The following is a 125,077-nucleotide window of genomic DNA, read 5'->3' as shown; positions in this document are numbered from 1 at the left end:
AGGAGCTTCACAAGTTAAGGTGGCTCCCACTACTGCCAGTATACAGATATGTGAATACGCTAGTGGAGTTACTAAGATTGCTGCTAAAAAGAGCATATGTGGAGTGCCTTAGGGTCTTTAGTCAGGCCATTAGCCTGGGTCACAGAATCCTGCATTTATGATAAATTAGAGCAGGAATTCAAAAGCTTGATTCTGATTGGCTGAGTTTTTTTGCAATATGCTCATGGGGTCTGGAAGCCCATTTTTCATCATCATGTGCAATAACATCGTGATAGATATTCTAATTAGAATTATTTATGACACCTATTTGCTGCCCGTGAAGACAGCAGATACTATCTTATGTGAAGAAAAAAAAAAAAAAACAGAATAAGAAGTAGGTTGATCAAGATAAAATCTGCTTCAAGGCATTGTGTGCCTTAATGGCTTCAGCTGCAGGTTTCTGCTGAGGTTGCAGAAAGAACAAATGTTCAGTATCCTGTCTGTCATCAGTCATACTTGACTGGTGGACCAAATTACTTTCTAGATGTTAGAACAAACTGGGCTTGAAATGACAAAAATATGGGCTTAAACCCTCAGTGATATGTTCTTGTTGTCCTGCGAAAACATCTCAGCAGGTTATGAAAGGGGACTGGAATCCAGAATTTAGGGGTCCTTTACACCTCAGTCACTGTCTGTCTTGAGTAACTAAGGGACGAGCATGTGAGCAGAGACTGCTGGGAGACAGGTGCAGGGGCTCTGAGAGAAAGTAGACCCCTAGATCACCTATCTGCTGTGAAACATGGTTGACCTTGCTCTGAACCTTCATTGCGTAAGTTCAGCAGCAACAGCAATGTGGCAACAGCTACTTTTTTCCCTTCACGTCATAGACATGAAAAATACAGCCCTGGAGGGGCACACACATCCTTGCCATCCCTTAACACCCCGTCTGCCGTCACATTAACACCGTACCTCTCTTGGCCCCGCAGTGATGTAGCTCCCGTCCTGTTCTCAGACACACCCACAGCCTGCTCTCCTTGATGGGTTCATTTCTGGGCCCCCTCAGCACCTGAGCCACAGTAGTTAAAATCATTGCAAACACCATCCATCTCCCCACACAAACTCTGTTCAAGCTGACAGCCGCACTATGCCATGAGCCTAACCCATCTTTCCGTTCACCGGGACCATCCTACTGGGTGTCACTGCGGAATGAATTAACTCGTTCGGAGAATGGCTGAGAATGACGGTGTCCAGTTTCAGAGTCTGAACTGAACTTCACGTTAAATAAAGCACTTATAAAACGAATCGTATGGGATCAGGACTCACAGGCAAGAAAAAAAGAGGAGTTTTGTGTCCAGTTGGGTTCTGGGCATTTGAAATAGATGCACATTACAATCGGAGGCCGAAGGAGGCAAACTGAAGGAAGCAGGTGAAGAAAGGACTGGGATGGGACAGATTGCAGCGACGTCCGAGTGGAAGAGCACGGTTACCTGGAACTGTGTCTACGTGGAGTAGCCGGTGACAAATGAGTGTAATATTTGTGTGTTATGTTGAGCATAATATTTGAATGTAATACAAAATGAGTGTCTTCAAAAGTTACACTGTGGTCAAATTTTTCGTTATGGGATGTCATTTATATGCTACATCTACATTTATTTCTTTAGCCTTTATGGCTGCATGAAATAAATGCAAATATCAAGACACAGATAGGAGTACAATAACTGCACCTGTAATAATGGGAGTGTAAATCTACATACAGACACTAACACAATTTAATAAGGGCGCACAAGCGACGTGCTGTTCCAGCATACGGAGAATGCTTTACAGCTACGCTGACAGTCAACTTACAGACCCATTTTTTAATAAAAAGAATATTTCAGAAGTAGCACATCCACAGTCAAGCACTTTACAAGATTATCCACAGCTTCTGTTAGGAGAGAAAAGAGTATCCAAGTATTCAAGGCCCAGTTGTTGAGCGCAATGTGGTCGGGCTAGGATTTTTGAACAGTAGGTCTAGCACTTTGTATGGAAGCTAGGAGACTGAGCAGGATCCTACACTTAACACCTAACTCTGGACAGCAATTGCCCTTGACACAGTCAACACTTCAGACTTACTGTAAGGATATGCCCCATCAAATGACCTTTAACACATCCAGGTTCCCAAATCATTATGCACTATATTTTCAGTGTTATTCAACGAATTTCCTCAAGCTTTATATATATTATGATAATACTAAATATTTGCAACAGTGGATCATTATTCTATGTTACATTCAGCTTGCTGCAGGTCACCATGGCAAAGTCATAAGCCATCGAAGCTCTGACAAGGGTCAACATTAATACCTCTGAATATTTCCAACACAGTAACTGTGTGTGCAGAAGTGATGTTTTGGCTGTTTCTTGTTGCAATATGTTGCAGAAAGGCATTCAGCATATTTCTTATTTTCTGCCTAGTGGGAGACATTGATCAGTCTTCTGTCCTGCTAAGTCACCAGGCTGTAAATCTACCCAGCAAACTCTTAAGATTCTTGGGGATTTTTCTCAATGAAACAAAATGCTTACATCACATAACAAGAATATTGCATTTCTGAAAATGTAAATTCTCGTAAAATGAACTCTTATTTAAGACTATTTAAATGGGAAAAAGAAATACATTCCTCCCCTTATATGGGCTCCTGATTTCCATTTTTTATCGTATCTGGTCTAAGATTATTTATACCACTTATTTTTAACTGGTCTGAATTGTCTGAATTTTTCCACTCTGTGACATCTGGTCCAGTGCAAGAAATCAAGACAGCAGCTGAACATTGTGCCACTTGGTTAGCAAGACAGGCTCCAAGATGCACTGTGCTTTAAGTTTCTTAAAGTATCACTTGTTGCATTTTCCCTCCCCTAACCAGCCCACACACTTCATCAGGGTAAGTTCACTTTATGAAGTTATTATTTTTAAAAAGTTATTTCAAATACACTAGCCTCTTCATGAATGAAATTTTGACAAATAGCTTACCGTTATCCTGCAGACCAAGAACGTGTGCTATGTGGGGGTCCTGACATCAGCCGCAGCAGTGAGGAGGCCAAGAAAAAAAAGGATAAACTGAGGAATGTATTTTCAACCTATTTACTGTATTAATTCATAATGTGTAAGAAAAAGAAGGTAAATATAAAATTTGATAAAATAATATGAAAATTCATTCTTCTGATCTACATTTGCATTTACATTTTTTTATTCTATTTAGCAGATGCTTTTCTCGAAAGCTACGCACATCTCATAGAAAAAAAATTTGAAGTGTAGATTTAAATGCAGAAAAAACACGTAGACACAGAATGCTGAGGAAGCTTTTCAGATAAAGGCCCATGTTTGCTGCTGCAACCACATTGAAAAAAGCTTCAGAGGCTTGCACAAGTTAAAAAAAAAAAGGCTTTGCAAACATGCATGACCCAAAAAGGCTTTGTTGAAGCAATGAATAAAATCCGAATTAAAAATATCTATTTTCCAGGAATAAAAGGTGAAAAATCTAAAAGAGTAAAATTTTAACGTGTTATCCAACTTTTTCATTTTGAAATTATGGGTTCGTTCTGAAGTTAACTTGAAATGAATGTTGGAATGATTGGGAATTTTTTTCTTCATAAAAGACAATAATTTTCTGTTTTTCGATATTCACTCGGTTTTCCAAAACGAGTTAGGAGAGGTTACCAGGAGAAAAAGCTAATAGGCCTACGCTTTGGAACCAGTAACAGCTCTGTCATTCTTTCACCATATATGCAGAATTCCTGTGTTATCTTGTAAAAACAGAGAAAATCAATTTCAAAAGCAAGTCCAGAGTAGCAGGACTGCTCTGAACACCTTCGAATCCGTGCTGAAACCCTACTTGTTCGAAGTCAGTTGTACACAGCACATTTGTGTGCGGATTCTATTTCGATAAAGTGTCATACGTATCCCTTTCCCCTCTTTCCTGCTTGTTATTTAATTTACTGCTATTTAGTCTTTTTATTTAAGTTTTATTCTGTTGTGCTTGAGTAGTATGTGCAGCACAACTGGTCTGTGGGTTCAAACATAGATTCAGATCTCCCTCAGTTGATGCATAGTTTGAATTCTCTTCCCATGTTTATGTGAAATTGCAAAATAAGTTGTTCTTTTCTTCTACTAATGTTCTAAAATGTGATATTTTTTGCAGATTACTTAGTTGTAACCCATATATATTCTTTACTGAAAAATTCTTTGACACGCTGCTTTAAAATGCGCTACATAAAATAGATGTTATTATTCCATAATATTTTCACTAACAACTTCTGGGATGCAGAGTTTTGGTGATTGTTATTATTATTTTTATTATTATGGTCATTATAATTAATGGTCAAAAACTTAAGTACTGAAATCACTCAAAATACCTAAAACATGCTGTCACATTTTTTTACTGCACTATTCAATAAGTTATTTGAATACTAAAGTTTAAATCTAATCACAAAATAAGGTAATGAATAGTGATACTGCCTTTCGAAATAATTCATTGCATTTTAAAGCTTCAAGTTCCGAACTGATAAACAAAGCTTTCCTTTGATTAAAAAGAAATTACATTTAAAACCTTTCACTTTACATCTCATTATTATAGATAATAAAGAGTCTTGACATTTCTGAGAGATGGCTGTGACGCAGAGCATGACTACAAGGGAGCAGTCTGAAGAAGCTGCAGGAGAAGCAATGTTATGAAGTTGGGACGCTGCTCACCTTGTGTGGTCCTTGACATCGCCAAAGCCTGCATTTCAAATTGAAATTTGTGTTCTTGTTAGGTATTTCTCGTAACTCAGCATTAAAATTCGGTATGAGAATTTTAGGGTACAAATGATATTATTTTGACTTCAGATTCTCATAAAAAATAAGGGTGTTATACATGGGAAGCCTATACAACATATGAGGTTGAAATAAAGTGTTGTATCTATGGCTATACGTACACTGCATATCATGTAATGCCAAACAGTCAGAGCCTTTGTCTCAGATAAAAACAGCAACTCAAAGAAAGTCTTTTCAATGGGATTCTTGTTTTTGTGTGGAGGGGGACTTAATTTGAGAAACTCACCCTTTCAACGGGCAGGCTATTTGTTATAGCGGGATGAGGGGTGCGTTCATTTGGAAGGGGCACATTAGAGAGTGACATCCCCGAACAGGGCACTGGACAGAACCCTTGTGGAAATGGGCTTCGCTGCATCATTGTGGTGATGCAAGAGGAGTTTTGCCTGGAAGAATAACAAAGCGCTTCGTTCATCCTGCTGTTATTGGGCTGTTGTTCCGCATTTGTTTGTTGTCACTAGCAATAAGCGCTGCCCATATCCACCACAGCATCTTGTCAGGGGTAATAACACAAACTTACACGCGTTTTTAATGCATGCCGCTGTGCACCAGCCCGTTGAAATCACACTGGCAGCACAATCAATTAGACCCTTAACAAAACCGGCAGCTGATTGCGCCGACCTCACGGAGTCTCGCTGATGCATGAAATTCCATCTCTTGTGCCTCTTTACAGGCAAATTTAATCACTTGCTTACTGTAAACTGCGAGTCTCAGGATTAGTGCTTGTGTGCCAGTCAATTAGCTGCAGAAGGCCAGAAACAGACACACGCACCTTCAGCCTAACGTCGCGAGGCCTCGTCCAAGACCGAAACGTGCAGAGCGCAGAATGTGAACGGTAATTTCACATTTCATAGCGGGGTAAAGGAGACGCTATGCGCTGCTGCAGTAATGTGCTTATAACCCTAAAGTCCAAGGAGCCAGATTCTGTATTTGAAGTCGACATTTTCAAAAGGTTCTGCCGCGCAATACGGAAGAATACATTCAAAAGAACAAAGAGGCAAACTTCCCAAGAGCATTTTCGGCAGAGAAAGGTACTTCGGGAATCTACATACTAATATATGTCACCGGTGACACTGGGAATATTCTACACATTGACAGAATAATGACAGTGAAATATATCGCAAGTTTCACCATTGCTGGGACCTGACTACTCTATTCATTCGAAGTTCACATGCTAATTGAAATGTAAGTTCACTTGAGCAGCCTGCTGACTTTGACAAGGGTAAAGGATATAATGGCGATAAAATCTCACTCATTTCCATTGACATTTCTGTTATTACCATCTGCAGACTGCTCAGTACTAGAGAAAAGCAAGTAGCTAATCCAAATGTGTACCATGCAGGAAATTAGTCAAGTTTCAGTACGGAAAATAACCACCTCAGAGAGATAATGTTTGCTCCATTTTTGTTTTGTTCACATTGTCACGAACCACATATTAATGATATGTATCTATACTGTCTTGATCTATCAAAAGGATGAATACCGGGAAGAGCGCTTTGTGTTTCAAAAGAAATGATGATTTCATGGCTCAGAAATTGAGGTGAACCTTAAACTATTTTAAAATAGTAGGCTTTCGGGACATTTGGCTTACGTGCATATTGAAAATTATAGCCTGCTGACTTCCATTGTTTTTATTAATGTTTTGTTTGTCAGGCCATCCAGTCTGCAGTAAAGGACTGCACTGCTGCCTGATTCAGCAGTCATCTAATTGTGGTTTCGAATCAAACAAGATCCCGACTGACAGCCAGACAGTATACCGGACACCTCTGAGCACAAGGACAGTCAGACACAAAACACTTTAATGCTGATTCACCAATGTACTAAAATAAGCAAACAGAAGAACAAAGTACAGCATTCGGCGAACACAAAACTCTCAGCTTTGCAATGTTTTTTCCAACACGCATCAAATCCTTCCTGCACATCAGATGTTATCGTCTCAAGTGACAGTCAACTGTCAGCGACGGCGCTCGAAGCGCTACTCAGAGCTGCCAAGTGTTCCGGGACAAACTCCAGTGTGTCTCGTGTCTTATAGAAGCTGCAAATATGTGATTGATTTGCTCAAAGTTCACATAGTATTGCAGAGCAAATAAAAATGGAAATAAATATTGAAGAAGAGACAAGTCATTTTCTCATTATGCCTAGAGCTCTATGCAGGGCTTGAGCAGGGTAACTCAGGCTATTACCTGTTGAGCTGGTGTCACCTTCTTGAAACTTGAAAATTACATTACTATATATTAATGTTAAACTGTAGAATTATGCCTGTAGCTGACAATGAACTTTATTTTCAAATTTACATCTATTATCAATAACTACTTATGCAATGCAGGGTCACCGTGGTCTAGAAGCATAGGGTTCAAGTAAAGGTACATCCTAAGGGAAACACCAATCCATTGCAGAACAATCTCACACACTCACTGAGTCACACAGGAAAACACTGAAGACTTGTTAGATTTCCCAGTTCACCTGAAACACATGTCTTTGGACTGTGGGAGGAAACCAGAGCTCCCGGAGAAATCCCATGGAAAGAAAATTCACTCTCCACACAGGCTAAGCCTGGTTCAAATTCACAGCTGTGGAGCTGTGTGGCCCTGTGTCACTTTGTCAAAATTTCACCACATGGAAATGTCTAGAAAAAAAAGGGAGACCTGTCAAGTGATTAAAGTCGGATCTCAAGAGTCTTTGTATCAAGATGCCATGCTTGGTACAAGTTAGTGTGCACCTGGATATTCACCTTTTCCAGCCTTATGTTTTCAGACAGTCATCTGTGTGCTTATGATAAACATTTTGCAAGAACAGGGCTGACACATCAAGCAAAGCTCATTTATAAAATGTGAATGTTTATTAAATGTCGACAAGAACGTTAAAACACATTGTCAAGATTCAGCAGAAAATGTATACACATTAAGAATAAAAACAAAATGGGGGGAAAAACATGTGGAGTGAAGAATATAATTCATTATAACTGGAAATGTATGATGGCAAGAAGTTTTGCTCTGAATAGATTGTTTTCAAAGAGCTGATGTATTGCCCACCCTCTTGAGTGTTTTCTTGTTTTTAGCTGTAAAAAGATGGAACAGACAAAAAAAAGAAAAGGGTGCTTTTGCAAGCATTTATAAACCAGGGGACTGGCATTCTTACACCTAAAGGACAGTAATACTGAACAACGTGCACAATTTCACACTTTAGTAGGTTTTACATGGCGGGAGGGCGACAACCTACAGGAGGCGCTGGCAGTTTGAGGGGCGGCCAGTAGGGGTTGCTGGATTCCTTGAAATGGACACTGGCAATTTTTAGGGGAAAACGTGAGGAAGCCAACAAACTCTCGAAATACGTTTTTATTGACGCCCATTCTTTTCACATACGCAACACAAGAACACAGACATCCATACAAGTCAGCAACATTTCCATGAGCCTGGCCTTCAGCGTAATTTCCCAAAGATCACTACTGACATACCGAGCCCCTGATGGATTCCAAAACTCATTAGACCGCACATTAAATTTTAAATCTTAATTTTACTGAGCAGTTTAGCTTAAAACCAATTATGGTTTTGAAATTATTTAAGATGTTTATGGTTTTGGTTCAGAATAAACCCCTTTACTGAACATGTATATACAATGGTTTGTTGAAGAGCTGCACCATGAGTTCCCTGCCAGAGACCCTTTTAGTGAGTTTTCCTGTGGAGAGGGAAAAAAACATGGCTGGAACAGAGACATACAAAAACATGACAAAAACAGAGAAGGTTAGAGGCAGCCATGGCTGTGTGCAGAACTCTAAAGGAATGTCAAGTATCTCAGCTTTTTTGTGTGAACTGTAACTCACTTGTTCAGAATATCTGCTTATGGACACATGGTTTAATCTATGTGCACATTTACTGCCCAAGAAGCAAGTCAAACACCTCCAATTTACTGCATCTCCATCATTTTCCCCACTTGGTTGTATGAGTTACCCTTTGTCCCATAAAGCCTTGCGTTCAAATTTGAACAATACATTTTCCAATGTCAAACTCAAAAAAGAGCTAGATGTTATCATTCTGAAATCCATTTCATGCAAAAAATAAGTGAATATTTAAAAAAAAAAAAAAAAAAAAACTCCAATTTGTACAATAAATAGATCTTTCTTAGGGTCCGTGTGCTTAAATAGTAGTTGTGCCACTTTTCGTCTCAGAATAAAAGCATATCTACATGCTTCAAGCGCTCTAAAATGTAAACAGATTACAATTCATCAACAGCTAAATAAATTGTTAAAAAAAAAGATAAACAAGCTTGTAAATTATTTCACACAATACAAGTCCTTCCCAACAGTAAGTTAGTGAAAGCGCTGTTCAGTATTCTGCACAAATATGAAATTATTTTCTGGTTTTCTTTTCAAACCCTTTGTTCACATATGTGAGTTCGAGTAAAAGTACAATTAAGGTAATGATTGTCCAGTTTCTATAACTCTTTCATGCAGTCTAAATTAGTGCCAAACTGTGCTCATTCAATTTTGCAGTAAAGGAACAGTGAAATCTAAGTTATTCAAAAGAAAATATTTGTAGTAAAATTAGAATTTTAATTTAAAAAAAAATCACAAAACTAGCTTATATGGAAAAAATAATAAATACAGAACACTACAGATATTTTCTTTGTTTGCCCCCAATGATCTGAAACATGCATCGTCAACAACTGCTTGTCCTAAGCGGGGTCACGGTGAGCCGGAGCCTCACCTGCCAACACAGGGTGCAAGGGCTGAAGTGGGAGGGGACATACCCAGGATGAGGCACCAGACCTTCGCTAGGCACCCCACGCAGGGCTCAAACCCCAGACCAGCCACACAGCGGGCACTGGGTGAACCTGCCATGCCACACCACACCACACCAGCACGCCATGCGAATGCCACCACGCCCCGTTGATTTGAAACAGCCACTGCCAAACCTAGGGGGTTTATGAAGATGGGATACATTTCATGAAATAAAAATAAAAATCAGCCAAAAGAAACTGTGTTACATACTGCAGGATAACCACTGGTTTGGTACATTTTCTTTGAAGATTCAAAAGAAACAAGTATGGGGGAAAATATGAGAACAATGTGAAAACAAATTAGAGTTGTTGCCTGTTTACAATGGCTGCCAAAATCTGCACAAAAGGTTCATCTCAACACAAAGTGGTACCTCAAAAAACCCCATTTCTCCAAAAATGATCCAGAAGCCATGCAGCATAAGGAGGACAGCGCTGAGTAGACATCTCAAAGACCATTCTGTGTTGTTGCTGCCAAAGGCAAAAATCTGAAAACACCTTGACCACAGTGGACTCAGGCCTTTCTGTAACTTGAAAAGAGTAACACTGGCACTAAGGGACTTCTTCTCCCAGAGGAGAACAACGATGCAGAACAAAGGGACAAGCACAGCGTAAGGACTGTGGCGATAAACATACTGTCTCCATGGGGCATTTTCGGGCCTGCCTGTGGACCTGCTCTGAGATGACTCTCCAACAAGATGCAAGAAGTTGATAGCAAGGCTGAGCCACCGATCAGAGGACACAATTTGTACCAAAGCAGAGACTAGTGAAAAATAAACAATTAAAGGGCAGAGACAAGCCACCAACCTGAGGGTACTGTAAATATCCAATCAGAAGCAATGAAAGTTACAGGCGTTTCAGTTATGGTTTTCTCTTCTTTCCTTTACGTTGTCTTCTGAGTCTGGTCCACCTTGGGCCACAGGCTCAAGAGCCACATCCCAGGCAGACAGTGGCTTGACGTAGCACCATTCTGAAGGCAAAGGGGAGGGGACACTGGTGAACTCCATGAATTAGTAGCTTCAGCTGAGTCTACCATCAACATGTGCCCAAAGTGTGAGACCTCTTTCCTTCATGTTCCAGCAGTCTTATTGCACTGATAGCACTCTAGCGGTTATAAATGGAATCACTGGAACACTGGGAGGCTGGCTGTCCTCTCTTTAGAGTTGGGGTGAAACGGTAACTATTGCAGGTAACTGACAATGTGCCCAATATGTTTATTAAAGGCCGTTGTGAAATGAAAGCAACTTCGACACTGGGTTGACACGTCTACCTCTGTTGTCCACCAACAACTACAGCCATGCCAGGGGCAGAGACATCGTTTTCTAATATTCTATCCCCTGACTCCCTAAAACATCCCCGAAACACCAAAGAGAGGGTGCAAGGATATTTTAAGATGCTGGCATGTTTACTCTACTAAGATGGTATGTTGTCAGCGCAAGGTGCTGGTGTGTTTCATGATTTAAGGTGTGGGTTTGTCTCCTGTGCTAAGGTACATGTATTGCTTCTGTGTTAAGGTGTTAGTTCGTCTCTTGTACTAAGATATAAGTATTGCTCCTGTGTTAAGGTGTTGGTTTTTCTCCTTTCCTAAGGTTTACATATTGCTTATGTATAATGGTGTTGGTTTGTCTCCTGTACTAGGGTATATTTAAATTCTGCATTTGTCTCCTATACTGTGGTGTCAGTCTGATATTCATATAGATCTTACGGTGTTGGATTGTTTTTTTGTATTAAAGTATATCTGTGTCTTCTGTTTTAATGTCAGATTCCTAATTCCAACCACTACCACCCTTCCACTTCATTAATGGACATGCAGCTTGAGATTTGAATATAGGGAAAATTACTGAATTCAAGAGCAAGGTCTCCTTTTGTTCTGACTTCATCACATCGTCAGTAAATGGCCATTTCTATTTACTGCAGATCTGGTGATAGCAGATTCAGTCTGAGAAACCATGTTACAGGCTGGATTATGGGTTGGATAGATGGTGCAATCGACATCAACTGACAAACACAATCCCAGAAAGGAAAACCTGAACAAATAACAGAGGAATCAAACCATTTTCCAAAGAGACTTGACCCCCATTAGATGTCTAGTCTGCATTGTGTTAAATGAAAAGTACAACTATAGTTACCTGTGCTAATCTCTAAAGCCACTCGAAAAGGAGCAACACAGAGGATGGGTGTGATAATGCATGAAATCATCCATCAGAATAGCGATATCATCATTACTGTAAGAGTGCTGACCTAGAGCTCAATATGCTGCAGCAAAACACAGCCCCATGGTGAGTTAGTGGGAAGGACCGTAGGTGGGGAGGGCAAATTAGGGTCCACATGAAACAGAGAGAGAATACTAAATCATCAAAAAGTCCTCATTAGTCAACAATCGATGTCTCTAACAAAGACAACCCAGTTGTCAGAATTTTTTTTCAAGGATGTTTTCTCCTGCTCCCCCGCCGCTTCACTTGTTCTCCTCCCTAGTTGGTCGGATCTTCATCTCGGTGAACTTGAGCGAGTACTGCCAACCGGTCCAGGAGGACCACTCGATTCCATCAGCATATGAGGTGTGCTGGCCTCTCAGGTACTGTCCATTCAGGTTAGAAGTGTGGCAGTTGCGATACCACCAGGCCCCATGGTAGAAGGAGGCGCAGTTGTTCTCCGAATGGTCGTTGTCCTGGTCCTTCGTGGTGAACTTCATCCCGTTGTGCTTCAGCAATGAGTCCCCTAGGGAAGCAAAGCATGCACACAAACACGGACACACAAACACGCAGCAGGGGAGGGAGAAAGAAAGATGGGGAAGGAGAGTAATTAAATGGGGCTCTGAGAGGACTGCTTCACAGTAAAGCCATTTTACTGACATTTCCCTGCGTTTTTTTCGTGCCTCCAAATTTCTCACCTCCTCCCTGTCATTCCTAAGATACCTGTAGCGAAGTGCAACGCTGTTTGGATGCCAGGGCTACCTCACTCTCGGTGGTTTTGATGTGGACAGAAGGAGGATGGGGGAGGGAGACCTACTTGTATCATTACTTTAATGTTTAAATAAACAGTGGTGAAGAGGGCCAGACCACAGGGCAGCCATCAGGGTGAGAGGAGAAGGGGAGAGCGGAAGGGTCTGCTGCTAATGCTTCTTATTGACTTTTGTGATGTATGTCTCCTGGCGATAGTGTTGCAGCAAGAGGCACAGTAATTTAATCCCATCCCTCTGGTACATGACTTTGTTCTGGTGAGTGTGAGTCTGGGTGTGTGAGAGATTCTGAGTGTTCATGCCTATACTCTGTAAATGGTGATGCAGTTTTAAAGCCTCTGTCATCACCATATAGCGTAAACGTTCTGGTTTTTTTTTTTTTTAATTTTTACTTCTTCAGAAATCTAATATTAGAAGACAACATTGTGTAATTGCCAAATGAATTGCATGCAGTGTGATCTGTATTTTTATTTTGTGGTTTGCATGTTATACATTTTTTTCCCATTCATGGCATTGCTATTCTGTGTTGGTGTTAAGACTTATTATAACAGATGGAATTTGACATTAGCAATAAAAAGTGGATTATTTCATGTATATGTATCACAAATGTATATATATATATAACAAATATAAGTGCAGCATTTAATATATGATGGGGGGGTGCAGTGGCGCAGTGGGTTGGACTGGGTCCTGCTCTCCAGTGGGTCTGGGGTTCGAGTCCTGCTTGGGGTGCCTTGTGACGGACTGGCGTCCTGTCCTGGGTGTGTCCCCTCCCCCTAGGCCTTACGCCCTGTGTTGCCGGGTAGGCTCCGGTTCCCCGTGACCCCGTATGGGACAAGCAGTTCAGAAAAAATGTGTGTGTGTGTGTGTGTGTGTGTATTTAATATATGTACTATATGCATATACTGTATATGTAGATAATGCACATCTATATAACAACCATTTTAGATTTCTAAAACAGATAACATTCTCTACTTCACACACAATGACTGTAAGAGTGTGTTAAGAACAATGAAGCAACTGCTAATTTGAATGATCAGCATTACAATTCATATTTAAGGCTGAAAATAACCAGTAAGTATTTCCATGAACATACAGAACAACATAGTAGTTTAACACCAAAGAAAAATTGAGCTTCTCAGCCCTGACATGCAGTTTAATGGAATTTGAATGGTGCAGTGCATTTTATCAAAGTCCCAATCAAGGCTGAGTAAGAGCTCAGCTGGAAGGAAACCCCAATATACCCTGTGGCGCATTGGCCACCCCTGCGCTATAATACTCTGCCACCCATGAACTACCGTACATTTTGATATTAAAAGGAGGCTCTAGCAGTACTGCTTATCATCACCAGTTGGCAAGAGTAGCAATGCTATTAATGCAATCATGGGCAGATTTTAGCACATTAAATAAATACTGTAGATGTCTAGTCCTAATGTGTACAATCATTAAAAAAATGAAAATCATAAGAAAAAAACAATTAAGTAATATTACCATCGTACCAGAAAATGTACCAGACGATAAAACCTTGAAAGTAACAATGCAAAATGTATGGAAAGGACCAGACTGTACTATACAGATCTCCAACATTAGACCACTGAAATTCTAAGCAACAATCCAGCACTACTATGAAAACCATATCAAAGAAATGGCATTTGAATACATTATAAAATGTTACAAATACTGAATGACATTTTAGCCTCCTTGGTATGCAGATGCAGGCTGATTTCCCGTTATACTGGCAAGCGAATTCCCAAAAGAACTCTGAAATGGTTTATGTTCGGAATACTTTCTTTGCAAGTGACTTCTCTGGGTACTTTACAAAAAACCTGCTTCATTTTTGTCAGGAAGCAAAGCTGAAAACACGGAAACAAATGTCTGGGGAAATACCCCCTCATGAAAGCAGCTAATGTCGTACAGTACAAGTATGAAAATGAAATCACATTAATAATGAATGCATAGAGAGATCAGAGAGAAATGATGCGGACCCCCCACTAAGTCCAGCACCTTCATTAATACACACTGTTGGTTGAGAAGCTTTGTTGCAAATTAATCAAAGACAAGTGTAAATGCATTCCCTTTTAGCCTCACCAACGATAAGGTCAAAGTATTCCTGTTAGGTAACAAACTGCCATTAGACAATTCCTTTTGATGTTCTGACAGCAACCACTCAAGGTATTTAACAAGGAGAGGGCACCTAAGTCCTTACCCTTTACCGAAATTTGCATACACTGTAGACTTATGCCACATACATACACACAAATTCAAATGTGCCAGTCGGTTTAGAAGATGTTCCAATGTAAAGCAACTCCCAGAACTCTTCAGAGTTACTCATTCAAAGTACTTGTTAAAATAGTCAAATATTTACCAAAGAGAGATTTAACGCTTCCTTTTCATTGAGGGAGTTTCTAGTTCACTTAACCGATGAAGTGCATCCCACTTATACCTGTAAACACACATTACCGATCGTCTTTCCTGTTCTCTGCAACTTTCAAGAGTGCATCGTCGTTTAACATGAAATGCACATTTAACAAACACAGCCAAGGAAGGGAAAAAGAGGGGGAAAAAAAAAACGAGTCCTAATTGATGATATTGGGAATTGATGTTGCATGCAAATTCTAACGATGGATATTGAAAGAAGGGTTGCTAATGAGGTGGGAGCTGAGAATGGAAATGTTCCCATTCTTATTCTGGGTAACAAGAAAGCCTGTTTGTGTCTTCCAGCCTGACCTAATTGTAAACTTCACTGTGATGCCACAAAAGCAGCCCCTGGCTTCATTAGCTCTGCCCTTTCGAGTGGCTCAGGGAAAGGTCGGCTGGGAGTCTGTCCTCGCCGAGTCGGCCACCGCTGAGGTGGAGAGACCTGGGAGCGACGGCTTGCATGGACCCCATTAATGTTAAAAAGAGCCCTGTGTGACAGGAGAGGTGAAGCATGGATAATGGCAGCTTGCCCAAGCTTGCCTGGAGGAGAAAGCAAAGGGGACTGGCAAAGTGTGGAGGATGCCGACACTGCAGCTGGGAGCCCGAAGTCAGAAAGAAGCTCCAAATAACTCTTAGTTGTTGCTGACTGCAACGGCACCATCTTTATAGTTGAATGCTAAGTCGTCATTGTTCAATTTGCTGCCAAAGTTCAAATGAGGATATAAATCCTAAACAAATGAGGATGTAGAAAAATTAAGTTCTTTGAAACATGACGAAAGGGGCATTACATTTTGTTTTAGCATTGATTTCAACCAGAGAAGTATATACTGCTATACAGTAGCCGAAGAGAGAGAGAGTGTGGATTCTAGTTGGGTGTTGCAGATGCCAGTCTACTGTAAAGGGTGAGAATGCCACATTTCAGCCTGCTGTTTCCATGGTGACTTTGGGATCTCGGGTTTTAGTCTGAATGATTCACAGGGCAGAAAAAATGCTTGGTGTGACAGCAGTGATGGAAGCACAACTCAGAAAATGGAGGCCATTTAAACAAAACTGTATTACTTTCATATGTGGAACTAAAGAGCAGTTCAACTACACATGACTGGTAAAAATCACAAGCATTCTGTGTAAGTGTTTAAGACGAGGGCCAGAATTTGGCCATATCTAATTTGGACATTAGAGTAATAACAAGGATTACAGTTGATATTGTGATAACAGAAGACTAGGGAGTCACTTTGAGGTCACTCATATCTTTCATAAGGCCCCATACAGGTACATCTCCCCTACACTACAGTGCCAGTCAAAAGTTTAAGTACTCTTACTGGAAATGAATTTTCATCATTTATGTTTCATGCTCAAGTCATTAGAGTTGTGCCTTGCGTTCTGTCTTTGCCACATCAACAGACCATGCCACTGCTTCTTTCCTGACTGTTGCTTTGACTGCTTGAAGCCAAATATTTCAAATTTATACTTTTTGCTAGCCTAACTTAACCTCCTTTTTTTTTTTTTACCAAGGCAAGTCTGGTTTCAAGCAAGTATATATCCTTGTCACTTGTTACAAACAAATGTTTGATGCTAGATCATCTTCATTTGATTGGGCAGGAAAGCCATTGATTGCACTGAGTTTATAAGCCAGTTGTATGACCAAACTGGGGGCTAAGGTTTGGGGTGGATGTGCACGCGCAATACATTGCCTCTCTTTCCTGGTGTAGTGATCACCGCATGGCCACTGTCTGGCTTGCCAGGCAGGAGGTCACTGGCCTCTCCTACATTACAGTGTCCGTAGCAACACCTTCTCGTCGGTTCCCCCGTTTTCCACAGAGCTTGCTACGTCATAGTGTGACCAAGTGTCCGGTGGGATAACTGGATGGGTAGGCTGGACTCGTTACCTTGGTTGGCAGCCAGCCTAAGAGAAGGACAACTCTGACTCCAAACCCGGATAGAAGAAGCTTGTTAGCCCTGTCAGGCCATCTCTCTAGGAGAAGGACACCCCAAAATAACACCTATGACCCAGGGACCTCACTGTCCCAGCTTGCTAGGCTACGGCAGACAAGCCCCAGGTGTAAAGGGTGGGGCCAGTATTGTGCACACTGCACCCCTCCTAAAAACTTAACTGTGCAAGCTCATAGGGCACACCCACGTCTACAACCAACATTATCATCAAGCCCTGCAGCGATGGGAAAGGGGCGAAATGCTTTCCCTTGCAGCCGCTGTGGCCGGACCTGCCTGTTCCGCATTGGCCTCATCAGCCACCAGCGAGCCTGCAGCAGATGTGGGCAGCCACCCTTCCTAAATCTTCATTTGTGAAACCAAGCCATGATGACCAAATGGTATTTATTCTGATAAGCTGTTACAGCAATTTTTCATTGTATGGGACCCAGTTAAGTAAGGAATAGGTCTAATTGCATTTATGTCTGAAGATGAATGTTTATTAAACAAAGATGTAAAACTGATTAAGTGCAAAGCAATCCTTATACTAGACCTGCTGTCCCTGAGTAGTCAGCAACAGTTAGAGGGTAGCCATCATCGTCTGGGTCCACCGAGAACAATCCCACGCCGAAGGTCCCATACTGTGCGAAGGCAGTGCTATTCTCAAAGTCCTCCAGGTCGATGCGCAGCTCATAGTTGGCTTGAGTGGTTAATGCATGGATCCGCTTCAAACCTGCAATGAAGGGGGCAGAACAATGAGTTATTATAAGGACAGCGTGATGTGACCTGTGCCAGTGTGACATGGTGTGCTGTGGAAGGAGGAAATGAGAACCTCTATACATGCTACTGTATAGCCAAGCACAAGCAAGAGACCACATCCAGTGATCCCTGTCAGAATGAGAACCTCTGTGAAACACAGTGATCTATATCTCTAACACATCTTAATTCTTGGAAACAGAACACACGCTTATGCCTTCTACTGTATATACTGATGGAAAAGGGGAAATAGGATGGCTACGCTTTGCCCATTGTAACTAGCCAGTTGATTTTCGTATTTAGTTGCCATGCACTGTTTTGTGTGAAAACTTGGGCAGACAGTTCATTTCAGATAGCTGTGTCTCCACATCTGGGAGATGCCACGTAATGGGCAATTTCTTTATTGCATTCCGCATAAACGTCTGAAAATCGCTTTCTGGCTGTTGAAAGACCATTAAAAAAGTAAGGGCTGAACGATTGTGACAGTTAGAAAATTAACCTTAATGTATGAGCACTGCTGTTTGATATATCTGCTGGGTATCACAATTACATTCAGGAACAGGAAGTTAAGCTCTTTTGGTTTTTATTGTGGAAAAAAAAAAATAACCCTTTATAGTAGATTCAAATTAGCGGTATGGACCAAAACAAGTAGTAATCCCATTATAACTGAAGTGGAGCATCTGTTCCAGTGCTTTGTGGATAATGAGATGGACATTTCTTGATATCAGGTATGTGAAGAGGATCAGAGTAATGGAGTCTGGAATGTAGAGAAGGACACTACCTAGCTCCATTGGCCATAAACGCCACTTCAGAGAGCTTGGACCAAAGTGCACAGAGGCTCCTTTAATGTGAAAGGTCACTGCCTCTGAGCCTGGCAGCTATGGACGGGAGCATGTGATCACACGTGTAGCACAAGCACAATTGTGGCCCAACACATTTTAGCCTCCTGGAAGCTAAAGGTTGCTGACAGCTCTTTGCACTCAAATTCAGACTTCAGTATATTTTGTGAGTACAGATCTTTTTCCAGACAAGTTGTCATGAGGCACATCCACACCTGTAGCACTGCTTATATCTGACTGCCACATATCTATAAAGGGCACAATTTTTCTTATTGCTCATGGTACACATTTGAGGTGAAAACAGGATGATACACCATGGTAGTAACACCCTGTCCCCTTGTCTGTTGTCTCTGAGAGGAAATTGGGAATATCTGGACAGCAGTACTGTCACAGACAAATAATTACAAACTTAGTGCCAACCAAGAGCTCCTCTGCATTGACATGTTTGGGTTGTTTGGCACAAGTAGCTGCATGCATTTGCTGTTAAAGATGACTGATCATTTAGCTGAGTGCGCTTTGCATCCAGAGTAAAGACATGATTCTCGTTTTCTCCCGAAACAGTGTCCATCTGCTATTACAGCATCCATCTGCCGCTGGCAATGCCTCTGTCTCCAGAGAACAACCAAGGAAAAGAACCCCAAATACTGATTCCTTAAACCATTTGGAAAGAGATCTGTACACCTTTCTTCAAACTCCTTCCTTCACCCTGCTTCCAGTCTGTCTATAAGAGTTCTTCCACACTGACAAAACAAACACCAACACCAGGAAACTCGGACGTTGGCCTGTTGGGAACAGCCAGCGTGCGATGGTTAGTGTTTGCTTCAGAGCCTATTCCCTAATTCAGTGTGTTCAACTGCTTTTTGTCAGTTTTTTCCTCTCTGAAAATCCTAAAGGCAACTGCCAACTTTAGAGTGGTGGAGTTTGTGTTTGTTCAGGCGGTATGGAAGGGCCTTCGCAAGCAACACATGCTTAATGTGACTGGCACTCAAGCCAAGACAGAGAAGCTTGTTTGCCCATGGTGAGTTAAATTATATCAGCAGTGTTAGTAACAGTCAAGCTGACAGATCTAGCTTGGGAGGGAAGCGTTAAGCGGATTTTAGGGTTTCGAACAAAGAATAGACCTTGAGAATAACAGTCAAACGTGCAGTTTTATTCCACAGTAAGGCAGGAACAACTGGCAGTCCTACTCCACATCCCCTCCATGAAACATTTTTTGTATTTTTGTCTCAGTTTACAATACATCATATTTCCCATCAGTGATGGTGACTGAACATTTCCTATGTTGATACATTCCTTCTTGATAAATGGATAAATCTGATCAGGTCTTATTGACTGATTTGTGTTACTTAAGTCCCACAGCCTAAAGAGTGTAAGTGTTGCAACGGAATATCTATCAGGTAATATGTGTTTAATAATTGTGTACAGGTTAAAAGATGACTCTGCTCTAGATCACTTCCAGCACTATTCTGGTGTCCTTTTTGTAAACCTGGGATTAACAAAGAAACATTAAAATTATTATTAGCATTCAGAATTAAAATTTCAGGGTCAGCAACATGTCAGTTTCCCCCTATTGCACTCAAAATAAGCACATCAGCGTTGAGAAAAAAAAAGAGATTTAATGTAGATAGAATAAAAATACATGATAGCCAATACTCTGTAGACATTTTAAAAGGAACCTAGCTATAGTGCCATTAAAGACAAGGCACTCATGCATTTGTTCTGCATTTTGTCGGAGCTGTTAGGTGCAACTTATTTTATTCCACAACACCTGCAACATTTCCATGTACCAGCCCATGATTCATCTCCTGTTTGAAAGCAAACATAACAAGGAAACGCAACAAGCAAGACACCCCGTGTCTCAAATGCACAACACATCAAAGAAGCCTTGCAAAAAAAGCTTGCTCAACGTTTGTAGCTTTCACATTTCACCTTCTTTTCCCTTCTGGAGCAGTGTGTAGATGAATGCTACAGTACATCAGATTTCACCTTGGATTTCTGTCATGTTCCATAGTACTCACTGTGTCCTTTGTGAAGCTCAGATATTTACACGCATTTAGAGGAGAATAATATTGCCTGGTTCCGAAGGGCAGGGCACATATTTGTGACTAATGGGAGAGATTTCAATAGATCAGAGTGTCTTTTGCTAAAATGGTAAACCAGTTGAGGGCCTCTCATTGTAAGACTCTAAAAGCAATGCTGAAAGGGGCAGCAGCCCTGTGAAACTGGCAAGCTACGGAGACAGATTTGAAACATGTAATCTCCTTAGTCTTAGCAGAAGCTGGGGGAGTTTGATTAAGGTATTTAACATTTATAAACTGGATATTAAGGCAGATTACAGTAACTACTTTAGGCTAAGTACTGTGAAAAAGCACAAAAGGGCATAGGTGAAGATTAAAGGCAAAGTTATCAGCGATGCTATTCCCCACCGCTCTTCCATCCTCAGAGAAGCCCTTTGTAGGTGTGTAAAGCACGTAACTCCAGGACTCTGTGGCTTCGTGCAGCTGACACCAAAGACAGCGAGTCAACTTTGACCAGCTCTGCTCACAAGTGGCACGGAGCCCTACAGATTATACGGGCAGTCCCCGGATTACGAACGAGTTCCGTTCCTAAGTTGAATTTGTACATATGTTGGAACAGTTCAGTATGGTTCGTATATACTAAGACAAATATTTCACTATATTTGTCTTAGTATAACGGGGGGTGCGGTGGCGCAGTGGGTTGGACCACGGTCCTGCTGTCCGGTGGGTCTGGGGTTCGAGTCCCACTTGGGGTGCCTTGCGACGGACTGGCGTCCCGTCCTGGGTGTGTCTCCTCCCCCTCCGGCCTTACGCCCTGTGTTGCCGGGTAGGCTCCGGTTCCCCCGTGACCCCATATGGGACAAGCGGTTCTGAAAATGTGTGTGTGTGTGTGTGTGTGTGTGTGTCTTAGTATATACTACATAGTGTACCTTTCTATGCAGAAAAAAAACACTTCCAGATACACTAAAACATCTTTAATATAACAATACAGTAAAAATAATAATACAATGTAATGATTCAATAATAATAATAATAATAAATTTAACTACAGTATTTGTAACAGTGAGGGACATAGAAAGAGATAATAATAAATGTTACTACAGTATTTATAATAAAGAGAAAGAGAGAGGAGAAGGAGGAGGAGAGAAAATGTGTGTCTGTGTGCGTATGTGTATGTGGAGGTATAAAAAACATTATAGAAACATTAATGTTCACTTTTCCAATGTTCGTCGGCATTTCACCTTTTTCCAATCGCTTTATTATTTCCATTTTAGCTTCAGTCATGATTGTTTTCCTTTTCTTTGATGCATCACCATCACTTGCGTCACATTTATGTTTTGGTGCCATGGTTAGGAGGGTAAAAACAAAAAAAAATTAAAGCGAAATACAGTAAACTGAAAAGAAGGAAGTCTTCGTGCTACCTCGGGCTCACGCACCCATGAGCCGATGAACCGCTGTAGACGTGCAATGTTTTGATACGTGTTGCAAAGTAGCGCCCGTTTGTTATTACGAATCATTGCATGTAACTCGAATTTTTAAAATAGTAGGCTTTACAGGGGGTGGTTTGTAACTACTGGTTCTAGGGTGTTCGTAACCCGGGGATTGCCTGTATTGTTGTTAAGTATTTCTTTGTTCTTTGTCATTTCTGACACAAAACTGGTCAAAAGAATCACATCACTGAGATATAATCTGAAAACATAAAACATAACCAATACTGCAAAAATCTTTTCTTCCTTAAAAAAATTAACAAATATACTACTACAGAACAGTTTTGAGGTTTTACAGCTCATCTTAAACGGCAATATGACTTAATGAAAGTGATAAAGTAAGATTACAAAATTTCCATTACACTACATAATACTCTTTTTTATCAGTGTATTGTAACAAAATATTTAAAATGAATATTTAATATATTCAGCCAGACTGGAAAATAAGACATTTTCTGTGCAGATAAAGAAATTTCTCAAACAATTTTTACCCATTAATGACATTTATCTCTGTTTAGTTGATTTTACAGGCATTCCTTCCAGCCAGAGCAGAAGCAGTTCACACATCTACAGGCAAACTGTTTAGCATTTGTGAACATCAAAAGGAGATTATTTGGAAGAAAAGTACCTTGTTTACTGTTTCTTTTTAAAACTACGGTTCTCCTCTGAAATTACATGACTTCCATTAAAGCTTTAATTAAACCCCTGGGGAATCTCAGCTCTTGATACAGAATCAATTTCCGTGTAGACAAATAAAGAGAAATTAATTTTTAAAAAGTTCAATTTAAACATTCAGGAAATGCCAGTGTTTTTGTAATCACCTATATTCAAAGTGCATTTAAGTGCCCTTAGAATGATATATGTCAGTCACAGTTATTTGAATTGTATGCATTTTCTATAACACTTTATGAATTTTAATTAGCGTATTCCCAACAGATTTATCTATAACTTAGTTGTTGCAACAAAATGTGATGCTTGCTGGGATACCTGAATTTGTCAACATAAAAAAGACCAATACGAACATTTGCAGAATAGCGTATGTTACTGATGACAAATTTGTTTGGGTCAGGGAAAAAGTAATAACAGATTACATAGTACAAATGGAATATTTTCCCAACTCTCCAATAACCTATTCTCTTAGTTCATTCTCCATATATTAGCCATTTGAAAGTAATATTTTACAGTGGGGGGTGCGGTGGCGCAGTGGGTTGGACCACAGTCCTGCTCTCCGGTGGGTCTGGGGTTCAAGTCCCGCTTGGGGTGCCTTGTGGTGGACTGGCGTCCCGTCCTGGGTGTGTCCCCTTCCTCCTCTGGCCTTACGCCCTGTGTTGCCGGGTAGGCTCCGGTTCCCCGTGACCTCGTAAGGGACAAGCGGTTCTGAAAGTGTGTGTGTGTGTGTGTGTGTGTGTGTGTGTGTGTATTTTACAGTGCCAAGAAAGTGTGACACTCTTCTGCATCATAAAGATTCATGAAAACACCAAAAACATCATAATTACTGCTTTGTCTGATGTTGAATAAATAACACATTCAACTTATTTCTATTCTCTAGATTTACTGTAATGACTACCAACCAATATGTTAAAAAATATACAATATTGTGTGGAGACATGGTATGCTACTGGTGAATTAAATTATTTATATATTTTCTGCGATTCGTAGAAGAATAACTTTCTGATGCTTTTAAGGAAGATACTAAGCTATTCTCTACTCAATGTCTCGCAGAAGCAACGCTTGGCTGTTTCCATACTTGTGAAATTTCTCGCCATTCATTATTGATGACACTTGCCCCCTCTGGTGACGCTAGCGCTGCAGGGTCTTACTTATCTGTGGATTTCCCTGATAAAGAAAGTTACTGCTGCAGTCCTGCCTCTATCATGGTGGGATGGAAGTGGAGATCAGAGAGAAGACAGATTGGTATACTGGGAGAGCCCGTGAACTCTGACCAATTTCTAGTGCTTGCCCTGAGCAGGACTGCAGTGATCCAGAACCTATCCTGGAAAGATTGGGCACAAGGCTTGGGGGTTGGTATACCTTGGACAGGATGCCCGTCTATCGCAGGGTTGTCACACACACAAACACATCCATTCACACACTATGGGCAATTTAGAGTTACCAGTCAACCTGAGCTGCACATCTTTGGACTGTGGGAGGAAATTGGAGAACCTGGAGGAAACCCGCAAAGACGTGGGGTGATCATGTATACTCCACACAGACTAGGCAGAGGTCAAAACCACAATTTCTCACACCACCCAGGCTCTATGTGGTGGCAGTGCTACTCGCTGTGCCACCCCCTTTGTTTTTCATGTTTTGTATTTCTATATCATCACTTGCTAGCAAGACTCTCCATTGCATCATCCTAACATGACTTTCCCTAATCTTGCATTATGAGGTAACAGCGTAGGACTGTTTGCAATATTAGAAATTCTAGGACTAACACGAACAGCACAAAGCAGAGGTACATTTTAAAAAATCTGGGTAGCGATGAAGTAGCCAGCTTTCAACTACTTGTAATTCTCAGTTTTGCCAAAGATAAAAAATAATTTTAAATTAAATTAAAACTAATAAATGTCTGTATTAAATAGCATGCTAAAACATGTATTAAATATTAAAAGTACTTGATATATAGTTCTGGGCAACTTCCATAGCCTTCCACACATGGAAAAGAAAATTCTACACTAAGAAGGGAAATAAGACACATAACAAAATCTGGTTTGCTCTTTTCAAAGCTTTCTTTCAGCATTCATCCAATTGTTTTGCTGCATCTGCCACTCTGACCCATAGTGCTGCACTGCATGCCTGTCCCAGAACATGCAAATATCAAGAAAAGATCTAATTATGCAGGAAGTGTTTTCATTGCTTTTATTTCCACAGTAAAAAACCCTCCTGGTATCACTAATTGCAATGGGACGGGTCCTAAGGGCATTTACTCAAGATCGGGCCAACCCCTTTCATTATTCATCCCTGGAGGCCCTCTCCTTGCGGTAATAGGGCCTTTCAATTAGATTTTTGGAGATTTTGCATCCTGACAATGACTCTGGAACCTCAGCGGCTAAACTGTGACACAACAAAAATCTACCCCCTTGTGACAGTGCTGGAAGGAGAGATCAGGTTGAATAGAGTGATGGGAAACTCTGATTCTAAATTCTGTTTTTTTCAGAATTCATCTGGAAACAGAAATATGTGTAGCTTCCATCTTCTACTACATAGCTGCTGATATAGGTAAACGTGTGCAAAAAACAATGCTTCAGTGAGATTTTACCATGGAAGAATCATAGTCTGGTGAAATTAGTCCAAGATATCTGTCTTCTTGGTTCTGCATTAGAATTCCTTGTATATGAGTCAACCATGCACAGCTTAGGCAGGTATAGCCAGCCAAAAAATGGACTAACATTTCTGTCTGTATTTTTCCACCCCAACCCCCAGCCTGTTTTTCCAACTCTTCCCTGGTGTTTGGTGTAGGGGGTCATGCTGAGTGGGCCAACTGAAGTCGTCTTGAACTTCTCCCACCACTAACAAGCCCCAGCAGAGCTCAGCTCAGAGCAGACAATCTCAGAGTTTCAGTACAGAGAACAAGAACCCACCAATCCTGCAGGACTTCTTAATCTAACCACCTCAATACACAAATACATAGCTTTGTGTAACAAAGAAACATATGATGAAATTTACATGTGTTTACTTAAGAGATGCTTTTCTTCAAAGCCTCTATAATTTGTGGACTGTAGTTTTACATTTACATTTATTTATTTTCTCCAAAGCGACTTCTAGTGAACTCTATGTAGGGTTACCAGCCCACAAACCTTATTCACCAAGGTGACTTACACTGCTTACAACGGGTCACCCATCCATACATCAGTGGAACACACTCTCTTTGTCACTCACACACTATGGGTGAACCTGTCTTTGGACTGTGGGAGGAAACCGGAGCACCCGGAGGAAACCCACGCAGACACAGGGAGAACATGCAAACTCCACACAGACTGAGTGGGGATAAAACCTACGTCCTCTCGCACCACCCAGGCACTGTGAGACAACTGCATTACTCGCTGTGCCACTGTACCACCTGACATTAACTGTAAATATCAACGATCTACTGACTTCAATCATTTTAATACAGTGACACGGCAAACTAAAAACAAAGTGTACAGGATGAAATATTGGCGGAGAAATACTCCACTGTCCAGTTCAGAGCAAATCCTCTGTTGTGCACAGGTAAAAAAAAAGTTTTCTTTTATCAATTAATTCATGTCCAAGAGTAAATTAAATTAAATGAAAATAGGGGCTCTGTTTGCATCTGGTTAGAGATCATTCTAATTTAACCTAGGGCAGGTAGGTGTTACCTTCCACTGATCAATCCCCAGTAGATATTACTACTTAATGCTAATATTTAAAACAAGCCAACAAACAAAAACTGGAATCCTCTTGATATTATTATCATCATCATTATTCTTAGAATGTGGGGGGCGTGGTGGCCCAGTGGGTTGGACCGGGTCCTGCTCTCCAGTGGGTCTGGGGTTTGAGTCCCGCTTGGGGTGCCTTGTGATGGCCTGGCGTCTCGTCCTGGGTGTGTCCTCTCCCCATCTGGCCTTGCGCCCTGTGTTGCCGGGTAGGCTCCGCTTCCCCGTGACCCCGTATGGGACAAGCGGTTCAGAAAATGTGTGTGTGTATATTCTTAGAATTGTTTTTACATTTGGCCCTTGTTCAGACCAATATGCACAAACTACAAGTACAGGTGAAGGGTAAGGGCAAGAAAGGCTGGCCTGATAAAAGAGTAGTCAGGGAAAATGGAAGTTGAAATAGCAATTAAACTGTAAGCAGGGCTGTAGAATTGTGGAGGGTTGTGGAATTTGTATTTTTTCCTTGCTTTTGTGACATTACTTCCACATTCCTAGTGAACTGGTGTCGCTAAACTGAAATTACAACATGAAAGCATTTGGACTGGTGTCCAGTATAGGGTATTATCCTGTTCTGTGCTTCAAAGGACTGGTTCTGGATGACCACGATCCAGTCTGGGAAAGTGGTCTGTAACAATGAATGAGATATACTGGTGTTTTTCTGTTAAGTCACTTAATTTTCAGCTGTGTCAAGCTCTATGAACCAAATATACATACTGTATGCGTAGTGTATGTGTCACACCCCCGGGAACAAGCGGATCGCCAACACCTGCGACCAATCAATGAAGACCCGGGATAAAAGGAGCTCCGTGTCCGAAAGACGACGCGGATTCTTGCAATCGCTCTCGTGGTCTTGCAGTGTCAGCGTTCTTGTTCTGCTCTTTGCCTAGTATTCTTGGTTATCGACCCTCGCCTGCATTCTACGACCACCGAGTATAGCCTTGCCTGTGAATCGACGTCTGAGCCTCATACGACCTTCGCCTATCCCTGACCCTGATCGTGTCCTGCCCTTCAGACTTTGAGGAAAGAAATAAAACCAACCCGCAATTGGGTCCACTCTCACCACCTGTCTCCGGCCAGTCTGTGTGACAGTATACATTGGATTAAACACATCTATTACACACAGCCAGTACCTTGGTGGCAAATAGCCTGCCAAATCTGAACACAGACAACAGTTGTACGTACATTTGTTTTTTATTCTGTTTTAATTGTAACATTGTAATGAAAAAACTAGTTGTCTCTGGAGTTCAGTATTACTTTTTTTTTTCAAATCTTGGTTGTAACTGGACTGAATTGAATTGAAATATATTTTGAAGACTCGTGATTCATGAGTGCTATGGTGACAAACTATTGCACGAGGTGGAACGTTGCTAGCATGTGACATGGGAGAGATTTAGACCTAATTTGGACATAAGAATGCTAAACAAAGTGCTTATGTAACAAAATGCATACAGCAAGGCAGATGACCTTGGATTAGTTTTTCACGTTTCCCTGGACTCGGAAGACATTTGCAGAAGCGGATGTGCCCCCAGCTGTTTTTTTTCTTTTCTTTTTTTTGATCTTCCCTGGAGTGCAAATGTGCGACACTGCAGTTCAACTCAGGAGAGTTCTGAATATATGGTTGCACTGGCCATGTTATGGGTACCGATAAAATTGGAACCCCGTGGCACAAGCAGAAGCATGGCTGGGGAACTTGGATGATGTCTTTGCTCCTTCCCACAGTGCTGCTCGTTCTTACCAAAAGCTTGCAAAGTTATCACATTGCACAAGATAAACAGTTACTCTCCTCTGAAGACAATCAAAACGGCCGTTAATAAAATGCAACCCGGACTCTAGGCATGGCAATGTTTTATTCAACAGCACAGGAGCAAGCTGTTTGCAGATAAATCCACCCAGCTCTGTTAAAATTGGGTATGTATTTATAGCTCTGTAGGGCACAATGAGGACCAGGCTGTTATCATGCATACATCTCTCTGAGAGGGAGTACAACCAGGCCTCTAGAAAAAGTGCCAAATTTCTCAGTTCAACTTACATGTAAAAAAAGGAATAATTGAACTCAATGACTAGATCATCCAGAATTCCTCAGCACTCTGGTCATGGCTGCTTGGAACTTTGTGGAGTCATCAGTTTGCACAAAAGAAGGCTGTCAATCCCACGGATTGCTTTACGTAACACTGAATTTGTATTACATTTACATCACTATTGCCTGTACAAATTTCTCTTGGTCCGACAGAGACACCACAGGGAATACTGTACATGCAAACAGAAGTGCTTTCTGGATCTACATGGTATAATAACAAAGACAAATCGCTGAAATATGCAAGGAAATACCAGTAACATACAGCCATAATTACAAGCATTTCCAAAGATTTATCAGGCAACCACTGCTTGTCTGGGGAATGCGTTTGTCCAGTAAATAAAATGGATTGTACACTCATGACTAAAGAATATTACTCTAAACTGCCCATCATAACACTTATATTACAGATCTGCAACATAAATGAGAGGAAGATATAAAACGAGTGAGACATTAATTTGAATATTTGATACTTATATGGCATAAATCCAACAACAGATGTTCCTACAACAGAAAATAATCCAGTAGAAATGAAGGAAGAAAAACAGAGAATATAGATTATTTCTAGTTCAATACGCAGAAATCATTCATCATCAAATCAATCTTCATCAAGCACGCGACCAGGTTAAATACTAACTGTAGGGTAAGAAACACACACACACTTTCTGAACCGCTTGTCCCATACAGGGTCACGGGGAACCGGAGCCTACCCGGCAACACAGAGCGTAAGGCCGGAGGGGGAGGGGACACACCCAGGACAGGACGCCAGTCCGCCGCAAGGCACCCCAAGCGGGACTCGAACCCCAGACCCACTGGAGAGCAGGACCCGGTCCAACCCACTGCACCACCGCGCCCCTACAGGGTAAGAAACACTTTGAAACTAAATCATGGGTTTTAAATATTCTATTTGAGGACAAAATCATTGCAATTGCATACAATTTTGTGTCTTTGACAGAGTACAGGGGACATGGGATGAATGAATCAGTATAGAGAGGAGGCTTCTGCTTCATTCTTTTGTGCAAAAAATACAAAAAAAAAAATATGAAACCTGGAGTTCAGTCAAAATCTGAACCTTTTGAAAATTCTTGCAAATGTCAGAACAACCATTGATTGTCCTAAATTAGAGCTGTTCTGCTCCCGTCCAACCTCAGTCACATTCCTGCTCATTTAGATGGTGAAAAACGTGTTGACAGCCCTGCTGCTCCGATCACAATCAACGCGCATAACAAGACCTAGTGTTTCAGAGAACTTCCTTTATATTAGCAGAAATATCACCTGCCTAAATGTGTCAAAAGCATCGAGGCTGACTTAGAATTCTTAATTATTCATTTATAATGTGCAGATTTCCTAGCAGTCTTAAAGAAGAAGAAAAAATATATAATTTCTTTCAATAATTCATTCTATATTCTTTCCATTGTCTCTTCAATAACCAAGATAGTCCTGCTGTTCTGTCAGCAATAAAGAAAAAGTGAAGGATAAAGTTCTACATGTGCATTAGTTTTAGCATAACGCTGTATATTATTATACTATGATATTATCTTTGGGTCATAAAGCACTAAATCTACTGCAAAGGAGCTGGCAGAGAATCTGTTGTGGAATAAGGTTACTTCTTTGTCAGTGATATTTTTATTATACATCTCAGAAATTCCCTGAGTGAATCTGTAAACAACATCAGAGCTGGGTTGAGCAGCAAGAGTAAGAGGATAGAGGGAAGGTGGAGGATAAGGTCAAAAGTGAAAAGAAAGACAGGTTACTACCAGCAAACTGGCTGGAAAAGCAGTGCTTTACCTGCAGAATTCCCCACGCAGTCCTTGTTTTGCCAGAATTTGAGGTGGATGGTATAAGCTATTTTATTTACAATAATTCATTTAGCTGGTGCTTTTCTCCAGAACAACTTACAATGTTTGTCCAGGTACAATCACTTACCCATTTATAGAGCTGAGTAATGTTACTAGAGCAATTTTAGGGTAAATACCTTGCTCACAGGTACTAGAGCTGGAAGTGGGCATTAAACCTGCGACCTTTGGGTCCAAAGGAAGCAGGTCAAACCACTACGCTATCATTTAGCGATGAATACATACATATTACAAGATTCACATTTATTTGTTTAGCTGACACTTTTCTCCAAAACAGCTTACAATGTTGAGATACTTAACTATCATTCATCCATTTTTACAGCTGGGTAACCTACTGAAGCAACTCAGGGTATGTGCCTTGCTCAAGGGTTCTATAGGAGGAGAAGGGAATTGAACCTGCAACCTTTGGGTCTAAAGGCAGCAGATCAAGCTACTATGCTACCATCTGTCCATATAGACTCAACTGCAGTCTTGAGGAACTTATCTACATCTAGAGCCAGACCTACCTAAGAAGCAACATAACTGAAGTTGTAGTTGGAGAATGAAATGAAAGTTTAGATAGGGAGAGCTTGTTTGTTCAACTTAATCTGAACCTCCACGGGACAGTCACAGTATCCATCCATTTTCATTAACTGCTTGTCTTGGTCAGGGTCACGGTGGGCCGGAGCCTGGGTACACACTGTGTGCAAGGCTGAGGGGGGCGTACACCCTGAACAGGATACCAGTCTATCAAAGGGTGGCCACATGCACACACAATCACCCACCCATTCATTAAGGACAATTCAGCATCACCCATTCATCTGAACTGCATATCTTTGGATTGTGGGAAGAAACCAGAGCACCTGGACTAATCTGATGCAGACACTGGGAGGACATGTAAACCACACAGACTGAGGCAAATTTGAACCTCCACCCAGCATTGTGAAGTAGCAGCACTACCTGCTGCACTGACATCACAATATTCTGTTATCAAATTATAGACATGCCAACTGCCAGTTAGTTGTGTATATAATTTACACAGATATTATTAGATAGTTGTTTCCTGAAGTTATTTTCAAATTGTACTATTATGTGCCTATTTAAGCTCCCAGTGACTATTTTGGTAGCAGAGAGAAGCTTCTCAAAACTCAGTGATAAAAACGTAAGTGGGTTTTCCATTGCAAGAGAACACCTGAGTGGACAGGCAACAGTCAACATCAGTCATGCGGTTGGCAGCCAGCTGTTTTATGATGATGTGTTAAATGTCTAACCTTCAGAAAGACAAAATGACTCAAGTTTTAAAAAGAGTTTACACTTCTGTATGGAAAAAATGGAACAACATTTGTTATTCTGTTGTTGATATTTGAACAACGGTTTTCACTCTATTTTTTATGTATTAATAGTTGAAATTGTATTAATACTACTGTTATAATTTTTACTGTTATTGTTCATTTTATCTTTGGCCAAAATTCAAGTTACAATGTTTTTTATTTCACTTTTTGGCATCATTAAAGTAGCTTTGTAACTGGATAATTTATTCTCTGTTTGTACACAAAATTCCAATATTTAGTAAATGGTCTTTTTATTTAATAATTTAAACAATTATTTTATTTGTATTTATAAGCATTTATAAATAATATTGTTCATGTAAGCATAGCAGTTTTGTTATTGCTCTTTTGTAAAAATTCACCTGCTAAAGTACTCTATTACTCTTTATACTACTCTATATCCATCTTAAGGCTCCCAGAGAGCTAAGGCTGGCTGTAATGCAAAGAGCTAATCATGATGCAACTTTGGCATGCTGTCATTGTTTATTAGTATTTCAAAACTGCACCCTGTAAATACCTGAAACACTGCGGGTGCATGCATCAGGAGAGAACAAAGTGAGCATATCCTCTACAAAATCTGTCATTTCAACTATAAAGATGCAAGAGAAATCCCAGCAGAATAGGAATGGATACAACAGATAAGCTAAAATAAAACTCTTTGTCGCCCCATTGCTGATAATGTCAGTTCAACAAATTATGCAATACATGAAGCGGCAAGACCTTATCTGTGCTGTTTATTCTCCACAAGTACATGCATTGCTATTTTCTTCTCATTGCCTTCCCTTCTTCTACAAACTAAAACTAATACCGGCGTGACCTCACTGCTGCTAACAGTCAGTGGACATGTTTTCCTCAAAGGATGGGAAAAATACCATAAATTCCTGTACAGTATCAGCAATAACCGTACCTTTGTGTAATGCCACTTTCATGACTGACTCTGTGCCAAGCCAACGAATCCCTCCGTCATTTTGGTTGTGCCCGAGTTTAGAATGCACAGATATATGATACACGTTTAAGCAAGAGCGCGAGAGTCAACCACACAAATGGCAGCGAGCCCACCGGCAGTGACAGCTACCGCAGGTAGAAAAGAAAATCCTCTGGAAGTGGCCTGGTGCAGTCAAGGTGTTTGCCTCGATGTGAACAGGCAGGGATGCACAGTCAGTGACCAGGACATATCAGGGGTGAAACTGCTTATCTAAGCTTATTGAAATCGATGGGGCTCAAAATTTGAATATAACATGAAGAGACAGACAGGAGGGGTGAGGGCCTTGTGTGGCTTACTTGGCTCCCAGAGTGGCCAGGGAACCTCTTCATTCCCTTAATGGCCAGCTTGTTCTGTTAGGGCATAGCAGCGCTTCCCCTCAGCCTTCCCCACACGGCCCCCTCTGTGGAGCTCCATTTCAGAGCTAAAATTACTGAAAGGCGAAGCCAAACACTTGACCTGATATTCTCAACATGCCTCTCCTTAATGCGCAGCTTATGGGTTCGGTCCTCTCTATGAATGAATTATCCAAGTGAATTAGGTTGGGTTGGGGAGGTGTGAGGCTACCAAAGTAGCAAGACAGCACAAAATATAATTCTGTGGGTGTGCAGAGCCTATGTCAAAGGTTCAACATCTAAGAAAGCACGTACATAATGACCTTCAATTTGAAAAAAGGACACAATCCTATTTCCACTTAAAACAGTCATACTTCTGGCAAAGCTTTTTATACTCAGCTATATACGCTGATGTCCAGTGGGCTATAGATGATGAACACTCAAGTAAAAAAAAAAAAAAAAAAAAAAAAAACATTCCAGAATGTATGCTAGCCAGATTTAGTCAATTCCTCATCAGATCTGCATCCATGTGTCATCTCTGTAATATCAGAACTCATTGCAAATCTGACTGTTAATATACAGCATGTCCAAGAAATTTACGTGGACAGAAGGAACAGATATGGTTAAGCTCTGTTAAAAGGGCTGTTTCCACTGCAGCACCCATTTCATAAGCCCCAGTCTTACTGAATAAGTGGAACTGTATTGCTGCTTACTACTGCATTAGAACCCATTTCCAATGTTAAAAAGACTTAGGTTCATCTGAGAGGTGATATAACATGAAGGTATCAGCAGAGCTAAGGTAGGTCTAAGAATTAAGAAGGCAGTACTGAGACATGGGCCACACTACAAATTCATTTATTATATAAGTTTTACCTCTAAGGCCAAGAACAAGCACAGAAAACTGTTTCCTTTGTGAGCTTTATTGAGATGAGTGGGTGATAATAATTTCACCCGCTTGCAGGCATGTGGCTGATGTATAAGGTAGTCACTGAGGATTTTATATTCTTGTACTTATATTCTTATTGCTCAGGGTAGCAGGTCAATGCAGTGATTCCCTGCTTTATAAACAAACAAACAAACAAACAAACAAATAAATAAATAAATAAACATGGAAATATCCAATTATTTCCCTTTTCAGTAGTGAGGTAACATCAGGAGACTTACTCAGACTTCCTGAATGTTGTTCCAATTTTCATCCAAATTAGTATGGACAGCATGTTCGTTAAACAAAACAAAGACAGTGCTGTAGATTAGGCCTCAGGCACTGTATCTGGCCTGTTGATACAGGGTGCTTCATTCTGTTGTTTTAGCAAACAATCTCTAGTATCCACTGTAGGTTCTTTTTGTGCATCAGTGGGACAGTCTAGAAAATGAGGTCCTCACAGCCCTTGTTAATGAATCACAAGGCATTGCAGTTCTACTGTGGATCGATACACTATAAAGCACAAGCATGCTCAACACCTTGATTTCATTTAATCACAATGAGAAATTCATAATGCAGATGGGGCTTCTTTTCAGATTAAAGAAATGTGCATTTTTGCCAAAGGTATGACAGAAACTATATGTGGATCACCATTCAAATGATTACCTGTGTTAGGATCAACCTGCCACTAAATGAGGAGAAAAAAGTGTCAATTTATCTGATTGAAAACACCTCTTTTGGAAATGTGTTAAGACACAGACCTTCAACCCTGACCTGTATACATCATGAGAATGAAAAGTTAGGAATCGATATAAGATTACATTACTCGTATTGATCCACAGATTTCCATGACTTTTGACTGTGGGCTTTTACTGATGCTACAACACCCAGGAAGCAGAGGTAGAGTCATCCGTATCAGACTCTACTACCGTGCTCAAAAGCAGGATGTGCAACCATCATACTTATTCTTTAACATCTGTATCTGTAGATTCTTCTCTGCCAATTTGTATTTGTTCCGTTTGGTTTCTAAACCTCAGAAAAACATGCATATTTTGAGAAGTTGAACACTATCCTTTTTTTTCCCCCTTTTTTTACCATGGTGGGAATGGTTGGTACTTGACATTTTCACTGTGGGGGGTTTTGTTCACTTCATTATTAAAAAAGTACACCCCTGAAGAGCTAGTCTTGAGCTCTGCGAGTGCAGTCCCAAAACGGAAGTGTTTAAATCACTCTCATCCCACACAGTGCCGATAGCTCTTTGGTGCTGGGGATTGTGGGTGTTTGGGCATATGGGTGCATGTGCACACACAGACTGGGGTACATGTGAGTGACACATCAGCTTTTAGCAAGTACCATGGGTTACCCCCTAAGGCATACAGACGTAAAATGAAAGACGGCTGGATAAAAACCAAAGGCCAGTGTGATGTAATTTAATGCAACTGATTGGCCTCTCTGAGGTACCTATTGTATCAACAATACCACTAAACAAAAAGAACAAAAATTTAACATTACATTTTAAGGATATGAAGCATATTTCAGTATTCATGTCTTTCATGATTTGATGGGTGTATATTTATTTCCTAGATGATAAATAATCTGATACATACAGCTACTGCTACCACTACTTATACCATTGATTTCTTACTGTTTACTAACACCTGCATTGTGGTCTGAAGCACAATGTATAGATAACCCAAAATGAGGACTGAGTATACTTTTGTTTGTGAGCTGACTGTCTGGCACAGGAACCTAACTTTGCTTCAAGGGCTTGAGCATGCAATCGTCGGTCGTGCAGAGCAGTGACAATAAAACAATCAGCTGCCAGAATTTACGTTCCTTTTGTGAAGGCATTTGAGGCTCTTCTTGGGTTTCTGTCTTTGATGGACATAACAGCCCCTCCTCACCCTATGCCATCAGCCCCCCACCTGCCTAAAGAGGACAGACAACTGTGTTTCAGCTAAATGGATCTGGCACAGCGGGTTCATCATTGCTGGCCGGTTGGCAATGTTATGCTCGTTCCCTCGTTGTCCTCGCCACTTGAAGGACTCCTCAATCTCCACCGCCTGACGAGTGCCGGCGGCCCTGTCGTTGCGAATCACCCGTTGCAAAGTTACGGCCGTGCCTCTGTCGCCCTCGGCACCAGCCGCTCGCATCTCCATTCTGCAGTCTTGTGTTCCTGGAGGTGGCAAGGTCCACCCCACTCCAGAGCAAACATCACAATTACACCATCAAAGTTGTTTTACCAAGTCGCCCAGAAATTGAAAATGGGTAAACGCTGCAATTTGAGGTATGTTTTTTTTTTTTGTTTTGTTTTCTGCAGTCAATTTTGCAGAAAGAATTTTTTTTTTTTTTCTTTTTGAAATAACATGAACAAAGAGACCTCTTATATTTGCTAGTATTACTAGTCCTAACCATATATTTGGGGGCGCAACTGGTTTGGCCTGTGCCTGCTATGTGGCTGGTCTGGGGTTCAAGCCCTGCCCGATGTCCCTTTTGGCAGACTAGCGTCCCATCTAGGGTGTGTCCCCTCCCCCTTCGGCCCTGTGCGCAGCGTTGCCGGGTAGGCTCCGGCTCGCCGCGACCTCGCTTGGGAGAAGTGATTGTAGCAATTGCAAAAAACAAAAAAAAAAAAAAAAACATATATTGCCAGTTCAAGCCAGGCCACTGGGGACAGAGTCAACTTTCGGAGCATTCAAAAAGCAGAGTGGATAATTGCTTTGCTTTTCATACAGCTGTATCATGGACAATATATTAAAATCTTGTTAACCCCTAAAAATGTACCCACGTCCCCACACATTTGTCTTTCAAGAAAAATTCTTTCTTTGTCATGAAATCATAGAATGCTTCCACTAGCCTGTTAGCAGGCACAATACCACAATACTACACTTGCTGTGTGAGTGGTGGACTACTTCGAACAGGTAGAAAAAAACTGCCTTGAGACCACAGAGCAGCCACTTGGTGGGGGAGTTCGGACTACAAAGAAAGCAACAAGGGCCTCTCTCGACAGCACAACTCTCTCACTGTTTCTGGAATGCAGCACCATTCTAAGTGGTTTGAGTTGACCACAGCTGATGCATTTTGGGTAAATTTTTGAGGCTTACCAAGCCAGTGTTCCCCAGTGATCTTCCCGAACCCTTCGCGGTACGCATCCCAACCTCTGAAGAAATTGACTGATCCATCCTCTCGCCGCTGGATCACCTGCAGAGGATAAAAACAAGAAGAATCAGACATGCTGATAAGAGCAAGGACATGTGTTTGCCTTTGGGGGGCTGATCACAGCCACCACCCCCAAGACATGCATATGAAATTTAAATACAGCTGTGATAGTGACATTTTATATTAATGACACTGAGCATTCAGCATCATGGAGACATTACTTTCCAGAATGAATTAACAAAGTGCCAGACTGTCATGTGAAAACACACTCAAAGTCACATCATCCCAATTTGTCAGCTATCAGATCCATTTTTTTTTAAATCTAACAATGTTTAATATACAGAAAATATTTTCCACCTCCTAGCTGAACACAGAACACATGTTATGAAATCTAATGGCTTTGACTTATGTAGTATTGAACAGTCAGTGAGCACAATGATCGTTCAGATAAAATATATACAATACACAAAGGAAGAAAGAAAATATATCTTTTAGGACAGGGCAAAGCAGAATATTACTGGAAGGGATGTGTGTGGATGAAATAAAAAGAGAAATTAACACTAACTGACTTCTTGCCCTTTCACAAAAGATTAACTGGACAGACAATGGATCAATGGAATTTGAAACTGACCAGTCTGCTATGTGAATAAAGAAGCATATAGGGTGGACATCACAAACAACCCACTTTCCCTCACTAAAGTAGGAAAATAGAACAGCTCAAAGGTTTCCCTACAGCTGGGCAACCTGGGTGGTATTTTTATGCGATGGACTGAACAGAAGAGTGAAAGCAAAGTAAGCCACAAGTGTCCTACATCTCTGGAAACTGTTGCAGAAAAGCTGGGAAGACATCAGCTGATTTTCTGCATAAACTTGTTCAAATTGCCTGTTTAAAAAAAAAAACTAGTTTCCAGCAAATGCACTTACACTTTTGACTGGTGCTGTGTATAGTAGCTATTCCCAAGAAGAAAGAAATTGCTGCTTAATGAGTGATGGCTCAACTGGATACATTTATGCCATCCTATCCCATAGCCCTTAAAGTTGCCTTAAATTGTCAGTCCTCTTTAGGCAGCCTTAAATTTAATAAGCCTTTCATTAATGTCATTATGTAGAGTATAAGTTTATTTGCGCTTTAAATTTGTCTTTCTCAAACTCTCTCATTCCCTCATTTACAGTACAACCACAGACATTTTTAATTACTGAAATTTCGTAATCCCAGTAAATGCTTACTGAGTTACCTCTAGGTAGCAATCCAGATATATCTTTAATATACTTTGACGCACTTTATATATCATGCAGTTTTTTAAAAAAAATACAGTGAAAATCTCATGTTTCTATTAATATTTCATTGAAACAACTTTGAAAATTCCCAGTGGAAAACATGCCTTTGCTACAAATTAAAGCGTTAGATGACTGGAAATAAGCTTACCATCAAATTCTGCCACACATCTACTAACCTGTATGAGAGACATGATGAAATTTAGGGTGAGTGATGTGTATAGTGGTGACTTTTTTGGCAAACTGCTGATGGTAGATCCCAAATGTGAGGCTCACAAACATAAGAAAACATCATAATTGGCTTGTGCTAAAAAAGCTGTAGATATCAAAACGGTTTCTTTTCTCTCTCCTAGTGTATTTTGAGATGAGCCTAAACCATTGGTGCCCAATTTCTCCATTCAGCTTTTCTAGCTTCACCTTTACAATGCAACTGTGTGTTCTGCACACCACACAAAGTGGGTCGAACAATCAGTGGAAAAGCACACCCTTGGGAAATGCAAGATGGGGTGACAAGACCAAAATGGGAACACAATCCCCATCATTATAGCACCATGGAATCAGCCACTGAAGTCAAACATCCAGTTTGAGATGGTTTGAGTTGGGGTGAGATTGGAGTGGGACATCTCACAGCAAGCAGTTTCACAGGCTCTGGTCCTCTCAGAAGTATGGGAACTGAGGAAGGTCCCTTTAGTTAACTCTTAAGTGCCCTTTCTGAATGGTGGAGCCAGCATGGATTGAGGACTACAATAAGGAGAAGGGGTCTTCAAGCTATGCCTGACAATGACTGCAACAGAATTTGATGACAGTATCAGTTCTGTCTCAGTTTGTGTATCCCCCTTAGTCACATTTGCTTCTGCAAAATTTATGAAGAGTAGAAAGAATTAAAAGGAAAATTATGTTGCATATTACAGCATGATAGTCTTTTCTCTATTGCACTGAACTTAATTACACCCTTAGTTCTAGACTGATAGCTGGGTGTACAAGTAAGACTAAATGAAAATAAAAATTACACAGCTATAAAACAAACTCTCTGAATGATAAAATCCCCCCTTACTAATTTCAATCCCCTTCTATTCATAATCAATAAACAATAAATCATTCTGCCACTTTGCTGCTCTATGATTGAACATAAGAATATTTTTTAATATTGTGTATGCAACTTATTTACTGTAAAAAAAAATATGGATGTTTGTTAGAAAACAGCAAGAAATATGCTGTACAAGAAATCACCTGGCCTCATTATGTTCATAACTCTCGAGAGATCAAAAGATTTGCCAGCCAAACAATGGGTGTGTTCACCTGTATCCTACATAACAGACGTTACTATAAAATGTAGATGTGAGGACCTGAGAGTTTTATTTTTCTCTGTATTCTCTATTCTGTGCTAGCAGGTTAACAGTAAATACTACTGTGCGTAATTTTGTAAAAGACAATACTTCTTTACAATGAAACAATTTAAAGCTATCGTAGTGCTTGTTATATTTTCATTGCAGGGGATTAAATTAATTTCCCTTCATTTACAAAGCAAATATGACAACCTGGACATGAAGGATCCTATCTCTCCAGCATAACACCTTTTTCTGCTCTCATTCAAAGACTATACGTGAATGAGGTGAAGCCACAGCATCTCACAAAGGTGTACAATGACCAAGGTGGCAATCTGTCAGTAACACTGGCTTCACAACACATTATCCTTCAGTAAGCGCTAAGCTGAAGAGCCTCAGGCTTACCTACTTGAAGCTGTACTGACAATCTCAATCACAACTCTAATTGTCTATTGACCCCTGGAGCAAATGCCTAAGACTCTTCGTTGGGCACCAGTGCCCCAATAGCGATTTGTTTTTCCAACCACATTCGGTGTCATGGCTGCTGTAGCAGAGGTGCTCTGCTGTCAGCGATGTTTGAAAACATGCGGCAAGATGCAGCAAAGAACAGAATGTGGTTTTCCCACCCCTTGTGGAAAAGCTCCACAAGGCTGTAGCCAAGAAAAAAGAAAAAAGGCTGCTGGGCTGGCAGACGAGAGTCCTTCATATGCCAGCAAAGATGCCCTCCGCCTGTCAGCCTGACAGGCAACAGAACGTCCGGGGCCTCACTGCAGAAGTCTGTGGGCGGCAGGAGAGAAGCCTGACAAGTACAGACCCTGAGAGCTGTCAATTAATAGCAAGGATGACCCCTCCACGCTCCAAAGTCTGTCACCCTTGATCCTTCAGGGTGGGCTTGCTACCAAGTATACAGGAGGTGGAATGCCAATGGAGAGAGCACCCAAAATGAGCTGGGAGGTGGTTGGTGGCTGAGAAGATGTTGCTGACAGCCAACATTTGTGTCCTCTGGTGCAGACTGTAGAGTGATTGACTAGCAACAGGACCACAACAGTGGAAAAATCAGCCTAAATATTTACAGTTAATCTTCTAGAGTCTACTGCTTCTCCTGAATGCACCAGACAAACTGTGCCCCTTGCAATGATCTTTTTGTAATCTAAACACATTCTATAGTATTCTTTATACACAACTGGGGGTAAGCCATATTAACAGTTAAATTTATATGGTTCCCCTCTTTTTTCTTGTTAAACCATGACCAGAACATTTTTTTTTTTTATACTTAAGTTATGGAACATGGCTGACAACTGTTACATATTTGGCAAGGAAATGGTGTGGTCTACACCTGAAGCTACGCTAAGATAAGCTTTTAATAGTACGGTCTACACAAGGAGTTCCCTCGACAAACGTGGATGATTTTAGTGTTCAAATTTCTTCCACATGAAAAATTTTATTGGTGTGACAATTAAACAGCATTTTACAATGTCTGGACAGTCATCTAGAACTTACTAGATAGTGCTAAGTGATCACACCTGTGAAATATTGCAACCTTTTGACCTTCTTCCCTTGTTGTGTGTGGACATGTTTGAAAATTCTCTCTGTACTGTCTATGTCTGTATGTTGCTGTGACCCAAGGCTCTTCATAAAACTTAAAACAGAACATAAAAACAGTAAATAATTAAATAAATTCCTTAATCCCCAAACATGAGAAAGAACTGGAACCTCGAACTGGATGTAACCTTCTCCATCTAGACCATCCCATATCACCTTGGGAGAGACTTCAGCATTTGAGCAGTACTACATGGCTTACCTCAAAACCAAGCCTATCGCTCACAAGCACAGAAAAATACAGCAGGAAACTTGTTTACTTCTTCTTCAGAGGGATGACTTGTGAGAAGTCAATGTTTTGCAAAAGATGAATTCTCTTTATTTGCTATGGCAGTACCACATTCCCCAAACACATTTTACAGCTGTATTTCAATGTAATTTGTACCCATATTATAATTATAATTTCACTCCAAGGTAGCACAGTGGCACAGCAAGTACCGCTGCCACCTAAGTGCCTGAGCTGTTTGGGTGTAAAATCAAATCAGCAGTCTGTGTTGTGCATATTCTCCGTGTGTCTGTGTGGGTGAACTCTGGGTGCTCTGGTTTCCTCCCACAGTCCAAAGACTTGCAGTTCAGGCGGTTTTGTGAAGGTAAATTGCCTGTAGTGTGTGAATGAGTGAGTCAGTGTTTGTGTGTGTGTCCAGGGTGTACCTCCCATCAACCATGCCCTCGGTCACAGGATAAGGGGTAACTGAAAATGGATGGATTTCCCTCCAAGTCTCGATTATTGTTTCCTACATTTGCTGTTTAATTTCTCAATGCACACTTTAATATTGGGTCCTCTTTCAGAAACATTTTTGTTTTTTAACCCTTTTCTTGTAGGGAGTATGACAGCAGAGACTTTCATTAGTTGCTGGGCTTGAAACAGATTTCAGGAACAGCTTTATGAAGTAATGAATTACCATCCCATGTGGAACCCTACCTTAGAAGTTATAAATGGAAGGCAAATTTTATCACCGCTCAGATATGTCAAGTTTGCTTGCTTCTTGTTCTCCACATATTTTACATATCTTGCAGAGCTACAGGTTTCCTGCATTCTGTGCAAAGTGTTTATCACAGGTGCACAGCAAAAGCCCTATATGACATCATTCATGGTTAACCCTAATCCCTGCCCAACTGTAAAGTGTAAAACCTGTAGCATTTGGTTAGGATTACTTGCGTGAACAGTCCCACAGATATGTGAGTGCTGGGATAGGACTCTTATACTTACCTTTGCAAATTAAGTCTTTGTAATCCTTGATTAAACTTAAAACTACTTAAACTGCCATAAGCCATTCGGTGACTTGAAATGCATTGCTAGGTGCTGACAGACAGAGCTAAAGTGGTTTCCACAAGCTGCCTGGAGAAGACTTAGACCTCCAGGGGTGATTTCTGGCAGCAAAGTCAGCAGCAATAAAGCAGTGCGTGGTTCTAACCTAATGATAGCTAAACACAAAGATCACTGCTGTGGTTAAACAGCTGTGATCGACAGGCTAATTGATAGGCCCGATCCACACCAATCTGTAAAGCTTCATTTTGGTGACACGACCTGTGGGGTAGGCTGTGGATGGAATCCAACAGACAGGTTTAGATAAAGACAAATCACATAGCAAGAGAGATCTTTTAATTGTATTATGGTCTGTTCTATTTGCTCTCAAAAGAGCCTTGCATGACTCCAATGAAGCACTCAGTGTAAATTAAAACAAAACTACAAAGGAGGGTGACACTAAAAGAGCTGCATTCAAAGAGAGAGGAAAGTCAGAGGACTGGATATACTAAAAAAACAACAAGTATATGATATTAACAATTTCAGGGTTAAGTACATTTCCCAAATTTGTTATCTGTTTCCGTATTTCAGACATTAATTTTACTGGTTGAATATACATGGTCTGAAAACTTTTAGTACCATGTTGGATATTTTTTCCATCTGAGTTTTCCACGTATTTATACAAATTAATTTTCTAGAATTGTGCGGATTTTACTGATGGTATGTTTTAATTACAACATAATGAAAGCAAAAAATGTTTCTAAGTATCATTCTAACTATTTCGTTACGAGCTTTTTAATGAAGTGAGTTTGGCAGGAGGCAAGAAAAGTATTGTCAACTATGGCTCCCATTCCTTACCCTTGGATAATTAAGCACTTGAATTTTTCAGCAAACCTTGTTTTATGGAGACAAATTAACAATATCTAGTTAAGAAACAGAGGCGTGCTGGTGTGATGGCGAAGCAGGATTGGCCGGTGCCTGCTGTGTGGCAGGTTTGGGTTTTGAGCCCTGCCTGCCATGCCTTGTGACGGACTGGCGTCCTGCCCTGGGTGTGTCCCCTTCGGCCTTGCGCCCTGTGTTGCCGGGTAGGCTCTGGCTCACCAAGACCCTGCTTGGGACGCATGGTTGTAGATGTTGGTTGGTAGTCAAGAAACCTAAGAAATGTCAACTTTTTCAGTAGAAGGGAACATCTACTTCTAGACATTTTCATCATCGATTCTTTTGAGCAGCTAAGTGCACCCTAATTAATTAAATGGATGGTTGGAACCAAACACACTGTGTCCTTAAGGCCAGGAATATACTGGACAAAAAAACAAACACAAACAGTCAAAGATGTTGTTTTAGGTTTGCTGAAAATGAGTTCCAATGGTATGATTACTGAAATTAAAGGAATTAAATAATAACAAGCCCAAACATTTTCTGATTAGAAAGTGTACTAAAATGCGGTTTACAAGTCTATATTCTGTTTTAATGCATAGGTCTGTCAGGAAGAAATTACATGATAAAGTATGATATAGTCAAGGACTCCCTTGGAAGAAAGGAAAGTCAAGAAAAATATAGTGACTACATACAGCTCAAACTAGTCATTTTCTATGGCACATCAGGTACCCATATACTCCTGGTGATAACAAGCAAGAGAGGAAAACCCAATGATTTTGAAAATCTTTCAACAATTGGTAAAGGAAGGTGGTATATACTTATGTTGCCTGGTTCTCTTGATTTGTTCTCGACTTTTGCTGTCATGAGTGCTAAGTTGTCTCTGTCTTCCCTTTGTTGACTGCGATCCACGCACTGCCAAAAACTGAAAAATAAAAGTTAGTGCTGTATGGCCCCACTGTGCTCTGAACTGTGAGGGTCCACTGGCCGCAAAGCTATTTCACACTTAATCAAGCTTCCCTCTTAATCTTCACCTAGCTAGAGGAGATAATACACTTTGAAGTGAATTGCATGAGGGATGACTTTTCTCTCACACCTTGCTTGCAGGACATGTCTCATTATTGGTCCTGTACTGCTAACCACTCCACAAATCAAAGCTGTTTTGCGGACTGTTTTGCTGTCTCTTCTCTGCCCAGCCCCTCTTACCCTCACCACTTATCCCTGATCCTGCCTGAAGCAGCAAAAAGTCTAATCACGTGTTCTAGAGACGTTGGTGTGAAAGCTGGTAAAGACCACTTTTTCCACCAGCTGGAAGATGCTTTTGATATAAACGAGTCAAGATGGATTAGCGACAGCAAATGCTCACTCAGCTGACCCACTTAGATCTTGTCCCTCCCCCTGGGTATTGCCCTGGTCTGCAGTATTCAGCAGTGTTATATGGCCTTGCTTTAATACTGACAACAGAAAAAAAATACTTTCTTAGTCATTAGCCTGAGATACACTTAAGTTCATCAAAATTATACTCTGAATTATTCCTTGTTTCCACACAGACAGCCAGTTAAACTTACAATGGAAACTTCTACGTACTTAAAAAATAACTCAGTTTGCATTGCCAATTTTTACATATAAAGTATTAACTTTATATAAAAGTATAAATGGAATTATTGTTTTTATTACATTTTTTTCCACTGTAAAAATGTAATACTAAATGTTTCATGCAGCATGTTTTCAGGCAAAAACAAAAGTATGTAATTTGGGAGACGGATATGCACAATTTTTCTGAAAACAACCAGCATCAGTAGCAGGACAGTACCAGTTTGCTGTAGATTTTTGATTCCCTTTGCTAACTGCAGGAATAATACTGGTATTTTTTTGCTCATTTTTATCTTTAAATGAATTCTCCAGTAATCTAACATCAACTCAGGAATACTATCATGTCTGACAGGTTCTTTTTATTCATGAATGTAGTCAAACTAGTTAATTAAAAAACAACTGCCAAAGAGGTTAATTACAAAACTCTAACTAAAGTCCACTTTTATGTATAAATAAAGGCATCAGGATATTATGCAATGTACTGTATATAAATATACAGTGAACCACTTGCACAAGTAGAAAAATTGTGTTTTCTGCATGAATTTACAGTGTCATTGATTATAAGTGCACTTATTATGCCATTCCATATTGCCAATACAAAAACCATTAAAACAAAATCAGTTTTCAATTTCTTTGTCCATTGAGACTCATACAAAATTAGAGCAACCATCAGTTGGAAAGTTTATTCTTTGAATTTGCTGTGTATTCCTCAATGCTCAGTTTAAAAATTTTGCATTATTAGTAAACAGTCAAAATGCTTTAGAGCCCAAAGTTGGTTCAGGAATAAGCATCAACACAAACAAATATGAGGGTTAACACCCTCTCATCCTTTTTCTCCTAGTCAGCTCCCAGTTGCTGAGAATGAAAGGGCAGCATAAAACAAAAGAGCTGATCTTGTTTCCTTTCTCGTGTCCTCAAATGTAAAAAACCTCAACTGCTAAAATGTACACAGAGTTTCAGCAGCCCTGCCCACCCCCATCACCCGCTTGCTCATAGAACCACTTGCATAAAACTCCCCTATTTGGAGCTATAACTCGAGTTATGGAGGTGATAGGTGAGGAACTTAAGCATAGTCAGATTTCCACACTCCTATTAAAGGACGTCAACTGTGTCCCAGCTCTGTCTTCTTACTTTCATCGCCAGAATGGCAAGGTGTACATTATCACAATTACACTACTTTCTTGAAGAGCTGTCACCTCTATGCAGGGTTATTCCAGAGCTTCTAACAGGCAATGCTTAACATTTAGAGATGATTGTGCTTGGTGGGTGTTTCCAAAATTATTCCTGGCTGACTGTCAGTATCACTCTAACTTAGAAGCTTACATCCTGCACTTGGAGTTTGCACCTTGGAAAACAACGGAAAACAAAGAAATCAAACACAAATATTAAAATAAAAACACACCTGATAACCAACCGGAATACTAGGCTGCAAACATAGCAAGGACTGGTATGTCAAACGAGTGACACTGTCCATTTTTTAGTGCTTTACGGGATCTACACCCTAACTCACATATACTGTATTATTAACTTTGTTTTATAAGAAGGACTTTATGATGTACCTTCTACTTATTTTGCTTGGTTGGAAAGCCGTTCCAGAATTTAACTTTACCCACAAATGTTTCTGAGAAACAGAAAAGTTGGAAGATGTACCAAATTCTCTGGAACTGGGTTATTACCAAAAGCACAGAGTAGACATGGGAAAGAAAGCTTTTTGAAAAGAGAAGCACATTAAAGAGCATTTGGCACAGCTTAAATGCACCTGGGGTAAAAAATAGACAAAATGCATGCAATCGTACATTCAATACAAAACTTTTAGTTTTCTTTGCATTTCAGAAGTAAATATTTTACAGACAGTAGTACTTAAAGCATCATCAGGCCACCATTAATTATGAATGAATCATTCATTTTTACTTGGTTGCTTTCAGCAAATAAAATAGTAATAAACAAAACATCAGCCTGGATCACATATTCTGAAAAAACCTGAAAGAAAACTACACTTCCAGACTGAAAGTCCTGAGGACTGTCTTCTTCCTCTGCTGAGACTGGTATTAAGATTCAAGCATGTCTGTAATCACTGAAAATCATTGTGTTCCCTAAGATCAATAGCAAATCTGGCACATTTGAAAAGACTGTAAAGCTGTGAGAAATGCTCACTGTTGGAATATAAATAGCACAGATCCAAGAATCGTTACAGCTCTCAGACCTTTACTGTTCATGTAAAATTCACAGTGCGGAGAGGAGAAACAAAGAAAGAGAAAAGATATGACGGGCCTTTTTTAACTCTTGTATTAACGTTACTCTTGCCTTTCACAACCCTTTCAGTCTTGCTGCAAGAAGAAGGCTGTTTTTTTTCCTCCCCCTATGTCTTTGGTTATGAATGTGGACAATTACAGCAATTACCTGGAAGCCTGATCATAGTCAGGGAGCGCTCTATATTGAACTGTACTCAAACCTGCTCAAATGAAAGAGGAAGTGTCATCCTCTATAGGTCCACTTTCCCCCCTACAACTGCTGCTTTGATACGTCATTTGCTTGTCAAGTTTCATTTAAAAAAAAAAAAAAAAACCATGAGGATCACCTCTCCAGCTTTATTGCTCTGGGAAAAGGGACACATTACAATCCATGTCCAAAACTTCTTGGATTTACTAGTTCAGACAGATTTGTCACCTTTCCCATGCCTGCTAAAACATGATCGAACGCCAAATAAATCACTAAATACCAGTGTGGTGAGTGAAAAACTCTTGCTGTGTTAATACCAAAAAAAAAAAAAAAAAAAAAACCATCTGACTGACAACATATATTTTTGAAATTCAAAATCCATTAAATTAAAATTCTTGTCCATGTTAAACACTTCACAGAATGAAATAAATCTTGCATATCAATATGAAAAAGTGCTTTCATCTTTGAAGCCAGATATCCACTGGGAACCTGTTTCAATAAATGGTGGCTTGATTCCTTTCTGGGCTCATATCACTGACTAATCTGAAAATGGCTTCTGCATCAGTGATAAATATCATATTCAGCAGGCATACCTCTGAAGCATAATCAGGAGGAATTTGCCAAATGCAATGTTGGTAATTATGCTATTTACTACATCACAAATGTTTTGCGAGTATACATTAGTACATTAATTTCCATAGAAAGGTAGTTGAAGCATGTTTCAGTGACAGTTTCAGTGTCAATAAAGTTTCCCTCAGTTACATTGAGTTTTCATTTTGTGTAGTACATGCTTCCCCATCCTTACAAAGGTAATTAATTCCTGAAAAACCTAGATTGATGTATTCTCATAACTAAAGTACATAATCACCATCTATTTCAATGGCGAAAAATATTTATGCATTCCCAAGCCCTGAAATTGACACCAATTTCTGCTAAAATATCATACAATCTCTTTAAAATGGACATAATTACTTTAGTAGTATAGGGGGTGTGGTGGCACAGTGGGTTGGACCAGGTCCTGCTCTCCAGTGGGTCTGGGGTTCAAGTCCCGCTTGGGGTGCCTTGCGGCGGACTGGCGTCCCATCCTGGGTGTGTCCCCTTCCCCCTCCGGCCTTATGCCCTGTGTTGCCGGGTAGGCTCCGGTTCCCTGTGACCCCGTAAGGGACAAGCGGTTCTGAAAATGTGTGTGTGTGTACACTTTGGTAGTTACTTCAGCCGTTATCACAACAGCATAACGTGGCAGTTTCCCATCATTAATTACTCTACAATATTGTTTTTTTCTGTTCACCTACACTCATTTAGATCTTTTGTACATGCATTGAACACAACAATTGCAAACAGAACACAAGCAAATATTTATGGATTATTTAATCTTTAATGCAAAAAAAAAAAAAAAAACTGCAGTAAAACAAATGAAATCAATGAAACAATGCAAATGAATTCACACTCATCAGCTCACTCTGTGTGTTACTGATCTGTAGAAAAGATGGGTGAATAATTGTAGGGAGTTCAATGCAGTGTATAAAGCACTGTAGTTCATCTCAGATAAAAGTGTCATATATATTACTAATTAATTGTTGTCCATCATTCTGGAGAAAAGTGTGTGCTAAATTAATAAATGTAATTGTAAATGTGTCATGTTGCTCATTTGTCGGGAGGCACGCAAAATCAAAATCTTTGTGAATGCAAAGAAATACACACACACTGTCCCAAGCAGGGTTGTGGCAGACTGAAGCCTAACCCGGCAACACAGGGAGCAAGGCTCGGGGGGGGGGGGTTACACACCTAGGACGGGACGCCAGTCCGGCACAAGGCACCCCAAGCAGGGCTCGAACCCCAGACCTGCCAGAGAGCAGGTACAGGCCAAACCTGCTGTGCCACCACACCCCCCCACAAAGAAATACACACACACACACTTTCAGAACCGCTTGTCCCATACAGGGTCATGGGGAACCAGAGCCTACCCAGTAACACAGGGTGTAAGGCTGGAGGGGGAGGGGACACACCCAGGACAGGTCACCAGTCCATCGTAAGGCACCCCAAGCAGGACTTGAACCCCAGACCCACCGGAGAGCAGGACTGTGGTTTAACCCACTGCACCACTGCACCCCACAAAGAAATACTTCATAACTAAAGTAAGTATATTCAGTGAAACTCCTTTGAAATTCCAAAAATGAAATTCTTGGAACTCAAATGCATGTGTCTGAGGTATGACTGTATAACTACTTGGTTCTACTTTGTAATTTATCCTAAATCATATACATTCAGAGCTATTCACCAATACAATCACACCTGCTATAACTTAATGGCCTGTTCAGCATACCATCGTACATTTCTAATGAGCAATAATGAGCACTTGATAGCTGGCATAGGATGAGTAGAACATAATGCCTTTTTACCCCTAATTAATGAATGCTAACTTGCACCTGACTACTTTTTGAACCACCCATAATTTTTTATTTCTGCAGTATCTCTCCCGATTATTATTGTGCTCCTTATACTCTGGGCTGACATTAAAGGTTTGTATCAGAGCTTGAGATGCCAGCACTAGCCTCTCAATGACTGCTATTATCTGCATTGTTGGACTGGATTTCTGCCTTTCTCATTCACTAGGAAAGCAAAAATGTAGGATTAGGTTTAGGCTGAGGCTGAACTAAGAAATAGTTGCAGACCATGTGCCACCCTCCACCAGACAGCCAGGAGTTAGAGGAGAATACCTTTATCCGCATGACATGCTGTGAGGAAGGGGCTGTCTCCAGATGGCAGGCACGTGAATATAATCACAGTGCTAATGAACCGTTACCGCCCATAAAATGTGGAGTTGGGACCAACAAAGACGAAAATGTCTCGCTGCATGTCAGATTGCCTCCAAAGGTTTAGGTTTCATATTTATGTGGTTCTCTTTCACTGAGCATTTTTGAATTTTTATAAATTCACACAAAAGGGATCTATAATCTGATCACAAAGGGGTCTTGTCCAACTAAGCACACCATTGAGCAACTTCTAGCAGAGGTAAGGAGAAAGAATAGAAAACATAAAAAAGACTCATAAAACCAAAGGATCACATCATGTGCACATAAAACATCTCACCAATGAGTTAAACATATTACATTCTATCAACAGTGGCACTGATGAGAAATACTGTGCTTCTTCTAAGTGCAATTTTACATCTTTCCTGGGTGACAATGTTTCTGTAGTCAATAATGTGTGGTCATCTGTAATTTTAACTCTCAACCTGAAGGGGAAAAAAAAAAAAATCCTTTGTACAGCTCAATTTGGTTTGAGTGAGTCATTTTAAGAAGAAGCATCAGGTAGAATAGTGGTGAAGAACATAGACTTGAGGGGGGACATGGTTGCACGGTGGGTACAGCCAGTGCCTGCGGTGTGGCACGTGTGGAGCTCAAACCCTGCTTGGGGTGCCTTGCGGCGTACTGGCGTCCCGCCCTGGGTGTGTCCCCTCCTCCTTCGGCCCTGCATCACAGGGTAAGGCTCCGGCTTGCCGCGACCTCGCTCGGCACAAGCGGTTGTTGACGATGGATGGAAGGATGGAATACAGACTTGGAATTTTGACAAAAAGGTTCCAATCCCAGAAGGAGCACTACTGCTGTACCCTTAAGAAAGGTACCTGAATTACTGAATTGCCCAAGGATACATCTTACCCAGATGACAAAATGCATTCGATTATACATCTCTTTAGATAAAGGTTTCAGCTATATGATAACAAGAATCACAAGAACAACTTCCAACTGAGCTATACAAACATATGAAGCACGCTACACAACATAATTTCAGAGCAAAGCATCTGCTATGACTTTTGAATATTATTTCTCTTCTGAATGGGGACGCCTCCACAGTGCCTTTCTTCAGGTTTCATGGGTCTGTTTATTACTGCATGCTGTAATCAAGAGGGCTGATGCCTAAGTATGCTGTTTATGGCATGAGGCGTATGGGGGTGCAGCCAGTAGGAGGGGGCATTGTCCCAAACAAACATGACTCCCACAGCTGCCTCGCAGTTGTTTACACTTCTGATGACGGTAGAGAAAACTCTGCTCCACTTTACTTCCTGCCTTCCCCAGCATTTTTTTCAGCCTCTCTGCTAGGGAGCCCAGGAGCTTTGCTTGTTTCCTCTGCAGATGCCTCCCGCTTCCAATTTGTGTGTGTATATGTGTGTGTGTTGGGGGGGTAATTGAGATATACTCAGGGTGTTTCTGGTTGCCATGGCAATATTACCTCTCTCATTGTTTCTCTGTTTTGTGTGTGTGATTAGAAGTTAGTATCAAAGAACACATGTTTTTGACCACGTGCTGACATCTACTTATATATGAATGAGAGCAAGTGTATCTGTGTGGGATGGTGAGAGAATTTTGTGTTTGTAAATTGACCCGGAACTGCCCATGAGAAAAGTGTGTGCATTCGCCTGTGTGCATGCATTTGACAGCGAGTCAGTCTATAAATGAGTTTTACATGACTAAGTAGAGAAAATGTCTGATAAAGTGTACAAATGTACGAATGTGTCAGGAGGGTAACTGTGTGTAATGGAGTGTTTATGTGTATGCATGTGATTTTCCCAGATCTCCTCCTCCAAACCTATGCAATCCAACTCTACAGACCTTCACCCTTGCAGTCTTGACAGCTCCACAGTCTGCAGGAGAAACCCGCTGGAGGCTAGTTATGATGAATAAACTAGGCGAAACTAATAGCTCCGCGTAACAGCTCTCCTTTTGTCTTGAGACTCCCACTGTTTTGAAGTACTTAGCAAAGAGAAGAGGACAGAAGAAAGGAAGAAAATCCATTGCATCCACAGTACAGACAGCAAATGCTCTCATCTGAGAAAAGTGGCTTTGAAAGTAATAGGGGGTAAAATAAGTCTTTTTTCAGATCTTCTCTGATTATCACAAGGGTGTACACGAAGAAGAATCCAAAATTAAATCCGGCTAAAAAAAGCTTCCTTGGCTTGGTTTTCCAGTGCCAGTTTCTGAATTTACTTAAAGCGGCTTAATTTACATAACCAGAGTGATCGCTCACTATGAGGTACTTTGCTGCAGCTCACCCCTGGGAAAAATGGCAAAGTTTGCACTTCTTCCTCCCTGATCCCCTGTTGGTACCACTACAACTGTCATTCCCTGTTTTTTGATCTGAGGTTGTCTAAATAAGGCAATTAGAGCTTCATTTACTTATAAACCAGAAACTATATACATCAAAAAGTATTTCCTTAGACTGAGATCACATTTTTGCCCCCTTTTTAAGAGATTGATATTTAGCTTCATATATTACTATTATTATTATTATTATTACAGCATTGATTCTGTTCTATTAGAAGTGGGCAGCGCTGGATACTGTAGTGCTAGGAAGCAGCTAGTCAAACATTCCCCTCTCAGGAGACACATGGCTGTCAAAAAAGGTTCTGTCACTTTGTTTCCCTACAAATATGACACTAATTACAGATCTATTAAACACAGGATTCAATCAGCCTATAGATCGCTGAGGACCAACGGAGATAAATATGGAGGCCGAACATCAAAGTTTGGTTGCTTGGCGACACTTTCACATGGAAACCAATCAGAGACCGGTTGGGAATGGCTGGTATTACACCTTGATGATTAAAAAGAAATATGATGCAATTTGATGCTGGAAGCTATTTCTGTTTGGGGAACAGGTACTATCAGGATCATAAGACAGCTCGGCGCACAACCCTGCTCTGCAAGATGCTGGGCAGACGTGATGAGTATCACAAAACATGCAGCCTCCATTTTTTCCTCAGTAGGAACATTAATAAATTAACTAACATGCTTAAGTCTTTTGCATGTAGAGCAGATGAAACCATACTCAGGTTTAATTCTGTTGGTTTACACTTTGCATTTTATCTCTTTTCTAGAGTCACTAAAAGTGCAGTCACATGCAGATGGAGACAATGATCCAGGTCAATATAAATAACGACGCCTGGCCAATTTATGAAATGTGCCTGAACAAATAATTCTCATAAAAAGTGCTGTGTAAAAATGCCTTTTGTCACAAAGGATGCCAAATCAAAATCCAGTTTTCTAAAACCATGTCAATTACAAATAAGCAAATCAGAATATACACACAGACATACTTAGTCTCAAGATATAAATCTAATATATAACTTGAGACTAGGTACATCTATGTATATATCCAATATTGCGTGAAATACTTATGTGCCTACAGTTACCATGGTTGGGTTTTCCATCCTGAATTTGACACTAACTTCTGAAACACACTTGTGGGTGCACTGCTCAGCTCAGTGACTTCACAGTCAACAGTACTCACCGTCCAGCCACCCCCATCTGTGGTCATGTCGCAGAAGACCTGGAAGCCAGCGGGGGAGTGCGTGGGGAATATGGAGTAGATACCGTCCTCTCTCTGTCCGCTTGCGTAAATGTCACTGCAGTCCCGAGGCCTGGAGCCTGTGTGGAGCGGACAGGGGAAGTTATTACCAATATATTATTGCAGTTTTTATGTAACGCAATGGTGATACAGCAGGTCTGTCATCAGCACCTGCTCAGTAGCTGTGACAGGCCCAGCAGCCTTCACACACCTGGGCCACACCCCCAACATTCATCACTGCTGCAATGGGCACTGCCCTAAGGCAAGAATCATAAAGAGATAACCTGGAGAGGAACACTTCCCAAGGAGGAGAAAGAGGAGAATGTGCTTGTCAGAGTCAGCACAGAGTACTTCATTATTATAATTATTATTTGTTTAGCTGATGCTTCTTATCAAAGCAACTGACAATTACTTTACCCATTCACACAGCAGGATACTCATACTGGAGCAATTCAGGGTAAGATTAGGATAGGTTGTTTTGTTTAACACATAATAGACAATTGAATATAACAAACACTAGACTGGAATTTTCTCATTAACAGACTTTTTCCGATTACATTATAAAGGAGTACCTACCTTCAGTGTTCAGCAAATCCTAAGCAAAGTGCAAAATTTAATCTTCCAAATGGCTTCATTTTAGATACACAATTGTGCCTTTGTTATGTTATGTTACTGCTTGATATGAATTGCCAGGAGACATGGCAATTAGTGAAAAAGGTAAGTTGTCAACATGATTTAACAAGCACATAAAATGCAACTACTGTTTCTTTTGGTCAAGCAGTTCAGAATACATAATCGGCTCCATGTTTACATCAGTTCATGATAGATTCATTCTGAATCCTCCACTAAAAGCAACCCAACACCACATCCAAAAGAAGCTTCTTGGAATGTGAGAGATGTTGCCGCAATAAAATGCCGGAGTTACTCGATATGTGAGTTGCTCCGAAAACTTATGATCTCATTATGGGCAACACTTATGATCCATAGAGCTGAATCAATTTCTCTTTCCATGCTATAAAAAACAACTGCAAAAATTCATATCACTCCTTAATCTGCAGTTCAACTCTAATATTAAAAAAATTATGGTTGAAGTCAATAATTCACTGTTTTTATCATATTGCAAAATCTGCAATAAATACATATTTAATCAAAATGGTAACTAATACTATGTACTGAGCAATGAAATGAATTCATTGTGTAGCAAGTGTTATAATTTGACTCTTTAGAAACTGGCCACTAGATCTGGTGTCTATGCATGAAAAAAAATTCAATTTGATCGGCATTACAGGTATTGCATTGCCTGTGTATTTCGAGGCAAAGGGCAGTTCTGAGTCAATTATCATCTGTGGCTGACTATTAAGCCATACTGTAGCAAATTCCCGTGGGGCCTTGGCACTCAGGAGTACTCCTTGAGCATGACGGAGACGTTCTCTGGCAGACTCTTGGCAGTTTGGGGGAGAGGGAGAGCATTACTTTGAGGTGGTTGCCATCAGAGGAAGACCAAACAGACCAAGCTGCCTGGACACGGTGAGGAGAGACAGTATTTGAATGATTGTCTAAACCTTCTAAACCCCGAGTGTTGGCCACCTGAGCCAGAGGTGAGTTCACGTATCTCCTAAAACAAGTATGTTATTTACATGCAGAGATTATTATAAACTAGTATGCATGAATTACTGATGAGACTGAGATGGTTATGAACCCCAGGTTTGGACATACTGCCTTAGGGTATGAGAAATATTTGAAGATTCTAGGTTGTATGTTTTTAAAATTTAACAATGGCCTAATTTAAAATGCAAAATGAAATAAATTTCTGGCCCCCTTTCAAGCAGTATCTGGAAGAGGAAAAATAAGCAAACTCCAAACACACCAAGTCCATCCATTCAGATTACTTCCCCGATGTTGAGTTTGTCAGTCATTTTCATCAATACCTTTATTTCTTGTGTAGTGAAGAAATTTTCCTTGATTTCCCCAGTCTGTCCACTGTGAGATGTTACCGAATATTCTATACACCTTCCACCACGTCCTTTTTTCCTTCCATCTTACCTTGCAAGGCGAGATGGCAAAATTGAGTCACCTAATGATATCCAGTACTTGGATTTTCTTTCTAATATTTCTTGCGGATAGGGGGGTGCGGTGGCACGGTGGGTTGGACCAGGTCTTGCTCTCCAGTGGGTCTGAGGTTCGAGTCCCACTTGGGGTGCCTTGCGACGGACTGGCGTCCCGTCCTGGGTGTGTTCCCTCCCCCTCCGGCCTTACGCCCTGTGTTGCCGGGTAGGCTCCGGTTCCCCGCGACCCCGTATGGGACAAGCGGTTCTGAAAATGTGTGTGTGTGTGTGTGTGTATTTCTTGAGGATGTTTTTGTAAGCCTATACTTTTAGGTACCTCTTAATTTTTTACTCATTCCACCCATGATACTTTTAACATCATTCTATTCCATCACATTTCAAAAGAGAATATTATTCTTTCATCCTCTTTTCTTATAGACCTGGATTGACAGCCATAGAAGAATCACTGAACATAACATTTCACCTATGTAAGTGTTACTGGGACATACTTGCAAGTTAATTTGATTTAACATTTTCTATTTCTGTTACCTCAATTGCTAAGGATTGTGTTTTCTTAGTGGTACATTTAATTAAACTTTATATTTTAGTTTTCTTTGCATTTATTTTCATTCCAATTTTTTGCTATAAAATTCATAATTTCTACTACAGGTAGTCCTTGGATTACGAACAAGTTCTGTTCCTCAGTCTGTCTTCAAGTCAGATTTTGACATAAATCGGAACAGTTAGGTATGGTGGGTATCTAATGTCAGTTTGTCAAATGTTATATTGTATATCATGTACCTTGCGATGCATAAAAAACATTAAACACTTCCTGATACACTTAAACATAACAATACAGTAGTAATAATAATACAATGTACTGATATAGTGATAATAAATGTAGTTACATTATTCTATTCCATCACATTTCAAAAGAGAATATTATTATTAAAATTTATTACTGTCAGGATGAACAGAGGACACGGAGGAGGCTGGACCCAAGCGCAGGATAGATCATTCAGAATCAAAGAACTAGACGTTTCTCGTGGTTGTGGATGGGTGATTGGCTGGTCAGTCGATCGGCAAACTAACAGAGGCAAGGATCCGAAATCGTGGTCGAGGGACAAGGCAAGAGGTCGTTATCAAGGAGACGTGGAACGGGACTGGGGAATGATGAGGGACAGGACTTGGAAGAGCAAAGCGAGATAGGTTTGAGAACGCAATGAAGAGTGAGATTCTACAACTGGAAAGAGGTTGAGAAGTGTCTTTTATAGCCGAGTGCCGCGACAGAGAGAGACAGAAAGATAAAGAGATAGAAAGATAGACAGAAAGACAAAGTGTGCACACGCGTGTGCAAAATATTAAAGAAACAATGTTTGCTTTTCCGGACTGGCGTCCTGTCCTGGATGTGCCTTGCGCCCCCCCCCCCCCCGGCCTTGCGCCCTGTGTTGCCGGGTTAGGCTCCGGCTTGCCATGACCCTGCCTGGGACAAGCGGTTTCAGACAATGTGTGTCTGCTTTTCCAATGTTTGTTGGCATTTTACCTTTCGCTTTATTATTTCCACTTTAGTTTCAATCGTGATTGTTTTCCTTTTCTTGGATGCATCACTGTCACTTACATCACATTTATGCTTCGGTGCCATGGTTAGGAGGGTAAAAACAAAAAAAAAAAAAAAAAAAAAAAACACACGAGACACTGTTAACAGCAACGTGGACTGATGAAAAGAACGAAGTCTGTCCAAACTTCAGTTCACACATCCTGCCAACGAGCTGACAAACCGCTGTAGACATGCAACGTTTTGATGCGCGTTGCAAAGTAGCGCTTGTTTTATTATGAACCATTCTATGCGCAGTAACTTGCATTTTTTAATATGATAGGCTTAATTATGAAGTTTCATTTGAGTGATACTTAGGGGTGACAAATAAATTAATAAATAAATTAATTTCCGGTCAGCCTTATTCAGACGTTCTTAACCCAGGGACTGCTTGTGTTCTTTGGAATTGTTTGGCCGATGTAGCAATGCATACAAGTTCACCTGCATTTCTGATATTCCTAAAATAACATTAGTTTTATTCAGTTGTTTTGTGATGGGATTTAATCATAATGACTTTAGTATAGATATTAGTACTGTGTTGTAGACCTTTTCCAATTTCACAATAGTCAGCTTTACTGGGGCCAGTTAATATATTTGTTTTTTGTTCACGATACAAATTTTTAATTAAATTGAAATGTTGCTTGTCAGTTCACTTTTTTTCAACTCATTGAGGGACAGTGTATGATCAATTTCATTAAATACTTTTTCATATCCTGTGTAGTCTAAAAAATTCCTACGGAGACCTCCTGTGCTCATTCATACATCATTGTCAGAACAAAAAATCCAGTGTGGCTCATTATATAGTACAGATTGCTATGTATTATGTCCATTTATTGGCAGTTTTGATTTTTGGGATAAGAATAAAAGTGTATCGGAAATCTTTGGGTCATTGTTCACTATAATTTGTACTGTTGAAAATGTGAGATGACTAATTGGAGGTGCATCCTCTAATTAATTTCCTATCAATATGTTACAGTTGATATTGTCATTGCCATTTGTGTACACATTTTTAGTATGCTAAGTCAAAGACTCTAAGTCGATTAGGAAGTACACTGTGGGGTTGAGGTTGTACCTAGATTTCTTACCATTAGCACAGCCTTTGGGTCGAGCTCCACGGACTGGGGCCCTCTGCAGGTCTGCCTTTAGCCTGGTCTTGATACTGCCTGTCTCCTTCTGCATTGAGTTCAGGGCATCACTCACTGAGTTCACGACCTTCACCATGTTGATCTGGCTCTCCGACAGCAGCTGCATACAGAGAGGCAGTATAGGGCACACTGAATATCTTACTGTACATTCTCAAGCTTCAAGGTTCAGCATAGCAGGCAGTCGACAAGGTCACATCTCTCTTGCTCATCATTAGGCTCAAAAATCAGATGTAGCCTGTTTTCTACATGAGCAGGCTCCAGATAGCTGTTAAAACACCACAATGAGAGGATCAATCTTCCAAAAAGAGGTTTTCTTTAGATTTTTTTTTAAAAGTACTTTGAACATTTTTTTTTTTACATTGATAATGAATTACTTATTCCCTTGCAACATTAGCAATAGTATTAGTATTAAAATGTATTATTTTAGTACAGTTTATTGATTATCAGAAAATGACATATATACACACCAATGTTAACTGACAATATCTGCAGAAAGACAAAGCCAGCAAGTTAATAATTTTGTATTAAGGGTCTCACAGCTATTCTGTACTTAGGCTAAAGTAAATGACAATAACTTTGTATTATATAAACAAGTTAACAAGCAAAGCATTCTCCATCCTTCCAGAGTCCCATCAAGCACTCATGCAATGAAGAGATAGTGTCCTTGATGGGAAAACCTTTGAGCTACCATAGGGTCCCTCCCCTGCTCTTGCTCCAAAATTGGAAAACCCTGCCAGAAACATCAATGGCCTCTTCCAGGGTGTCTGTGTGCTCAGCTGTACGTGTGTAGTGAAGGTGGAGTGTGAATGTGGAATGAAGGCACCAGGGATCTCTGCAAAGTGATGTCAGCAGTTGGCATCACCCTGTCTGGCAGCCACAGCTCCTCACTGGTAGAGGCTTTTTTCTGTGCAGCTCACTCTGAGAACTCAGAACCATGCTTAGGAGTGGTGGAGGGGGGACTACACTGCTCTTGCTCAAAGAGGCCCTGTAACTACTCCACCAGCATTGAGCACACGAACGACTTCCCTGTTGCTGAGGCACCACGTGTCCTTCAAAACCAGTCTGCTTTTGCTGCTAGCTGAACAGTTGTGTCTTAGGCTAAGGAGAGAGTGTGGAGATGGAGGGGCCCAGTGCTCTACAAACATGTGGGACATCAGTGCAGTGTCTCAACCCAAGAACACAGCAGGTCCAGCTGTTTCTCTTTCAGTGAAGTTCCTCCTGTTATTAAAAGTTCTACACCTTCTGCATATATTACTTGGTGTGTGTGTGTGTGTGTGTGTGTGTGTGTGTGTGTGTGTGTTTAACAATGAACCAAATCCCTGCTTTTCTCCAATGTTACCCACCTAGCGAATCCTTTTTGCTTTATAACAGAATGTCAGAATGACATGCTGCTTTTAGTTTAAATATAGCAGAAAATGTGCACTTAAAAAATGAGAGACAAAAAATGGACAGAACTGGGAAGCTGAAATGAATCAACAATAAATGACCATAAAAGTCAAACACACTTTAATTATGTTTTACAATTTCATCCATAATGTGACAAATTTACCCTGTTCTAGAAACTGAAGAAGGTTCACTTCATCTGGTAATTCCAGCATTTGAAGAAGTGTCAGCATCTAATATTTGGTTTACTAGGCACCTCCACCTTGAAGAACTAATCTAGACAAATCTTACCTTGTAAAAAATTGACTTCCGTAAACACGTTTAGTCAGGAAGCAGATGCCTCTCTCAACAATGCTCTGCATTCAGCAGAGAAGAGCAAAGTGCCAGATGAAATTAACTTCAACTGTGAGGCGACTGATGAGTCACCTTCCCTTTTGAATCCAATGACTTTGCCAGGTAAAGGTATTCTCTTGAGTAAGGCTTTTTTGACATGCACATCAAGTAAAACCAAGCAACTGACTTTGTTTTGTTTCTAGGCTACTTTGTTCATGAGGAAAGAAGGACCTACTTATATGTTTCTTGACTTTAACAATCAGGTCTGAAACAGAAAGGAAGGAAAATCACTTCGAAAGGTGGCTTAATTCCAAGGTTCTAAAAAGCTGTAGGCCTGAAGTTGAGTAAGGTTTTAAAAGAAGAAAGAGGGAACATCCCTAAAGTGATTCCAAAAGTAGGAGGAGTGTCTGCACATCTGAACTAGTTGTTTAACCAAGAGATGTAATTTCTGCCACATCTTCCTGCTACCAGCACTACTGGCTCCAGGAGACAACAAACTCCTGTGCTCTGCCATGCCCGCTGCAATGGCACGGCACTCTGCGCCGCAGTGCTGGCTGTTGGCCCGGGATAGGAGCTGCTGCATGCTAGCGCATCACTGCTAATCATCACCCCCCCACCTCCAGCCTCCAGAGACTGCCACACCCAGAATGAAATACAAATGCAGAAAGAGAAATGTTAAGATTCTGATCAAGCCTGCGGAGAAAATCGGCACAGTGCCCTGAATGACAGCTCAAAAGTGGTTCAGCATTGTGAGACAATGTTACACGATTAAAGCTTGATACAGGAGTGGATCTTAGGCTCGTCAGATTACACACTGATCCACAGTCACCTGTGTAAATGGTCAAGCCTAAATCCACCAGCTTTAAAGCTGCCTTTTATTAAAATACCAATTAAAAATATGTTAAATATATAATGTAAAAAAAGTGTTTCTTATTTCTTACCTTTGCTTACTGACCTTGCCTTTTTAAAACATTTACTAGTGGGGCATCATTTCATTCTAAGTGAAATTTATACATCTTATTTACATTCTCCCCAGGGTTTACCACATCTTGTCAGGTTTTGAACCTTTAAACAGTTACATTCCTCTGAAGAAGGAACTAAGAGTTAGTTATTTTTATAACACAAAGGTATTTTTAGATTTTCTTTATCTGTGAAAAGGCTCAACAACCAGCAGGCACTCAGGAAGTTTCACCATGTCTATAGGGCTGAGAGCCAGGATAATGAGGAGGGCACTTTGGGTACATTGCGGGCTCGCTAATGATGCCATGCTTTCTGCTGTATGACCACTGGCTTGCTGCAAGTTTTCCCTCAAGTTGTAACTATGTCTAAAGACACCCAAAGGGCACATACACTTATGCTGGTTGGTATTTATTACCCAGATGGGTGAAAAAACAGCAACTTTGGATAACATGCACATAAACACAAACACACACTTACACATGTACACTCAAAACTGGAGACCTCTTGGCCAATGAGGAAGATATCAGCATCAAGAAGAGAACTTAGTAGTGCTGGATAAAAGCTCCCATTTTATTTACAACTTCATTATCATCATTATGATTGCTATGGTGCTGTTCAGGCAACACGTTTACACAAAACAACCATTAAAATAGCTGGATATTTTACTTTAGAAATTGAGATAAAACAACATTGAGAGGACTAAAGCAGGGCAACCTTCAGATAACAAGGCCATGCTCTGATTTTGCTGATTTCAAAACTGATTCCTTTTGCATTGCATTACTTTACCCTGCCTGCTGACATTTCAGAGTTTAACCTGTGTGTGGATCATCAGGGACGAGACAGCAACTGACAGCAGTGACATCCTCCTTAGGTAGCATAGAAAGGACTATTCTGTGTTGGGTGTACAATGACACAAACATGGCACATAAGATGTTACTGACTGCTGAACAAGCAAACACAAGACAGAAGTACTGATTCCTCAGAAATAGGAAAAAAGCTCTGGCTGATTTGGATTTGTGAGAAAAGAGTTAAAGCAGCAAGTTTTGCAGGGAGAAATGCTCTGCACTGCCCTAGATAGTAGAATTTCCAGTGTGGCAAAGCTCTGGTGCCAACTAAACCAGCACCTCCTACTGTTACAATCATAATACAGCAATGTGGCTCTCCAGGATAAAAAGGGAGGATCACTACCCATTCTGGGAAGAGGGCAGGCATGAATGAACATATACAAATGTGCACCGAGGTTGATCATATCTGTAAGTATAGTTGCCTGAGGGGCCTGCTCCTAGAGGGAAGACTGCCACGCCCACATCACTGGTGCGACAGGGCACACATGGGGCTCGACGGAGTCAGAGGCATAAATGGCAGAGGCAGAGTGACAGTGGACGTGGAACCCTTTTCGCCTAACGCTCACTCACCTTGAGAGTCAGACTTCGGTTTCCTTGCCCTTGTCCTCGTCCCGTGTTCCTTCCCCTTCCTGATCCAAGTGCCAGTCTTCTAGTGTTCTGACCTTTCGCCTGTCCTTCGACCACACTTTCTGGATTGTCCTGTGTACAACGTTTGCCAATTGAAGACCATCACCTGTCTCTGACTACGTTTCTTGTGCATTCCCCAAAATAAACACCAGTGCGCTCTGCAATTGAGTTCCGGAACGGAATATGGCACAGACTTTACCAAATACGAAGGGAAAGACATGGCAGGCAGAAGTAAACGTAAGGGCTGTGCCTTAAATTGAAAGGAGTCAAAAAGGACAAAAAGAGAAGAACGAGTATATTCATGTAAGCAGGGACGAAACAAAAAAGTAAACAGTAGCAATCTTAATGTGGCGCACAGCGCCATGGGTTTGGATGGAGCGAAGAAGAACGCAGAGGCAACGTTCATCTCGAACGATTTATTTGAACACCAGCAACAGGGAAATAATGAACCTCTAAGTCCGAGGAGCCCATTTCCTCCAGAACCTGTACTTCTAGCCAGCCTTCCCAGCTTGCTTAGCGCCCCCAGGCTCTCCTTTCTTTCCCGCACTTCCAGACGCAATCACCCCCTTATAGTCCCCGTACGTCACAAAAAGCTAACCAAGTAGAATAAACACCTTTCCCACTCAAACACAGTAACGCGGGTCGTTACATTACTGTTCCTGCCAAAAATAAAAATAAAAAAAAAAAAATTAAAACAAAGTATGAGATATTTCCTGGGAACAATATGTGAATACAAAGAATCCAAACTACACTAACTTCTACAGCGTCAAAAATTAAGTAGTAAATACACAATGTAAATGTGTCACACCCACACCGCAACCACCTGGTCACAATCAGCGCAGCTGGTTATAAAGAGCACCAGTCCACCACTCCCAAGTTGTAGAATCTCTATGAGACAACAAGTCCTCCTGTGTTCATGACACTTCCACAGTGCCTTACCTGGCCTTCTTTGTGTATCTCCCTCCTTGTTCCCTCGTCTGTCTCCTTGTCCCTGTTCCTGTCTCCGACAGCACTGACCCTCGCTTCGATTGATTGACCATGTCTTCGGAGTCTCCTCTCAAACCATGTTTGCACCTCGGACTGAACCACGCTTGTCCCCAACTACGAGTTCTGCTTTGCTCCTTGTATCTTTGCATTAAATGATCCCGCAGTTGGGTCCACACCCGGGTCTCCACTCATCTCTTTGCGACAGAAAATTCCGCGGTGATCAAGAGGCTTCGGACAGCTGTTTTGCTGCAGGAGGCGCTGCTCGGCTCCCATGAACAGACCCTGCGGCAAGTGTCCGAGACCATGCCAGAACTCCTGCGGGTTTTCCGGCAAAGAATGACCGCACTACAGTTTGTGTCATCCACAGTCGCCCCAGTCGTCCCTGCGACAGACCCCAGGCTGGCCACTCCCATACGGTAAAATGGTGCTCCTGAGAAATACCAGGGGTTTCTCATGCAATGTGAGTTAATTTTTGCCAGCTAGCCCCATGTGTAAAACAGAGGAAAGCAGGGTGACCAATCTGGTGTCCCTGCATACCGGACCTGCACTCAAATCGGCTACAAAAATCTGGAAAAAGCACACCCCCACCCCCTACGAGTGCCTTAAGAGGCAGTTTGTGGCTGTATTTGACCTCCCGCTCTCCAGACGGACCGCCAGTGATCACCTGATGAAGATCTAGCAGGGCAAGCAGTCGGTGGTGGCAACCTCCCAGGAGGTTCTCATGTTGGCATCTGAGAGTGAGTGGATCCCCGGGGCCCTCCTGGCAACCTTCAGCAGCAGTTTGAACCCCCGGATGCAAGCCAAACTAGCCTACCGGGGAGAGGATGGGTCCTTAGATCAATTTGCTGAGAACACAATCCTGAACGACAACCTGGCCCAGAAGTGAACGCAATGGACTAGGCAAGCTCCGTCAGTGTTTGACCCATTTGTCGACCCCTGGAACTTGTGCAGGATGGGTACGGATGGTTAACCCCTAAGGAGAGGCAGCAGCGGCATTGGGAAGGACTGTGGATATACTGTAGCAGCCCCAATCACCTCTGAGCCACCTGTCCTGTGCAACCGCTTCCCAAAGACCTGTGCCCTGGATGACCTCCCGCGACCCGCCATGCAGCTGTTCATACCGGTAACTTTGACTTGGAGGTGAACCGGTTATCCGCACAGGCCTTCGTAGATTCTAGGGCTGCTAGTAGTTTTATAGACATTGGGGTCAGGGGTGGGAAAATCACACAGAAATGTTTCAGCTACAAGTACAGATTTATCCAGGAGGCCATCAATTTTCTCCTCCACTGACTCCTCTGACCACCCTATTTTGGGATACATCTGGCCGGCTTGACACAACCCAGGAATTTCATGGAGCACACACCAGCTGGCCCCACACCAGCTATGGGATTGTGCGACAGATCTCCTACCAAGAACCTCTCCACCCCGGGACAAGGACTATCCTTTATCTATTCCTGAGCAGAGGGCTATGGAAGACTGTGTAGCAGAGGCCCCGGCCTCTGGCCTTATCCAACCTTCGACCTCACCGGCCTTGGCCGGGTTCTTGTTTATTGGGAAAAGGAATGGAGGACTGCATCTTTGCATTTATTATCGTGGTCTCAATGATATCACTGTCAAATATCCACATCACTTGCCCCTCATCATGGCGGCACTGGAGCAGGTCCATGGCACACGGATATTCGCCAAACTGGACCTGCGAAGCGCATATAATCTCATCCGAATAAGGGAAGGGGACGAGTGGAAGGCAGCATTTAGCCCTTCCTTGGGCCACTATGAGTAGACAGTCATGCTTTTCGGTGTTGCTAACACGCCCTCAGTTTTTCAAACATTCCTAAATCACGTATTGGGGGATTTAGTAAACAAATGTGTACTGGTTTATCTTGACGATATTATGATCTATTCCAGCACAGGGGAGCAGGAAGTTCAGCAGGTACAGTAGGCTGCAGTAGTTGTTGGTGAACAACCTGTTTGTGAAAGGGGAGGAATGTCTTTTCACCAGGCACAGGCATCCTTCCTCGGGTTCATCTTGAGCCACAAAGGGGTTGCCATGTACCTTAAAAAGGTTCAGGCCGTCTTGGATTGGCCCCGGCCAACGGTGAAAGCTCTGCAATGCTTTATGGGGTTTGCCAATTTCTATCACCAGTTCATCCAGTGTTTGAGCTCCATAGCAGCTCCCTTCACGTCTCTGCTACGGGGAAAGAGAACCTGGTTGGTTTCGTCCCCTGAAGCTCTAGAGACCTTCTGAGTGCTGAAAGAGCATTTCACCACTGCCCCAATAACTTCACCATCCTGACCCCACACTTCCATTCGTGGTGGAAGTGGACAGCTCATTAGTCGGAGTCAGGGCAGTGCTCTCCAAAAGACAAGGGACCCCTTTGAAGCTCCTCCCCGTGCTTATTTTTCGCATAAGCTGTCACCTGCCGAGTGTAACTATGATACAGGTAATTGAGAGCTACTGGCCATTAAACTGGTCTTAGAGGAATGGTGGCATTGGCTGGAGGGGGCCACTCACCCTTTCCTTGTTCTCACCAATCATAGGAACTTGGAATACTTGCAGACAGCTCGCAGACTTAACCCACACCAAGCATGCTGGGCACTGTTTTTCACCCACTTCCAGTTGAATGCTGTACTGGCCCGGAACAAAGAACACCAAGGTGGACGCCTTGTCCCAGATCCACGATAAGGCCCCAAATACAGCCCCCCCGAGCCGGTTTTGCCTGCCATCTGCTTCATGCCCTTGTCAGGTGGCAGTTCCTGCAGGACCTCAAGAAGGCCCAGCAGGGGGATCCAGGTCCAGCTGAGAGGCCACCCGGGAAGGAATACGTCCCAGTTCGGTTGAGGCACCCTTTGCTCCAGTGGGTGCATGTCTCACCTTCTGAAGGGCACCCAGGCAGCTGAAGGACCCTCTTCCTGCTGCAAGGCAAGTTTTGGTGGCCCTCAATCCAAAAGGACATTCTGGAATATGCGGGGGCCTGTGGAGTCTGCGCGCAGACCAAAACTCCAACCCAGAAGCCTGCCGGGTTAATGGAGCCACTCCTGGTGCCCTACAGGCTGTGGTCCAACGTGTCAGTGGACTTCCTGACCGAGCTGTCCCCTTCCAGAAGTAACACCATCATCCTGGTTCTGATCGATTGCTTTTCCAAAGCATGCTGTCTGCTTCCCTTGCCATCACTCCCTATGGCTCTGGAGATGGCAGAGATATTGTTCCACTAGGTCTTTCGCCTATAGGGCCTGCTGGAGGAAATAGTGTCACACCAGGGACCCAAGAGCTCGTCCCAAGAGTGGAAAGCCTTACTTCAGGATATCATCCCCAGGCCAACGACCAGGTGTAGAGGTTAAGCCAGGACTTGGGTCGGTTCATCCCCTACTGTAACCAATGGCAACATCAACAGTCATGTTTCCTGCCTTAGGCAGAGTATGCACACAACTCTCTGTCCTACACATCTACAGGACTGTCCCCTTTCCAGTGCTACCAACCTCTCCTGTTCCCATGGCACCCTGGCAGGCACGTCGCCTGGACCATTGACAAGTGGTTCCAGAACAAGCAAAGAGGTGTCGCAGAAGGTGCAGGACTACTGCCGCCAGAGCACCCTACGGAACAAACAACAAGGGGACCGACACCGTTGCACCCTCTTGTTCCTTTGCCCATCTTCTTGTCCTTGTTTGTTTCCTATGGTACCACATCTTCAGATTCTCCTCTTGAACCACGCTTGTCCCCGACTACGAGTTTCTCTTTGCTCCTTGTATCTTTGCAATAAACGATCCCGCAATTGGGTCTCCAGTCTGCTCTTTGCGACAAAATGCTAGAAATAGTCAGAGAAACAACTTTTGTTGAAGAGAGGCCTTCAGCTGTAATCAAAACTTTTCTGAAGTGGGCCAAGCATTTGATATTGTTATGAAGGGAAGCAAATAGCAACATCTGACACTCAGCCAATGAGGTTTCTTCAATTAATTAGTAGCTTTTTCTTTCTTGAGAAGTCACGTGAACTGAAAACATAAACGGTTTGTCTATTAAGTTATCTCCACTTTTGGTCCAGGAGTTCCCTTCCCACTGAACAGTTTCAGAGTCTGATCTGGATGTAAAACAATCTCCCCCTCAGCTTTCCTATTTACTACTCAGATATGGCACAGTGACCTGTGATTACTAACTCTGTGTATATGACCTTGATCTGAGGGGAGCTATGCGACTCCTAATGCTAGGTAGCTGTACACCCACAGAATTTAAACAAAGCTCACATTACACCGCCCCTCTCCTGCTGACAGATGGCTATACCTGCTGTCCAATGCTTTTTATACATTATCTAAACACACTTTTTGCCAGAGTTAGTGATCAACAAACAACTGGGTATGTTTTTTAAACTTACTTTACAATGTGTTTTACAATATATAGATACCCCTTTGAGCTAAAGTAGTTTGTCTTACCAACATGCAAAACTTGTGAACATCAACTACCAGTGTATTTATACTTTTACTTTAAATATTTTAGATAATGTAGCCTTAGCATAAATGTGGAAAATGAGTATTCAATGAATCCAAGTGTATATTGCACTGTGCATGCTATTTTCCATTTGATCTCATTTTAAAATGATGCACACAATATTTAAGGACAGAAATGGCACTTAACTGTGTATTTGTACTTTTCTGTTCAATTTGTACATTGCTTTGCTCTAGAACATCTTTGGGCTCCTCTTCTTTTGACAGGAAGGCCAAAACCTTGTGAGACACTTCACTGAGCACTTAAACTCTACCTGTTAAGGCAGAGGGGGTTACAGCTAGAATATCAGGACTGAGAGAAAAGGAATAAATTAAGCCACTTCTACCTCATGTAACCCACAGGGGTCCGTGGACGACTGCTCAAATCCATCTGCTCATTTACTTCTCTTGTAACAAAATGCCACTTCTTCATCAATTCATAACCTCCACTGAAAATACAGTATGATAAAATGATAACATAGGAAAGTTAAAAAACTTATGAAGACTCATGATAGAAAGTTACAATTTTGTTCTCATCCTTCACTGATCAATTAAATACCCTGCTGATTAAAGTCCATCTGATAGGCTATAAAACTGCAAGCTATGGAAAACTTACTGGTACATCGGTGCTTAGCCTAGGCAATAAATAGTAATGATGTCTGAAAGACTCTCATATTTGCATTACAGACAGATTTGACTAAGTACTGCTAACAAAATTCAGAACTCAGATGATTAAACTACATGATTTATTTAAAAGTGTGGAAAATATTTAAATAAAAACCCCAAAAAGAAGTGAAGAAGGACAGCTCTTTGCTGGAAGCAGTAGCAATTTCAAATGTTAAAATATTGACTCTTTTGTGTTTCACTAATACAGCTCTCATCAGTGAATGCTTCTGAAATGATTCTGCTGAATGTCTTCAATTGTACTTCTACAATAATTCTAAGGATGGAAATGATCTGTCAAGGCCAGGCATGTGTGAACATCACTGAGCAACAATAAGGCTGCCAACATAACACTCTACCTGGCCACACACAGACTGAAGCTGCTTGTCTCCCAAACAGGGTTGTGGCGAGCTGGAGCCTAACCTGGCAACACAGGGTGCAGGGCTGGAGGGGGACACACCCAGGATGGGATGCCAGTGTGTCGCAAGACACCCCAAGCAGGACTTGAACCCCAGACCCACTAGAGAGCAGGCACAGGCCAAACCTGATGTACCACCACGCCCCCCCTGCCTGGCCACAGAAGGCAGAAATACATCTATATGCATACAGGACATGATCTCTTCAGACTAACTAACTAACCAAAGCACTCCTTTGGTTTTATGTACTGTCTAAATTCCTCATGAAAAGACACAGGGTAAGGTAACCTACTCAAGCTGGAACTCAGGTAGCAGTGCAGAGGAACTTACCTGGATGAGCCGGCCCTGCTCTGTCTGCAGGGTGTTCAGCTCCTGACCCAGGTTCCCCTGGCCACGACGCAGGGACTCATACTCCATCTTCAGCTGGCTGGCATGGGCAGACAGCTTGGCCACCTCTTCAGCCAGGTTTACCAGCAGGGCACGGTCCTGACCTTTCACTGACTTCAGGTCAGAGTCGTGGTCAGTGAGTGAGTGCAGTAGTGAGGTCTGCACGCCCTCCAGGCGCAGGAAGTTGCTGTTGTAGTCAGGGCAATTGGGATCAATGAAGATGTTGATGCGCGAGCCATCGCCCCTTTCTACGGTTACCAAGGCATTCCCCTCTTCCTGATTAGTGCTGATAAGTGGTGGGCCATCTGAGACAGGTGGGGCTTGGTAGTGGTTCATGAAGAGGATGGTTCCCGTTACTGTGACAGCCAATAGCACAGCAACGAAGAGGAGGATGGTGCACAGAAGGTAGCTGCAGCTCATCCTCTGTAGAAAGGGAGGCAGAAAGACAATGGAGTAGGAAGAGTTATTCTGTGTTACTACAGAAAAACAGGAATAAAAACATACGAAATCAAAACATTTCAAGTTTCACATTTGTAAGAGACCTTCGTTACAGGATTTCAAAACAGTACTTTAGCATATTACACAGAACATTAGTCCATTCGGCTTACTCTTTTAAAGAGTTTAGTTTAATTTGAGGGGAAAAAGATCAATTTTAATATTATTATGAAGAAACATTTCACTTAACGTAATCTGCAAATCGCATTTCCAAAAAAGCACCTTCACAAGTGTGCATGATACATACAAAATCATGTCCCGTGTATAAAGTCCTAGCCTCATATATTTTGAACAAATCATGTCTTCATAACAAAAATTTAAATCACAGAGGAATGAATGCATTTCTAATCCAATGAAAAAATTGAAAAGCTACAAGATAAGGTGGTCTTGCTTTTATTAGCACCACAAGTCATGGAAGAAAACAAAAACATGCATTAAATGTAGGAAAAACACACACGTGGCTGCCTTCTACTGACTGCATTAACACCATGTTGGGAATGAAGAAATGGCTGAATCTAGAATTTAAAGAGCAGTACATTATCATCACGGGTTATTAATTCCAACTGAACTTAATTTCCAGCTGTTTTTACCCTCTGCACTCTAAACTGAGAACAAATATTTAGAACAACAATCATCATGATGAGGTGAGCACAAGTGTTGGCTGTTTGCCCGCTTGCAATACCTGCATCCTGTGCGTGCCAGTTGATGTGAAATGTGTGGGTGCATTTCTGTGAATGCACAACTGAAAAGTGTGCCTTCTGCAGGCTCAAGCCTGTGTACACAATTTTGTGTGCCTTGCCTTTAATTAACATGTGAATTGGCTGCATCAAAACTTTTAACAACGCTAATGGGCACCTAATGGTTGGAGTTGTGCTTTTTACGACTGCTCTGGGTTGGAGAGTGGGCTGGAATAAAAACTACTGTTCCAGAGTGTACCCACAGATGCTTGCCATGGCACTGAAAAAGGAGCCCTGCTGGGCAGAGAATGAGAGAGTAGAACAGCACAAATTATAGGCCCCAAACCACTCCATCTTCTATAGTTTGGTTATGTTTCCTCCATTGTCAATTTCCTCTCCTTTTGTGTGTGTGTGTATGTATTGTATGTGGGAGGACATCTATAATGATAAATGCCGTATGGAACATTCAGTTAGCAAATACTGTACTGTAGGGCTTCTAAGAGTGCCTTGTATCCAGTAGTGAAAACCACCAACATCCTTCGAGGGAAAAATGGTTCAAAGTGAAAAATACGAGAACTGGCTTTATTGTGTGGCCTCTGTCTGTTCAATTTGTTCAGCAAAGGTGTTTCCGTACTTCTTTGTGTTTCACAAAACAGTATTGCTTTTTTTTTTTCTTGAGTGATCCCTCAGCATATTTCAATACATTTGTTTTCATAATTTCCTCCTTTCCAGGTACACACCAGCTGCATAATGCAGTTCACATTTATGAAAATCACCCCTCCCTAAATATTCATTACAGCTGAATAAATAAAATAGCATGCATGGCTGCAAAGCCCTTGAATGCATGACAAGGGGCCTCACAAATCCAATGCTGATCCACAAACTGAAAGGTTGACTACGTCTCATCCATTACCCTCGTAAAATTTAGAAAATGTATAGAAATTGTTTAGAAAAGGGATAGAAAAAAACAGGAGAGTTAACTTTGGATTCATGTAATTAATTTTTTTTAAGAGCATTAGTGGAAAAACAGGAATGATTGTGGGAAACATCACTGACTCTGGGCAATAAAGTGTCGCTGCAGTACAGCATGTCTTGCTGCTGCTTCACAGTGCCTAGATTCTTCAGGCAGAGATTGAGTACAGCTCAGTCTATGTGGAGTTTGCATATTCTCCACCTTTGTGTAAGCTTCTTTCACGTGTTCTGGCTTCCTCCCACAGTCCAAAGACATGTGTTTCAGGTGAACTGGTGACACTGCTTTGCCTTTAGTGACTGTGTGTTTAAGAGTTCTTACCCAGCAATGAACGGGTATCCTGTCTGGTGCGTACCTTTGATTAACCTTCTGCCCATGCTTGTGGGTTAAGCTCTGGACCACAACCCTGACTTGGACAAGCAGTTACCAACAGTGAGTGACTCTGGTTGATGTTATCTGTTTTATGTTTTTAAGAGACCTGCAAAGTACCAGCGCAACAAAATCTAACAATTCCTTATTCCCTGCCGTGTCTTCTTTGAGCAAAGGTCTATAAAATCTTTATTTTAAAAGATTATTAATGGGTACAATAGCCACAGACCACTTCCCAGTGCTGAGCAAGTATGGAGAATTCCCAGGCTGATTAGTTACAATAAATCAGCCTGGCCTTTACACAGTCAGGAATTAACAGTTTTTTCTAACACTGCTGCCTGTCCTTCCACAGATCTTGACAACTGGAATTGCGTAGTGCAGATCCTGAGCACCTAGTCGCCGCCCCACTTGTTGACCCAGCAGAGGAATGCTTTCCCACACAAATTTCAACTTGTTCTCACCTTTCAGATGTTTTTTCTCTTCCAAGCATTTAAAAGGAAACAAACTCTGAGGCAAACTTGTCTCAATGCTCAGCCCATCCTCAGGAATGAAAGACCTAGATTTAGAGGCAGCAGGTCCAGTGCTAGCAATTTTTCATGGTAAGCAGCTGGGTGCTTGCATTTGGCACAGTACCCACCTAGTATGTCTTATTTTGACACTAAGACTGGATCTGAATTATAGACAAGGTTCATTTACCAGTCTAAACCAAAGACACAGAGGAGTAGAGCACAATCAAGAATCCCAAAAATTAAGAGGCCCATTCCAGTCCAACAATCAACACAAAGGACGAATCAAGGAGTAGTATTCTGTGATGTATATTGTTTTTATCATCAAGCAAATACTTCAGTATTGTATCTTGTGGAATGAGCAAGTTTCCTTGGGACTGACTGGTAACACAAGTTATCTTTATGAGGAAATTCATTTTCTTGACCATGTTCAAAAACACACAAGTATAACAATTATTAACCTATAATATCAGTTAATTTAAAAGAGTAATAATTTCAGTTTAAGCAATGCAAATCATTGCCAGTCCCAGGACCGGTCGAAGAAGTCAATTTTTTATGATAAATTTAAAAATTGCCGCAGTCCATTGAATACCACTGAAAAGGAGAAAGATAATGCTAAATATAATTAACATTCCTTGTCCACATCATCTGGGTACAGTCTCATCTGCAGATTTAAAAGGAGATCATTTAAGTCCATCTTTCTTTGGTACAGACATTAAGCCTTATAAAGTCAGCTAAAATCTATAAGCTAAGGTATTTTCTTAAACCAAGCACCTAATATGTAGAGGAGTCCAATAGTTGGTCACCACTGAGTTTCGCATATGTGATAATCCATTACTTTGAAATGATGACCCCAGCCAAGCAATGGACTGGCAATAGACTAATCGGGTTTGTCTAGAGGATTTATTATGTCGCTCCAATCTGCAGGGAAGCAATATTTAAATCTAACTTTAAACCTTTTTTGCTTTAGAAACAAATGGCCTGAATGATGAATAGCACAGAACTTTTTTTCCTCTTATAAAATATAACCATAAATCCCATCCTGGGGTATTAAAAAGACATTACCGTTCACTTCATGTTGCATACCTTTGTAGAAACAGGTCTCAGTATCAGCATGTGCCAGCCAGAATCCTACCCAGCATTGCCTAATGTCTTAAAGACAGTTTAAACATCCAAGATTGGAATAATCATGGTGCAAATGATATAGCTGTAGTGGTGAACAGCTCCTTGTACAAAAGTCTCAGAAATTCCTTACAAAAGGACCTCAGTAAGAACATAACTGTCAGAACATATTCAACAAAAACAATATCATAATTTTATATATTTTTCCCAGAAAGCATCTCCATCAACATATTTGGAAGCAAAAAAATGTCTGAAGAACTGAAGAAATCTGTAGAGCACCTCAAGATTGCCATTTTAGTAATCCAGAACTGCCTTTCAGCATTGCTCATCTTCATTCCTCTTTTCTACTACTGACAAAAGACAAAAGGGGGGCGCAGTGGGTTGGACCGGGTCCTGCTCTCCGGTGGGTCTGGGGTTCGAGTCCCGCTTGGGGTGCCTTGCGGCGGACTGGCGTCCCGTCCTGGGTGTGTCCCCTCCCCCTCCGGCCTTACGCCCTGTGTTGCTGGGTAGGCTCCATTACCCCATATGGGACAAGTGGTTTAGAAAATGTGTGTGTGTGTGTGTACTACTGACAAATTAGCTGATAGCAATAGGTTTGTTACAAGAGGATGAAAGTGCCAAGTTAAATCTGACTAATAGAGACCTCTTGCATGGTTTCCTAGGTAAGGGAGGGAAAGGAAGTGGTTTACCATTACTTCTTCCATGCAAGCCTGAGACATGCAAACCCAAACAGAACACGTGAACTCCGCTCATCCTGACCTGTTACCTGTCATGTTATTTCATATATGTTATTAAAACAAATTCTCATTTTATTTCTGCTTTGAAGGAATCTGGACCCCTATAACCAAAGCGGTAAATGCCAGTGACTTACCAGGTCTTCAGATAAAATTCAGTCTCCCGACAAGGGTGTCTTCTGTCTAATTTTGTTGTTCTTGTTTGTTGAAAGGTTTGATAGATTTTGGAATACAGCCTCAACAACTTTTGAGAGATTCGTCTTAACTTGCAGTGTCTTCTTACGTGGCATCGGTCAGATTCGGAACAAAGTAGATCCAAATGGTGAAGTGTCTTCTAAATTTTGGATTGAGTGGTTCTTCACTTACTGTGTCTGAGTGTCTCTCAGTCTGACCAAAAATGCTTAATTTGAGACTAATAAACATTTGGAACACACTCATTGGAAGGTGGGCTAACAAAAACAAACAAACTAAAGATGTAAGAAGAGTAAATCATTACTCTGAGGCAAAGAGTTTGACAAGGATTTGACAAGTCCTGTGTATTTAAATCAAACCCTGAATCCTTGTGTAGGCAGTGTCACACCTTGTTATGTGCCAACTCTACAGACATATCAAATCCAATTGCTCAAAAGCTGCTTAGAGCACTGTTTCCCCTTTCAGGGCAAAAGCTGCATCATCAGAGATGGCAGAGAGCGGCAAATGGAATTGAGGCCCATGTGGTACTATGCAACAGGAGAGAAAAGACTAGAAACTAAAAGCAAACTTCTAACAAACACATTTGCAACAGATAACAAACCACACAGCAGCAGAGGCTGACACTGTCTTTTATGAAGACTGGTCAATTTTATTTATTTAAGATTCAGAATGATACCAGCAGAGCACTAATATCTGGTTCATTATCAAGACCATTTATGAAATATTAAGAAATACACAAATCCTGTGGAACCCCATGAGATCTCCTGCAATTCTTCACTACCTAACTGTCATGACAACATGTTACAGTCCGTTGAGTACCCAAGATTTCTGCAATCTGCTTCACTGGCTTTTCAAAGGCAAAAAATATTCATGTACCAAGCATCCAGGGTAGTTAAACCACAGACCATTGACCTATAGGTGCTTAATAATCCAATACAATGCCATGGTGGAAAAATAAAGGCGGATCATTGAACTGATCAGCACTTGGATATAAGTAGACAAGATTCTTACATATATTTAATCATTTATGAGTCACTATGTCTTCCCAGATCACATCCACTCTTGATTATCTATTGTTGTATCAACCTTATTGGATTCTGACTGTCACGGCAGAACTTGGACAGAAATGTGAAGAATAAAAAAAATGGGATCTTGTTTAATATGTTTAATAGTTCACAGACCTAGCATCTTTTTTTATTTCTGATAATTCAATTCTCTTTGAACCCTTGGTTTTACCACAGAGATTTGTTCTATAATGGTTTTTTCCATTTTGTCCGTCAGTACATATAAACCGCCTTGTTTTTCCTTTCTGCTCCTTCGGACATCCTTGTTGTCGAATATCCACATCAGTCTTATCATTCTTCAATGTTTTTATTACAGTACCATCACATTCTTTATACTGATATTCCTTTCACTTTGGCCAGATATCCAGTTAACTTAAAAGCTGTAGGGATGGTTTTTCAAGCTTCTATCTCAGACTGCAATATTAAAATGTAGCTGCTTTTCTTCACCTATAGAATCACACCTTAGTATTCACTTTAACTACTGTGCTCAAGCATACCGCAGCAGGGTACCTCATAGGACATGAACCTGTGCCTTCGGCCACACCTGAAGATCTTTAACCTTCTCTGCTAACTGCAGCAGATTATCAAAAGGGGCTGAAAAGGAATAACAGAGGAAGGTGAAAGCAGTCATTTCAACAACACCAGTAGAAGAGGAGAAACTCAGGTGTGTGCAGCAAATGTGCCGTTGCCTTCACTCCTTAGTGCCACAATATGAATGCAAATGGAGGCACTTCCTGAGCACTAGAGCTGCACAATTCTTTTCAAGAGCTCTTCAGAGAAGAGCACAACTGCTATATACCACCAGTTCTCCTCCACCACCACAACTGGTGCCAACTCTTGTCACTGGAGATTAGGACAAACAACGAATAAAACAATGATTTCAAACTGGACTTCTGCAGATTTTTAACTGTCAGTTACTAAATGTATGATTGCCAGGCATTAAAAAGATACTTCACTTTGATTAAATACTGTTGCATCCTTTCAGATTAATTCAACAGAATCTCCTGAAACTGACAATATAATGTAAAAAGGTTTCCAGCTTTTCTTGCTGGATATGTAGTTTTATTATACAAAAAGGTTCACAATATTTCTGGGATCTGACAAATACATTTTACATGCTATACCGTACTGAAAAAACTCTTGTTTTCTAGTGTGTAAAAAAGAAAGGAATCAATAAACCCAGTCCCATTTATCCATCTCAGTAGCCTGGATTCGAACACAATGGAAAGAGAGGCATAGATATTTAATAGAGCTTCTGTCCTTTACCATGAAGATGAAAGACAATGCACTGTACTCTACCTTAGGCGCTGACCTTAACACAGCTCTAAGGCTATGAGCCTCACTTGACTAGGTTTACAGGTAGCATGCAGAGGATTTGCATTTGCTGTATTTTCATGCAGCAAATGCAAGTTACAGGTTCACTTGTAATGCAAAACAGCTATGTTTAAATTAGGGAGTGTTTGTGATTCACTTCACCACTCAGCTCATTGCCTTAAGGGACAGCACAATGCCACAGGTTTGATAAATATTCTTGCCCCTGGGTTGCCAGCGGAGAGTATTCATTTAATTATATTTTGCAACAGCAGGCAGCAGGTAGTGTAGTAGTTACAGCCACTTCCTTCAGTAGAAGGACCCGAGTTTGAATCTCACCTTCTTCTGTAGTTCCCTTGAGGAAAGCATTTACCCTGAATTGCTTCAGTAAAATGACCCTGCTGTATAAATAGGCAAATGATTGTAAGTTTCTTTGGAGAAAAAGATCAGTTAAATAAATAAATCAGAACTCTGAAACAAAGTCTGTACCTTAATGAAAGTTTGGTCCGGAGTGCTGAGCTTTAGGCCGATTCTGTACTGCTTACACAATGGAACATCACACTGCAGTTCACCCCTGCGCATGAAGTAAGTCCCCTTTACTTTTAAAAGGTGTGTGCGCCCATACAGTCCATTTGTCTTTCCAGGAGGACAATGACAGGGGAATCTACATCTGCACCCGAATCCTCGCTCTGACAAATTGCCACGGTTTCCACACTGAAGTCTAAGGATAAGCCAAAAATACCCAGTACCATTTTGCAAGATTTCAAAGTCACCTAAGAAGGTTAAAAAAGATCCAAGTCTCAGGTTCATGTACAGCACAAAAAAAGTACATGGTTGACATTTTGGTAATAGTAATTCCTTTTCAGGTTAAAAAATAAAGACTTTTAAACAAAAAGAAAATATGTTAATTGGTATAAATGTTTATAACAAGTCACTTATGCTAGTATTCCCTGGGAGTAAAAGAATAGCAAGTGTATTTATCTAGATGTTCTTCAGGTTGATTTTCAAAATTTCAATTTTTAGCAGTTCATTCCATAGAGGCAGCAGTGTCCCTTTTCAGGATTCAAGCCCCATAAACTTCCTTAATCCTTTACAATGTTTCAATAAGCCATCCATTACATTTTTCAGGATTTGCATTTCAAAGCAAAGCTATTATACCAACAGTATGTTATTACAGAATAACCATGAAGCGGTGCAGTCAAGTCACAGCAGCCAGTTTATAGTTCTGACCAGACCTGTATTAATCAATAGCCTCTTTGACTGGTGCTATGGAGGGACATGCTGGTCTGGGTACACAGAACATGTAGATTCACACAAAAATTTCAGCTGAAGTTGATAAGAACATCTGCAGCGTTGGCCAGTTGCACACAGAAGCAGCCATGGCTTTGTTGGCCTCACAGTGGGGCCGTGTGCTGGCTTTGTCAATGCTGTCAGTCTGCCACTTCTGCTTCAGTGCTTTGCAGCTGGAATAACATTGTTTTTAATCAGGCGGCAATTAGGCATCGTCTCTCCATGCCTCTGACAGCCACAACCCACAGGGTCTCCACTCAGGCTGCACACACAGGCAGCAGGTAGCAGTGACTGCTGAAACACAGCAAATAGGCCTTCTTACCTAGGACAGGATGCCCATGTAAAATGTATATATCTTTAGAAGCATCGTTTTGCTAGAAAAAATGTAATTACAAGCACAGTGAAACAATGGCATATTTCCTATAGTAGCTCTCATGCATAAAGAGATATTGTGATAGATGTAGCAATCCCAAGTGACAGCAATATCAGAAAGAAGGAGCATGAGAAGATCAAGAAGTACCAAGGGCTGAAGGAAGAACTGGAACGGATGTGGAAGGTGAAGTCCAGAGTGATCCCAGTGGTAAAAAAGGAGCACTCAGGGTTGTGACCCCCAAACTGGGAGAGTGGCTTCAGCAGATTCTGGGAACAACATCTGAAGTTTCTGTCCAGAAGAGTGAAGTCCTAGGAACAGCTAAAATACTGAGGACCCGAGCATGAGGAAGACACACACACCACCCCATGTGGGGGCTGCGAGGGAGATATATTTATATATATATAAATGAAGCTAACTGAAATCAGATTTAAATCTTCAATCAATGACAATGCAAAACATTACAGGTCTCTACTTTGTGCAACATTTCTACAACGTGTGAGACCTTAAATTTTCATAATGAAAAAATGTGTATAAATAAATTTAATACGCAAGTCTGGCATCTTCAAGCCTTAAGCGGACTGTTTCCTGTGATGGGGCTATCAAAGGAGAGCTGCTGGGTGTGCAAGAGCAAGGAGGGCAAGACACTAAGCCCCCTTTCTGTGACCCAGCACAGATAAGGAAGTGATATGCCTCACCTTTCAACCCTTTTGTCCTGGAGGGATAAATGGGCAGCATGCTCTGCTCTTCAGGGAAATAGCGGCCATTTAATCTTGTGAGGTTTGGTCACAGCCACAGAGTAGGTAATCTATTTCCATTTGAGAAGTTCGCTCATGGAACACCAAACAGACACCAGATGAAAAGAACTTTCAAAAGGAAGCAAAAGAAAATAACAAGGAAAAAAAAAATCTTTAACGGCCAATATTAATGCTCATTACAAACTTAAAACTGTAAGAAAAATATGCAAGTCTGTTATTTCTAGGAAGTCTGTTGGATTTACAGATGTGTTTGTTTTAATAAAGATCCACCATCTTTTGCATGTAGCACATATGAATGTGGTATTGTTTTTAAGACACCTCATGAAACTTTAGCCGTGATGAAAAAACATAAAAAGGTGCAAAACATGTTTTGTCTGCAAACCCTGAATGCTTCAGGAACAATGCTGCTGTCTTCTGTCTAGCCTAAATCTGAAACACTGCTCCTTGAGCACCATGCATTGCAACTTGAACCTATAAGAAAATCAATACACCCCAAAAAATATTCAAATACAGCCATGTTATCACTCATTCAATCAAATCTTAAATGGTATGGCAAATTTCTGTAAACATTTCCACGATAAGAGAGCTGGTTATTTTACAAAAGAAAATGAAAAACACAGAGCCCAGTTTTGCCAAGGTGGGAAAAACAGAAAATAATTCCCTGACCCTTAAAAAAGGTGGTCAGGTACAATGTGAGGAAATTATAGCGAGAACAAAAAAAAAAGAAAAAAAAAAAAAAAGAAAGTCAATACATGTTCAAACAATCGCAAGCATAAAAGAACATTAAAGTGGGTACCAATTCCCAATTTCTAACAGACTCGGAATGGTTCTCGAATCTTTTTGCTTACTGGTGTGCAACATGGGTGACGGGTGTCACTGTGATGTGCAAGACCATTTATGCTTTACTTTATCAACCAGACAAAGACAGTTCCTATTTGCCAAGAACTTCTTTCTCCAGAACCATTTTTTCCCTGCCTAATCTGAGACAGAAAAGCTTAGGACATAGCAGATCAAACAGAATGGGTGTTGTAGAAATGTAACCTGTGTTCTGTTCAGTGCAAGGCTTGGCCATGAAAGCTGACTCAGTCTATTGGTCTGTGTCAGGTCAGACGCAGTTCATGCAAAGGAAAACACAGCCCATGAACTTTACAATAAAAACATTTGTCTAAACATCAAGTTTACAGAACATCTTTATGTTTAGCTTTTTATTAATGAAGAGATAAAGTCAACAACTACATTTAGAAATAAATAACATTAAGCTATTAAAATGCAACTCATAGTTAGCAAACAAATGGCGCCTTCATTAAAAATCACTTTAAGTACTCAAATGATTGTGATATAGAGGAATATTATTTAAAATAAACTAAGGTACATAATAATGATGAAAAAGATATATTAAATACAAATTCTTCAGTATGGAATTTGATCGGAAGGGCATTTTGCATCAAAGACTTCTCCAACAAGGATTGGCCTGTTTGCAGCCTGTGCCTTCCCTTCAGGCCATGATCCTTCATTTGCGTAGTGCATCAATAGATGGAGCCTTGGAGAAGTACAGCCCATTCACTTACTCCTTTCTGTTTTGACAAGTTGAAGAGCAACGGTCAAATATCTTAAGAACGTCACTCGGGCTTCCACTGACTTTAAAGAGAGGAAGAAGGTAAAAAGGAGCAATGTGAAGAGTCCTCATCCAGGACACTCACTTCATCTCATGCCCTGAAAAGTCATTTGATTCTCTGTCATCGTGACCTATCTTGCATCTACACTGTCATCCAAAACATATGATTAATTACAGGTATTCTGACCTGGCTTACCCACACAGTCAAGATCACTCATCATCTCCTAATGGAATCTGCCCTGAGCTGATACATATGTCCACTTCCTCTGTCCTGAGCAGTGTCAAACAGAGACAATGTGTGCACACCTACACACTTACAGGAAAACAGGAAAACACACACACACACACACACACAGACACACACACACACACACACACACACACACAGAGAAGCTGCTTATCTCGAGCGGGGTCATGGAGAGCCAGAGCCTAACTCAGTAACACAGGGATCAAGGGTGGAGGGGACACACCCATGACAGGATGCCAGTCTGTCGCAAGGTACCCCAAGCAGGACTCGAACGCCAGACCCACCAGAGAGCAGGACCCGGTCAAACCTGCTGAGCCGCCGCGGCCCCTGCTACAGGAAAACACCAAAATTTGAAAGGCACCCAAAACAGAAAAAACCTAGCACTGGTGGTGTGAAAAACCTATCCTACATAAATAAACCATTAAAAAAAAAAAAAAAAAAAAAAAAAAAAAAAAAAAAAAAAAAAATCACTGAAATGTCTCCACTTTATGCAAATTAGTCCAATGCTGTTAATTAAGAAAAGCTTTTTCAGAGCCATCTCTGTTTAATTCCCTCCTCATTTATCTAAGGCAATGCATGAAAAGCATGTAAGTAACTAACGCAGCTGTTCTGGAGGTCATTATGTGTTCCATGAAATGTTTTAATTAGTCCAGATGTCAGTGGTGTGAGCTGAAAAATGCCAAGTGGCCACTCAAAAAAAGGCACAATCTTAAAGCATGGCAAGCATCTAAAATTATCTCTACCTGCAGGACCTGATCATTTCCTATACCCCAGCAAGAATGCTGCACTCCTCCACCATTAGCCTCTTGGTGTTCCCACTCACAAAAGGCCCAAAACTAAAATTCAATTGGTTCTCAGTTTAGGACCCCATCTGGTAGAATGAAGTGCCTCAGTCTACCTGAACTACTGAATCCCTTCCAAGATTCAAGAAGGGTTGGAAAAGGATCTCTTTTTGACCTATTTCTTTCCCGATCTCCTAATTTCAACATACATTTTCATCACACCATCTGTTATGACCACATCTTTATTGTCTGACTTTCAATTATGCCATGTTATTCAATTATGTCAGGTACTTGGGAAATGTGAATCAGCAAAAAGTGGTATCAAACAAAAAATTTGCTTCGATACCCATGTTTCTGTATTTCAAGTTCTTTGTCTGTGAAATGCACTTTTGTTTACGCTAAACTTTAGATCACTTAGCAGTAAAGTATGCTAAATGAATACACACACACTGTCTGAAGCTGCTTGTCCTGAGTGGGGTTTTGGTGAGGCGGAGCCTAGCCCAGCAGCACAGGGTGCAGGGGGGAGGGGACACACTCAAGGCGGGATGCCAGCCCGTTGCAAGGCACCCCAAGCAGGACTCAAATCCCAGCCCCACCAGAGAGCAAGCTACCCCCCCCAAAGAAAAAATGAATATAGGTAAAGATCATACATTTTATATGTGAACCAACAAATTGCAGGCTATACATTGGACACAGTGAAACTAATAGCATCCAAAAATGAATCCTCCCGTTTGTTCTCAGATGCTGTGATGCACGTGTCCTGTGTCCCATCACTTAATCCAACCCATCTCCTAGAACAGGTCAAATCCATTTGCACCTTCAGTAGGCGGCTTCACACTGGAGTAACCAGGGTCAGCTTCAGCAGATATGAGGTGACTTTTTCAAAAAATGAATAAAAAGGGATGGAGTGTAAGAACACACACACACACACACACACATTTTCAGAACCGCTTGTCCCATACGGGGTCACGGGGAACCGGAGCCTAACCCGGCAACTCAGGGCGTAAGGCCGGAGGGGGAGGGGACACACCCAGGACGGGACGCCAGTCCGCCGCAAGGCACCCCAAGCGGGACTCGAACCGCAGACCCACCGGAGAGCAGGACTACGGTCCAACCCACTGCGCCACCGCACCCCCCAGTGTAAGAACAATGTTGACATAAAGCAAAAAGAGAAAAAAAAAATCTTCAAAAATCAAAGGAATGGCATATGTGGGTAGGAAGATGTTACTACCGTTTTACCAGAGGCCTATTTCTGGAAGTGAAAAATATGATTATACACACAATCTCCTTCCACTGTGACACACAGTATCCCTTCACCCAGTCATACCTATGCCAATGTAGCAAAAGACATAATCCCCTTCAGTCATTTAACAGTTTCAAGATTTTAGCTTAAAAGCCATCTTCTAGGCAGCACCTGAACAAAGACCATGCATAATGGCAGTTTCACTGCAGTCTCTTAAATCACTGCCCAGAACACAAAGACTGTCCTCCCTGCTGGCTTTTTTCATGCCGAAGTCCATATTTGAAATAGTTCATGCTGATCTCTCGTGGTAAATGAATGCATGTGGCAAATTTAATGAGAAATAGAATAGGAGTGGCAAGCACAATTCCTGTTCAGCATTTAATACATGTTCACAGTCACCATGTGATCGGGTGAAATTTTTGCAGTTTCTAAGTGAATGGGTGACTTTTATTGACCTCTATGTCACGGTGTCAGGGAGGAGCTCCCCACTGCCCTTCCAGCTCTGATTTTCATTTTTCAGGCAATATAGCAAAGAACTGCTGAGGAGAGGCTTCAGGAAAAAATGACAAGGAAAGCAGGAATGTCATCTACTTCTGATCATTTTGACAAAAATCTTCTTTCCCATCTGTCACTCATAAAAAAGGTATTATTGTTTCCATCTACTGAAGGTTAACATGCTGAATCTGGACTAGAGATAGGAAAAGCAACCCTTTTTTTTAGAGCACCAGAAAATAAAAGGGAATCTTAAAATGAAAAGGCATGACATTACAGTGCCACTTTGTGTTCCTTACTTTAGATCTTTTCAAATGCAAAACTTGCCATTCTATGTGGAATTATAACACTTTCTGCCTTTTGCATTTACAAGAGCAACAGTTTGTAGTCTTTTAAATGCCAAATCTTTGCTGTGAAAAGCCACTCATAGTCAGCCCAAATCTAAAACACATCCAGATATAATACAAAACATTCATAAAGTCAAAATATTGAAATAAGATCCTTTCAACTTTGTTTGATGCATTCACATTTGTTAGGTTAGTACAATATTTAAATGTTTAAAAATTCAGTTTTGTCTCTTTGCACTTGCCAGGACTGATAGAATGAGCAAATGTAAAACAGCACAAGTCAGTAACAAGTACCTCCACAAATTATCAGATCAAATTCAGACATTTTGAGTCAATAGAAAGCAATACAGACCAAAAGACATACAGCATCTTTGTGTGTAAATCTGCATGAACTGCAGTTTATACAGGGAAAAAACTGACTCTGCGAACAAATATACCACCATAGTGTACTTTTGTGCACTGTCATTAAATAGCCACAACCTTGTTTTGCTGGAGAACAGAGCTACAGAATATGCTGATATTGCAGTTTAAGGCTAGAGCTTTCATTGTGTGTGCGCTGAATTTAGAGTGTTTGAATATAGAAAATAAGAATCTGTAGGAATTGGCTCTTTGCACTGGGTAGATTATAAAACTGCTTTCTTGTGGCTACTCATCACTACTGCACATTATCACAAGATTACGGTGTAGGAAAACACAGCTAAATAAACTGCTTCAAATATCACACAAGAACAAACGTCTGTATGAAAAATCTTACAGACAGGAGCTGGGTTGGAATGTGAATCAAAAATAGGTGAGGTTTCAGGGCAAAAACATGATGAGAGCTAATAATAAGGTCCTGACAGAGCAACGCCTTTGGGGGGCTCAAAGGAAATGAAAGTGGCAGCCATTTTCTCATATGTAAATTACACAGAATCTTTTACATATAAAACAGCTAAGAAAACGAGAGCAGCAAGTGTTAAAGTGAAAAAATGAGCAAACTAATTTATGAATCAATAAACAGAAAAGAGACATTCTAGTCACCATTATGACATTTGAATCTTTCAGCAAGAATGGCTTCAAACATTACCTGGAGAAAGCAGGGCCAACGGGATGATTTACCCATTTCCACCCATAAGCATAATAATGTTCAAGTAAGCCTAAGTTGTCCACTTCCCCAGTAACTGTGTATATATCCACTGAGCCCTATTGCTAATATGTTTCGGAGCTCCCAGTACCTGAGTGTGCATTAGAAACTGTGAAATACACTTTGGCTGTATTCAGCGAACACAGCAGCTGCCGAAAGTCCGAGCAAACTGATATTTTGCTCCATGTGGTTCCAGGAGAGGAACAGCCAACAATAAGATCAGTGACTATTACAGTTACATTTAGCAGACGCTTTTCTCCAAAACGTACATTTCATACATCTCTCTTTTTTTCATTTGAAGAAAAAAACATTGGTGGGAGGCTATCAGGATTTGTCTATTCTGTGTTTTATGTACCTACTCGAACGATGAACCTCGGTGCAGCAAGTGGTAGGTAACAAATTAGGTTTACTTGAGATTCTCATGTATGTCTCTTTCTCGTAAAGCAATGCATAAATTGTACTTTTGCTGAGATGTACGTTGCTTTGGACAAAAGCATCTGCTAAATGAATAAATGTAAATAGAAGATACAATGTGTGCATTACATCAGCAGAAAGAGAGACTTAGATGCAGATGTGTGATTCTAAAGCAGTTTGTTATTTTCCACCATATGAAGCAAAGTAAATCACACAAGTAGCTGCATACAGGTTTATCAAAATTATTGATAATTCCTAATCACATTCCTTTTTTTGTTTTTAGTAAACATTTACATTACATGAGAAGCTGCGTGAAGGTTTACCCATTATTCAACAGTTATGGTCTCAAAATTATAGTGCATGAACTTTTACATATTATTCCTGAATCGGGGCCTTGGCGTGGCGGAAGGGCTTGCGTGATCTAGGGATCTCCAGAGCTATGTCGTTGGGAGCATTATGCTCCTGGTAGGGTCTCCCAAGGCGAACAGGTCTGGAGTGAAGATCCAGACTAACATGATCCAAAAATCTCCATGAAAAATAGAAACAGAAGAACGTTTACCCTGCCTGGATTAGAGTCACCGGGACCTACCCTCGATAAGGGGTGGTTCCTCTCCTACTCAGGAGTTGCACGAGGTGAGAGGTGCTGGGGGGGTGTGGGGATACTCACAAGTTCCCGGCTGGCTGCCATACAGTTGAAATTTGCCCCGCTGGACGAGAGGGTTGCCTCAATGCGACTTAGGGTCGCAAAGAGGAAAACTTTGACCGTTGTGTGTGCTTATGCACCAAACAGCAGTTCAGAGTATTTTTGCCTTCTTGCAGAAGGTTGGAGGGGTTCTGGACAGGGCTCCACCTACAGACTCCATTGTCCTGCTGGGGGACTTCAACGCTCATGTTGACAATGACTGGGAAATCTGGCGGGGGGTGATTGGGAAGAACGGCCTGCCGGATCTGAACCCGAATGGTGAAATGTTATTGGACTTCTGTGCTAGTCATGGATTGTCCATAACAAACACCATGTTCGAACACAAGGATGCTCATAAGTGTACTTGGTACCAGAGCTCCTTGGGCCAAAGGTCAATGTTCGACTTTGTAGTCGTTTCTTCTGACTTGAGGCCACATGTTTTGGACACTTGGGTGAAGAGAGGTGCTGAGCTGTCAACTGATCACCATCTGGTGGTGAGCTGGATAGATGGCGAGGAAAACAGAGACAGACTCAGTAGACCCAAGCACATAGTGAGGGTGTGCTGGGAATGACTGTTAGAGGACCCTGTTTGAAATGATTTTAACTCGCACCTCCATGAGAACTTCTCCCATGTCCCAGAAAAGGTAGGGGACATGGAGTCTGAATGGACCCTGTTAGAAACCTCCATTGTGGAAGCAGCCAGGCACAGCTGTGGCCAAAAGCTTGTTGGTGCCAGTCAGGACAGCAACCCAAGAACCCGCTGGTGGACACCGGTGGTGAGGGAAGCCGTCAAGCTGAAGAAGGAGGCCTTTAGGGCCTGGTTGGCTCTGGGGACTCCTGACTCAGCAGACAGGTACCGGCAGGCGAAAAAGGCAGCAGCGGCTGCGGTTGCAAAAGCAAAATCCCGGGCATGGGAGGAGTTTGGAGAGGCCATGGAAAATGACTATCGGTCGGCTTCAAAGAGGTTCTGGAGAACCATCCAGCAGCTCAGAAGGGGTCGGAGGAGTTTCGCTCAGGCTGTGTTTAGCAGGAGTGGAGAAACTCTGACCTCTGATGAGGACATTGTCGGGAGGTGGAAGGAGCACTTTGAAGAACTCTTAAACCCGAGTGATATGCCTCCCTTACAGGAGTCAGGGCCAGAGGCTTTCGGGCTGTCAGAGTCCATTTCCCTGGTGGAAGTCACTGAGGTAGTTGGTAAGCTCCACAGTGGCAAAGCACCGGAGGTGGATGAAATCCGCCCAGATATGCTTAAGGCCCTGGATGTTGCAGGGCTGTCATGGTAGACACACCTATGCAATGTTGCATGGACCTCGGGAACAGTACCCTTAGATTGGGAAACTGGGGTGGTGGTCCCTATCTTTAAGAAAGGGGACTGGAGAGTGTGTGCTAACTATCGCGGCATCACACTTCTCAGCCTCCCTAGGAAAGTCTATGCCGGGGTGCTGGAAAGAAGGCTCTGGCCGATAGTTGAACCTCAGATTGAAGAGGAACAATGCGGATTCTGCCCTGGCTGTGAGCAGGGGACCAGCTTTTTACCCTCTCACAGATCATTGAAGGGGCATGGGAGTTCGCTAATAAAGTCTACATGTGTTTTGTGGACTTGGAGAAGGCCTATGACCGTGTTCCCCGGGGAATTCTGTGGGAGGTGCTTTGGGAGTATGGGGTACCGGGGCCACTACTGCAGGCCATTCGGTCCTTGTACATATGGAGCGAAAGCTGTGTCCGCATACTCGGCATTAAGTCAGGCCTGTTCAGTGTGGGTGGTGGACTCCGCCAAGGTTGTGCCTTGTCTCCACTCCTGTTTGTGGTTTTCATGGACAGGATATCAAGGTGCAGTCGAGCTCAGGATGGCATTCTGTGTGGGAGGGCATTCTGTGTGGGAGTTGGAAGGTGATGTCTCTGCTTTTTGCAGATGATGTTGTCCTTTTGGCACCATCACATCGCTGCCTCCAGCACGCACTGGAACGGTTTGCAGCCGAGTGTGAAGCAGTGGGGATGAGGATCAGCACCTCAAAGTCTGAGTCCATGGTTCTGTCACGGAAAAGGATGGTATGCCCTCTCTAGGTAAGGGGAGAGTTTTTGCCCCAGGTGGAGGAATTCAAGTATCTTGGGGTCTTGTTCACGAATGAGGGAAGAAGGGAGCGTGAGATCGGCCACAGACTGGGAGCAGCGGCAGCAGTAATGTGGTCGCTGTACCGGACTGTAGTGGTGAAGGGGGAGCTGAGCCATAAGGCGAAGTCCTCCGTTTACCGGTCGATCTACGTCCCTACCCTCACCTATGGTCATCAACTCTGGGTGATGACCGAAAGAATAAGATCGCGGAAACAAGTGGCCGAAATGAGTTTTCTCCGCAGGGTGCTGGGACTCACTCTCCGTGACAGGGTGAGGAGTTCGGACATCCAGGAGGAGCTCAGAGTACAGCCGCTACTCCTTCACATTGAGAGGAGCCAGCTGAGGTGGTTCGGGCATCTGATAGGGATGCCCCCTGGATGCCTCCCTTTGGAGGTATACCAGGCACGGGCAACTGGGACGAGGCCCCGAGGTTGGCCCAGGAACCGCTGGAGGGATTATATCTCACAGTTGGCCTGGGAACGGCTGGGGATCCCCCAGGTCGAGCTGGAAGAAGTTGCGGGGTACAGGGGCGGCTGGGCCTCTCTGCTCTCCCTGCTGCCACCGCGACCCTTTTAGGACAAGCGGGTCAGAAGATGGATGGCTGGATGGATTAAGAGATCATGAAAGTAGTGAGTCCAAAGTGCAGAGAAGTGAGTCCGTGTATGGCACTAATCTGCCTCTTGAGCATTTCCTACTTCCCTTCCTCTACCTAGAGCGTCTTCAGAACCAAGAACAGCAGCCCACCCATTTGCTAGCCAACACACAGAACACTGTAAGTAGTCACACAGCTGCTTTTTTGAACCCAATGAAACAAACGCTCTTGTGTGACGGCTTCTTTAATGACCTGTGCACTCACCTGTATCACACATGAACTGCAACACGACAAACAAAAAAGTAACAGCACAAATCACTCCCTTGACATTAAACACACATGGAGCCAACAAACTCTCCCAGGGTTCAGTGTCTGTATGACGACTTTAAACGGACACTGCTATGTGCCATTCAAATCTGCTTTGGACCTTCCTTTAGCTTAGGACATTAATTCTTTTTCTTCCTATGGTTGCCAACTCTCCTTGCTTCTCTTTATGATAAAAAGGTCAGCAAGCAGCTTCAAGCCTCCCCGAATCTATTGGTTTCCACCTTCAAAGGTTAATCACCCCAATTTCCAATACAACATGTTGTAACTCCTCCTGCTCTGTGTTTCCATTCACACAGTGATAACACTTGTCCTCCAACATTACACCGCAATGAAAGTTCTCAGTCAGATAGGTTTTCTTGGCACCTTAACAGACACTCAAGAGACCTTGCATTTTTAAAAAAAAAAAAAAAAACACAGGTTTTTTGTTATCAGGTGTTGTGTATTTTGATATTATTTGGCACAAACCATTTAAAGTACAGTAGCGACTTGGACATATGACTAGTTAAACACTGTAAAGAATACATTCCAAATGATCAGGACATCTTCACAAAATCCTGCTTATTCATACTGACAGAATGTTTTAAATAGTCAGCCCACCCAAGTGATTTGCAGTCAAGATGAGCAATGAACGGCTGTTGAATTCTTTTTGAATGAAGCTTTGAAGAAAATGCCACTTCTGAATACTCTGAATTATGAGAAAAACAACCATTTTTCAGACCTTTTATTCGTTTATTTTTCTGAATATTACTACACATAAGCAATCTACTGTTTATACATCTGAGCACATTCAACTCTGGAATCACTGTTAGGCTATTAGTTTTTTTTTCTCTTTCAAAACTTTGTGACTTCTCTGAGCCATCTAAAGAGAATAATGGTTCAGTAAGTGGGAGTATATTTTTGAAGTGTTACAAATAATTCCACTTAGAGGAGAGGTCTGCTAATGCATTAGCCATTGCCTGTCATATGTGTTGAAAAGCAAGGCTGAGATAAACCAGTCAAAGGTCCTCCAGTCAGTTGTACAGTGTTCTTTTCTCTCGTGTGGATCTCAATTATCTACTTTCTGCCTCTCCATGTATATATAATCACCATTCTGGCCACGTCAATCATATGCATTCAGGAGGGGCCTTATTGTACAGTAGCATTCAGGAGGGGCCTTACTGTACAGTAGCAGACAACCCTTATGAATCTAAAGCCAATTCAACAGAGCCGGTATTCCACTCTAATGCTGAGGTGAACCTCAGTCATTCCGATCTCATTGCTGTACCTGCACTGGGTCCTTGACAGGCTGTTTTATTCCATAAGCCATTAGAACATTGAGTCTGTAAGTGACTATTTGTTTGCCGACAGTTTTTCAGATGGCCAGTGCTGGCAGATGAGCTGAACCATCTTTACAGGGCCATCCACACAGCAAATGACAACTGGCAGCAGATGTGTGGTACTCACTGGACAGACCGGCAGCATGAAGGGATGTTTTAATCAGTAATCCCACAAAGGTAAACCAACAGACATTAACGAAAAGAGGGCTGTCTCAAATTTTGCTGTTATATTCAGCAAGCACACATTAACAACTTCAGTGTTCTGAACCTGCTCGGACATATGATGCCCAGACCTTACTAATGAAGACATAAAAAAAGGTATGGAACAGCCCCCTATCCTAAGCCATCTGCTGCTCATTATTTAATAATGGTGAGATGAATGCAGTTTAAACCAGGTTAATATATATTACATCTTTCCATGTAGAGGGGATAGGCTTCAATCCTCATAGGTGATCTTACATTTAACTGCACGCCAGTGAAACCTAGTCTCTTTTCGTGCATTACTTCTACCTTCAGCAAGAAAAAAAAAAAAAAAAAAAAAAAAAGCAAGAGGCACAGTGGTTAATGATGTGGTTACTAATTTAACAAAAGAATTGCTGCTACAAGACTCAGTAGAGGTAAGGCTGTGCTACCTACATTTACTAACCAACGTCTACAACCACTTGTCCTAAGCAGGGTCGCCTACCCAGCAACACAGGGCACAAGGCTAAAGGGGGGGGGGGGGGACGACACACCCAAGATGAGACACCAGACAGTCACAAGGCAAACCAAGCAGGGCTTGAACCCTAGACCAGCCAAACAGCAGGCACTGGCCAAACCCACTATGCCACCATGCCCCCTACTGACATTTACACTTATTCATTTAGCAGACACTTTCCTCCAAAGTGACACACATCTCAGAAAAATTCAGTGAGTGGATTACATCATCAGAGAGAGAGACTTAGATGCAGATGTGTGATTCTAAAGCACAATAAATAGAAAACTATTTACACCACACGAGTAACTACATAAAAATTTATCTGTTATGATCACCAAGTTATTGAACATAAACATTTACACATTAACATGCAATTAAGAGTTCATGCGAGAAGTGAGTCTGGAAGAATTGAGTTTTAAGACCCTTCCTAAATGCAGAGAGAGATTCAGCAGTTCTAACACCACACCACATCAAAGCCAGAACCAAAAATCTTTGTGTATTGAATTTTGGACCTTTTGTGCGTGTGACCACAAAGCGGGCAGAGGAGCGTAGCAGTCTGGTTGGGGTGTAGCGATGAGCAGGTCCTGTAGATATCGGGGAGCAGTTCTATTGATGCTTCTGCAAGCCATAACCAAAGTGTTGAATTTTATCCAGGAAACTATAGGAAGCCAATGCAGAGAAACAAGCCAATTGTACGAGACAAGACACGAGAATGCTTCGGCAGGTCAAACAACTCATGCAGCAGCGTTCTGTATCAGCTGTAGAAGTCTGATGGCAAAGGCCGGAAGGCCAGATAGGGGAGAGTTGCAGTAGTCCAGGCAGAATATCACCATGAATTTGGACAAGAAGCTGTGTAGAGTCTGTTAGATAGGAGTGAATCCTGCTAATGTTATGCAGGATGTAGCTGCAGGTCTGGGTTGTGGCTTCAATGTGCTGAGAGAAAGACAGACTTGAGGCAAACATTACTTCCAGACTTTTAGCTGAGGAGGCAGGCAAAATGAGTGAGTTGTCTAGTTTGATAGAGAGTTCACAACAGAAACACAGGCCAGCTGGGAGGTGAAAGATCTCTGTTTCGGAGAGGTTGAGTTGTAGGTGGTGATCAGACATCCAGGCAGAGACGTCCAATAGGCAGGCAGCGATGTGTGATGAAATGTTTGTAGCTCCAGGAGGAAAGGAGAGGAAGAGCTGGGAATCATCAACATAGCAGTGGTAGGTGAATCCATAAGAGGCGATGACATGGCCAAGGGAAGAGGGGTAGACTGAAAACAGTAGGGGGCCCAGTACTGAGCCCTGTGGGTCACCAGTTGAGAGAAACTGAAGGGATGATCAGGAGCACCGTCAGACCGCATGGTAGGATCTGTCTGATAGGTAGGACTCATACCATTTCAGTGCTGTTTCTTTGATACCAAGCTGTCCAAGAGAGGAGTGCAGAATTTGGTGGTTGACAGTGTCGACCGCTGTAGACAGGTCGAAGAGGATGAGGACTGAGGACAGGGAGGCTGCTCTAGCCGAAAGGAGAGCATCTGACACTGCCAGGAGAGCTATCTTGGTGGAATGTCCAGCTTTGAATCCAGGCTGATATCCATCAAGGAGATCATCCCGGGTGAGAAATGCAGATAGTTGATCACAGGTTGTCCATTCCATAGTTTCTGACAGAAAAGGAAAGCGGGAGACTGGCCTGTAGTTCTGGGCTGAGTCAGGATCTAGAGAGCAACTTAACCTGAATTGCTTTACCAAAAATATTAAAATATAGGCTGTGTGAGCGCAGTTTCAGATAAATGTAGATGTATTGTTAAGAATGCAACAAAGTGCATTTATGCAGTTGGGGACCCATTAATGCGTGTAGCTTATACAGTATTTCTTCCACTTTCTCAAGGATGGCACATCATCTACAGATAGCCACAAAGCTAGCTTAGTAGAAACACTGATGTACTACTGTTGTAGTCATTGTGGTACTTACAAAGTGGTAGAATTGAAATGCAACCATGAATCTTTGTCACTCATTATGTGATAGAAGTAACTACTCGGAAACTACTCTGCTGCACTGTTTTACTGTGGATAATTGTTTCAGTGACAGATGAGTGCATAAGCTTAGGTTGCTTTTAGGTTGAAAGTACTATGCTTGGTATCGTTCATGGCAACAGAACCCAAATTTACATTTCAAACACCCTTCAGTCTCAGCTCATCAATTGTCTTTAAGTTAATATACACACACACACACACATTTTCAGAACCGCTTGTCCCATACGGGGTCACGGGGAACCGGAGCCTAACCGGTAACACAGGGCGTAAGGCCGGAGGGGGAGGGGACACACCCAGGACAGGACGCCAGTCCGTCGCAAGGCACCCCAAGTGGGACTTGAACCCCAGACCCACCGGACAGCAGGACCGTGATCCAACCCACTGCGCCACCGCACCCCCACATATATATATATATATATATATATATATATATATATATATTTTTCTATAGTTTTTCTAGCATCCTTTCTTTATATTCTAACGTAACAAAGGTAACGATTAACCAAAGTGATGCCTCATTAGGACTCAGTAAACAGACTGTGGGACAACAGCACCACAGATAGCTCCCAAAACCACAACAAACTGCAAGAGCTGTCCCAGCCGTCTGCATCTGCCAGCCATTACCTTGTTAGTGAGGGATTAAAGAAGGAAGATTAAAAGAAGACCACAAGGGCATGGACAGCAGTGTTTGGGATAGGAAAGTGGTTGTAGAACTCCGTTTAAAAACTCCATACAAAATTCTCCGTCTTCTGGTGAGGGTCACCGCACTTGACTGCATGAGAGTTTTGCTTAATCTACTGGAATAAAATGTTATTTATTTGCCTTTATTTCTCTCCCTATTGATATTACTGATATATCAGAAATATAAGGAATACTAAAACTTCCAAAAGCAACCCTAGAAAGTGAATAATTTTGCTGAAGGGGAATAAACTAAAAATGCTTGAGTCTCCTGATCCATCCATCCATTTTTAACAACATTTTGTCCTGATGGAGACTGTGGTGATTCAGAGACTATCCTGGAATCAATGGTGGCAAGACTGAGGTGAGCACACTCTGGACAGGACACCAGCTCATTGCAGGGGAGCCACATACACACATACATAAACTCATTCACCCATTTACACGCTAACAAGCAACTTAGGGTCAACAATTCATCTGAATGGCATGACTTTGGACTCTAGAGACCAGAGCACTTGCAGAAAACCCACAAAGACGCAGAGAGAACATGCAAACTCACGCAGAATGAGCAAGGATCAAACCCACATTCTCTCATACCACTCAGGCACTGTGAGGTGGTAGCACTATTTGTGACACTGGTGATTCAACCCAGATATTTAGGGATGTAAAATGCATATGCTTAGGAAGATATCAGATATAGTGGAGAGTGAACTATAGAAAATGAGAAAACCACAAATATGTCTGATCTGTTTTGAGGCAGGGAAACTGTATCTCTGCTAGACATCAATAGTTCACAGCAAACTTTAACTTTTGTGGGCTGCACTCTAGGTATCTCTTTACCTTCTTTAATGAAGACCACTAAATTGTTGTTGATATGCCATGCTGTCACATGGAACCGAGGACGCCGGGGCAGCTGGACCCAAGTGCAGGATCATTCGTCAGTAACCAAGGGGTCAGGTGAGTTCCCGTTGTCAGGGATGGGCAAAGAGTCAGTTGATTGGTGGTCAGAGTGAGAGCGAGGATCCATGGATGTGGTCAGGGGACGATGCGAAAGGTCAAAATCCGGAGACCAGAGACAGGAGGCAAGGGATGAGGAAGAGCAGGACATAGTGCAGACAGGACGGTTGTCTCAGCGAGATTCTGCAAGGGAACAGGAGCTGAGGAGGGTCTTTAAGGTTGCGTGTAAGATTTGTGTCTGGTGCTTGACCTGTGTCAGGTGCTGTTGACTGTGATGCTGACGTGGATGTGACACATGCCTTGAGAATGAAATAAGGAGACTGGCAAGAAGCAGCTTCTTTCAGTTTCAACCTATAAAACATGATTTAAAAAATTTAATGAACCCACAGTTAAATTGCATGTTAAATCTACGTAATATTTTGAACAGTTTAGGTCAGCGTAGAAGTAAACCATTCACAATTGTTAACCTCTTGTCTTAAATCAGGGTTAAGGTGCTCCAGAGCCTATCGAGGATACACAGGACACTGGGTAAGACAGGGTACACCCTAGATGGGATGCCAGTCCATTCCAAGGTAGGAATAAATAAATAAAGTACAGGAATAATAGAGAAAATAACAAAAAAATGCAAGTCATCAAAAATGGTCTCAGAAAAAAAGCCCAGGTGAGTGATATTATGAGCCCCTTCTTTTTTTTTTTTTTAATAAATCCTCTTTTCCCCAGTTGATTTTGTGAACACACATATCTGTTCAAAGAGATCAAACCTTTTGTTAGAGGTGACCTTCCCAGTTCCTTCATATTGGATTCAAATTAACACTATTCAAAGAAAACATCAAGACTCTGCAAAGACAAGAACAGAAACATCTGCCGCAAGGACCTGGATAGTATATAACGTGTGAAACTTTTAACTCCATATATATTTATAAAGGTCAAGGCATCACAGGGCAGCTTGTTTTCTCATCACACTTTTTGTCATAATTCACAATTCTTTCCCTGTGTAAAAATGTATACAGTTAAAAGTAGAAGGGTTTTATAAGGCTCTAGTACTTTGTATTAATCTGCACTTTATATTAAGATAAGGGACAGAAGACATGTCTTAATATCAAGGCTCTATTTTTAAAAACAAGATTCAGCTGTAAAATAAAAAGATAAAGGAGTCAGCTAGAAGATATATATACACATATAACATGTGCTCTTAAAGATGAAAACAGAAACAGAAAAAGTTTTGTTCCTTTGAGAATACTGCGCAGAGAACCAAATTCAGAAATAAATTCTTCTATTATTCCTTTACAGGGTGTGTTTTATGCCTGATTATTTTAAATCATGCCTCACTGTGGCTTCACCAAACAAACCTTCCTTCTGTGCTTGCAGAAAGTTCAAAAGTTCTGCAGTAACCTACACCCAGCAATATCAAATGGAGGGCATTATGAAGAATGGTATGTGTTCTACTTCCGTTGAGCTAACAAAAAACCATCCAGGCTTCAACCATAATCTGATTGAATCACTTTGTGATGCGGTCTTCAAAACCACCATGAACATCACTTAATGCATTCAGTGTTTTATTATCTTATGAATGTCAATTTGACAGCAGAGCTGTGCAAGACAACGGAGCAAACAAACACTGTGATAGAAATCTAGAAGTTACCCAAAGATGGATTCATGTGGACAGAACACAGCTTGTTGTCATTACAGATTTGTATGTAATAGGTCATTGCCTTATGTTGTTTTTATACAGTCATTCACAGTTGTTCTTTTTTATGATCCAACACAGTGATGAAAAATATATCATACAATGTCATGTTGGCTTATCTTTATAAATCCATAAGCAGGAATGGATTATTAACCAACCAATGAGTTCTGTGACATTGAACCACCATGGAGTACTTTTAACCCAGAGCTTACTGAATGTTGTAGTAGCTTTGCCTATAAAGACTTTGCTTATACCTATTTATTAAAGTCCAGTATTTGTGCAGTTCTGCCCTTTAAGACTAAGCATCTCAAAGCAGTAATCAAGGTTACGGTTTTACACTACAAAATCTTAGAATTATTAGTCTTAGAAGATTAATAATATTGATGGTTGTTCAAAACTGGCCCTGCCTGAGTTATTTTTTAACACATTTTTCTAAGGTGTACTGTGATCAAGGTCAGGATTCTGAAAAGGGGGAAAAGCTTTGAATTCTCCCTCAAGGGGATTGTTGACAAATAGATCAGGTTCCAACCTCACTGGGTTACACCAAAGTGCTGGGCACTATGGTTTGCTCGCAAAAGGCTGTAGCAAGATGATTAATGGGAATCTTCTGTCAAAGATGATGAATGCTTTAATAGCATTTGTCAGGTACTGCATCTTATAATAGAAGTTGTAATGTTCATTTTTATGAGGGTTTTGGAGGTACTTTATGTTGGTTTCCCCCCTCCCCTCTCTATTTTCAATAGATTTTACATCCACTGTACTGTAAGGTTTGAAGAATGTCTGAAGATACCTCAAGATGTTAGACTGGAAGATTCAAAGACACAGGGTTGGGACATAAGTGATACACACCATGGAATAAAAACCTATAATCTTGCCAGAAAGAGCTCAAACTATATACAATTTAATCCAATTTCAATATTTCAATTAATAATGTTCTCGGTCATGACATTTTCTGCTGTATTTATGACTGTACCATTTAATGTCACATAACATTTTCTTCTGAATTACATGACTCCTGTACCTATGTCCAAAATAAAAACTGCAAGAAGATTCACTGAATTTTCATTATAATTAGAAATCTAAAATTGATAGTTCACAAAGTGGACATGAAAGCCAAAATTTTATACTGCACATTAGTGAGAAAAAAAAACATTTAGAGACTTACAATTACCTCCCCACCATAATTAATTTGCCCAGTAGCTTCACGTTAAAATCTTTGTGTAAAGATATGTATACACTCTACAACAGGATGTTTGCCATCAATCTGAAGGAGTGAGATGTTCAGTGCTAATATGGTCATGGTAATTAAACATGTGGCAAAGGGTGGTTCATCTCTCTTTCTGTAAAGAACTCTTAAAACATGCACTGAAGCCACACCCGTAGTTTGGTGTACAGTGGAGTGTAATTTAATGGGGATTTACCCCCGGGACAACTGGTGATGGATTATAACTTGCAGCAGAGTAAATACCATACACAAGGTTGAGCTCGGTCTGTTCTTCAGCCCTGGAGCAGAGCTCTGAGATCTTTCAAGGACTGATCTGCAGAGCACTCCATTATTCATGCATGGTTCCTTGAGGCTTCAGGGTGGAGTCTTCAGAAGCCCCTGAACCTGGTTAACATTCTGAAGCCAACCCCAGATAAAGTCTCTTCTCTGATCAGTCCCCTCGGTTTGTTAATGATTTACAGACACAGCATCCAAACCAAGTCTGACAAGTCTGTGAGCTACTGTCAGGGATACTGACTGCGACAAAGAAGAAGCAAAGTCTTCATAGTATGGTGTTGGTGTTTCATTAATGTGACATTGCTTCACTCCTAGCACCATCCACACACAGCACAACATGAACAGCTCATCACTTAACGTCTCTACATTTTTTTCTGCCTGTTATACAGTGAACTGGTTTACCTTCTAAAAATTAAGAACTTGAATATTAGTGAACTAATAACTTATCCATTAGCAGTCATGTTCCACTCTACCAGATGCACAATGGGCTGTATGACTACTAATGATGCCATGAGAAGTCTTCCACACTATTTGTGGGAATTCCAGTGAGGAATACCCAGAAGTGACCAAAACCCTGTATTTTTTAGCTTTGAAATGTTCCTTGATGGAATTCAAAAACAAACAGCAAAATTAGTTTGCACTGTTAATGTTGCGATACATAACAATGGAAGAACTTTGAGACATGCTACTTTCATATAGTACTGTATAAAGTAGACCACCGTGTTTGCATCTCGACATGTTGAACTTATAAGTCATTTCAGTTTCATAAAAAATGTAACAGCAAATTCGAATTTTGGAGGCCAAATCAAGGGGGGGGCGCGGAGGCACAGCGGGTTTGGCCAGAGCCTGCTCTGTGGTGGGTCTGGCTGGGGTTCAAGTCCTGCCTGGGGTGCCTTGTGACGGACTTGTGTCCCATCCTGGGTGTGTCCCATCCCCCTCCAGCCTTGCGCCCTGTGTTGCTGGGTTAGGCTCCGGTTTCCTGCAACCCCACTCAGGACAAGTGGTTATAGACATTGTGTGTGAGGCCAAATCAAAAGAATATAAGAAAGTAGAAACCAAACTTTAAAAATTGTGCATCAATAAAATTATTATAAAAATTAAAAAAATAGCTTCTGAATTTTTTTTTTTTCTGATACTACTCAAGCCATAATGCATTTTCTCAATATATTTATAGAATTCTTTGAGAAAAGCCCTGAATTTAGAAAGGCCTTGTATTTTTATGTAATGTATGTAAAGAAGTTTCCATAGTCATCTAATTTCTGTAATCATTTTGATCAGGTAAGAAAAACTTTAGGCCAAGTCAACATCTGCAAAGCTGCTGGACCGAACGGAATTTCAGGGCAAGTTTTAAAAACATGCAGTGAGCAACTGGCTACTGTCTTCACGGACATATTTAACACCTCCTTAAAAAGCTCAGCTGTACCCACTTGTTTCAAAAACACCATCATCATCCCCGTTCCTAAGAACAACAAACTGAGCTGCCTTAATGACTATCGCCCTGTGGCATTGACCCCCATTGCTGGTGCTGGGGCATATTAATGACACAATCCCAGAAACTCTGGACCCACTGTAGTTTGCCTACCGCCACAACAGATCCACTGAAGATGCGATATCATACACACTTCACACCATTCTGTCTCACCTGGATAATAAAAACTGCTATGCAAGGCTATTGTTTGTAGACTATAGCTCAGCATTTAACACTGTCATCCCAACCAAGCTGATACAGAAACTACTAGGGCTGGGCCTGAGTGCTGCATTGTGCAATAGGATCCTGGATTTCCTCGCTAACAGACCCCAGCGTGTGCAGATTGGCAGTAATACCTCCTCCCCACTGATCCTCAACACTGGCACTCCACAGGGAAGCGTTCTGAGCCCAGTGCTATACTCCCTGCTCACACACGACTGTGTGGCCAGTCACAGCTCCAACACCATCAAAGTTTGCTGACGATACCACCATTGTGGGTCTGATCACCAACAACGATGAGACGGCCTACAGAGAGGAGGTGAGGCTCCTGGCAGAGTGGTGCCAGGACAACAACCTGTCTCTAAAAGTCAGTAAAACTAAGGAGCTGGTGACTGACTTCAGGAAACAGGATATGGTTCAGGCACCCATCTACATAGGAGGGGGACATTGTAGAGAGGGTCAACAGCTTCAAATTCCTCAGGGTTACCCTCACTGCCAAACTCACATGGACTGAGCACACAGCATCAACTATCAAAAAGGCTCATCAATGCCTCCACTTCCTCAGGCGTCTGAAGAAAGCCAGAATGTCCACTACAGTCCTCACCACTTTCTACAGGTGTGCTGTGGCAGCTACTCCATACAGGACAAGAAAACCCTACAGAGGGTGGTTAAAACAGCTGAGGAAATCGGCACACAGCTACCAGCAGTCGAGGACACCTACACCACACACTGCCTCAGAAAGACGATGCGCATCATGAGAGATCATAGTAACCCCACACGGGCACTTTTCTCTTCCCTGCCATCTGCAAAACAGCTGAGGTCTATTCGAACCTACACAGCTAGGGACAGGAACAGCTTTCACCCCACTGCTGTAAGAGTATACAACACTAACCAATGTGCTACCTTTAGTAACTAGAGCTGGACTGCTCCACCCAAGCACATTGGTAAATTACACTGTCACTTTAAGCATTCTCATTCTCTCATTCTGAGTTCTCTGTCAACTGGCATTATTGTTACTACTGTTACCATTATTTATTGTTATTGCTGTCATTGCTGCTATCGTTATTTACTGTCATTGACATTGTTTTGTTTGTGCAGTATTTCTATTGTCCTTGCCCATAATCTGTGGAGAAGCATTCAGGAAGATTTTCATGATACATGTACATGGTACTTGTATCAATGACAAACTTGAACTTGATCTACCAGTATAACTTTTGGATATTTCATTTTGCAGGATGGGTTTGGCTGACTATTCTACTTTTTGTTCAATTATACTGTGTAAAAGCACAACAACACAAAGATACTCTGCACTGTTGCTGTATTTCTGTTTTTGGTAAAACACAGTACATATATCCCCAAGAAAACAAGGTCACCTGTGTGACCCCAATATTAATAAGAATAGTTGTGTAGCAGGTCTTTTTCCCCATAGAGGAAATTACACAATTTCTGTGTAGAAACTGATACTGCAGTACCAGGATTTACTTCGAAAATCATGGAATGTTCATTTATTTGCATTTCTAGCATTTTGTCATCTTTGCAGGACCATATACATCATGTGTACTTGCTGGAAATGTGTAATTTGATGTACAGGGAGTGTGTTGTGAATTATTTCTGAAAAGTCTACTGCTTTCCCTCTGTCCTAATAAGATGCTGCTACCTTGTTATCTATGGATTGTACTCATTTGAGGTCTGTCATAAAGGCCTGATAATAGTGTTTATTAATTATGGCGGGTGCTCTCCTTGGATATATGGCTTGAGTTATCTTTAATTTAGTACATGTGCTTACAAGATAAGCTAAAGTCTGGAAAATCTAATAGACAAAAGGCAGGGATCTCCCTAGGAGATACCCTGAGGCTTTCCTCCACTCTTTGGAAGATCTGTGATCCTATGTTCAGGGGGGGGGGGGGGGGGGGGTGCTCTGTGCTTAGTTGTCCGGTCACTTACACCCACAGCAAGTTCATTACTTGCAAACTTATCCACAGCTTAGCAAGTCACCCAGAACCAAACTTCAAGGAGGGAAACGGATTAAATTGGCAGTGACAGCAGTCATTTGGTGCTGTGGACTGAAACTCATTTAAGAAAAATCTATGAGCAGACTAATGAAGCTGCTCTCATTTAGAGTAGCTTCTGACATCAGCCAATATTTCAGACCAATTCCCAAAACTTGTGCTGTCAAACATCATCTTTAGTCCCTACTTTCTTTTTAGAAGCTATGTTTAAGCAGGCAGTAGTCCTAATCTTTAGACAAATTATTAAACTTCACCCTTGGCCTGGATCTCACAGACCTGGGCACACGCACATGCTATCTAGAACCACTTGTCCCAAGCAGGGTCACAGCAATCCAGAGCCTAACCCAACAACACAGGGCACAAGGCTAGAGGGGGAGGGAGACACACCCCGGAAGGGACACCAGTCCGCCACAAGGCACTCCAAGCAAGACTTGAACCCCAGACCCACCACAGAGCAGACCCCGGCCAAACCCGCTGCATGCCCCCAGACCTGGGCAGATTCACCAAATAGGATGCACAAGACTGCCAGATTCATCAGTAGTCTGTCACACTTCAGCAATATGACTGTTGGCTTTATACTGAGACTGAGCCACTTTTATCTGGTAACAACAGTTGGTAGTGCAGTGATTAGGGCTGCTGTCTTTGGACCTAAAGGTCACAGGTTTGATCCCCACCTCTGGCTGTAGTACCCTTGAGCAAGGTTTTACACCCTAAATTGCTCCAGTAACATTACCCAGTTGTATAAATGGGTAAATAATTGTTACCTTAACATTGTAAGTCGCTTTGGAGAAAAGCATCAGCTAAATGAATAAATGTATATATTTTAGTTATCTACTCTAAAGGACAAAGGTCTCTAAGTATATCTTCCAAACTGCTGTAATGATCAGTTCGAATATACCTTACACAGGGAATTCTATGCTTTTAAATGATGCCATATGATTGGCGTGGGTCTGATTTGTTGCAAATTATTTGCTTAAAATCAACTTGTAATTAACTGTAGAATATTTCATTCTATAAATGAATTAATTCTTAAAATTAATTCTCAGTTTTCTGAGAATAAGTCATTGAACATGTATTATAAAATCCCTAAACTGTAGGACAGCTAATGTTAAGGATGCTCCTTCAGTAAATACACTTAGATGTAGAAACAAGACCCACTGTTTTTCATGCTGTGAGGAAAGCTGTTGGTGCTGCCGTCCATGTTACTTGTTGTTCAGAGTATTTGTTTAGACATTCAAGCTGCTGCCTATTGTGTGTACTAATCATATATAATTTTTCTTCCTCCCTCCATCTCCAACTGGTGCCAGCAAATACAGAGTGACCTGCAAACTCTCTCCACTTGTACTGTCCAGCCACCTTCTGATCACCTTCTGACCAGACAGACAATGTTCAAATGACCACGTCTGCTCAACAATGTTAAAACAAATGATTAAGAATTTTCTTCTAATTGTGTCATGTTAGCCAAATGGTGATGAACAGCTAGTTGACTGACTGGCTGGAACCCCTGCCTAGAGGTTTTTTTCCTCTACACTATCAGCCAAAGAAGTTTTGGCTCATCTCTCATCTCTTCTGGATGCTGGATTTTTCATGACTTCTGTTGAATTCAGTAACTGTGAATCATTGCCATTTGTATACTACCTGTTGCATGTCTCTTTGTGCCATTTGTATTATTTTTTATTATGCACTCTGAGAAAACCTGTTGGGAAGGAAACTACATAAAAAATAGCAAAATTCAAATTAAATATAATATTTACAACCTGTCAATGACCAATTATTTTAATGTGTCAAGTATTTTTCCCCAACTTCAATTTTATTTTAATTAGTTTATTTTTTGTGTGTCTAAGTATCAAATTCTTATGCCCCTGTGCCCCCATAGCATCCATGTAACTATAAGATGGCTGAAGGAAAGCAAACATATACATGCTGTCAGCTTCACATTTCTTTCATGCTTTAGGATGGGGATATAACACACCTGGAGGATACAGCTCCTTGTCCAGTCTAACTCACAGCACCCAGGGCATTTAACCATAGGTGCTACTTTTCGTAATGAAGGGGAGAGCACTCCAGCCATCTAAATCACCTAAGTGAACATATGATACAATAAGGAACATATGATACATTACTTCATTTAACAGATGCTTTCCCCCAAAGTGACTTCCAGTGAACACTATGCAGTGTTATCAATCCACACCTTATTCAACGAAAGTGACTTACACTGCTACATACACTACTTACAATGAGTCACTCATAAATACATCAGTGAAACACACAGACACTATGGGTGACTGAGAGTCACCAATCTACCTAAACAGCATGTCTTTGGACTGTGGGAGGAAACCAGAATACCTGGGCAAAAGCCACACCAACGAGTGGGAATCAAACTTACAACCTCTTGCACCACCCAGATGCTGTGAGACAGTAGTGTTACTCTCTATGCTGCCGAGGTATAGAGAGACCAGTGGCTAAAAGACTATTTTTGTATATAATATTGGGTACTTTATATTTTTCTATATATTTTTTTTTATCCCTTATTCACATACTCTATCTTCTCATCTATCTTGTCACTGTCATTCTGTCTGTGCTGTGGAAGTTCCTGTCACCAAGACAAATTCCTTGTATGTGTGAACATACTTGGCAATAAAGCTCGTTCTGATTCTGATTCTAAAATTCCTTGATCTGAATGTCTGATTCTTGCCATTTTTAATGTTTGTGAGTAGAAGTGCACAAACTCAGTTTCACTCTCTCTCACACACACACAGTCTGAACTGCTTGTCCCATATGGGGTTGCGGGGAGCCGGAGCCCAACCCAACAACACAGGGTGTAAGGCTGAAGGGGGAGGGGACACACCCAGGACGGGATGCCGGCCCGTCACAAGGCACCCCAAGCAGGACTCAAACCCCAGACCTACCAGAGAGCAGGACCAGGTCCAACCCACTGCGCCACCATGCCACCACCACACCCCCCTTCAAACTCAGTTTCAATTAGAATAAACAAAATGCAGTATAAGCTACATACAAAGCACTTTTTAAGTAGCTTCCTATTGCAGTTCCTCCCATAATATGTGACAGTAACACATTTTTTATAAATTTACACAGTTTGCCATTCATTAAAACAATTAGAGCCATGAGCTCTCTGAAGGGTCCAACAACAGGACTGTTAACTTTCTGCTTACAAGTTCATATCCTTGATACTACCACTTAGAGCTACCCAACGGCCACTTAGTGTAGACAGTTACTAGCAGTTCTGACTGTTTTAGAAGGAACTCATACATTGAAACAAACATGCATAATTTAAAAAAGGGAAATATAGCCCATTCATTTTAAACAGTTTTTTCAATGATGTTTTAAAACAAACTCAACATCTTTGACTGAAATGCAGTTAGAAATCTTTATGACAAGAAAAATCTAACTATGACTGCTGACATAGTTTAGCCTGATTAATTCACAGAAAAAGTAAATCCATTCTATTTTTTTAAATTATTTAATTATGATTCAAAATTTTTGGCATTTTAATAAAAGTATTGGTGTGCAGGAATAAATGGGTCACCAGAGAGATATCACCTAAAAGAACAAACAGGTAACAGCTACTTGGCTAATAAACCTAAACTAGCTAATTAAACATTAAGACATGTCCAGAAAATTAGGTAATGACAATAACATTTTACAGAGACCTATAATGCTTTGTGTGCTCACACCTGAACTAGTGTGATTTCACTGAGCCTTAAGTACACATAAATGAACCAGTATGGTATGTGACAGTAGCAAGAGTAGGCAGTGAGCAGGATCTGGCATGGCTGTGCTGAGAACAGCCATGCTGAACAAGTCACCCCTCCTACAAACATTTGCCTGGGAAATCTAGTTGTTGGAAGCAGTGGAAAGTACAAGTAAATCTGCCTGTTAAAGTGCTCAAATGTGGGAGTGTTATGAAGGCACCTGCTTTTTTGTGTGCCGTGTATTGTTTTTTTCCTGTATGGGGAGAGGGGCTTTGAGAAAATTTGGCTTAACAGTTCTCCAGTGGTTGTGACCATTCATTCTGATCACACAGTCTTTTCACTCTTTGATGTGAGAACAGTCTATTGATTGACAACTTACTAGCCAATCAACATCGGCCAACACAGGCTGTCAAATGAATAAACATAAAATTAAGCCCTGGTATTTTAAAAGCTCTGCAAATTCTATATCATTCTCACAATGCAGACAAAGATATTAAGTGTACAAATTCAGAGATACTGCTACAGTTTCTAATCAGATTCAGAATTCCGTTTCAGCTGGTTTTGATGTCACTGAACTTATTTAAGTACATTGTGTGTGGTCTAGCAATATAAAATGATCTCAGAAAAACTGAACTACTTGATCAAATCAAGAACATTACTTTTTTTTTTAAATCATGCATTTACTTCTGAAATTATTGACAAATTACTTCTGACCTTACTGCATGAAAAGGGTTTCTGTGCATTTCTACACAAAACGGGCAAAAAGAAACTACAAAACTACATTTCTTAACAACAAATACATTATGAGAATCTAATCTGATTCTAAGTATTTCAAAAGTAAGTGAAACATACAAACACACAAAGACACATACACACAGAGGCCAGGAGCGGCACACACTGCCACTAAATGACCTGCATGTCAAGTCTACACATGAAAAGCACACAAAGACCATGAGTCACCACTTCGATTTACTGTGCCCACCGTGCACAGTTTTTCCATCTCCCCACCACTCTGGCAACAGCAACAAGCAAGCTTGCTTCACATCAAAGATACCACTGATGCCCACTGGCACCATCCCAGTTCTCCCCATATTCAAACTTGTAATACTCCACCTGTACTTGCACCATAATTAACACATATCATGCTAACAGCCATGTACTTATACTTAGATATGTAGGAAGGGAGTTGGGTGGTTGGGGAAACATCAGAATTTGTTACACAAAAAATCAAGAAGCAATATTTATTGATTTAATTCATATATTATTACTATTACTACTACAAATGCAATTATCAAAATATATATTTTTACAGGCATAGATGTAAATTTCATTTCTTGTCCTTCCAAATTTTCTGCTAGCATCTCTTTCAATCACAGCCAGTTCTAGGTGAAGTGGCTCTCACTGACTGGTTGGGTTAAAAATGTATCACTGAATAACGGCTAACATCTGCGCATCAGCTTGCTTGAAAACATCATTCTCACCACCATGCTTTCGTTTATGATTCAGTGTTTTATTTTGTTGCCCTTTATTGACCTTGTGACAACTGATTAACAAATGAATCAGCTTTCATAGAAGCACGTACACACAGGTCAACACCACCTGCTTCAGCCGCGTAGACAGATTTTCAATACTAACCCTGTGCAAATACATTTTTTTTTTTTTTTTTGCTATTGACAATTATTGAAAAGCAAATTAAAACGGGAAGTGGATGTTCTGGAAAGAGGAGAAATAAACTGTTTTGGGGGTGCGCACCCACGTCACACACCCCCGGTGGAATCACAGCAGTTCTGAGCGTCTAACCTGTGACTCATGAGTCATGGCAAAAAATGAGCACTGGAGTCGAGCGGTTCCCACACACTGCGAGTGTGTGTCTGTGTTCCTTCAGCACCAGGTGTGTTCTGTGTGACCAGCAGCTTTTCCAGCCAGCGTGAGAGTGCAGCAAATGCAGAGGATCCATAAACACACGCGCACAGAGTGGAGCTGTGCATTTTGCGTATTTCGAACCGCCGGTATTTCCAGTACGGAACACGCACCGCGACTTCACTGGACAGGACAGCAGAGAACATGACAGAATTGGACAGAGAGGACAGTTTGAAAAGACACAGGAGAGGACTGGAAAAAAAAAGAAAAAAGAAAAGCATCGCACTATGCAGGAGTGTACGGAACTGGACTGGACAAGAGAGGACAGAGACAGAGGACAAGACAGGACCTACCTGGTTCTTCTGCTGCTGTCCATCGTCGAGTTCCGAAACACTGTTCATGATTTTCCATCGATCGTTTACCATTCTCTGGAAAACCTAAACCCTCCTATCGTGTCACAGACACATGGGAAACAGTCTTTTTACTTTTCCTCCTTCCAGAATGATTCCATGAAGAAGACAGAAAATGAACGCTGACACACAAACGCTACAACTACTTCTACAGGCAGGTCTTTCTACACGGGCTACGGGCGACGGGGAGCCAGAAGCCACACACACACGGCCAGATCATACATACTTATAGCACGTCCGGTGAAACTATGGGCTTCTTCCCTTTTTCTGTGTAATATTCCTCGAAAATAAAAACGCTGAGGCAAAGCACAGCAGGGTTTTCCCGTTTCTTTTTTCCACACAAAAACTGTATTGTTGAGAAAGAAAAAAAAAAAAAAACAGCCCCAAAAACGCCCTTTTTTTTGAAGTTAAAAAAAAAAAAAAAAAAAAAAAAAAAAAAAATCCTCAAAAACAAGCAAAATAACCAGTAAACCGTGCTCTCCTCTTCGTCAGAACCGCGGAATAAGGGGAGCCGCGCGCCACGCCGGGCTCATATGGATTAAAAAGGTTTTACACAGTCTCGCGGTTTAACTCTCCCACTTAACGTCAGTATCCGTCCTTGTCACAAAACTACAGGGGCTCTGGCGCCCCGGCCGAAGGACACACGCTGTTCTCCCCTGTCCTGTCCGAGGAGATAATGATGGTGATGGTGATGACGACGGCCACCAAAAGCTTTCTCACACGCCACTGAGAGAGCTGCGTTTTTCGAGGGGCTTCCGCGGCGCGCGGACCTGTCAGTCAGAAGCGGCGCTCTGCGCGCGAGAGTGCGCGTCCTCGCTTGTGCGCGCGGTTGCCGCTGCCGCGAGAACCGCAGCCACGAGCACCCTCGACACCAGATTACTAGCGGCCACGTACACCGGTGTGCGTACGAGTGCGCGTGTGTAAAAGCCAAAGCCGGGTTCTTTCGTGAGGGAGAATAGAAAACCTTGGGGATTATTATTATTATTATTATTAGTCGACCTCTTGACGACTCCAAATTTTACATTTGAAAGAAAGATCGGAATGTTTAGGAACTTGTGAAAAACGGTTTCTTTTTTTTTTTTTTTCCCCCTAGTGTTGTAATCCTCCTCCTGTCGTACTTTTTTGACTGAAATAGTGTATTACTTTAGTTTAGCCTTCTTTTACGTTTTTTTTTTTTTTTTTTCCGTTCTTCTCAGCACAGCTGCCTCTTCTTGCAGGAGCCGACACTGGACGGGTAACAACGAGCAGCCCGATTCCTCCTGCATTGATTGTCGTCAAGTGCCGCCTGTCTGACAAACTCACATCCCCAGATCATCTCAGCGAGTCTTCGCGTTCGGCAGTGGGAACTGAAAATGATATCTATCCTTGGAATTAATTTGCAAAATGCCACCGGCCAGTTCACGGTGCAGCTACTGACATATTTAGCTTCTCAAAAGCAAAGGCCCTGCAGTCCTCCTAACCTAATTTCCCATCAAATTGCCCTCAATTTAGAGAGAAGCATCTCAATGTACTTTTGCTAGTGTTCAAAGACAAAAACAGGTTATCCTCAGAACATGTTTCTCAATTCAGCACCTGAGACAATAGCTTCTTCTTCACCACAGGCATTACATGGTAAAGCAAGGTTAATTTATCACCCCACGAGTTCTGTATAACCCCAATGAATAGTTTTGCTAATGATTTTAATCTGTGCCCAATAACTAGTTATTTTGCCCAGGATCTTCACACAATTTGATCAGTGGGGCTTCTTGCGCATTTTAGGTACTGCTTATTAAGGAAATGACATGGCAAGATAATGAAAAATATAATTGTTTGCTTGTTTGTGTGAAGTCTCACCCCCAGAAACTATTCAGTTTAATGAAATGAGTTTTATGGAAAAAATGCTGTACCATATCTAAGATGTCACTCAGCACCAAAATATATCTATATTTACAGGTAGAGATGTAAGAGTTTCTTGTCCTTCCAAATTTTCTGCTGGCATCTCTTTCACAGCCACTTCTAGGTGAAGTGGCTCTCACTGACTGGTTGGGGTTAAAAAATGTATCACTGAATAATTGCTAACATCTGCACATCAGCTTGCTTGAAAACATCATTCTCACCCTGCATTCATTCGTGATTCGGTGTTGTATTTTGTTTATAGTGTCCACTGTCTTTCTGTTCTATAGCCTTTTGTTTGATTTAAAAAATGCTTTTGGGAATCTTAATGCTGGCATTTACATGTAAATGTTTCAATAATGTATTCAGTATTAAGAAGGGCAACTGTTTGTGTGCTGTTAGTTTAAGCTGATTGTGTTTGTCTATTGTTGTCACTTGCTAAAGATCAGACCACATTTTTTAAGTAATTAATGCAGAAATCCAGGCAATTCCGAAAGGTTCACAAATTTTTCTTGCAACTGTATTTGTGCCAATAATTTCATTTATATTATTTAAATTCTTCTAGTTTTAATTTCTACTACCAAAATACCTATTCAGAACAGGACAGTAATGGTGCTTTTAGAATGAATCTGATTATTTTTTTCCCCTAATATTATTTTCATTCCGACACATGCACGTACACAAATACACACATGCCTTGCGGCGGACTGGCGTCCCGTCCTGGGTGTGTCCCCTTCCCCCTCTGGCCTTACGCCCTGTGTTGCCGGGTTACACAAATACAAACGTGTTTCAATAGAATTCCTTTATATACAGCACAAAAAAAAAAATCCTGTAACATTTAAGAGAGCGCAAACTGGATTTTCTGAGTAAACTAGAGGTGTCGAGACAATGTAATGTATCCTTAATATTTACAACTCACTACTTGAATGATTTAAGTAGAAATTTGGTTTGTATCTGTTTTATACCAAAAGGAATAACAAAGTGATGAGGCTTTTTCAGTATTTTTCACTGGGACCCTACTGCTTGTACTATAAGTCTGTGACCCTCACAATCTCTGGAAACACTGGAAGTGAGACCTTTGCTATTGAGATTGATAGTGAGAACATGTCTCATTATCAGTATCATTATCATGTCTGAGACAATAGCCTGGACTGCAGTGTTAACAGTAAATCATCTCTCAGTTTGAAATTGTCATCTGCACAGTGTGTGGCAGCAGCTATTTTGTCACAGTACTGACTTCATTCAGTCAAGGACTAATGTTAACTCTTTTAAAGTAAATTTGAATTATTTTCAGTTGTTTGGGGGAATTATATTTTTTCTGAAAAAAAATCTATTTATATATGCAAATGGTTTGTAAGAGATTTTATTCACACTGGGTAGATGTAGCAAGGAGCAAATATGTACATGTCAAAATATAATTAACAATAACCTCAGTCAAAACCCCTGTCAAATTAGTATGTGTCAAATAACACATCGTCCATGTCTACAACTGAAGCAGTTGCATTCATTCAGTAAGCTCTGCATATGTCTGCAATAGAGCATTCTGGTGTAGCATTTCTGTGCCTATGATTAGTTCTTCTATCGACTTACATGACCTTTAAGGAGAAGGTTAAGTTTATATATGGGTTATTTTCCATCTTTTCAAATAATCTCATATTCTGACATACATACGCTGATATCAGGTTGAGTACTAGAAGTGATCAAAGTGAAATTTGTATGAAAACAGGAAGAAAAGTCTCTTAGCCCAGGATGGTGGGACAACAATTATACTTGAATCTTCAGACATGGAAATGAGTGGCAAAGGGACCCTATTGAAAGGAACTACCCTGGGAACAAACAGCAATCTCAACCAAGTAGCTCCAGCTGTGGATGCAAAAAATGTCCGGGAGCTAAAACAACACACTTTGTTGATTAGCTATCAGTACTTTGTACATAAACATCAGTGACCACCACAACTAGAGAATGAAAATATGCCAGAAATTTTAGAACTAACAAAAAGAAGCCAGTCAGGTCATTACCACCACTTTCCTTTGATTCTCATAAAACAATGTCATAGAAAGGAAAGAGGTATGACACATATGAAATCAGCTTTGATTTAGACATATCTGAACTTCATAATGTTTTGTGATATTGTTTTTCTTTCATTATTTGTGAAAGGAAATAAAAATGCGGTTTACCAGTTACTCAAACTACAAAAATAGACTGAATGACTGTGCTTTTAATATTCCATGTAATCACAGCTACATTTGGGATTGAACTGTAAAGATTCATTAGATAAGCTATCAGACAGAGACCTGTGAACAATTCCAAAGACATATGCCAGCTGATGTGAGACTAGCAAGTAACACTGTTACAGGCCCACAAAGGCACACATAGGTAACACTGTTACATCTCCATGACAACAGAAACAGGCACCATGGTTACATCTGTAGAGCAAACTACTGATACAGGAATTAGCATTCACATACCAAAGGATGCTATCTATATGTGTATTTAAATTGATTATATTTAAGTTTGGATAATATTGCACATGTGCTTTTTACACTACAGGTACACACATATAAACATTATAAGCTTTAGCTTGATTTAGAGTCATTAAGTAATATCACATTTGACCCATATTTACACTACACACGTGCAGAGTCAACAAGCAGAATGTTCTATGCACAAGTAAACAACTCTTTGGAAATATTTCTTTCAATTTGTTTGTGGACAAAATGAGAGAAGAGAGTGAGGAAGAGGGAATTGCTGTATAGTTCATACATCAAAAAAACACAGGCACAGTGCCAACACAGTAACTCTGAAGAGAGCCTCCATGTTTAATAACTGATCCATCAGTCACTAGCATCAACAGCTGAGAAAGTATACACCAAGTCCATTATGAAACTCACTGATGGCCAGACCAAAACACTCAGTCTACCTGTATAAGTGTAAGCGCTAGGTAAAACGCAAAATACGGGAAGCGACAAGACCTTTTTCTATTTGTAGTTTTGTTTTTTTTTCTTTTTTTTCCCCTCTTCTCCCCCCCCCCCTTCTCTATTCCTGTCTGCCTCTGTGGATTCATTTAGAAATGATTCTGAATTAGATGGCCCATGTCCCCAGTTTAGGGATTCTGCAGTATCATTGGTTCTTTCTTTTACAAACTGCATGACCCAGGTGCTTTATTTGCAGACAGAATACTAAGTAATTATCTCTCTACATCCCTTGGGCTCCACTCCTAGCCTTCTCTCTGAACTGTGCCTACCAGCAGCTTCTTGCAAGACCAAATCAAGGCAAGAGCAGACAAGTGGTCGACACCAGAATGGAACAAAAGAATAGATAATGGAAAGCATAATCAGTGTGGTGTTCCTCATGAAAACACATTAGGTAATACTCTGGTTGTGTGCTCCTTCTTGAACATTTTGAGTTTTGAAGTTAGGAAAGAGTAAAGAGAGGGGGAAAAAAAAAAAATTGTTTCACAGAATGCATTTTATGTAGAATGATTGTGAACCAAGGAAGTTAGGGAGAAAGTCATTCAATCAGAACTGTGCTGGTTCATGGCCCAAGGAGACTGACTCATTCTATTTGAACACACTGGGTATGAGTAAGATATTTATTTACCCTTATTGGATTCAGTACAAAACCAAGCACTATAAATGAATAAAATTGCCTTAGATGAAAGTATTAGCCACGCAGTGATATAATCTTAAGACGACAGCCATTTCAACAGCAGAACAAACATATTTTACTTTGTGTACCTTCAAACAAAATGAGATCTGTAGTTCTACCTGCATTAGGTGGGGGGGGGGGGGGGGCATTGTTGATATCATAGTGGTTAGTGCTGTTATCTTTGGATTTGAAAGTGACTAGTTAAAGTCTCTTCTACTGGCATAATACTGCTAAGAAAGGTCCTTATCCTAAAATGCTCCAGTAATGTTCATCAACTGAGTATATAGTTATAGTTATCTTAAGGTTGCAAGTTGCTTGAGAATAAATGTAAATATGTGAACAAACTGCAGGAAGTATGGTTCTAACAGAAATTGGTGACCTGATGGTTCCTGGCCATATCTCTGGTAAAGCCTTGATATTGCACTCTTGAGAAAGTTAAAGTACCTAACCTTGATAGTTCCTAAAAAAATTCACGGAAAGAACAACTGTGAGCTATAAGACGACCAGGACATATTGTGACATTCTCAGATGAGACACGTACCCTTTTTGCCCTAGCTTTAACTCATATCCCCAGGAATAATTAATAATTAGCAACAAGGAGGCTGAGACTCAAGGTTAGTTAACTTGACCCTCTTAACACACACTCACATACACAGGCCTTATTTCTCAGCTCTTTAAGCATCTTGCCTTGGGCTTTCTAAAACCTAGCCCCATTTTCTACATTAATTACATTGCTGGGCTTGGGAAAAACAGAAAATGAAAACAAAACAGCTATGTTTTGCTAATGGAACATAAAAGGTTGTTCATATTCTAGGAGACAACTTCCAGTGGGCAAGACCAGAATTTAAATAAAGTGGCTGAAAAGAGACATTGTGAACACTTATGTTAAATTTAGATCTTACAGCATTTTGCTTGTGTTTATGTAATCATGATGGCTGTGATCTTTTTTTATACTCTGGAGTAATGTCAGTGACCCCAATGAAAGAAAACATAACATTTAAATGGGTTACAGAATATGTGATGCAGTGTTGTATACTGACATATTTTAAGAGTACAGTTAAACTCATCATAAAATTTTTTTAAATTTAATCATCAATTAAGCAGCAAGGTTAAAACTTACATTTACAGTCCTTTTTACAACTTCCAAAGCTACTTAAATGTAGTTTATCTAAAATGAAATTGAGAAACATATGAACTAGTGCTACTCAGTGTCTGTCTTAGCTTTTCTGAGAAACGTTAACCCATTTAAATGACATAACTGCAAGTTTTTTTTATTAAAGCCTGTACAAAAATTAATAAAATATGACTCCTTTAGCCTTTTTTTACATTATCTTTTTCTGAACCAAAATGTGTTTGACTACATAAGTCTAGCAGAACTTTTGAGTTTAATCCTACTTTGCCCTGAGAGTTATTTGGTCATGTGTGCACTTTCTTTATAAGGGCATAAGAAATACTCAGAGTTCAACATAAACAAACTGCAGAGGCAAAATATGCAATGAACTGCAGGCACTATGTGAGTGCTTGCATTGTGCACTGCAAGTGTACTGCATTATGTAAGGAAATCTATGCATTAGTTGCTGTTTACAATGTCATGACACAGAAAATTTTGATACATATCTGATATATCTGTTTAGCAAAAATATCCTACAAGAAAAAAGTTATTACTGTTTCTGGACCAAGGCAGAACTGTTTAAACAGACAAAAATACATACTTATTGCTGAAATACAGTAGTGGTGGGGGAAGCCAAGGTATCTTTTTCAAGGTTGTGGCAATTGCAGTTTCCCCTTCTGAATTTATGTCCCATCACCTTTGGTCTGCTTCTACTGTTTTGCTGTTGGTAATGCTTTAATTTGGAATTCTGAGTTGGGAACCTGTAGGGATAAAGAGGGCAGAACAGTTCTTCAGCCTACCTCCTTTAGATGCAGCTCAGCAATCCACGGCACCACATAGAATATAAAGGTGCATGGCAGCAAGGTACATGAAAAAGAAGCTTTACTGATTGAAGAAATGAGGTAGTTTGTTGATCCAGCAGATCTTTGAAACATGCAAAAGTAATGGTGACTATTATGTTGAACTTTCTGGTTGTATTATTTCTTCAGTGCTTAGTCAACACATTTATTCAAAGAAATTCAGAACAGCATGGGAAATACTTCACTGAAATTGCTTCCTCGGTGGTACAACAGAACCCTTACTTTCTGCTAGAGTTCTGTGTTCTTCAGTGTTTTCCTGCTCGGTGTGTATTTTATTGAAAACCATCCATCCATGCCTTATAAATAACCATATGCCCAATATATGGTTAGCATGACCCTTAAAGAGACGCATAGGGCATGAGATGCGATGTACTCACAAAGCAATCACACATACTCATTCAGTTGTACATTCACACACTACGGGCAATTTAGTGTCAGCAATCCACCTGAAACGCATCTCTTTTGATGCTGGGACGAAACAAGAACCTGGAGGGAACACACAAACAAAGGGGAAAACAGGCAAGCTCCTCACCAACCAAACCACATTTAACTCTTTGTCCAAATCCATAGCCCAAGAGCTATGAAGCACTGGCACTACCTTCTGTACCACCATGTCTCCTGTGCAATTAAGAATGCAGCTTTTTTGTTAGTTATCTTTGTGCCCCTCTGGATTTTATCATATGAAGATTAAACCATAAAACAGCCTCATCTTTAGCATTCTTCCATTCATCTATCCATTTTCATTAACCACTAGTTCTGAGCAAGATCACACCATTTGAGAGCCTATCCCAGAATCACTAGGTGCAAAGCATGGGGAACACCCTGAACAGGACACCAATACACACACACACCCACCTTTTTACACACTGAGAACAACTTAACTTCACCAGTTCACCTGGACTGCATATTTTTAAAGTTGGCAGGGGGAAACTCCACACAGATGTAGTGAGAAAATGGAAACTCCACACAGACTGAGCCAAAGTTGAACCCATGCCCAAACAACCCAGTTTCTGTGAGGCAGCAGTGCTCCACCCTGCACTAACACAATGCCCTTTTATCATTCTTGCAATTTCAAATTGAAAAAGAAAGAATTTGTTTATGAACAATTTTTTTTTCTCTCCAATAGCTAAAAATTAGTCAATGGCTATGAAAATTGAACTGCTCCTGCATGCACTTTATTACTATAGAGATAAGCCTTCCATGCTTTTGAACACAGGGCTCATTTTGAGAAGTCCTTCTCTGGATTTCTGCAAAGTTAAAAATGTTAATGGCCTTTTCCTTGTCATGCAGCCAGAGCTGTCTGTAGAATACACTACATTGCAGCAGCCACAGCTGGATTTGTGTGACCCCAGAAAAGCACCTCTGAGGGAGTAATACTGGAAGACAGATGTTCAAGACAGATGAATGAAATTAGATCACCAACTGCAGGGCAGAGAGAGAGAGGGCTGTCAGCTAACAGATCACAATAATTATGTGGTATTCCTGCTCTTTTTTCAAAAATTTGCTCCCTACCAGGTGAGAGAATGGGAGCTAAAAAGATATTTTTAAAATCTTTGTGGATTGGCAGTAGGATTGTGTTTTGGGGCAGTGTCCTACAAGGGCAGTTGAGACTCAATTCTGAGTCAAAGACAGTCGTGTCAGCATTGTTGGGTGCGTGGAAGTTCAGATGAAGAGAAAGGTGCACTTTTACCATGGAGTGGAGCGATGAATTATCAGTGGTCCAACTTAGCAAAAGGAAGGGGGGGGGGAGAGAGAGAGAGAGAGAGAAAAAAAACAACCCACACAGGACAAGAGTGGCATGAACAACTGGCAAAGGCTCAGAAGAGTTATGGACATAAAATATATGGCAGGTGAGAGGAAAAGACCATTCTCTACTTGACCCTCTGTTAACCTGTTCAGTGGCTGTATTTTTTGCTCATTGTGATTGTCACTGAGAATTAGACCTAACCACAGTTCACTCAAGATAGCTGCAGAAAAGGCCACACTTCATGTTGTAAACTAACGTGAATTTCTATGGTGATATAGATTAAATTTATTCTACAGAGGTGTGTGGATGGCTTCAGATTGCAGTCATATCCTCTGTAAATGATAAAGATGAAGGCAGAAGCACATTAAAAGGTTAGAAACAGGCAAATGTGTGTCCATTCATTCCAAAAAAAATATAAGCATGGTCATAAAAAAAGACACTTGTACAGTGACAGGAAACTTTTAATGCTGATCATTGAGGGGGAAGAAGAAAAAAAAAGATTATATTGCCAGAATATATGTAGCAGACAATCTAAGAGAAAAAAAAATGCAATGCATGCATTTCATCAACAGAAAGACATTTTGATACTGATAAATGATACTATAGCACAGTCAACTACAAATTTATCTCTTTTCCCTTCCTGTTTGGAAGTTTATTTGGGGATTATGTGAAAAAAGGTTTAAAATTTAAGATACTCCCAATTATTACACTGAAAATTATATTGAGTTCATAAACAATGCTGACACATTTAAACATTTGTCCTCTGTACAATCAGCATCTTAATTTGAATTGTGAATCAACTAGCTAATAACACTGTAATGACCATGATAAAAGTGCTATTCTAAGAATAAATTACCCAAGCTGGACCACTTTTTCCTTATGTTTAATAAGGATCTAGGATATCATTTTAGTTTGTAATGAGGATGAACCATAGATGTTCTATTTAAAGTTATGTTAATACCCATTCCTAAACTGTCTAATGTTACAAGATTTTATCTAACTAAAATGCTCACTCTACATATATAAACTGTGCAGTTTTGTGATAAAGATCACTATCTTGATAAGTTATCTTAGGATGACAAATGCAAAAAACTCATATCATGGAAATTTCACAGTGCACCAATAAATCATATGTTGCCTTTTCTAGAGTATTGACCTTCTGAGACATTTTCAGGTTGCCCCTTCTGAACAGAGGAATGATTCGGTATTCATTCACAGTGTAACCTATAGCAACAAGTCAAATCCCTTGTTAGTCTTCGGATATGAAACTGCCTAATCAAGAAAGTTTGCTGCGCTGGAAGCAGCTGAAACTAACGGAGGGGACGAAAAAAAAAAAAAAGGCAACTATTCGTCTTATCATGCTTGGCTGCAGACAGGTTTATGACATCGTTGCCTGGACCCAAGTATATCACTCACTTCACATATCACAAAATGTCAGTTGTGGAAGCAGTACAGTAAATATAACTGGCTTCATATATACATTGAAGTAATGACTGACTGGAAAGATCTCTGAAATTTGATGTTTCAATATGATAATATTGATTTTCAAACCCTAATGGCTGATACTGCATAACTGGAGGAAAAGATTCTCTGTACAGAATAATATAAATTGCTTTTATTTCTAACAATGAACAATGTAATATGCTATAGTATTACAATGTTTACCATTTAGTCAAAAGCTGGTTAATGCATTTTTTTTTTTTTTATATAAATGGCCTTTTTTCAGCTGACAGAGTTGCACAATTTGAAATCGTACTAATGCCGAAGCCTTCCCATGTAGCTTCCCTACTTGTCTCTCTGCATTGGCTTCCTACAGCTCCCCAGATCAAATTTAAGACTCTGGTTATGGCCTACAAATGCATCAATGGAACTGCTCCCAGCTATCTACAAGACTTGATCATCTGCTAAACCCCAACCACACTGCTACTCTCTTCCACATCTGCCCACTTGATGGTCCCACGCATCAAAGTTCTCGATTCTGGCTCTGTTGTGGTGGAATGACATCCCCCCTCTCACTCAGAACTGCTGAATCTCTGTCCACATTTAAAAAGGTTCTTAAAACTCACCTCTTTCAGACTCACTTCACAGAAGATCTAAGTTCATGCAAGGTGTAAATGTTCATGCACTATAACTTTAAGATCATGCTGGATAAACCATTATAAAGATACTGCTGTAATATAACATAAATGCTTATAGACACATCTCAAAAAAAAAAAGTTGCTAGGAAGGTGTTTTGGAATCGTGGCTACTTGGATGAAGTTTAATGCAGCTACTCATGTGATGTACATAGGTTCATATGGTGGAAGGAAAACTACTTGTGCTTAAATCACATGTCTGCATCTATATCTTTTCCTGCTAATGTAATGCACACATTGTATTTTCTATGAGATAAACATCGCTTTGGAGAAAGCATCTGCTAAACGAAGAAATGTAAATGTACTGCAGTTCAATATATGAACTACAATCATGCACATCCGTCTAGGTCTGAGAAAATTCAGAGGCCTAAAAATGCTTTCAAGCACCATTCTGGCCTACATACTAGCCTTTGTTCTGCAAAGCGAGCCACCTTTACATTCATGTGAAAGCAAGATGACCTCTGCTTCCTGATACATACAGAGCACAAAGTGGTCGGAGGAAACACATCAGGCCAGAGCAGGGCTTTAGTCCTGGCTTGAGTCGTCCCCTGAGCAAGGCAGAAATTGCCCGTCTCAGCTTTTTTCATGAAAGAAGAGAGCTACAGTGCTGGAAACTGCTTACTTTAGCAAAGGCACAGCTGGAAATGAGTGCAGTGAGACGCTCAAAGGATAGCACCATTTTATCTAAAGGTTTGAGAGTACTATCGCACTCATAAACATTAGTATTATTACCAAAGTAGCCACACTATAAAGAAATCTGCATATATCTGCAGCTTTATGTATCACTGTATTCAGTCTATGAGCTAAACCTCCTCTTATTCATCTAAAGGTATAAAAGATATCTATGAGAGTTAAAAAATATGGTTACGGGATAAAGGGGGGTGTGGTGGTGGCGCAGAGGGTTTGACCGGCATCCGCTGTGTTACTGGGATAGGCTCCAGCTCGCTGTGACCCCGCTCGGAGCACATGGTTGTTGACATTGTACGTGGCGGTGTGGCAGGTTCAGACAGTGCCCGTTGTGTGGTGGGTCTGGGGTTTGAGCCCTGCTTAGGGTACCTTACGACAGACTGGTGACCTGTCCTGGGTGCGTCCTCTCCACCTTCAGCCTTGTACCCTGGGTTACTGGGTGATGCCCCAGGTGATCGCAACCCCTCTTAGGATAAGCGGATCTCGACAACGGATGGATGTTTACGGGCTGAGCTAAAGTTTAAGAAATAATTTTTCATGGCACCAGTTCTCTGCAATTGTACCACCTATGAATGTTTACATATTACAGTAACCTGTAGCTATCATCCTGCTTGTCACTTATAATGCACTAGTTAGATTGCCACCTTAATTTTTGTTTCAGGTCCACCAAAACATTCTTTTAAAGTAATATGTTAAGATAACATGATTAAAAAAATGTGTCTCCAAGTAAAATGTCAGCTATATCAGAAGTAACAATGTAAATGTTTAAAGTCATTGAAGGACATGGACAAGTTGACCATTTTTTTCCCCCCCTTTCCAAACACCCCTGTTTCCTTCATCACTTTTCCAAATGAAATTGTTATACACTAATTGAAGTTCATTCCTTTTGTCCTTATTTACTGCAGTAAATATTGATACTTTATAAGATTCACTTTACACAAAATTGAGAACCAAAATCAATACATACAACCACAGTAGTTTTAGATGTGAAAGAAGATCCATCAAGCATCTTGTTTTTTCCAGAAGAGAGAATCATAAGAAATTGCACTGCAGTATTTACTTGATTAACTAACCAGACTTATAGGCTATTTACGCAGTCACTTCTAATTCCTAAAGGGATTAGTCCATTATTCTACTCAGCATTGTGACAAAACACATTACAGTCCATATGATTTTTATGTATGTGAAGTATAAGAACAGCCACATCACAGTTCTTTTCAATTTGACATATAGAAAAAAAAATGAATAGATCCCCTTTTTCACTTCTGCAACATGCTATTAAAATTCACAGGCTTGGCAGTCCCTGTATGTCTGTGACAAGTGGAGTTTATACAAGTGTATTGTTAGATATGCTCAATAGTGATCTGGAAGAAAATCATAATGAAGGAAATAAATTGCACAGCAAACTCTTACCTTCATTAAAAAGGGGAAAAGCTTCATCTACCATGTAGAACATCTTAATCCATTTTCTGTTTGAAAGTGCACCTTTTCTGAATAGATAATATAATTCTATACAACTTTGAATGTTGTATCAACAGAACTGTGTAACAGAGCTGCAAGAAATAAATAAATACTATGTCAGGGTATAGGAATGATATAGAAGCTCTTACCTGTGGTAAGTGAAATCTTCATTCATCCAAAACAAGAAAAAACACAAAAGTGAATGCCAGTGAATTTCTTACACAGCCATTTCCTTCCAGCCCTCAGTTTCAAATTGTCCTTATATTGGTTTTTGATAGAATTCTTTTTGTTAAGTGAAGTGATGAGATTTCAGAATTTCAAAATCCTTGAAAAATGACAGTGATTATCCATCTTGTGTTTGGGTTCTTTTTTTTTTTTTAAATCAATGGCAAATCAATCAGATTCATTGTATTGCTGCATTGGGCTTTGTCTGGCAACTCAAAAGTAAAACTTTTCAACTGTTAGCTGCACTTTTAAGGAAATATTACCCCTGTGCCTTTTGATTAGTGAGATTTGTAACTGATAATTTAAATTCATTAGTAACTTAGAGGGCAGCTGGGGGCCTCGTGGTTTGAGCAGCTTCCTTACCTCTAAGGGTTGCCAGGTCGATACATGCCTCTGGCTGTACTGCCCTTGAGCAAGGTGCTTACCCTACAATTGCTCTAGTACCTTCTCCTGGCTGTACACGCAGGTACCTAGTTGTAGCCCTATGATGGACTGGTGTCCCATGGGGGGTGGGACTCCCCACCCCTTTCAGCCCTGCACCCAGTGTCTCTGGGATAGACTCCAGCTTGCTGCAACCGTACTTGGGATAAGTGGTTACTGAACCTGGTTGGTTAGAAACCGCTTTGTCATTCAGACTTGCACAATTTATCACTCAGCTGATATTCTTTAAGCAAATTTCATCAAATGTTGAACAGCAGCCCTTAATTTTTAATTTTTTTACAGCATAACTCACAAGACTAAGTATCAACATAGACTCACTGATTCCAGTCAAGCTAAAGGTTGAAGTAAGATTGGATGATTTAGAAGTGTTCAGGAGGAATGAGGATTAACAGCTGGACCCATTTCTGCTAATCACACCCCATTATTATATACATCTGTTCTGCATTTTCCATGTCTCTGTTCATGTTTCTACCCTACAGACATCATTTCACAGTCAAAAGTCTTTAACAACCATGCTTGAAATGGTAAGTGATAGCAGGTGAAAATTATAGCACAACAAGCTTTTCATCTGAATAGAATACTTACAGTTCTCACTCACTGACATTCCTACCAGTCAAACCTCATGTTCACCTTGTTAAATATAGCCTCCTCTCTTTTTCTTCTAGCTGTACTGTTTAGGTTTAAGCTGTTTAACATTTAAGTTAGCAGAGGGGGGGCCACGGTGGCACAGCGGGTTTGGCTGGGGCATGCTCTCTGTTTTCCTTCTAGTCCTGTTCTCTGGCCAGTCTAGGGTTTGAGTCCCACTTGGGGTGCCTTGTGATGGACTGGTGTCCTGTCCTGGGTGTGTCCCCCTCCCCCTGGGATGCGCAACCCATTGTAAGTTGTGTATCTAGCAGTGTAAGTCACCTTGGTGAATAAGGTGTGTGGGCTGGTAATACTACACAGTATCCATTGTAAGTTGCTTTGGAGAAAAGTGTCTGCAAAAAAAAAAAAATTAATGTAAATGTAGGTTTACCTTGTGTTCTCTTCAGTCATGTTCAGAACAAGTAGTGGTTCTTTCCATGATGATTTCCTTAGTTGCATGTCACATCAGATGTTTGTGGTAGTGCTTATTTCTAAGTAGTGCACAGTTCTGTTTTGCAAAACTGTGAAAAATTTTCACTTGCTAGCAGCACAGTGAAGAGCTGTTTTTTTTTTTTTTTTTTTTTTTTTTGCCAAATTGTTATATATTTGATGCCACAATATTGGTCATATTGTGTAAATGACACTTCCACTGATAACAGATCCATTGAACCATTGCACATGTACTCCAAAAGTGCATATGACAACTTGTCACCTGAAGACACAACACAAAACTATTATTAGAAGAAAGCTCCCGTAACAGGTGGGGAATGTCATGTATGTCACGACCAAAGAGTTTTACACAGGTAATCTAATTTTTTTTTTTTTTTTCCCCTCTCCAGTCTTACATGGCATTTAGACATTTAGACCTTTACAATTCATTGCTATGCCATTTGGCTGGCAGCAGGCAGCAAGCACCAAACTGCGTTTCCGCTGTAGTGAATCATAACCCTGAATTGCTATATGCCAAAGAAGAAATGTATAACTTAGAATTTTACCAGGTATAAACAAATCTACTTAGCATAACAGAAATGATACTGAATTAATCAGGTATGATCAAAATTAATGCAATAACAATTGATTATTTGAAATATCAAATATGAGTTTTGTAAGATTTTGTATAGTGTGCATATAGTTAACTTGATTCAGACTTCATTAATTTAACGTTTCTATTTGTGCTTTCATTGATCTGTATATCAAAGTACTGCCATTCATAAAATGTGTTTTCTTGAAGTTGTAAGGGAATAAAAGAGCAAACTGGTGGCTCAGGAGAATCAGTTTAATTAGTAGGTGAAAGCTATGTTGGCATTTTTGTGTTAACATTTCCTTAGGAAATTGAGGTAGCATGGTCAGCTTCCCTACTTTTCTCTTCCACATCGTGACCATATTACCTCTATTGGGTAAGGAGACATTCACGCAAATACGCCCAAGCTCAACATTTACCTAATAAACAAATTATAAAGCAAATTATAAATGTAAAATACTCAAGTTTTGCGTACTGAATGTATGCTTTGTGAACTTCTTAATGAACGAAAACAATCCATCTTATGAACAATGTGGAGAAAAACAAACGCGCACACACAAACACAAAAATAAGATAGTTATGAATCCACTGCTTGCCAGGGCTGAGTTCACTTGGGAAAGAAAGCCAATTTCACAAAGATGTAGAAAAATGATCCGTGATTTTTTGCTCCCAAGTGGAAAGGAAGATTGGCGTTGCAATTGAATGATATTCCCAGAGGAGAATAAAGCTCCTTCATGTCAGTGAGGGCTCTGGTAAAATAGGGGAAACATAAAGAGGAATATTAAATGTGACTGTACAGAGAATGAAACCATCAGCAACTCCTGAACAATCCCTAATAAAGGAGTTATGTATTGAAGCTTATAATATTGTCACCTGTATTCTGAAAATGATTTTAACCTTGTTTTATTTGTCCCTTTTTTGAAGCAACAGAATGATGCATGGATATTTAAAAACTTTTTTTGTAATGGTAATGAGAGAACTATTTTCTCAAACTCTTTGCAGGCAGTTTTGATTAACAGTTCATATTTGTTGGAAAAATATTTGTCAGCAATTGAAGTCTGAAATTTTTGGTATGTATCAATGAGCTTTGCACTGTGGCTTATTGCATTTATACACCTTCCTTTGTATACTTGTGCTATGTTTTTCAGATATAGTAATGAACATTTTTTCTCAACTACATAAATAATATACACTCACTGGCCACTTTTTTAGGTACACCTGTTCAATTGCTTGTTAATGCACATATCTAATCAGCCAATCACATGGCAGAATCTCAATGCATTTAGGCATGTAG

General features: G+C 41.0%; 1 protein-coding gene across 1 annotated transcript; it reads right to left on the bottom strand.

Annotated features, from left to right (window-relative positions):
- Nucleotides 1–10,982: 10,982 nt before the first annotated feature.
- Nucleotides 10,983–108,275, bottom strand: fibcd1a (fibrinogen C domain containing 1a). The gene is made up of 8 exons (XM_029259584.1): nt 108,178–108,275; nt 107,895–107,988; nt 69,524–70,003; nt 58,447–58,606; nt 53,666–53,802; nt 36,970–37,066; nt 17,452–17,631; nt 10,983–12,313 (listed from the first exon to the last, which is right to left on the bottom strand). Exons 2-8 carry the CDS (start codon nt 107,964–107,966, stop codon nt 12,051–12,053), a joined length of 1,389 nt encoding a protein of 462 aa, XP_029115417.1. The 5' UTR covers nt 107,967–107,988; nt 108,178–108,275; the 3' UTR covers nt 10,983–12,050.
- Between the last annotated feature and the right edge of the window lie 16,802 nt (nt 108,276–125,077).

This window comes from Scleropages formosus, chromosome 17 (genome assembly GCF_900964775.1).
Source record: "Scleropages formosus chromosome 17, fSclFor1.1, whole genome shotgun sequence".
Taxonomy (NCBI): Eukaryota; Metazoa; Chordata; class Actinopteri; order Osteoglossiformes; family Osteoglossidae; genus Scleropages; species Scleropages formosus.
This window is presented reverse-complemented; position numbering and strand designations above follow the sequence as displayed.

Excerpts from the sequence above, each read along its gene's own strand:
- fibcd1a (XM_029259584.1), bottom strand. The coding sequence starts at position 107,966 with ATGGTAAACGATCGATGGAAAATCATGAACAGTGTTTCGGAACTCGAC. Across the intron at positions 58,607-69,523 it reads AGCAGGGCCGGCTCATCCAG|CTGCTGTCGGAGAGCCAGAT; the intron begins GTAAGTTCCTCT and ends CTCTGTATGCAG. Across the intron at positions 17,632-36,969 it reads CACTGGGGAACACTGGCTTG|GTTTGAAGCGGATCCATGCA; the intron begins GTAAGCCTCAAA and ends CCTTCATTGCAG.